Here is a 144179-nt window from a genome sequence, read left to right as displayed (position 1 = left end):
GAAAGTTTACTCATTATACAATATACCTAGTGGAACAATATTACCACACTGTTTGATAGTGAGTGAAAAAAAACACCATCATCTCACAAATGAAAAAGTGACGGATTCTATAACAAATCATGAGAACCCGTTAGGAAAATTCACGAGGCCCCACCAATGGCCTTCAAGGGGTTAAGGCAGAAACTTCACCGATATTTGACACATAATAAAATTAATTGTCACTAGACTAAAGAAAACAAGAGAATGAACAAGCACTTGTACCTGAAAGTTTGATGTTCCTTCCTCTGTCTGCATTATTGACCTAATAGTAACACACATACAAGGTTTAAAAGAACGGAAACAAGTTTCGAGGCGTTTTCCCTTCGCCTCACGAGGCGTAAGCCTCGAGGCGAAACGAGGCATAAGGCCGAGGCGATATTAATAAATAAATATAAAAATTATATATATTATAAAAATAATAATACTAACTAATTTCATCATCAGATTCATCAAAATCATCAAAAAACATACATAAAAAAGACATGAAATGCTTGAAATTGACACAAAAAGTGAAAAATATCAAAAACAGCTATGAAAATCCCATGAGGCGCAGCCTTTCTTAGCGCCTCAGCCTCTCTGAGGCGCGTATGCAGTAAAAACCCCATGAGGCGCGCCTCAGACTCGTTTTTTGGCCGTTTCGCCTCGAGGCGCGCCCAGAGGCGTACGCCTCAAGCGTTTTTTTAAAACCATGCACACATAACACTCATTAGGTGTGTTAAGCGTGTATCATATACGTATACGTATACGTATAACCAAACCCTAGTTCTTGCAATATTTGTATGCAACCCCTATCAATAAATGTTTTTTAATAAACCGATATACATACTATATAATTTCACATAAAGTTCAAGTGTACTCATCATGGACTAACTGCCCCAAAGGTGCATAAAACACGTTTTTTTTCCTTCCCCCGTGATGATTAAAAAGTGGGATTATTTGTGAGGCACCACAGAGGTTATCATTATCAAAGAAAGCATTTGTTAACTGTTATCAACAAACCTTTGAGACCAGTGTCTGTATGTAGCATAGAGGAAAAAGACCATAACGACCGTAACAACACTGTACAACGCAATTGCGGCAACACTGATACTTCTCGGTGCTTTCTTCTTTTTGCTTTGCTGTAACAAAGCTTGAGGTTTAATCCTCGCCATGAACAACGAAACCTATAGTGATTACCGTATCACAATGCACACGCTGCAATGAAAGAACAAAAAAAAATGAGTGCAAACTCAGGTCCAAAATCCCCAAAACATGTAGGAACTGTTCGTATATACATTAAAACAAAACAACTTTATTTGAATTAGAAGACAATAATCAGAAGGAAAGCAGTAAATCACAATACATATTTACAACTAAAATAAACCAAAATACAAGAATGTGTTCAACACGGGTCCCCTAAAACAAATTTCGAGTCTCCCAATAACAAATTTCGGGCAGCAAATGTGTCCAAAGATGGCGAAAAATACACTTTAACACTTAGTGATAAAACTCTATTAATTTTTTTCAACATAACATGTATAGCATATGATGCAACAGAGATTATGAAATCTATAATTAATGAGACTAACTAAATAACACAAGATCTAATAGTTTCCCCAAATTCTAGAAGATTTTTGGCAATTAACACACTGGAGATATCAGATATGGTAGGTTGATTTGAATAAGTTAACAAAAGAAAAAGGAATTTGCAATTTAGTGAATAAAGATAAGGATCATGAAGTTAGCAGAATCTGCAACGGTATTATTCTTATAAAGAGTTGGGGAGAGTTGTAGGCGAATTGAAGAATTTAGATACGTATGTGTGTGTGGAATAGAAGATGAACCCTAGAAAATGAGAAACATCGAAAGGGGGTGAATTGATTGATTACCTGAAGAGAAGAGAAGAAGCAAATCGTGTTGGTGAAGTTGGAGAATTGCGGTTTCGATGTAGATTCTAACAGACAGACATGCTTTCGAATTCGAAATCTTCATCGCCATTTGTCGTTTTGGGCCCAATTTTCCATCATCCAGTTGGGCTGGGCTGGGCTGCTTCTTACTCATATTACAACCTTACAATTTTTTTCATTTTTTTTACGGCTAGAAACTTTAACTTGTTGTGAGAGACATACCCTCTTAAATAGAGGGCTCTAACCCTACTCTAGCTAGACTATGTTGTCTTAACCGGGTCTACGCTGGCGGTAGAGTTTGGCTAACGGCATTCCCCGGGAAACCATACCACCCACTGCCAATGGCAGGGGCTTGCGCCGCCACAAGAGAGAATCTCTTTGACGTAACGCATGGTGGACTAAAACCCAGGGTGGCTCGGGCTCAAGCTCTTGACCTAGGGTCTGGGAGAACTAGCCTTCATTGCCTTTATCCACCATATATATGGTACTAGTAGTTTTTGGTTTTTGCTTGTTTAGTACTTTTGGTTATTAATTCCTTTAGGGTAACTATTGTCTTTTGAAGTTTTTCCCTCAACACAAATGCGGTTTACGTAATGATCAAACAGAATGCAGAAGTGTGAGTAGATCTATTTCTTTTTCCCCCTTTTGTCACTAAACATTTTTGGGGTATATCATGTGTTTATGTTTCATATGTTTCTTATTCAAATAATCAACATGCAACATCAATGTGTCGCAACCTGTTTCATATATTTGTATATATTGTTTCATATACATGTATCTACATGTTACTCGCTTTGTGTCTATTGTTTCTTATATGGATCCAATGGCTGACTGGTTCCCACGACCATGGGTTGAACTAGGTATCGCTAACATCATTTAGATTTGCTCTTTGGGGCTTGAATCTCATCGATGTCTATTGTTCTATTATCTTTATGTCGCGTATCATTTTTGGTTGTGGTGATTGTGGCGACTCTTTGTCCTAGGACCGCACCTACGGCATAATCACTCGCATCACACATGAGCTCAAAAGGTAAGCTCCAATCGGGCGACACAAGTATCGGGGCACTCACGAGTTTTTCCTTCAAGAATTCAAACGCCTTGATGCACTCCTCGTCGAAAACGAAAGGTACATCCTTCTCTAAAAGCCTAGTCATCGGGCGTGTGATTTTGGAAAAATCCTTTATAAAACGCCTATAGAAGCCCGCATGACCTAGAAAGCTCCTAACGGACTTAACACTAGTAGGTGGAGGCAATCTACTTATGGTGTCTATCTTGGCCCTATCCACCTCTATACCCTTTCTCGACACCTTGTATCCTAAAACTATCCCCTCCGTCACCATAAAGTGACACTTCTCCCAATTCAACATAAGATTTGTCTCTATGCACCTCTTAAGCATCCTATCAAGATTAGAAAGACATTGGTCGAAAGTGGTGCCATAAACCGAGAAGTCATCCATGAAAACCTCCATGGAAGTCTCAAGCATGTCTTGGAATATGGCAACCATGCATCTTTGGAAAGTTGCCGGAGCGTTGCATAACCCGAAAGGCGTGCGGCGATACGCATAAGTGCCGTAAGGGCATGTGAATGTCGTTTTATCTTGATCCTCCGGGGCGATGGGGATCTGAAAATAACCCGAAAATCCATCAAGAAAACAATAGAATTGTTGACCCGCTAGACGCTCCAACATTTGGTCAATGAATGGTAAGGGGAAGTGATCTTTCCGGGTGGCGTCGTTTAACTTTCGATAGTCTATGCATACACGCCAACCGGTAACGGTACGGGAAGGGATTAACTCGTTCTTTTCATTCATGATCACCGTCATCCCACCCTTTTTTGGGACGACTTGGGTCGGGCTAACCCATGGTGAATCGGAAATGGGGTAGATCACCCCGGCATCTAACAACTTAAGAACCTCTTTCTTAACAACCTCTTGCATGTTCGGATTTAGGCGCCTTTGAGGTTGCACCACCGGCTTATAGTCATCTTCCATGAGTATCCGGTGGGTACAATAGGCGGGGCTTATGCCCTTGATATCCAAAAGACGCCATGCAATGGCTTCCCTATTCACTCTCAACACCTCTAATAACCTACCCTTCTCTCCCTCCTCTAACTTAGACGAAATAATGACGGGAAACTCGGAACCCTCACCTAAGAAAGCGTACTTTAAGTGGGACGGGAGAACTTTGAGTTCTAAAGGGGCGGGCTTCTCTATAGGTGTACTCTCACTCTCACTCTTAATTTCACTCAATTCTAGCACTTCGGGGACCCATTCGTCCTCGTCTACCTCCTCACTCTCACTAACAACCTCCTCTACCTTCTCAACTACCTCCTCTATCCTACTCTCAACTAGGTCGGCTCCACTAATATAGTCAAAGCAATGGTCAACACAAGATAAGAAAGACTCTATAAAATAGACCGAATGACAAGGACTACTAAGATCATCGGAACCACTAGGGTGTTCCATGGAGCGTGCTATCTCGAAAGTGACCCTCTCCTCACCGACTTGAAGTGTGATTTTCCCGTCAAAGACATCGATGATGGCCTTGGCGGTACACAAGAATGGGCGTCTTAGAATGATGGGAACCTTTTCGTCGGCTTCCATATCAAGAACGACAAAGTCTACGGGGAAGACGAACTTATCCACTTTGACCAGAAGGTTTTCAATAATGCCACGTGGATACTTAACGGACCTATCGGCTAGCGACAAGGACATGCGTGTAGGTGACAACTCTCCTAGACCTAACCTCTCATACAAGGAATATGGCATTAGGTTTATACTCGCTCCTAGGTCGGCTAGGGCCCTACACTCGGTATCACTCCCAAACAAGCACGGGATGGTAAAAAGGCCCGGATCCGTCAATTTTTCCGGGACCTTGTTCAACACGACGGCGGAACATCCTCCACTAAGGGGGATGTTAGAAACCTCTCCTAACCTATCCTTGCGTTTTAGAAGGTCTTTCAGGAACTTTGCATATTTGGGCATGGATTGGAGAGCTTCTATGAACGGAAGGTTGATCCTAAGTTGCTTAAAGATCTCTAAAAATTTCCCGTACTCTTTGGAATAGGTTTGATTTTTAAGGCGGGAAGGAAACGGAGCACAGGAAATATCAACATTCGGTGAAGGAACGACTTGAACGGGTTTCTTTCCTACACTCTTCTCACTCGAAGGCGCCCCGGTGTGTGCGGTACTTGTTGGGATTAACCTAGGTTGCACTTTACCGGGCGCCTCCATTTCAATCTCTTCATCTACGGGTTCTTCCTCTTCTATCTCAACACTCTCGGGTCTCACTATCTCTCCTAAGGTCCTACCACTATGGGTCGAAATTGCCTTCAAAGAGCCAGATGGGTTGGGCCTTGTGCTGCCTGAAAATTGACCGGGAGGTCGTTCTTGCAACTGGCGTGCAATATCCCCAACTTGCCTTTGAAGGTCTAAGAAACTGGAGTGATTATTCTTTAGGAGGGTAGCATGGTCCTCTAAGGTACGTTGGGTGGCCTGATCCTTAACCAATAATTGGGAAAGAAGGTCCTCTATCCTAGACAAACTACCACCTAACCCCTCACTCTTAGGTTGAACCTCTTGGTTTGACCCCTCACCTCTGAACTGCCCCCTTGAACCTGAACTAGCAAATTGACCTGTTTGACCCGACCCCCCACTAGAATAAAAACCTGGCCCCCTACTTTGGTATTGACCTGACGGAAAACCAGGGGGGTTACCTGAGGAGCGATAATTGTTAGCACGCCAATTAGAGTTACTATTGTTGAACGGGTTAGTTGGACCCCTATTTTGACCTGCTAAATACTCGACCTGCTCTAGGGTGATGGTTGGGCAATCTATGGTGTCATGTCCCCCTCTACAAACCTCGCATCTATCTACCTTCTTCTTAATTTCTAGCAACTCTTTGGTGATATAGTCAAGCTGAGATATTAACTTTGAGTCTGAAACGACTTGATTCACTCCTCGAGAAGATGAGGAAGTAATCACAGGATTGGAATTCCTGCCGGTAGCACTATGATCTATATCAGCATGAGCGAAGCTCTCAAAGAGGTCGTTGCAGTCAGCCACAGTTTTCATTCCCATTAGGTGGCCTCCTGCGGATGTGTCGAATCGGGCCTTGCACTCAGGGGTAAGACCATTATAAAATTTTTCTACTAAGGCCCAATCCGACAGTCCATGTTGGGAACAACGCGAGAGTAATGTTTGAAACCTCTCCCATGCTAAGTGATAAGGTTCGTCAGGCTCCATTCTGAAGGAATGGATCTGATCTCGAAGGCGGGAGGCCTTCGCAGGTGGGAAATACTTAGCAAGGAAGGCATCTCCAAGTCCAGCCCAAGTGGTGTAAGTACCTGCCGGCTGCAAATCAAGCCAGGTGGCTGCGCGGCCAGCAAGCGAAAAGGGGAAGACTTGGAGATAGCGGGCATCAAGATTCACACCTTCGATGCCGAAGGTGCTACACAGATAGGTGAGACGGTTAATATGTGCTGGCGCGTCCTCATCATCACGACCGTGAAACTGACAAGAGTTGTTAATGGCAGTCATGACGTATGAAGGAATTTGCCAAGACTTATCATTGGTAATTTCAGGGAGGGTGATGGGTGAGTTTGCGGTAAAACCCGCGGTGGAACGCTGGTGGACAGTTTGGTTTTCGGCCATTTGGTGAACTGGTGGTGGACTAGGGTGACGGGAGGGTGGTGGGGAATTATGGGGTGATGACTTCGGGGTGAAGTCGTAGTTAGGTGGTTTAGATGGAAGTGTAGAGTCAGAAAGGGCTGAAGATGAAGTTGGGGGTTTTCGAACCTGAGGGATTGGTGTGGAGAAGGAAGAATTGTCAATTGGTGGCTTCACTGGTCCCTGCGAACGCGTGTGGGGCATGAACTGCAAAACCAAGAATAAAACAAGTAAGTCAACTCCAATAAAAGACTCAAAGAAATACGAAAAAGACACTAAAACTACTTGGACTCCTACGACTCACAAACATACAAAAAGCACGTAACGATATCAGTTGAAATCCAAACAAAGCAGTTAACGCAATTGCCAAGAGTCCCCGGCAACGGCGCCAAAAACTTGATGTGGAAAAAGTAGTTTAACTAAATAAACTAAATTACCCTAAATTAAGACTCAAGTAATAAAAATCTAGACTCTTTAACCTGACTAAACTACTCACCGGCAAGTGTACCGGTCGACTCTAGCACAGAAAAGTAAGTCCGGATGTCGAACCCACAAGGACTCTAATGAATTACGTTAACGACTAAACTTAGACTAGACACTGACACGACTAAACAAATGTTGTGTTTGGGGGGGGGGCGTTTACTAAAATCCTAAAATTGTGATTAAATTGAAATTAAACTAAGACACGAATGAAACTAGGGTTTTAATTCAGTTGCGATTAAGGACTACCTAGACTTGAATCCAGTTTAACTACGAATGGACTTCTAACGGTTTTATTGATGTATGGAGCTGGGATCGTTAAATACTAAACCTTAAGGTATTTCAATGCTAAGACTTCCCGACCCTTCTCAGGAAGAAACCTAGGAAACCCTACAAGGCTGTTATGATTACCGACTGTTAGATTTCCTCTCAGTCCTCTAACGACTCTAAAAGTGCCCTAATACGACTATCTACCTCTCAGCGCGACAATCTAAGGCAATTCTAGGTTCTAACTTGGTTTACTAGACACAAATGCAATTAGGGAACTAACGTCGACTTCTCTCAAAATCTAATTTAGCTATATACTGCACCGCGACCTAATAACTAACTCGAGCCTCTCAGCGACAAGTTAAGCAGAATATTTACTTCTAATTATATTTAATTACTGTTTCTAAGGCTATCGGCCGATTTACCCAAAGATCACCCGAACCCGTAAGGATGCAAATAATCAACACAGATCTATTATGTGAAAGACATCCACCAAAATCTATGTGAAACAGTAAACAATCCACAATCAAAAGTAAATACGCACACGCACCAAATCAGAAAATCTAGAACACGTTACTTTCAAAATCAATCCATAATCAATTCAATAAAAACCGTTAAAAGATCCAAACATAAATTAAACCATCATGAAATCTAGGTAGTATCTAAAGTTTAGCCAAGAATCATGATGTTCAAAACAAACAAAACAAGTTCAAAACAATAATTCATCGTAAAGTATCGAAAACGCGAAAATAAGGAACACCGGGAGATAAAACCCGAAAGATCTTCACTCTCACGATCCAAGCTTCAACCGGATGATTCCCGTTCGGCAAAATACTCCAGAATGCTCAAAATCACCTCCGAAATTCGTCCTAGGGTTTCTTGATTTGTATTCAGAGTTGTGTTCCATTTCTTGGAAATCAAAACATCAAAACCCTAATTTTCCCGGAGATTACAACCCGTCGCGTGACGTCTAGGGGGGTCGCGTGACGCGGCGCCTCCCTAGCTGATTTTTATTATTTTTTTATTCTAATCTGATTTCCAGCCTTCCCGACGCGCGTACGAATCCCGATTTTCTTCCAAACTGCTCGGTTTTACTCGTTTTTCAACACTTTAAGCTACGGGACCTGAAATCAAAGCTTAACGTCAGCAGTATCGCAGTTCTAACCTAAACTAGACTCTAAACGACTGAAAACTGACCGAAATATACACTATAAACATATGTACTTTGCAGTACATCAAACATCCCCACACTTACTCTTTTTTCGTCCCCGGAAAAGAATTATGCAACGGAATCAGAGATAAATATTCACTTGGGTCGAAAATTATAGGTATAATTAATTAAAACCAAGGCTTGCGTTAGCTGCGATTGCAAATATACTTTATCCACTTTAAACCCGAATCCAATCCTAAACCCTTATCATGTGATTTTAATTTAAGTGCGGTCAATCCACCTAGGGTCTCACACTAGAATCAACAGTCCACCTACTCCCACCTCAAGCTTATAGGACTAAAAGAACGATCATTTGACCAATTCCCAACCGTCTTATATCAAAACCAAGAGAGTTTACAATCAAACTTTTTTTTTCATTTTTTTTTCGCTTTTCTTTTTTTTCATTCGTGAGACTAGACGGTGCTTTCCCTAGCCAAGAGGCAATCCGGCTGTAGAGTCGCTATCCCCAACCACAGATTACTTAGGTTTCGGTACTTATTTATTTATTCTTTTTTTTAGCACGGTCGATTTCACACACCCTAGAGGTAATTCGGCTGTAGAGTCGCTATCCCCAACCACAAACTACATAGAAATGCATTACTTTCATTTAGTTTCTAGCCCACTTTTTATTCTATTTTTTTATGATCAAAAACTCTAACGGTTTTAGCTTATAACGGTGCCCCTTATACTATTATTGGCGGTTTTAGTTTCCCATATTTCCCAGGCGAAAACCCACTAGCGGACCGACAATTAAGGTATATTAGCTCAAAGGGACTTAAAACCAAACCCGGGCCTATCCACATATCCCTAACTAGACGCAAGCTCGATTTATTTAAATCTCATATTATTATTATTCGAACCCAAGCAAAATTTTTTCTTTTCTATCATTTTCCGCTTTATTTTGCAAACTTCTTTAAATCGAAAGACATTTTCTGATTTTTCAATTTTTTTGGATTTTTCAATTTTTTAATTTTTTTGTATTTTTTTTAATAAAGACTCAAAACCCTAATTTTCCCGGAGATTACAACCCGTCGCGTGACGTCTAGGGGGGGTCGCGTGACGCGGCGGCTCCCTAGCTGATTTTTATTATTTTTTTATTCTAATCTGATTTCCAACCTTCCCGACGCGCGTACGAATCCCGATTTTCTTCCAAACTGCTCGGTTTTACTCGTTTTTCAACACTTTAAGCTACGGGACCTGAAATCAAAGCTTAACGTCAGCAGTATCGCAGTTCTAACCTAAACTAGACTCTAAACGACTGAAAAATGACCGAAATATTGACGTGACCGTGTCGTCCCGATCAGTCAAAAACCCAATTAAACCTAGGTAGCTAGGGTAAGTCGGGTATCGAATCCACGAAGAGCTTGTGGTCAGTATTGCACGACCTGTTCGACTAGTTAGACTATTTACAAAAATGTACAATGTGATTATGAAGATTGCTAATTTTTTTATAAGTTTATTGGGTTGGAAAATAAATCGGAGTGACCCGACAATTGGTATTATCTAAAACACTTGTGATTAACTAAAATTGCAACTAAATTACTAAATGACTAAAACAAGAAATTAGAGACAAGTTCCACACCCGGTTCGATTATTTCAAGACCTAGGGTTCCTACATGTTTTAACTTGATTCAATTGCATATAGTGATTAACGGATTACTATCACGAAGCTTAGGTGCCAATTGCTATCGACGTCATAGACAACGGACCGTAATGCACTTCGTTACCTCGGACATGTAAATCCTAACCTACGATAAGGCATAAGTGCACATAACCATTTCGCAAAGTCATAACTTTTAACATCGTTTGACAATTTACGAATTCGAAACAAATGCAAGACAATTATCGAAGGTTTCAAATACTAAACAATTTGTCACAAAATCAAATCAAATACGAATGCATAAACCCTAGAATTCTTACAATAATCTACACCGGGGTGAAACCGAAGAGGCTAGCCGTTCATGGTCGAAGAGGCACGATCACCGGAGGATGAATACGAGCACCGAACCACAATCTTGAGTCTTGAAGGAGAGTTGAGGGTTAGGGGTTAGGGTTTGGATGGTGGAGAATGGATGAAGACGAAGTGGTTTTTTTTTTTCAATGAATGGGAGTTGAGGGAATAACAAAGTGTAACTCCCCCTTTTCCAATTTTTACTATTTCTCTAAAAAATCCCGTTTTTACCAATCAGCCAGTGTGCAGCCGATAATGCGATAATTTCTGGCCTTTAAAAACCTTATATTTTGATTCGTCTCGTCGAGCTACCCCAAATGCATATATTATAAGCCTCGAAACTCATTTTCTAGCTCAGGATAAGCCAAAATGAAGTTTGGACTGTTTCTGGCGCAGAGTTCAGCTCAGTTTTGCCTCTTTTTGCATTTTCTTCAATTATGTTCTCTCTAGCATCCGCCCAAAGCTTCGGTAATTCTCCAAAATGCACCTTAAACCCGTCAATGCCTGCAAAACACAAACCATATCAAAGTAGTGTATTCTAGAAAGTAACTTCGTGTAATTAACCGAAATTAAAACCATTAAGCTAAGGAATTTTATCAACCCATCACATCCCCACACTTGTCTTTTGCTTGCCCTCAAGCAAATCTGTTTTTCACTTTCACGTGGGTCGAACGAAAAACACACTCCCCATTCCTGAGACTAAGGTTAAGGTCTATTGTCATGCCCGGTTCAAAACTTTTTACAATTTACAAAATATCTAACGGTAAAGTGAATAATCACGTATAATATGGTTATCTAAGATTAACCCGCCCGTAAAACTAACAAGTCATGCACATCCCTCACAATGTTCTCTCCACTCGGTTTATAAAATTTGGCTAATTAGTTAATGAATTAGCACTTTCTAGGTAATCACTCAAAACCGATTAGAACACGTACCCGCATAGGCTTGCAACTCAATCATTCTCCACCACCGAACATGAATACTAAGCACAAGTCAAAAGGTCTTTGGAGGGTTGTAACAAGGCTAGGTTAAGGGTATGGAATAGGATATTTTTTTTTTTAAGTGGCTAAGGTGATGAAAACTCAACTTTTTATTACAAAATAACTATGCTAAACACAATTATCTACAAACATCGACTAGAAGGCAACAATTTTTCGCCTTTTATTAAATCAAACTATAAACACATATTTTTGTGTTTTTCTTAACAATTTTTTTTTCTTCTTTTTCACAATTTTTCTGTTTTTTTTTTTTTTTTTTTTTGCAAATATAAACCACAACTATACAAACAAATAATCCTAAAATCGAATTTCCATCACACGGGTTTAAAAGAAAAAGGTTTACGGTTATGGGCTATAGGGTGGTCAAACGAAAGGTTTAGGCTCAAAGTGGGCGACTAGGGGATTTATTTGGGTAAAGGTAAGCAAATGGTGTAAAAGAAAAAGGTTTACCTAATGCCTTAATCATTCTCGTGCTTGTATTCGGTCTATGGTCTCAAACGTATCAAAAGATGCAAGTTCTACAATACATGACTAATGGTCCACTCAAACAAAGAAACATATATATGTAATTCTATTATGTAAAAGTGGCTCAAAACCTCACATATATAAAGGGTATGGTATGTGACGTGCATGATGTGCTAGTTTCTTAGGCGAATTATTCCCAAATAACCACCCGCTAAATACCCGTCATGCTATTAACTTGAACTTGACCATGACAAAAGACCAAATGAGTTGTGACATCCCTCGTTAACTTAGTTACTTGTGCTTTTTAGATTGCCTCAAACAAAGACATTTTGAAAAATTTTTGAAATTTTTCCCCCATCCCCACACTTGAGGTAAACATTGTCCTCAATGTGTAGTGTTTAGATGAACGGGTCAAAAATCGAAAAACTTTTACTACTCCCCCATCCCCACACTTGAGGTAAACATTGTCCTCAATGTGTAAGAACTAGAGTTTTTTAAAAACGCACAAGGGATGTGACACGACTAACTTCCCCAAAATTTCACCCCGGAAAAATAATATACAATTTACAATCCACTTATTTGCTAACTAAAAAATCAAAAGTAAAAAGGGAACGTATGCACCTGATTTTTAGAGCTCATTCCTCGTGTGCTCTTCATCTCTTCAACAAAGCGGTCGTCTCACAAACATAATGTACCTACAAATCTTAACCCTTGTGTAGAAGCATGCTTCTCACAACCATTAAAATTTATTAGCTACCTAGTTCTACCACTTTTATGAAAATATTACCAAGTCATACATTAATTTACTTTGATTTATGTGGAAAAATAATTTACAACAATAACAAGCCTAACTCACTTTCGTAGGAATCACGGTTGCATTTAGCTTATGCAACAAGCCCTTTTAAACCTCTCAATAGCTTGGGAGGACGAGAGGTCTCGTGAGGGTTATATAGGGAACACACCCACAACGTTCATTTAACTACTAAAAAAAAATAAAACAAATAATAATACAAACTCTACAACAATTATACCTGATTTACCTCTCATGGTGGTCGAAGTGCACATTTGCCTACCGAGTTTCCAACATACGCTCGGTATTTGGCATGCCGGATCCATTCTCTTTTTATTTTGCTCGGCATGCATATTGTACAACTTTGGGGCCGCTTCTTACTAAACTGGCCTATGTCTTGCAACGCCACCCTTCGAATCCTTATACCCGAACCCGCATCCCCAACTTTGTTGGTTGGAGTGATAAGTATGGGATAAGGATGGATATGAACGTGGGCATCTTTCGGATCCGACTCGTCTCGCGGTGGGATGTCTTCCGCTCGGTTCAAACATTCATTTTCTTGCTCGGGAAGATCGATAACCTCTTCCACCACATCACCATCTACTATTGTACCATTGGCCCAAACCTCTTGGTCTCGTTTAAGTTGGGCTAATTCCTCCGCTAATTGACCCACTTGCACCACCAATGCTTCATGGGCTTTATCTCTCACTTCATTCGCTTTCTTCATATCCTGGTGATATTCTTTCATCATGTCCATGAGAGCATCAAGCTTAGAATGCATCAAATCTTGTGGGTTCTCGTATACCGGTTGAGGGTATTCATTATAATAATCATCATACTCCTCCTCCCGGTAACTTGAGAAATGTGGCAATTCGGGTTTATTGTAGTATTCTTGATAATGTGGTGGTGGGTTGTAACCAGACTTTATTTTTCCTTTCCAAAACACCGGATCTTTCCAAAACACTGGACAATCTTCATGTATATGAATTTTTCCACAACAAGGACATCCGCTTTCTTGCTTTGGTGGTAGAGGTGGTCTAGTGTATGGATAATGTGAGGATGGACCATTGAAATCTTTATGATCCGCCCTCCTATAATCAAACAATCCGCTGAGGTAGTCTTCCCGTTCCTTGTTAGCTTGAACTTTTTCGTAGAAAACAGAGCAATCCTCTAAATAGTGCTCTCCGCTTCCACAACACTCACATGGATCATCATCTACCCAATTCATATTGAAAGATGGTACCTGCAAAACATGTACCTGCACAAACAAGCTCGACCACCCAAAGTAAAATCACAAAAAAAAATACAAGAGAAAAAAAAACTAAACTAAAATCGAACAAGCAATGAAATACTAAGCGCACTAGCTCCCCGGCAACGGCGCCATTTTGACGTGACCGTGTCGTCCCGATCAGTCAAAAACCCAATTAAACCTAGGTAGCTAGGGTAAGTCGGGTATCGAATCCACGAAGAGCTTGTGGTCAGTATTGCACGACCTGTTCGACTAGTTAGACTATTTACAAAAATGTACAATGTGATTATGAAGATTGCTAATTTTTTTATAAGTTTATTGGGTTGGAAAATAAATCGGAGTGACCCGACAATTGGTATTATCTAAAACACTTGTGATTAACTAAAATTGCAACTAAATTACTAAATGACTAAAACAAGAAATTAGAGACAAGTTCCACACCCGGTTCGATTATTTCAAGACCTAGGGTTCCTACATGTTTTAACTTGATTCAATTGCATATAGTGATTAACGGATTACTATCACGAAGCTTAGGTGCCAATTGCTATCGACGTCATAGACAACGGACCGTAATGCACTTCGTTACCTCGGACATGTAAATCCTAACCTACGATAAGGCATAAGTGCACATAACCATTTCGCAAAGTCATAACTTTTAACATCGTTTGACAATTTACGAATTCGAAACAAATGCAAGACAATTATCGAAGGTTTCAAATACTAAACAATTTGTCACAAAATCAAATCAAATACGAATGCATAAACCCTAGAATTCTTACAATAATCTACACCGGGGTGAAACCGAAGAGGCTAGCCGTTCATGGTCGAAGAGGCACGATCACCGGAGGATGAATACGAGCACCGAACCACAATCTTGAGTCTTGAAGGAGAGTTGAGGGTTAGGGGTTAGGGTTTGGATGGTGGAGAATGGATGAAGACGAAGTGGTTTTTTTTTTTCAATGAATGGGAGTTGAGGGAATAACAAAGTGTAACTCCCCCTTTTCCAATTTTTACTATTTCTCTAAAAAATCCCGTTTTTACCAATCAGCCAGTGTGCAGCCGATAATGCGATAATTTCTGGCCTTTAAAAACCTTATATTTTGATTCGTCTCGTCGAGCTACCCCAAATGCATATATTATAAGCCTCGAAACTCATTTTCTAGCTCAGGATAAGCCAAAATGAAGTTTGGACTGTTTCTGGCGCAGAGTTCAGCTCAGTTTTGCCTCTTTTTGCATTTTCTTCAATTATGTTCTCTCTAGCATCCGCCCAAAGCTTCGGTAATTCTCCAAAATGCACCTTAAACCCGTCAATGCCTGCAAAACACAAACCATATCAAAGTAGTGTATTCTAGAAAGTAACTTCGTGTAATTAACCGAAATTAAAACCATTAAGCTAAGGAATTTTATCAACCCATCAAATATACACTATAAACATATGTACTTTGCAGTACATCATCCTTGTACGTTCTTGATCATTACTTGATTCTACACCTTTCTATCTTTCAAAACTTGAATTCTAACCGTGAAATCACCAAGATCTAAGTGTTCTTGGGTGATGTCATCATGGTGTTCCTGAAGAACTTCAAACTTTGGCATCATTCAACCATGAATAGCTTAGATCTAACCGATTTCCACATAAACAAGTTAAGATCCATCAAAGATCTAAACATTTTCATGATGTGAAGGATTGAAAGAAGGATTTCCAACTTTCTTTCAACTCTTTTACACTCATTGCCTTCAAACCAATAGAAACGGAGCTTGCACCAGCTAACTAATCAATCAAATAGTTAAAGGTTCAAGATTCAGGTTCTATAAACAAGGTTCACCGATTTCGGGTTAAACTCTAAACCGACATTCCGAACCATCCACCGGCCGGACTTGGGTGATTCCTGTTCGAGCCAAGGAAACAAGTAGGAACGGAGGTTATCATAGTTCAACACGTTGTCAAGATACCTTGAAAGAATGACAAATAAACAAACAGCCAAGTGTTAGACGAAAGGCCGACCAGGTCAGAAATGTTGGCCGAACGGCTAGGCTGTTCGAACACCCCAGCCGATCGAACACACCAGCCGATCGACCGGGCCAGCCGATCGGCTAACAAATGGCGTCCCACCCATCCAAACATTTGAAGTATAGTATTGACGAAGTATGTTCAATCGAATGGGTCACTCGATTGGTAAACATTACTGTTCGGATCATGAGATACTATGCTACAACACTTAATCGTTTTCACAACTCGTTCGTAGTAAGGAATGTCAGCCGATCGAACAGACTGTTCGATCGAGTGACATTTAGTGGAGGACCACTCCTGGAGTTCCTAGTCGATCGAGTAAGCTAGCCGATCAAGTGAGCTTGCCGATCGAGCGAACCGCTCGATCGACCGACTTGAAAGGTAGGAACACTTCAGTGTTCTCAAATGCTGCAACGAAAACTTCAAAAGTTCAAATCCTCAAACACAAACACACCAGAGGAAGAAACAATCCACTCGAATGGTCCAGCCAATCGAGCCAACCAGCCGATCGAACAGGACTGTCCAATCGGATATACCAGCCGGTCGAACAGGCCGTCCGATCGAACCTGCCGTTCGATCGACCAGCCCATTCGATCCATCCTTACTTGTTTACTTTTCCGCGTTACTTATCGTTATGCTATCGAACTATTCAGGCTAATCTTACTCTCAGCGCCCCCTTCAATCCACAATCAATCACTGTGAGTATACTCGATCCCTTTTTTTTGCTTTTAGCACTTTTGGGTGTTACATACGTTACCTATCAAATCCCAATCAAACACAAACTATTTGAACGCTAACCGAATGCATGTGCTATTTGACTAAATGAATGCTGTTTATTATGTTTACACGTGGAATGCTATCTACCTGCCTTAGCAACATAGTACTATAGTTTGGACTCAGCACCCGTTCACACGGGGGTTGTTAAGGACAAATACTTGCATGGATTACGGTGGTAATCATGTATTGCGAACCGTCTCGGACGGTCAACCCACAGTCGTTGGTACCGATGGTCCCATGTCGATAATTAACATGCATCGTTTCCTCTGTGTACGTGCCTGGTTATGCGTAAACTATTCGAACTCTATATGCTATTACTAAACTTGTGTGCTCACCTTTACATTTTATGTATTGACTTTATTTTAACGTATGTGACAGGTGTTTAAGGTGTTAGCTTGCTAGGAAAGCGAGGCAATAATAAAGCTTTAGAGCCCATCTAGCAGTTGTAGGTCGTAGCCTACCTAGGGGTCTCTAGAAGCGAATAAACTATAGCCATGGAGCCGTTGGAGTTGTTCGATCAAGCATCTATGGCATTAGTTGTCTGTAGATCTTGTCCGGATGAGTCTTAATGACTCTAGGCAGTACTTTTAAACATTTGGTTTGTAATAAATTGAATCTGAGTTGTCGAAACAGTATTATTTGTTTAGTTGTATTCTGTGATAACTTGTTTATTTATTTGGGATACGGTATGGGACGTATCACTTAACTGAATTTGTAATAATAGTTGTTGTGGAAACTTCTGGACAATCTGTTTCGCTCAGTGCCGCGCCCCTATGATTCCGCCATCGGTTGGGGTGTGACAACTATTGCATTGCAATACGAATTACAGGTTCTGGATATTGTTTTATGTGTGTGTGCTAACATGTGTTACTTGTGCATGTTTATATTTGTTTTGGGATGTTATTCGCAACGCAGTCACAACTCTATTGCAACGCAATCTCATCGCGAACTGGAAACGCAAGGTTACTTATGTTGTAGATGTTAGTTAGGTTATTTGTGTAACTATTGTTTAATACTATTGTATCGCTTACTCGCAACACATCGCAACGTTCAACGCACGAAACGAAAAGTCGGAAACCAACTCGCACAAGCCATCCGATCGAAGGACCATTCGATCGAATGGTCATCCGTCCGGATGACCATCCGATCGGAAGGCCTCCGACCCCGTCACACTTTGCACCGCCTTTCTTCCTCTCCACCTATAAATATCCCACCTGTCACATCACTGTTCATGATGTGACAGCTCTCCTCCGACCCAGCACGTTCTCAAGCTATTTTCTCTCGATTCCTCGCGATTCTTGTAAGTTTTCATCTCAAATCTTGTACTTTATTGATCAATACACACTTTCTCATCAATTTCACCAACAAATCACAACTTTTCACTATGAAATCCACCTGAATTGAGTTGTTCTATGATGACGTCATCATGGGTTTTCATGAACACCAAAGTGTGGCCTCATCTCACCAAGAACAACTCAGATTTAACGGATTTCTACAATGTTTAAACACTGATTTTACCAAAATCTAAACATAATCAAAGTGTTTCAAACTTTTCTTCAAACATTCTTCACTTTTCACTCAAAATCGTTAGAATCTGGACTCATTCGGGTGATCTACTCATTCTCTGGTAGAGAACCTAGCTGAGAACAGATTACTAACGGAGAGACAACCGATTCACGGTTGAACATGAAACACCGTCATGAATAGCTGGTTCGGATCGAACGAGGTGATTCCCGTCCGACCGGATGAGTTGGTCTTGATGTGTTTTCCGTTGTTTAACACGCTGCCGTAACGTCTCTGTCAAAATCGCCAACTTTACAACTTGACAAATTTTACAAGTTTATAGACGAAACAAGTTGCTCGAATGGATAGCCATCCGATCGGACCACCATCCGATTGAATGACTATCCGATCAGGTGATTGGTATGTTCAACACTTTAACATTTTCACAAAACTTCAAAGAATATCAGTTTCAAACGAAAGGCCATCCGACCGAACGGTCATCCGTCCGGATGACTTGATATGTAGAAACACTTTTTCATTTTCAAAATGCTACAACGAAAACTTCAAAGTTCATACACAAACACATCCTTCCTAAACGAATGACTATCCGACCGAATGGTCATCCGTCCGGACGGTCATTCGATCGGATCACCATCCGTACTGTTTCACTCCGTCGCACCGTTTTACGCACTGTTCAACGCTTATACTATCGTACTATATTCAGGCAAATCTCTCAGCGCTCCTGAAGGGGTATGGTCCCAGATCTCGCGTCAGCATCGACCGCGAGTGACCATTACCCTTATTAAAACCCCCACTCTAACAACCTACTTATGTCCGTGCGGGAACGCGTCGACACAGTGGTTGAATCCAATCTGTCCAGTGATGGAGGAGGACTTACCTGGAATATGAGAACGGTATAGCGATGCGGCTGGCACCGCATCTGGTGTATGAAAACGGAAGTATTCACAGCGATGCGGCCTGGCACCACATCCAGTGAACACTTCTATCAATACAGAGAAGCTGGATAACAGCAACAGTCACCACAGCCGACGATGCGGCCTGGCACCGCATCTCGCCTATTTCTTGATCAAAAGAGTAAGACGCGGGAACATCTACAGTTACCGCAGACAGCGATGCGGCTTGCACCGTACCCTGTCTACTCATCAAGTGGGACTGACACCACAGAGCAAGTAGCACCAATGGCAGCCGCCTGTCAGGACTACGTAAGCAGCAGACTGACGTGGCGTCGCCTCCCCGGCCGACATGTCTGACACACCTGCAAAGGTGCAGCATGCCGTCAGTCTATCCATCCACCTCCTCCTTCACTCCTCGGCTATAAATACCAACCCCAAACCAGGTTTGAGGTATCTCTTTACAACTCACTCACTACTACTACTATCATACTTTGCTTCCCAAGCAGACTACTGATTCTCACGCCGGAGAGTGGTAACAAGGAGCACCCCCCACCCCCATCCTCCTTGTTACGAGTCACGGTTTGTTTCCTTGTGCAGGAGATCAACCCACCGGTGATCCAGCCAGCGATCCTCGAGAGGAAGGGATTAACCCTTCTTGACGAGACCAGTGAGTTAACCCTGCCCGGTTAACCATTGTTTCATCAGCTCCCTTCAATCCAAGATTGTGTTTAATTATTAAACACGATCTGTGAGTATACTCGATCCCTTTTTGCTTAACGCACTTTTAGGTGTTACGTACGTTACCTATATCAAATCACATCAATCACACAATGCAGACACTTTTTATACGCTAACCGCTCTCGCATGTTATACGTGTTATTCGATGAATGCTTGTATGTTATGTTTACACAGTGATTGTTGCCTGACACCTTAGCAACGATAGTACTATAGTTTAGACTCAGCACCTGTCGTGGACAGGGTTGTTAAGGGCTTTTCTTCACGTGTCACGTCTGTGCATATTTCATTGTCGATAACTTACTCGCTTCACACTACTACGTGCTACATGCTGGTTATGCGTAAATCGCTTTCGCTACTATATGCTATTAAACTTGTATGCTCACCTTTACACTATGTGTATTGACTTATTTTAACGTATGTGACAGGTGTTTAGGATGCTATGCTATGCCTTGCTCTTGTGGAATCAAGCTAGGAGAGTCTAGAAACAAACTAAATAATTTATGAGTTGTCGGAAGAATGTTTTGTCTTTGAGACTATGCTGTAATAACTGTTTTACTTTATATGTTCATGGTATGGGACGTGAATGCTAAATATATGGTAATTTAATAGTTGTTATGGATTCTCCTGGACAATCTGTTTCGCTCAGTGTCGCGCCCCGATGTTTCCGCCATCGGTTGAGGTGTGATAGTAGAGGTGGTGGCGGTGGCTGGTGGCGGTTGATAGCGATGGCGGCGGTGAGTGGCGGTGGTGATCGGAGGTTGCAGTGGCAATGGTGGCGGCGATGATCGAATGTGGGTGGTGGTGATGATCGGAGGTGGCAGTGGCGACGGTGGGTAGCGGGGACGGAGGTGGGTGGTGGCGGTAGGTGGGGGCGGCGGCGGTGGTGGGTGGTGGGTGACGGCGGCGGATAAGGATGGTGGTGGTGGTGGTGGTGGGCGGTGGTAGCAACGGTGGTGGGTTGTGGTGTTGTTAATGAAGGGTGAAGAGGGAATGGAATGGAAAAAAAATAGGGGAGACGGATGGAATGATTTTAAGGGAATGAAATGCATTTTGGAATGGACGATTCCATTCCATCTACCAACCAAACACTCATTTTTTCATTCCCTTACAATAGTCCATTCCATTCCACCTCTCATTCTTGCATACCAAATGCTACCTTATAGTTGCAACTTACATGGTTGGATATGAAACTGGTTTTAAACAAATGGTGACATCCAAATTTAGATATAATAGATAAAACTATTATTATTGTCCCTGGCCCTTGGCCCAGTGGACACCAAAGGCAATGATAAGGCTTGGGAATCGGCTTTGGTCTGGGGTTCAAGTCTTGGAGTCATCAAGGTTTTACACATAGGTGGGGGTCACCCCCTATTAATCACTCACGCGAGTACCTATGTGGTTTTTTCTTGAACGCCTAGCTAAACTTTGATGCCAGTGTGGACCCGGTTAAGACAACATAACTGGCCAGAGTAGGGTGGTGGGTCTCCCATTGCGGAAGGTGCGACCTTGGTTGCATAAATTGAAAGTCGCCGTTCTAAAAAGATAAAACTATTATTTAACTTCCTTAATCCTTATCATTGTACATTGTATTCATAATACTAATACTTGAAAGTGTTATGTACTAGACGTGCCTTTATGTACAACTTTAAATTTTCATACGTCATTTTTTACACATAAATACCACACAATCTAACATTTGAAAGGAACCACATCACTCTGATGAGAGACAAAACACAATACCACTAGTTCATGGGCAAGGACGGAGCTACGTATTGAAGAAAGATGTCACATGACAGCATTGATTTTTGCATTCTATATACAACTTATAGTATGAATATGGGTGACACTAGTCTTTTCTAAGACTGACCTATAAAGATAGCCTACACAAAAGAGTTGAGAATATACACAATGTCCCAATGGTTTTATCAATTCAACTCTGCGTCCATCAAAATGCGGAGGTCTCCTACTCGAGACTCCCCTATTGTTTTTTTATATTTGCATTTTCAGGATAACCAGTTGAGTCCTTTTTGATGAAAGTGAAATCCAATGACGATCCTTTTTTGAAATTTATAGAAAGTAAAGGCCATGAAGATTTAAAATTCTTAATTTATAGAAAGTAAAGGCCCATGAAGATTTCCAATTCCTAGGCGTAAATTAAAGGCATGAAACTTTTTAGAATCCTTGAATCCCCATCAATGAAGGATTTTACTTTCAAATTTGTATTATTAAGACTGGAGGGTATGGAGAGCCTCATCCCTAAGGGATGGGCCGCCACGTAGGAGGGGCTTGAAGAGGATGGACCTAGGGGGTGGGGGATGAACCCCTTTATATATATACTAGGTTAGAACCCCGTGTATTACACGGGTTGAATAAATACAATTTTATATACTAAATAATAAAAAATATCTTTAAAAATCTCGTTTATTACACGTGTTGAATAAATGCAATTTTATATACCAAATAATAAAACAATATATATTTAAAAATCTCATTTATTACATTGGTTGAATAAATGTAATTTTATATATTAAATAATAAAAAAAGTTATATCTTTAAGAACCCCGTGTATTGTACGGGTTGAGTAAATTTAATTTTATATGTTAAATAATAAAAAAAGTTACATTTTTAATAACCTCGTCGAGCTGAGGAGCGAGACTAAGTTCGACCGTTATGGAGACTAAAGCGGGAGGTTGTGTTATATGGGTTGAACACATGTAATTTTATATACCAAACAATAAAAAGTTATATCTTTATAAATCCTATGTATTATATGTATTGAATAAATCTAATTTTATATACTACATAATAAAAAAGTTATATTTTTAAAACTCCGAGTATTACACGAGTTGCATAAATGTAATTTGTATAGTAAAAAATAAAAATGTTATATCTTTAAAAAACATCGTTTATTACACGGGTTGAATGAATATAATAAAAAATTATATCTTAAAAAAACTAACGGATATACTCGATATACGATGGATGGGTTTAATTATTTTAGTTTAATAAAATAAATAAATCATTTAAATTAACTGAGTTAGTGCTAAAAGACATAACTTGCAAGGGTTTGCAAACATCGAGTACGTTTTCTGTAATTAACGGATATACTCGATATACGATGGATGAGTTTAATTATTTTAGTTTAATAAAATAAATAAATCATTTAAATTAACTGAGTTAGTACTAAAGGACATAACTTGCAAGGGTTTGCAAACATCGAGTATGTTTTCTGTAATTATTGAAGACAAAGGACACAGTTTGCAATAAGTGACATACATAAAGGTTGAGTTTTGTAATTTACTCTATTTTAAAATATTATATATATATATTATCTTCTATATGAATTGTTTAAATTTATATTAAATTTAATTGTATAATTATCTTTTCATTGATATTAATTATCTATAAAAATAGATGGCTTCAATAAATGACAAGTGTCCAAAACTTGGTTTATTTTATTATAGTAGATAGATATATATAGGGTAGGGCTAGATAGAAAACCCTATCTATATAAAAAACCCTAGAAAACCCAACCTCCTGACATTTTTTTTTGAAAAAAATAACACATGTAATATACATGTTTTTTAAGAGTTTTGGGCCAAAAAAATCAAAAAAGCGCCGAAGGGATAATTTAAAAAAAAAAAAAAAAAAAATTCAGCAACTTTCAGCATTTTTGTCTAACACATGTTAGGCACAGAATTTTGTTTATTTTTTTTAAAAAAAATCCCTTCGGCGCTTTTTTGTTTTTTTTGGCCCAAAACACTCTAAAACATGTATATTACATGTGTAATTTTTTTCAAAAAAAAAAATGTCGGGAGGTTGGGTAAAATTGGGGGGAGATTTGGGTTTCCAGAGTTTTCTAAGAATTTGAGGGTTTTCTGTCTAGCATTACCCTATATATATATATATATATATATATATATATATATATATATAGGTAACTTGTAACACCCTAAAAACGTTTAACCTTAAAATGACGCAGCGGAAAACGAGTCATAAAATTTTTTTATTTTATAACTGATCTAACATACTTGAAAACCGATTTATACGACTTCTATACTATGTGCATCGTTCATCCTTAATTAAAATAACATTTATAACATATGAATACAACCCACGTGACAACTTTTCCGTACAATCCATGATCTTCAACTCGATCCTCATGCTCTTGTTCCTCATGAAGAATATAATGATCCGAATAGCCTGCGATCACCATACATCACTAACACATTAGTAAATGATGACATCATACAAAATTAATGAAAATATAATAACAATCGTAGCATTCTATCTGTGAGTTCTACTCCATCAAGATGTTCTTCCAAATTCGTTCTTTACACCGGACCTCCAATCGCTGAGAGCCCCACGCTTACCTTCCTGCACTTTCATTTCAGTCTCATAGATAACTCAGTTAATATCATCAATACTCGTATATATATTAGAACATACATACCTTTATCCAAGTCTCACTCTTTCGGAAAACCTTCGGTTAATTTAACACGCATACGTCTTATCTAACACAAATCCTTAAAAGATAAAAAATCCTACTTAATACATGCATACCTACATGCCCACGTACTTAATTCATTATCCCGCCAACTCGCTTACGTACCCCGATCTCATTTGCACATCACAATCACTTTATAATATCTATCGGATATGTTTCGATTCTTAAAAAATGAATTTCATACTCATCCGTAACTTACCAAGCCATTTGGTAGGGTTAAAGGACATTATAAAAACTTAACAAGGCTTGGAATGATTCCACGGGGTCCGAATTCGAAGGAAAAACAAGGAAATCCACAAACTTAATATTTGCATCTGACCTCCACCGTAAGCTACGGTGGTCACCGTAGCTTACGGTGGTCATTAAATGGCTTACGGCAGTCATGTACTGCCTTACGGCAGAAAACAGGTTCAGCACCCACCGTAACTTACGGTGGGCACCGTAAGCTACGGTGGTGCCCAGTTTGGCTCCCCAAATTGATGCTAGAACTCGCATAACTTATTCGTTTTGCATCCGTTTCACACGAAACCTGTTCCTAAACATCCGTAAAACGATTCCTTATGTGTTAGACTAAAGTTCCTTTCCCGGGACCCTGTTCATTACCCGTATTATTACCGTTAGCTTACTTATCTTTATTTATTCGACCCGTTTGGTCCCACAAGCTACCTTCAATTATTTATATCAATACTTATCTTAATGCTTTCAATTATTTCATATCGTACATAGCTTCCCTTCAATTACAAACAAGAAATCCTTATGTATACTAAGAAGCGAGTTGAAGGTCGCTTACCTCATAGACTCCATGCTTCTTGCTTGATATACCGCTTCCCTAGTCTTGCTAACTCCGAAGGTATAAGTCCACACTTCCGAGGGCCTATCCTTCATTAACATTTACATACACATGAATGTTAATCCACAAGCCAATGGTAATTAATCACATCAACAATCGGCTTTCATGTCATGTTGACTTCCGAGCATTCAATACCAACACACGTACTTGTGATCCTATCCACCTAACCTCTTCACATTTAGACTAATCGTTACAACATGGTCCTAGCATTAATGCTTTCGATTAAAATTCTACATGTCATCACTCACAACACATTCCTTTCATGTTTACCAACTAATGAATCACATAATATGTATCATTTATAACAACAAGGTTCATGGACCTCTAAAACGCCATCTTTTACCGATTACATGACTACTATAATTGAAACATGAAATTCACTCAAGACACCTTCCTTTTTGCATATTTACTAACATTAACACAACCAACTTATTATGCTAGGAATTTACGCTCTTCACGGACACAATATCATCTATTACTACTAGTTAAGCATTTCATCGAACACTTGGTGTGCATACAACCTACTATGCATAGTTTACAACTAGTTTAGGCATAGTCATCTCCTTCTAAATTCCAATCATTAAAAGAGTGCTCAAAATCACATTTCATTCATAGAATTAACCCTAGACTAACATCACATAACCTATTTCAAGTTAGGAACAAGTACATCAAACAAGACTTGGACATGGGTAGAACTCCCATGTCGCCGCTTCCATTCATTATTGTGGGTTTCCCTTTAAATCATCAAATTAATTGAACCTATTCATAACACATGATCTAAATGATGATTCTAACACCTCTACATGCACAATTTCATACAATTTCATAATTTGATCATACCCCAATTCATACAAACATCATCAAATCCAAGATTACAACTTACCATGTGTTTGTTAGGGCTAGATGATCATGTATTTGGGTCCATGCACAAGATTAAATCTTGAATTCCGCTCTGATACCAACTTGTAACACCCCAAAAACTCGAACTATTTAGTTGCTAGAATGTTACTACACCTACAAGAAAGAAATGTAATAACTAGGTTAATAAACCTAGTTAAATGCTTTGTTTAAAACAATTAAGGATATGAAGTTGGGATAAGTTTGAACAAAGGACAAACATGAGGGGTTGAAAATGGGCAAAGAGGAAGGTAAAATTATAAAACAAAAATCAAAAACACAAAAGCCCATTCTGGGCGTAGGTGTGTGTGCGAGCAGAGGAGAAGAAAAAGAGGGGGAACCCTCTCAAACCCTAAATCACAGAATCAATGTGAGAGAAGGGAGACACGGTGAGTCCGGCTGGTGGGAGCCGTTTGGGACCAGCCGATCCAAGGGGGCGGTTTGGGGGACCGGCGCCGGGCCTCAGCCGGCCCCCATACCGCCTGCCCCCATACCGCCTGGTCTAAGTGGGGGATTTTCTTTTTTATTGAATCTTTAGTTTTAGAATTTGAATTAGAATCTTTGCATAATGTTAGAACCTTAGACAACATCAGAAGCAAAACATCATATGACGATGTTAATATTCTCATTATTTTGTTTGGTTGAGGTTCTTTTTATTTACAATCTAGTTTTGTTTTTCTACATGTTTCAGGAAACGGATACACCAACCTCATTTGTTTTTCTAGTTGTTTCAGAAAGTATTATTTACAATCACTATTTGTTGAGTAATAGTTGTTTAATTTAGTTGATATGAAAATATTTATATTGAAATCACCTTTAAACTCATGCTAACATAACTGATTACACCATCAAAATTACCTTAACAACATTGAAATCACATTCAAAACCAAAGACAGATCAAATCATTTGAAGCGAGTTAATTTGATGACAAGACCTGATTTGACAAAAAGCATTTCGGAGACCAGACTGACCCAGTAAAAGTATCTGCATATAAACAAAAAAGTTGACACCAATGAATTAAATTCCTGGCTCCACCACACGTCGTTCACAAAAAAATAGTGTCCAGCTTCTAGGTACGATGATAAGACCACCCGTAGTGGGACATTACATAGGGCGTTTTTGGGCATTATTTTTGAAAAAAAAATTGGATTGGCATGTTTAAAAAAACGCCTAAAAGGGATAGTAGAAGGGTTGACTGACCAATGGGGAAACTTTTGCATTATTTAATTTAAAAAAAAATATTGTGTAATTAATGGAAGGGGCGTTTTTGGACATTATTCTCACTACGCCACTTTTGCAATAACCCCCAATAATACCCCATACTGACTGGACTTCCACGTGTCGCAAAACGCCCAATGGTGGGGGCATTATTGAGCTAAACCACTACACATGGTCTAATAATATTAATATAGTTGCTCAACATATAAGAATTCTCTTTATTTTATAAATATATACTTGTTACATGCTATCAGATCTTGTGCACCATCTCTTATAACCTTAGCATTTTTATTTTACTAGACTCGTTGATATGACGACGTTAAGAATTTACAACAGAAATAACAAAGTAAACCAAAACGGTGTATCAACTAAAACACCTAGCACTTGCAAAGGATGCTTGTTCGTGATAGTTCAATCAAAACTTATGTAATTCATAATCCTCATCATAAAGGCAAAAAAAAAAACCGATGTCAATTTTCAACAATAATAATGTGATTCTCCTATCTACCAACACTTGTACCTTCAAGCACTAGCAGATGGTTTCGGCCTGCATCTTTTCATGAACCGCTTTATAGCATTGCAGGCTACAAAGAGGTAACTTTAATTTCGAATCTCGATACTTGTACGCATTCGTACAAGATGGTCCAACACATCTTTCTCTTCTTGGGGGATAACTGCAGAAAAAAAAAAAAAACATATGATTTATAGTCACAAAACAGGTAAACTGTTGATTTTGATTTTTCTAAACTTAGATAAAATGTTTTATTACTTTATAGACTTACCAGCTAGACTTTGGGTTAAAAATATGAGGCAGACCGATATCTTCCGCAAATGCAACAGTAGTTCCCGTTGGTCCAATAACTGTTCGAATAGTGTTGGGTGCTAGTATTTTTGCATTGGCAGCCTTTTCCTAAAGATACGAAAAAAAATACATAACATTGGTCCAAATTCACATGGTTGACTATCAACCAACAAAGTCAACATGACCCGTACCTGCGCCAACTCTTCCTGGCGCTTCTTTAATTTGTCTTCTCGTTTCTTCCTACTTGAATCTTGACCAAGTATCTTCCTGATTGCTTCAGCCTAAACAGTTTTTGCACACGGTGTAAAAAAGGTTAAAAAAAAAAAAAAAAAGAGGGGAGACCGTAAAAATTTGGTCAAGCCGTCAAGGTAAGTCAAACCTCTGATTCACGAGCTGCTTTCTCATTCTGAATCCTGCGTCTTTCGGCAGCCTCGGCTTTCTTAAGTTGCTGCTCCACATCAGTAAGTTTCTCCTTTTGCTCTGTATATATTAAAAGCAAAAAACCACAAGCAAATTATGAATCCATACGGCTAGTGTAATTGTGTTTTGGACCTTTGGTTCACATGGTTTGTAGAAACTTACTTCGAGGTGCGGCAGGTGGCAATCCGTTTGGAAACTCGATTTGAGTAGCGGCAGAAGCAGAATCCCTACCAGAACGTATCGCACGTTGACGTGACGTGAGAGTTGTTTCCCTTTTAGCTACATTTTGAGAATCGGGAGAATCGCTTCGAGGTTTCTTTCCCTTGTTCCCTTCGTTCTCATTATCAGATACCAGATCTTCCTCCTCGTAATCTGTGTCAACAGAACCACTATCTCTCCCTGACGTTAATGGGCTCGGGTCGTCTTTAATAACTCTAGAAAGACTCCTGTGTTTCTTACTCGAATCATCATCGTAATCTCTACTTCTAACGCTTCTCAGTTTTTCAAGATACCGTATCTCATCGTCATCTTCGTCAACAAAATCACCATCTAAAACACGTTTTTTCGGTACCCTTTTGCTCTTTCTCGTGCTGTCGGTTTTTTCGGTACCCGTTGAAGCGTTTTCTCTCCCGAGGGTAAAACCGACCCTAGAGAAATCCTTCCAAGGAATCCCTTGTAACCCGATCTTTTTATCTAAAGACGGAGAATCGTCTTCATCAGAATTGTCCTGAAATTGTTAAGACGAATTAACTCCAAAAAGTAATTAAAAGTAAAGAACTTTGAAAATTCGTATTTAATGGTACAGCTGGCGATTTGCCTTGGAACGGACCTTGTAAACCGAAACAGCCAAGTTGACTCTTCTTTGTATAGTTTTTATTTCAAATGTTGAATACGCTGTTATGTGTGTCTAATATTCAAGAACCATCTAATTAACTTGAAAACCTAACTCAAATAATGATCTTTATATAGGGCTGCAAACAAACCGAACAAACACAAACAAATCCTTGTATGAGTTCATTCGTTAAGGATATAAACGTGTTCATGAACACTTACCGGACGAGATTTTCTGTTCGTGTTCGTTCGCTAATTTTAAGTAACGAACACAAAAGAACGAACATAAATGAACACGTTCACGAACAAACGCGGCCTCTGTTCATGTTCGTTCATTTAACTAAACGAACAAATTCGTGTTTGTTCATTTATTAAACGAACGAACACAAACGAACTTCCCGCCGCATGGTTCATTAACTGTTCGCTGAACATTCGTTTCGTTGTTTGCAGCCCCTGTCTTTATATAATTAACTAAAAACAGCCCAAACTGGATCGTTTTTTACTGGTTTGACCAATCCCACCGCCCAACCAACTAAAACAACTGGCCTCGGCTTGCCATTTTTCTAAACCATAATTAAGGTTTGGCCCAAAAATTCCGTCGAAACCGGCTGAACCAGACCGTGTCGTTGTGTACACCCCTAAAATTGGGTACACCACAAAATAAGATCAATAACCAAATGTAAGAAAAAACTTACAAACCATGAGTTGTAAGCATATCCAAGCTCACGAAAACCATATATATGCCAAGATTATAAAGCAACAAGAGTGACAAAAGAGCAATTAAAACATACTATACCTGAAGAATCAACTTTGGCCGAGCACGAGTCACATCCAAAGATCCTGAATTCTTCGAAGTTGCGGAATTAAACTTGGGTTGAATAGTCCTAGTCACACCACCTAACTTCAGTTTGACTTTTTTTAATTTATTTTCATTTGCATCTATCGAGCCACCATTGCTATGCGATTCATTATTATATCTCTTACTTGAGTAATCACTTTCTGATCTTGTAACACATTGATTAAGATTGTATACTTTTCTCTTAGGATTAGCATCAACGGCATTCTCATCACTTGATATCTTTCCGGCTTCATCTGACGGTGGTGTTGATGATAAGGATGATTGATCATGGTTTTCGGGTAATGCCGGAACTTCGGGTTTCGGTCTTCTGCTGGTTTGGGTCCTCTTTCGTTTAAAGGTGTTACCAGTGCCTTCGAGTCGAGGACCTCCAAACTCATCCATGTTGGCTCGCTTTTTAGCCAATAATTAGATAGTGGCAGAAAATCGCAACGTAAACAAACAGTCCTGCAGAAATATACTGAACGGTAAGCATCATAATCTAAACGATCCTTGATGACTCATGAACTACTAATTTCTTAATCAGAATGAAATTTCGATACAGATAGTAGTCCAGTGTACATATGTTCTTTAGTAACAAAAATATCAGGCACAGTCACGACATACAGATCATTAAGGATTGAGTAACCGAATCGAATTTTAAAAACATAACTGTTAAGGTCACGAAATGCCGATACACCATAAAAAAGGCAAACATTCTTCAGTAACAAAAATTTAGCAGCTTAGCAGTCCATATAATAAAGTTATTACTGCAGCAATCAAAATCATAAGACTGGACGGTATGGGGGCCGGCTTAGGCCCGGCGAGCCCCGGCGCCGGTCCCCCACACCGCCCCCCTCCCTTCCGTCCCGGCCTCACCAGCAGCCCACAGCCGAAGTTGCCGGGCCTCCTTCTCCTTTCTTCTCTCACATATACCTATACATACATACATATATATACACAAAGGGGTTCATCCTCCATCCCCCTAGGTCCATCCCCTCCAAGCCACTCCTACGTGGCGGTGACGTGGCGGCCCATCCTTGGAGGACTTGCCTCCTCCATACCTTCCAGTCTAAAACAAGCTAGTCACGTTTATTAAATATGACCCACCATACAAGAACCTACAAGACGATGAAAAACAAAACGATGCAGCTACATGTCTACTGTGTAGACTTTCTTTCCATGTCAATTCGAGTCCTTTTGGAACGAAAACTTGATTACAAATGTAATAGTATCTAAATCTAATTGTGTAAACCGTCCCGTCCCTTTAAAGATGGAAACACGATCGATTTTAAAACGCAACCAAACCCGATCAGTCATCATAAGCCAATGAATACTGGTTCATCCACAAAATTTGAAACACATACATAACAAAAAAAAAAACATATCAAAATCAAACAAACAACCCCCTCAAAAACCAAACCAAACCAAACCAAACCAAACCCAATCAAAAACAATAGAATAATAGATCAGAACAATTCACAATTCACAATTCACAAATCCCAGAGCCATAAACATCATACACATTACAAACACAACAAAATCCCCAAAACTAACACAAACCCAACTTAGGGCATACACATGAATCCAATCAAACCAACAAACAACAACCAACAACCCAAATCAAAGCTGAAACTAAAGAATTACCCAGTAAAAAGATTCAAAATTTAGACACCAAGAATCACCGACAGAGCGAATAGGTCGATACCCTTGTGGGATACTAAAGGGGAAGCGTACGTTAGAAAGAAGACGCACAGAGAAAGTGGTGATCGAATGAAACAAAGGGATGGAATAATGGATGGTGGATTGAATAATATAAAAGGGGAAAAAGAGAGTAAGGTGAAATTAGGGTTTGAGTAATTGGGGGTGGGGGTGAAGGTGGGTATAATGGGAAAGAGAAGGGGTGAAGACCGCTCGTAGTAGTAGTAGTAGTAGTAATCTTCTCCATTTTTTTGATTTCTTATCACACGTACAAACGAGAGACCCTCCTCCTGTGTGATTGATTTTGTTTACTCGGTTTGACCCGGATCCAGGATCCGTTTGTCTACCGAAACCCACCCGATTCATCTCCTCCGTTCCTTCTTTGATTCTTTCCCACTTCAGTTGTCCCCTATATATCTCTCTAGATTAACGGTCCTTTTTTTTCTGAAAGCATATGCCTATACATTAGTTTAGTTTGGGTTAGCTTATTTTCAACTTTTGCAAAAGGATTTTTTGTCAGGGGCGGATATATAGTTAAATAAGGGGTAGCCTCCGCTACCGTTTGGTCGGAAAATTTTTGACGTTTTTTCGATTTCGTTACCGCCTATTTATAAAACGTTCCCGCTTGGTCGGAATCCTAGATCCGCCACTGACTTTTGCCCAACTTTTGCCCAAAATAAGTCAGTAAATCCTGACTTTTGGCAAATCCAAAGGACTTTTGCCCTTCAAAAGGAAAGCCAAACACTTTTCAAAAGTCCTTTTGCCCTTCAAAAGTCCTTTTACCCTCAAAATAAGGAACCCTGAAGGGGTATGGTCCCAGATCTCGCGTCAGCATCGACCGCGAGTGACCATTACCCTTATCAAAACCCCCACTAGCTAACAACCTACTTATGTCCGTGCGGGAACGCATCTACACAGTGGTTGAATCCAATCTGTCCAGTGATGGAGGAGGACTTACCTGGAATATGAGAACGGTATAGCGATGCGGCTGGCACCGCATCTGGTGTATGAAAACGGAAGTATTCACAGCAATGCGGCCTGGCACCACATCCAGTGAACACTTCTATCAATACAGAGAAGCTGGATAACAGCAACAGTCACCACAGCTGACGATGCGGCCTGGCACCGCATCTCGCGTATTTCTTGATCAGAAGAGTAGGACGCGGGAACATCTACAGTTACCGCAGACAGCGATGCGGCTCGCACCGCACCCTGTCTACTCATCAAGTGGGACTGACACCACATAGCAAGTAGCACCAATGGCAGCCGCCTGTCAGGGCTACGTAAGCAGCAGACTGACGTGGCGTCACCTCCCCGGCCGACATGTCTGACACACCTGCAAAGGTGCAGCATGCCGTCAGTCTATCCATCTACCTCCTCCTTCACTCCTCGGCTATAAATACCAACCCCAAACCAGGTTTGAGGTATCTCTTCACAACTCTCTCACTACTACTATCATACTTCGCTTCCCAAGCAGACTACTGATTCTCACGCCGGAGAGTGGTAACAAGGAGCACCCCCCACCTCATCCTCCTTGTTACGAGTCACGGTTTGTTTCCTTGTGCAGGAGATCAACCCACCGGTGACCAGCCAGCGATCCTAGGAAGGGATTAACCCTTCTTGACGAGACCAGTGAGTTAACCCTGCCCGGTTAACCATTGTTTCATCAAACCCCAAACACCCTCTTGGACCTTTCGCTCATGCTAGCACCGCCCATAGGTTTAATCTCAAGGGAAAATAACAAAATTAGCTTGTCCACTCTTCCAAAATAGTAAGCTGAAACCCCAATATAAGCCACGTGTATTCTAAACGCTTTAAGCCTTTTTAGCCTTCTCTATAAAGTATAAAGGCTTCAGCCATCTCTCGAGAGGCGTTAGCATTTTTGTTTTTTTAGATATTTTTCAGGTATAACTTTTTTTCATACAGTTATATTTTTTAAAAAAATTACACCAAATTAAAGATGATAAAGTTATCTTTAATTTGATGTTATTTAAAAAAAAATAATTGTATGAAAAATTATACCCGTTTAAAAATCATGATGTAAATATATATACATATAAAAAGAAAGGGTTGAAGCCTCTGTAGAGAGGCTATACCTGGTGTAGCGTCTTTAAAGAGCCTTCAGCTTTTTTTTTTTTCCACCATGATTTTCAAATGGGTATAATTTTTCATATGGTGCATAGTTATCAAAAGCGCTCGCCTGTTGCGCCTAGGCGCAATTTTCAGGCGAGGCGCAACCATGCCGCTTTGCGCCGTCAAAGGCGCACTTCTGGTAAGTTTCCGGCCGAAAACAACTTTCCGGTGACTTTTCCGGCCAGATTCTTGTCAGTTTCCGGCGAACTTTTTGCAAAATGATGCTAAATTTCGTCTAGAACAGATCTCTGGTTGTGGGTTCATCACCGGAGGGGAGAAAGAAGAAGACGAAGAGTGAAAAAGAAGACACCTAAAAAACTTCCTTTTAAAGCTGTTTTGCAGAAAATTTTGGGACTGTTTACTGTTTGACCTTACCTTTGCAGTCACTTTTGCAGAAAAGACTATTTCAATAGTAAAACAAAATTCATTTTTCTTTTAACATATTTTAAATTACCATAGCAAGTACACAGATTATCTTAAATCGTTTTTAACTAATTAGATGATTTTAAAATCTTGTTATATTAGTTCTATAATATATTTATAGAGTAATGTTAGTTTTATATACCTACAAGATATATTTATTATTTTTTCAATACATAATATATTGTAATTATTTTTCTTTTAAGTTCGCTTTTTTTTCTCAGGCCCTCGCTTTTTTTGCGCTTTGCGCCTAGGCCCTAGGCGATGCCTATGCGCCTTGAGTGCGCCTAGCGCATTTGATAACTATGATATGGTGTATGAAAAAAGTTATACCCATTTAAAAATCATGGTGGAAAATACATAAAGAAAGGAAAATGTTAAAGCCTCTCTAGAGAAGGCTGAAAAGGCTTAGAGCCTTTAGAATACACGTGGTGCAATGTGGTTAGTTAATGCTGAAAGAATTTTCAAAGCTGCTACAGGAGCCTCCATTTCAGTGAGAATGCTCATGGTGGGGTTTCAGCTGGTTATTTTGGAAAAGTGGACCGGCCATAGGCTAATTTCGTTATTTTCCTTAATTTTAATGTGATTTTATTTGTTTTACCGAGAAAAGGATCTTCTACAAGACAGAAATCCGGTGCGAAGCATATGTGAGAATGAGGAAGTGACAAGTGTTAATGTAGGAAGGGTAATTTTGTCTTTTCTCAAGTGAACTAGTTTCCACCTTAATTTTCAAACGACAATAACTTTTTCATACGTTAATATTTAAAAAAAAATACACTGTATTAACGAGCTTTTCCTTCTCTTTAATTCGAGCAGCCCGTTGCTATAGTTTTCTTTTAAAAAAAATTACAAGATTTTGAATACCCATTACGTGATTACGTGACACTGAATACCCGGTACCCATTATGTGATTTTGAATACTCTGTTATTGACTACATGATTTTTATCTTGTTTTGTTTTATCTGCCACTTTCTATAGTTTAGACCCAGTACCCATTACGTGATTTTGAATACCAAGTACATGACTACGTGATTTTTGTTTTGTTTCATTTTGTCTACCGCTTTCTATAGTTTACCCGTCTATAACTCACAAAGCTGGTGAATTAAGATTTTTATATTTGTATCACTTTCCGAAAGTATTTAGTGAACAGTTATCACTTTCTGAAAATATTTAGTAAATAGGTATCACGTAAACAACACACCTAAAAAACAAACATTGATATTTTATAACACATGAATTTCTTTTTACCGGTGTCACATGATATGACATGCCTCTCTATTACTTAGGTCCACCTCAGAACACAAACTTGGATTATTATGCAACTTAAATCAATACACAACCAAACTTGTAACAAAAAAAAAAAAAAAAAATCTAAGAAAATGCAGCTTCAACAAATATATGTTTCTTCTTGGGGTAACCCATACCAAGTGCATGATTAATATACACCTTCCCATCCTTCACCATGGCTGCAGTTGCAAACCTATGTGTTAGCACAGGTGACCTTCCAACAACCGAACCGGTTAACCAATCATCCCCGGTCTCAACTAGTTTCACACCAGTGACTCCAGCCACAACAAGTTTAGTGGGTGACAAAAGTTCCAAACCATCTGCAAATGTCAGCTTACTGTCAACTTTAATCACACTGACTTTGTTGTCATTATTGATTTCAACCTTGAAAAGGGTTCCAGTCATTGTGTGCGCGACAATCAAGTACCCGTTTGGATGGTAGACAATCCCGTTAAGGGTCAATATGTCATTGTACCATTCTTTAGCATGGAAAATTGGGCTCTTTATGATCGATAAGAGTTGACCGTCTACCCCGACTTTCCAAATTTGAGTACCTTTGACGTCTGTTACGTATGCATTCCCTTCTGCATCGACGGTAACATCATCTGCACAACTTTTTCCATCACCTGCATTCCCTTCTGAAATTTAGTATACACCTAAAGTACGACGAAAAGTGTAATTTACTCTTAAATAAAGGAGTGATCAAACCTGAGGAACTGAGGTGAGTATAAAACAAGCGTTCCCACGAATCCAGATCATAGGCTGCAACCGCACTGTAAGTGTTGCCAGACACATCAGCGATGGCCGCCAACACTCGGTTCCTTGGGCGGTCAATGAAAACACCACACGTCCCATTCCCAACAAAATCGGTATTATTCACGACAGGAACCTCTTCCAGGACAACTTTTGGGTTGTGGTTGTCGGGAACATGGACAACGCCGAGGCCACCAGTGTCAGTGAAGGAGACGATGAAGCGGTGGTTGACTTCGTCCCATTTGCTGGATTCTCTGAGCCAACTTGTGCTGTGAAACTGGTAGTAGTTAGTGGCCGGGGTGGCTGATTCGAGCGATATGATGATGGCTGATGGTATTGCCGTTAGGAGCATAAGTAGCAACAAAAAATTGGTGGAGCAAAAAAAGGAAGCCATTAGGATGAAGATATAAGAACAACTATATTATAGCATCTTATTAATATTACAACATCTTGAATCATTTGGTCTTATATCACGTCTAGCCGCAGTTTTAAATGTTAAGCGTTCTAGAAAAACAAACCGCATTTGTTGATACTTTTATTCTTTAGTAATAAATGGAGCATGAACATGTAAACCATATCCCTTGATCCAATACAAAGCAAACGTTACATGAATTGTTACATAAATAATAAGCAATATTTTTAAAATCAGATGTCATGTCATATTTTTTTAGGTTAGAGGTAAGTAAAAAATTGTTACAATAAATAACAAGCAAAAAAAAAATAATAATAAAAAGATAACAAGCAAAAATGGTAATTTATTTTATATAAAAAGGTTACATCAAATGATAGAAGAATTGTTGTATCAAATGACAAATTTAAATGAATTTGCTTCCTCCAATTTCATGTTGCAGGATTGTTAGTTTGTTACAAAAATTAATTGTATCCAAGTCGCATACAAGTTTGTTTTGTTTTCGTTTCAAGACTATAGGGACGGTACAATAGCCATCCCTTCATATATACATTGCACAGCATCAGCCGATTGTGTATTCTCAGGAGCTGATATGGCACGCCTGCTAAATAGCTTTTCAAATAACCAGTGACCAATTGTTGCTCCAAAACGAGAATCTGAAATATGATAATATTGTGAAAAAGAATAAATTAACATAATATCCAGAGTAAACTTCCGTTTTGCTCCCTGTGGTTTGGTCACTTTAACGGTTTTGCTCCAAACCTTTAAAAATAGCCATTTTTACTCCCTGATGTTTCGGTTTTTTTGCCAATTTGCTCCCCGCCTCTAAATCCATCCAAATTGTTTGTTTTTTCCATTTTGCTCCCCGCAGGGAGCAAACTGGCAACAAAACCAAAACATCAGGGAGTAAAATGGCTATTTTTAAAGGTTTGGGGCAAAACCGTTAAAGTGACCAAACCACAGGGAGCAAAACGGAAGTTTACTCTAATATCCACCTAAACCAAGAGAATATTTATCTTGAGCATAAATGATAAAATCAGAAATTACCAAAGTGATGATCTTGTATGAAAATGAAGATCATCAACTCCATTGTCTTCCAGCTCAGCAACAGCACCACCACCACCAGAGGCGACAGCTTTATCCTCAGAGCCTTTAGTTTCTTTGCTTTCATTGTTTTTTGATGCAATATCTTCTGAAGAATTTGAAACACAGAATTTCTGTAGCCACCTGTCAGTTTCCCAAAGGACATGCATTATGCTCTCCCGTGATGAATAACCATGGCTCTCAAATGGTAGGATGACTAGGCGAGAGAGGGCCCCGTGACCCTTTAAAGCATTGAAGAAACGATCCGACTGCATCGTTAAGGTTCCTGAATTATTGTCTTCTTCTCCATGAATAAGTAAAATGGGCTTCTTAATCTTATTGGCGGACATGAAAGGACTCATCTTGATGTAAGTATCAGTAGCTTCCCACAGCGTTCTATCCTCACTCTAACGAAAATATATATAATATATACCCATAAATACAGTATACATATTAGTTTACATTGATTTTTTTTTTGTGTCTGAAAAAAATATGTTACCTGAAACCCGAAAGGCGTTAGTGTTCTATTGTAAGCTCCTGAGCGAGCAATTCCACAAGAAAAAAGATGAGGGGCATGTGCTAAGAGATTTGCGGTCATGAATGCTCCATAAGAATGTCCCCCAATAGCAATTTTGTCTGGATGAGCCACCTTCAGTTTTTTAAGAAAAATAGCATAAGTTAAATTAATCCAAAGTACAGGTGGCAAGGTTGGGGGGTTGTTGAGTAATCGTCTAAAAAATATTCGAGTCAAAACGGGTAACTTTTAGCTCCGGCTGAAACGGGTTGGGTCGGGTCGTAACCATTTTTTTGCCCATTTTAAGGAGTTCTTTAACATATAATGTATTAAAAAAAATATTATGACAGTAACAATGTAAATTAACCTATTGGTAATCAAATGGATCAGAAGAAAAGAATTTACCCCACGGCGGATAACTTCCTGAACTGCAGCCTCTGCACTCCAAACAAGTTGTTCAACGTAACTGCTCACAAAAAAAAAAAAAAAAAAAAAAAAAAAAAAAATCACATAAATTAGTCATTAAACGGTGAGAAACAGTCATAAATAGCGAAACAGGATAATATCTTCATCCACAAAAGATTACCTATCATTTGCCTCTTCTTTTCCCTCACCAATGATAGGTATTGTGGGTCCAGACAATATCGCAAATCTGCATAACTTATGATATCATTAAACTGATCAAATACTAATGGAAAATCATGTAACGAATTTTTAATATAAATCATTTTAATATCAAATAAAATATTAAATAAACTAGTAATACCTCCTTGCCAACCAAAGCAACGGTGAAGTTGAACCTATGCCAGGAAACTCATTAGGTGAACCACGAACTTGACCCGCTGCTTCTTTATTCTTAAACTCACCAGGATAAGCCCAAACCAAACAAGGTAACGGGCCATCCCGTGACGGGTCATAGCCAGGTGGCAGGTACAAATTTGCCGTCAATTGCACCCCATCTCGTCTCTCATACCGCACCATTTCCTTGTGTAATGATGCCAACTGCGGGTATGGATGTGGAAAGCTAGTGATTTGAAATGCTTTCCTATCGGGCCAGTGTTGTATATAATATTGGGTGTTTTCAGTCTTTGACTCTTTGGAAGTCAACACTTTTAGCTCGTTCACGTTCAAGTCTCCTGCTGTTTGGTCCGACATTAAAGCCACAACACTCTCGTAATACTTCTCCTTGTCGCTCTGCCATATTCTTTCCTTATCTCCCGTATCTCTGAAATAAGTTGAGCCATATGATAGAACTATAACATATAATTTAGGGTTTTTACATCAAAATGTATACTTTTGCCACACTGAGACTGAGACACGGCCCAGACTCCTACGGGAGGCAGCAGTGGGGAGTTTTCCGCAATGGGCGAAAGCCTGACGGAGCAATGCCGCGAAGGCGCGAACCATTTTCAAAAATTAATTTATTTGTATGTAACATACTTACATGTCAAAGAGGTCTAAGAAAGGTATGTTTCCTTCTGGGGTAGCACCACTTCCGTTTAGTAATAAATACGTCCCTTCTTTATCTTCCTTTTTAAATTTAGCAATGATATATGTTCCATCTGGAGTTCTCCTTAACATGGGAGAACCGGGGTCCGAGTAAACATCTTCAGACGATCTATCAAATAATAAACGTGGGGTCTCGTGGGACCCAGGGGCAACCAACCACGTTCTTACACGTCGTGTTTTGTACCATGATTCATATACTAGGGCAAGTGAATCATCACACCAGCTAATTCCTCTGAAAACATTCAAAATGTCGCATCAGCTACTTAACTTATGTGTAGCAAAATTACTGTATGTGATTTATTTTAGATACTTACCCATAGCGAAGATCAAGCTTAAAAAAGATTTTTGGCTCTTCACCTTCAGGGGCATCGGCAGCTTGTGTGTAGACTATATCACGAGGAGAAACTTCTACTTTAGCATCACCACCGTCTTGTGTCTCCACCCTTTAAAAAATAGCATTTATTTAAACCGTTAAACAGGAAATAACACAATCTGGGGGTGTTTGACTTGGTGTTTTGAAGTCGCATATATCCGTTTCTAGTGTTTGGGTATAGTGAAAATCATTCATATCATTTAGAGGTTAATTAATCAGCTTTGGAGCAACTGCAAGCCTGCAACAAAACAGTTTCTGCTATGGAAATTATAATATAGGTTGATTCATAATTACAAGTTTACCCCTAGGGTGAAATAAACTATTTTCAATAAGCTGATAATCACATGATATGATTTTAAGCAAGAAGTATACATACCAGTAAAGATCTGAAGGCTTATCTTCTCTCCAATTCAAAGACCGCATGCCTTTTCTAACACTATTAAATGTAATCGGAATATCCTCAGCAAGAGGCAAATCACAAAGTGTTCTTATAAATTTCCCATCAGCGGACCACAAATCATCTTTTGTAGGGAATCTGCCACATGGCACGTTAAAAGAAAACGGCCTATGAATTGAGCTTAGTAAAACATATTTCTGATCAGGAGATGGATCTAGTGACGTATATATAGCTGGTTCCCCAAATAATTTCACACTTCCATCTAAAGACACCAAAACAAGCTGTGATGTGGCGTAATATTCGAATAAATCTTCATCGTATTCATCTTTCAGCAAATCTTGGTACGTTCGGGATTGAACTACACTCTTTCGCTCGTTTGATTGGATTTTAGGACCCGAAGGGACTAATGGTTTTTTCGGAGGGCTTCCACGAGATAATGGGATGGTACAGACTAAGAGTGTAGAATCATTGACCCACACGTAACTGCAAGTTCACAGAAACAAATTATTGTAACCAAACAAGTTACTTTATTTCTAAATTGTTCGAATGCAAACCAGAAAATTATAGGTGTCAGTTTTATAACCCATTTGGGTTGTGTTCTATCTCTGACGGGTCAAATCAGTTAAACATAAGAGATTCCGTTAAAAAGATACGAATCGTTACAGTCTTATTGAAGCCATTGAACTGTACTCAGCTGCAAAAGAACCTCCTAAATCGGTTAGTTGTAAAGAGTGGAATAATACTGTAATTATATAGTGTGTATAGTTATGTTTAGCAAGTACTATTTATATAAATGATAAATAGAGTGTTTACAGCCGTACAGGTCAGACAGACCAGTCCTGTTCTGTTTGACTTGTACTAAAAGTTACCCGTTTTGACCCGTTACCCAACCCACCCGACCAACCAATTTTGCCAGCTGAGAAAGTGATCAATACTTGTCAAAAACTGCATTGAGAAACACATCTGGCGCGTGAAACAAGGGCTTAGCTTTTCCTGTTTCCACATCTGCAACCCATACTCTAAGCTTACTGCCAATATCGTCCTCCTGTTTCAGTTGATTTGTTAGATGATTAGGCCTTAGGATTAGCAAGACTCTTTTATGTACAAAATTGTAGATAACTGGATGGTAAATCAAAATACTATTAACACGTTTTCTTTAGTGGGTTTCGGTAGTAATCATAAAGGCCACTACCTGGTCTTGCCGAATGCTGAAGGCTAAATGCTTGCCATCTGTTGACCTTGTTAAGAATAAAGAAATGAAAAACCAATTTAAAAACAGAGAAAAATGGCACAGTATTGTAGCATATTTATAATAAAAAAAAAGGCAAAATTCATGAAACAGAAACGAACTTTACATTTTTTCCAGATTTCGTAACCAACTCTAAATTAGGATCAACTTAGAAACCACCAATATGTCACGATGTCACGCCAGCCGCAACATTAGATACCATACAAGAAATGCAATGTATATTTAAGATTATTATTAATTGACAAGTCAGATGCCCGGTGACGCATACGTATACACTAAAATGATAAATATGATGCCACATCAACGATTTATGAAAAACAAGCAAAATTTTTACTTGCTACTGGTTGAAGTGTTGACAGGGTTATTTGTTACTTTAGTTAGTAACAACATGTAACTTGGTTGCAAAAATGAGTAATAAAGAGTAAGTTGGTTAATTTAAGTATTTGAGACTGATTTACGGTGTCGGTTGCTAAAACGAGAACATGTTTAAAATTCATTTCTATTTCGTGCGTTTCCCTAAATAATAAGATCAAAGACGATAGAGGTTACCATGAAACAAAATTGATCTTAGATCCATCTGGAAAGCCATGTATCACTTTTTCTGGACCTAATGTGCCGTCATCCTTTAGATCATGGATTCCGATACCAGTATAGAATGACCTATCAATAAACAAAAAATTTTATTCATTCAACCATATCAAGTTATCAACCACATTTAAAAGTATATAAATAAAAACACTAGCATTCCCGTGACTCACATCCTACTACGTGTATTCGATTTCCCATCAATACGAATGCCTGCAAGTTTGTCCTCTGGTTTTGCCAGCTCAGACAATGGAGGTAAAGATCTTCGCTTTAGGAATAAAATTTTATCCCTGTTTGGAGAAAATGATAAAGATGGAAGTGGTGGTGCATCAACAATATCTTTAATTTCTGGTGGAGGCAGGCGATATCCACCGTTCGATTCTAATTGCATCACATTTAAGATGACATAAAAACTATTAGTTCATCACCAACCCAAAAAATGCATATAAAAAACAAGTCAATTGCCAATGTAGAACTCAAATTGTGTACAACACATGCTGTGTAATTAGGTCTAGAGGTTAGGATCAAGTTGCAAACACACATACAAATAAACTGCAGAAAAGTAAAGAACACTAGGATTTACGTGGTTCGGGGGCTGCAACCACGGTATAGTAATATTGCTCTTTGCTCTCGTGATGAGAAATTATAAGTACAAGATCATCTATACATGATTACAGGTTACGGTTTATAGCTTATTCCCCGAAAAAAAAAACAAGTAAATGGGCTATAATTGAAACAGGGCAAGCCTTGTATCTTCTAAATTGGCCCATTTAACTAATTAAGCCTCCATAAACCCAACACTAGAAACTACAATTAGGGCTGCAAACGAACTAAACATTCGTTCATTAAGGAAATAAATGTGTTCACCAACTATTAACGAACACTTACCGAACAAGACTTTTTGTTCGTGCGTTCATTAAGGAAATGAACGTGTCATGTTCATTTGTGTTCGTTCGTTAATTTTAGGAAACAAACACAAACGAACGTTCATGAACAGTTGAACACAAACAAGCATTCATCAACATAAACAAACACAATATTTATTACAAATATACATCTACAGTAATATTTATTAAAGGGTACATAAATATGATTAAATGTTATAGACTATGTAACATACAATACACTAGTATTTATTAAACATTTTTAGTGAGACATTTGAAGTATTTAAATAAAATATATAAACACAAACGAACACAGACGAAAACGTTACCATACGTTCACGAACATAAATGAACAAACACTGCCTTTGTTATGTCCGTTCTTTTAACTAAACGAACAAAATTTCATCATGTCAATGTTCGTTCATTTACTAACCGAATGAACACAAGAGAACTTCCAACCGAACGTTTCACAACATGTTCGTTATAAATTCAATTCATTTGCAGCCCTAACTACAATCAACTACCTACACAAGGTCTGAAACAAGAGTAACTTAGGTTTTCAACCGAATTACTCTTCCAATTAAACTACTAACTAAACTCCAATAACAATCAACACACGGAGGATTATCGAAATTCAAAACCACAGATATATTAACTACCGTCATCTTCATGTGCAGCTGAAGAGCCATTAGGACCAGCGGCATCTTCGGTGGCGATTGCAGCAACAGGTACAAGCTTCTGTAACCGTGAAGTAGACATAGGTTGAAGAAAGCGGTTATGTGAATGATTTCGTGTTGTAGAGGATGAAATACGACAGCGTTTGAAATGTAGAGAAGGAGGGGAATGAGGAAGAAGAAGAAGAGTGGGTGAAGTGAGAGAGAGTTGGTGTAACCGCATGATGATTGATTGATTGCCTGATAAGCAATGGCTTCTTCAATCGAACGCGAATATTATTGTTAGATGAAGTGCTGGTTGTGTTTGTGGACATTTGTTATTGGACCAGAGCCTCTGACACTGATATTTACCCGATATCCGACCCGGATTCGTTGGTACTTTATTGGTAGGAGTGTAAACGGGCCGGGATGAGCCCAAGCTCGACTAGGCTCGAGCTCGGCACGTTATGTTTTTACAAAGCTTGAGCTCGGCTCGGTTCGAGCCTACTTCTTTGAGCTTGAGCTCGAGCTCGGCTCGCGAGTAAAACCCAAAGCTCAAGCTCAGCTTGACTCAGCTCGAACTATTTTGAGAACAATCTTAAACGAGCTGAAAGCTCGGTTCGAGCTCGCTTCAACATCGCTTAAACAAACCAAAACTCGGCTCATCAATGTTATCACCATTATTATTATATTAGTTATAAAAAACTAAAATTTTGTTTCCTAAACGAGCTTTATTTCAGGCTCGGGCTCGATAACAAAACGAGCTCTATTTCAGGTTCGGGCTCGGGCTTGTTAAGGCTCAGCTCGTTCGAGCTTTTAATCGAGCCGATCACAGATAGCTCTCGAGCCTCTGGGCTTGTTTACACCCCAACTTGTTGGTGGTAGAAAAGTATCTGTAAAAATATCTGATTTTTAATAAAAAAATTAAAAGGTGGTTCTATATTCTATTCTATGTCTCAATTTTATAATTGGTTTTTTAACAGGCGTATAAGTTATTTTTTTATTATTTTCTTGTGGGGTTCTCTGTACTCTTTTCATCTCAGCAAGTTAGCATCAAATATATTTGTATTGTTAAGATATAGGTGACAATAAAAATATGGCCCATGATAAAGTAAGTACCAACTTGCTTATTCAATGGGATTCAATTCTAAATTCAGGGGTGTCTTTGATAATTTATGTACTCATGTATAAGCTTGAAAAAATGTGTTCTTATATCTTAACAATAAACAATGCAATTACTATTTAAACCATCAAAAATTGGTTTCCTAAACCTAATGCCAAAGGACTAACTTCTAAACCATGAAAATTGATTTGTAAATAGGCCTATATTAGAATTGATATGGGTATGTTATTTAAAAAAAGATTAACATATATCTATCGAATTTAAAAAAAAAAAATACACGTGCCCCTCAAAATTACAGGTCCTGTGCGGCGGTCCCCCCACGCCATAAAGCCCGCCCATGGATATCTTGTAACGTTTTCATAACCATCTTCGCAACCACAAAGGAAAGTTTAGTGTCAAACTACTATTCTCTCTAGTTAATAATGACTTTCATAATTGTATCAAGGTTTGGCTAGATACGTTTATAGTATATGCATGTTATTTTCAACTAGTGTTGTTTTATGTTATAGTCATTTCCTCATTTTGGAATTCATTTCTTATTATACCCCTCGTGTTCGCTCCCCCCCCCCCCAATTTGCGGGTTGCGATGAATGTATCAATGACGAATAAATAAAGAGCCATGGTCATTTTTTAGTCTCCTATCAACCAAGATGAAGAAAGAAGATGAGGGGTGGGTAATCCGATGTGAATTCTGGACCAAGAAAGAAAAGAGGAGGTGTGTTTGGTAACACCTAACACTAATTTAATTTGATAAGTTTACATGTAGATATATTTAGTTGCAAGTGAGATATCTTTAAAGACAAATTTGATGTCACGTCATCACACAACCAAATTTTAAATCGGTTTGATACATCTAAAGTGAATTATTTCAATACATCAGGTTTAGCACACTTTGATGTAGTTAAAAGATGTCAGTAATTTAAAGAGTTCGTTTATTTGGAATTATAATTTTAATCCAAAAGTCTCTGTAGGCGATGGCCTTTTTGCTTAGCATCGGGTGTTTATACCCCAACAAATGGTGTATGTTCAAGTCTTACAAGGTGAGCATTAAATGGATTTTATGAGTAAACAGTAGAAGAGGGTGGGGTGTTTAACGTCCAAAAAATACAAAATATGTATCAATTGGGAACACATGAAACATAGATTTTTTTTTTGTTAATAATAATAGCAGCTATGTATCAATCAGGAACACTAGAACATAGTTTTTTTTTTTTTTTGTTAATAATAATAGAAGCTAAATGAACACCACAATAAAAAGTCATTTAAGTTAGCTGTCTTCAATAGAAGAATACCAAGTCATATAACAAAAGTGCTTGTTATACATAAAGAAAATAAATTAAATAAAAATAATGAAAATATCTTCAGTAGAAGAATACCAAGCCATATAACAAAATTGCTTGTTATACATAAAGAAAATAAATTAAATTAAATATAAAATAATGAAAATGATTAAATAAAAATAATGAAAATGTCCATAGCTGATTTAATATAATAATTGGGTCAATTTTAGGTAAGAATTTGAAAATTTGAAACTGAATCAAAATAGAATTTAAAAAACGAATAAACCGACTTATGAGAAAACAAAATAAATAATATATATAAATAAAAACTATATGTATTTTTTATGAAAAAAAAATATATTATATATATCATCTGAATTCGAATATATAAGGTTTAAAAATCATTAATTCAAAATTGATTCCAAAACTGAATTTGGAACTCTGTTCGGGTGCAAACTCAATTCGAAAACAACTTTTAATTCAAATTTGGTTCGACTTTATTTTTAATTTCAAATATGTAAATTATATTTTAATGCAAGAGGCATCGCTAGACAATTTAAAAAAAAAATAATAAAGTATTTAAGAGAAGTAAATTAAATATTTGCTTCCCATCTTTGAATATTAGCTTCATATTCATACCAAAAAAAAATTACAGTATTTAAGAGAAGTAAATTAAATATTTGCTTCCCATCTTTGAAAATTAGCTTCATATTCATACCTAATATCTACATTTTATGTTATTTTCCCACTAATATCTCCATTTTATTTTTTTTCCCAGATTCTAGAACACAAAAAATAAAAAATAAAAAAATCTTTGCAAGCTTTGTGATCACATGTAAAGATATTAATGTTGCAAGTGGACGTGGAACCCCATGATTGGTCAGGAGTTGATAAGAAACATATGTTCAAAAATCGTTACGTTTTTGCATTCATATATCTATCTTCACGTATCATATCTTGATACATACTATTACCATTCACAATAACCATTTCTTCAAAACAAACTCTCATTAACAACAATGGCATCAATTGCTGGTGTTAGCCTCTCAATTCCAAGAGTCTTGGCCAACCCATCATCGGACTCACCCAGGATCATTTCGGGCCTAAAGCCCACATGTGTCAAGATGCCCACCATCATGACATCCGGTAGGATGTACTTGATGCCAGTGAGGGCCGCCCCTGAGGGTCTGTCAGAGAAAATAGACGCTAGCATCAAGAGCGCTCAGGAGTCGTGTGCGGATGACCCCGCCAGCGGTGAATGTGTGGCGGCTTGGGATGAGGTGGAGGAGTTGAGTGCGGCGTCTAGCCATGCTCGTGACAAGGCTAAAGACTCGGACCCTTTGGAGACTTACTGCAAGGACAACCCTGAGACCGATGAGTGTCGTACTTACGAGTAATTGATGGTGTTACGTCGGGTAATATTGTTATGTGGATGATTTTATGTATGGTGTGGACAATTGAATTACAACGGTCGATCTAGATATGTTATGTATGATGAAAACATGTTATATTAATAACTCAATCATATATACCATAATTATATTTGTTACATGATGATTTGATATGTAGTTGGTTTGTATATATATCATAATTACATGATTTGATATGTACTTGGTTTGTGTTATCTTATCCAAGTCATCTGCCTCATGGATTAAAAAAAATAGATTAATTATATAGTAAGACCCAAATAAAATGGTTTAATAATATAAAAAATACAACCGATAACAAATCTAAACAAAGGGTGCATTATCGATTTCTATTAAAGTGTGAAGTCATATGGCCCTATAAAGAATTGACTTCAGCTACTAAAATCAAATCACACGTAGCAGACAATCAATTTATTTACATATATACAATTTCTAAGATTGGGGAATAGTGCCAGGCAGATATACAATTTCAAGATGGGGGAATAGTGCCAGGCAGCTGCCTGGCACTCCCCCATTGGACCAACATCTTTTTTGTTTTATATTCGTTTTAAAATTACGATTTCGCCCTTCATTAAAAATAAAATTATGTTTTCGCCCCCACTTCAAAATAAAATTACGTTTTTGTCCTTCGCTCAAAATTACGATTTTGCCATCGGTTCAAAATTATGATTTTCTCCCCAGATTACAACTACAATTTTGGCCCCAGTTCAAAATAAATTTTTGCTTTCGCCCAAACTAAAAATGACGATTTCGCATTTTTGCTCCTTTCAAAAATTATTATTTCGCCTTAAGTTTAAAATTATGTTTTTGCCCGGTTCAAAATAAAACTATGCTTTTGCCCCCTATTCAAAATTACGATTTTGCCATCAGTTCAAAATTTTGAATTTGCCCGAGTTCAAATTAAAAATATAGTTTTGTCCCCAGCTTAAAATAACGATTTTGTCCTTAGTGCAAAATTATAGTACGATTTTGTCTCCGGTTCAAATTTATAGTATTGCCACCACTTTAACTTTTGGCAAATTATGATTTTACCCAAGTCAACAAATACAACTTTGCCCTCAGTTCAAATTATAGTATTGCTATCGTTTTAGTTTTTTTAGCAAAATTATAAAAGTTTTTTTTATATTAGTTTACTGGATTTAATTTTTTTCCATGTCAAGGAGCTTACTAAAACTCACTCATTAACCCTTACAAGCTACAGTTTTGCCCTGAGCTCTGAACTACGGTCTTGTCATCGTTTTAGTTTTTTTTTCCTAACAAAACAATAATAATGTTTTTTTAATTGATTGATAATTATTCGGCCATCGCCCTGCAACGCGGGCGGTGGCATTAACTAGTTCGAATACATATTATTATGTCGGTTTAGTTAATTAATTGACTCATTGATGTTCTAATTCTTTTATACTGAATCTTCCAAAAAGTTCCGATGCCAATAGAAAGGATCTAAAAGCCGGAAGAAAGTGCTGCAAGACGTGCTTTTTTCTACCGTGTGGAGAATATAGAAGGCGAGAAATGATGCAATTTTTAACATCCCCTTCTTGGTCACAAAGGTGGGGGGAAGGCGTTAAGGACGATTCCTTCTTATGGTTAAAATGTGTAGGAACTAGGTTCACTTTTTATTAAAATCTATATATATTAATAAAGGAGATGATTTGGGCTATTTGTCTTTGAATGGTGGAGCCATTTTGCTGATGTGGCATATTATGGTGTAAGTATATGGTGATTTTGGAGGGAATCCATCTAAATTCACTATTAGGTAACTTTGGACGCGGGATCCGGAATAATTCGGGTCGGACTTTGGGTACTTTATATTCTTTTTTTTTCTTATTCTTCCTTCTCACGCCATTCAATCCTTATACCAGAGTTCTTTCTGAAACCCTAATTGCTCTCACGGCATTGCATCGTGCTCCTTCTAAAACCCTAACTGCGAATAAAATCATCAGATCCAGTCCATTGATCCTTCGTGTGGTTAAAGGTTTGCTTTTTTATACGTTCTTATTTAGGATCTTTATTGTTCATATATGTTCATCGTGAATGAAATTTCTGAAGGTATTGTGATGTGGTTGCTGGCATCGAACCAGATCCAGTCATCCGCATTGCCACCTGGCAGCGGCGGTTTACAACAAGTCTGGTGTTCATCGGACCAGATCCAGTCATCCATGGTTAATGTTGCAGGTCGGGATTCGAACTTGCGGAACATTCAAAACATGTCTGGTGTTCATCAAATATTATAGGGAATACAATAGGTCCTGATTATTTTGTAAATCAAAGGCGGTTGATAGAAGGAAGACAACAACTTATTTTAAATAGATGATATTTCTAATAGATATGGTGTGGTGTTATTTTTTTCGTTACTTTGATGCTATTTTCAGGGAGTTAAGAGTAGAAGATGGAGTTTTAGGAATCATGTCAAATACAATATAAGACGGGTATATGTTTTTATTTAATTTGGTTAGATCGACTTAAGGAATATGTTTTATGTTCAAATTCACGAAGATGAATGATTAGTTTTGAGTTTTGGATGATGAAATGTTGGGTTTTTTTTTTTTTGAAATTATTATGTGGTTTTGATTATGTTAATGGTGCAATTGGTTGTTCGTATCTTTTTAGGTTCTTTTACTCCTTTTTATTTATTTTATTCTCATGGATTGTTTTAGTGTGAATCTTGAAAGGATATTTATAACTTTATTGAAGACTTATCTTGAAGATGTGATTTTTTTTTTGCAATGTGTATATGCACTTTATTGAGATTCATTTGCGTTGGGTGTGCCTAAAGTGGATGCGAGCCAGAAGCTTCCTGAGATTGAATTGGTCGGACAAGCCTCCGAAACTCTACAACATATGTTTCATGAGATACCATTGTGGGTTAAGAATCCAGATATTGATCGGGTATGTAATTCGCCGGTGAATACTATCCTACTTTTTAATCGGTGAATACACGTTGTAATGAACATATGATATGTAGAATTACCTAATTGTAAATTCCATCTTATAAATTACAAGTATTTTGACAATTCCTTTTTTTTCTTTTTCAGAATAATGGTCGAACATCCTGTGACAGAAATGATATCGTCAGTTGAATTACCTAATTGTAAATTCCATCTTATTAATTACAAGTATTTTGACAATTCCTTTTTTTCTTTTTTTCAGAATAATGGTCGAGCATCCTGTGACGGAAATGATGTCATCAGTTGACTTGATATAGGAACAAATTTGGGTAGCTATGGGTGAGAAACTCTGTTACCTTACACACTGAGCAATATAAACTATCAACTCATCGCCATCTTTAATGATCAATTATCTTCATTACTTTATGTATGTGATGATATGATGTGATATGTTCTTCCATTCTTTTCTTGCATTTCTGATGATAAACCTGTAGAATCAGTTAATCGTTTGTATCTAGATCTGTGTGAATATGAGTTCGATTAATAACATCATCGAGACAGTGAACGTTGCAAGAATCGCTATAGTTTTTCACTAAAAGTTGCGTACAACTGACCTCTATCAGGTGTGTTGTTTTATTTACGGTTTTTGTATTCGTTTTTTTGTACAAATATGGTGGTGAAGCTTGATAATATGTGCTTCCCGTTGATTGTGTGAGTTTTATGGTATTTGTGAACTATTTTACTTGCTATGTGATGATTCAGATAGTTTGTTCACTATTTTGTTATGATGTTTGTGTGTGATTAATTGCCTGAAATTAAAGATGTTGTTGATGCTAAAGAAATTTGTTTGTTTTTTGATATACTTTTTAAGGTTTCTGAAATTATTGATTGATGGACCACTTATTTTTAGTAATTTTGCTTTCTATTTTTTATGAGAATTGAGAAAATGTAAAAAAAAAGGTATTTTGATTAAGACTTTGACAGTCAGGTGATTTGAAACTTTTAAGATTGTTTGGCAATTAGCATGTATCGGCAACCTAGTGATGTTGTATATGGAAGAGATGCCATATCAAAGAAAAACTTGAGAAGTTTGACGCAGCTGATCTTGATTGACAGATCGGATGCTAGAGTGCTCGGTCTATCCAAGTAAAAAGAGGTTTGAGGACCCTTTGGCATACCTTCAAAAAACGCCCAAGTTGCTTTAAAATATGGTAATGGTCAATTCAATTGCAATAGAACGATTAGTCGCTGCACAAATGGATTTCCCTGTACAGGTAGTATGGCCCAAATCAAGGGTCTTTGGCTACAAGTAAGATGTTATGCACCAATTACTTTTTTTTCATTTTAAGATCCTGCATTATTATTACTATTATTCAAGTGTCCCCCTTTCTAACAGTTATAAGCCTCTGCAGAATCAGGAGAAATGACCCGAATATCAAAGGAACGATTGTGTTTGATTCCAATAGCACAATTATGATTCAGATTAGATTAGATAAATTGACCCGAATCTCAAATGGTTTTCGTTGTCGTTACTGCTGCAAATTCAACTGCTCTAAAATCTTCCAAAGAAATTCAAGCAGCAATGCAGATTTCAAGGAGGAATGCTTTAGGTTCATTGATGAACAAACCACCCGATGCCCCATTGGATGATTTCACAATCATGAAGGTATGTAACACCTTGCCCATACCAAAAAATAAATGAATAGTTAGGTAAAATGGCAATATGATCGATAATTTAATATTTTATAGGAAGCATTAAGAGTAAAAGACGAAGATCTGCAAAATTTAGCAAGAGATATTCGTGCTGAAAAGTTAACTGAGACAGCTGAAGCAGCAGAGAGTGCTGCATCTGCAGCTCATATGCTGGATGAGCAACAGAGGATCCCAACTTCTGAAGTTGATCACTTTAAGAAAGAGTTGGAAAAACAAGCCGGGTCCTACAGTATAATGGTCATTTTTATGGATTCTGCAAGTTGCTACCGCGGTTAGTCTTCTTTTTATGGTTCCGGGGTTGCTGTTTTGTTGCTTGGTCAGGCCGTATACTTACAGTCAGGGTTAATATGGTAAAAATGGCTGCCGGTACTATGAAGATCTGCAGCATTAACTGGTACAATATCAAGCATGTTTGGGTGTTGTACATGTTCACTGCCCGTTGTGTTTTAATGTGGCTGGATCTTATATGCTAGATCGGTAATAAGCGTTGGTTGCATCAAGACGTGTTTGGCTGCTGCTGCACTGTTTTTTTCTGTGCATCTCTTATGCTGCCTGGTTATGATGAAAGCTGGCACTTGTGGATCCACAACCTGCTATCCGATTTTAAGAAAATGGAGGTGGTGCTGCTAAGGTTATTAATTATGATGGTCATGTTTGTGTCGGCTGCTAAAATGGGGTGTACACTACTGGATGCAAAGAATATGCTGCTGTGTCTGGGGCCTGATTTTGTGACTCAGTTGAAGGATTGGGTTTTAAAAGTCCTTACATGTTTGCTGTTGCTGATCAAGATGAAGGTCAATCACATCTACTGGTTCATAGTTTCGGGGTACGGGATTAGGTCCAAAATCTGCATGTTAATAGGAGTTACAACCTTCATTCATAGGGGTATGTTATTCTAGATAGTTGGCTTCGATGAGTTTGGGTTCCGGGTTTGTTGTGCCAGGTTTTGGACTCCGAACTTAGCTGCTGAGATTTGGTACCAGGTCTGTGATATCCGTCGTTGCTGCTGTTACCATAAAGAAGGACATGATGGCGATTGCGAATATGGTGGCAACTTTCATATGTTGGTGTTTGGAGTAGTGCAGATTTTTATGTCACAGATACCGGATTTGCATAGCATGGTTTTAGTGTCTGCTGTTCAGCCACAATGTCGTTTAGTTACTCTTCTATTGGTTTGGGGCTCGGTTTCGCTCAAGTAATAGGTACAAACCCCTTTCATATCCTTATCCCCACTTGGGGTTTTATGGGTGTTTGATGTTATGAAAATTGAAAGTGATTATCTTATTACAGTTTTTTCGTATGACAATTCCTTTCAAAACGCAATGACAGACAACCTGTAATCAAATCGCATGTTCTGATTATTTGAAAACCGTAGAAAATGGCAATATTGTTGGGAGCGTTATAGGAGTCCTGGCTGTCAGTGTAGCTAATAAGTTATGGCTAACTTTTCAAGCACTTCGAGACATAGCATTCGCGTATCCGTATGCTCTTATTCTCTTAGAAATTCAGGTTATTAATTTGTTATTTATTATCAAGTTAAAGTTGATCTTCAATTTTGGTATACACATGTTAAAGATAAAGCTTTTGGTGTATTAAAGGATAATGTGAAGTCCCCACCAGCAGAAAACAGTATTACTAAACGGGTTTCCGCAATTGCTATGGTTGTGACGGCTATTTTCTACCTTGGGTGTGGATGTTTCGGGTATGCTGCATTTGGAAATGATACACCAGGAAACCTCTTGACAGGATTCGGGTTTTATGAACCGTATTGGCTTATCAGCTTTGCTAATCCATGCATTCTAATATATATGCTAGGAGGATATCAGGTAAACCTTCATTACTTCACATCAACATTGTCACTCTTTTGACTTTTTAGGTCAAATTAATAACTTTCAAGTTTCAAAGGATATGGGTTTTGATAAAGCTTCTATAGAAAAAAATTCTTATGAAAGATTGAGGTTTCTTTAAATAATAAAAACTGTAGCTGATAGTTTGACCTTTGAAGTCAAACTGTTATTTGCTATCAGACTTTTAAGGTCAAAACTATCACTTTTCATACTGAAACTCATATGGGCATTTATCAAATTTTCCAGACCAAAATTATCTCACATATTTGTATTTATAAGATTATCAAATAGTGAACTTTCTACCTTCTGGTTTGACGTTAAAATTCATAGTGTTTCTTTTAACAACTTTATGTTCTACTTGACCTTAAGTAAATTTCTTTTATTTGTAAATAAATAAACAATGACCAACACAATTCTTTCGGTTTTTTAACAGTTATACAGCCAGCCAATATTTGCATCGGTTTTAAACAGTTATACACCCAGCCAGTATAGGCATGTGATGATTTTAATCTGTTTGTAGAGCGTGATTTTGGGAGGGAATCATTCTAAATATACGGAGGTCCATGATTTATGTTGTAAGAGATGTGGTCCAGCTATTCGATTAAATGCTCACTCGAGATTCACCATTAATTTTGAGGTCAATTTGGTTTTCTTCAATGGTATTTTGGGAAATCGATCTGTAGGTTCGTGTTGATTGTGGTTCTTTATACTTCAAGATTTGGAGGGTGCCCATTTGTATTTTCTTTTGTACGATGATTTAAAAGATTCTTTTACACATTACAAATACATGTTAGGTGGCTTTCAATTCTTTTCATTTGTTTTTATTAAAAACTTTTGAATCAAAGATTCAAAGATAGAGGTGTTGTTGAATAACTGAGATGTTATATCTTATCAAATGAATGAAAATCATGCGAAATGGGCTGAAGTAAACTGCCATTTATTTGAGCAATCCAACAGTTGCGGCGGTGACAAGGAATACGTTTCCGGCCACCCTTTTTTCCGTTGAAGTTGAAGTTCTGGTCAACTTCTGCTTCTGGTAAGTTCATCTTAACTTGCATGATTTTTTTTTTCAAGTATAATGGTTTATTTGGATATGATTGAGGCTATATTTGTTGTTTGATAAACTGATGAGTATCGTCATGTTTGTGCTCAGCAGATTACACATATGTGATGAAGACCGGCCTCTACAGCAACTTTGTTCTACAGTGTGGCTGTTCGAAACCCTGGTGCGTTTCGGTTTTATGGATTGATTCGGTTTTATATCTTGAGGTGATTCAAGTATTTTCATGAACATTCCAAACTTCTACTTTTGATTAAGCATTTAATCAAACGTGAGAGGTTTTTTCCAACTATTAAGGAATATGGATTTTGTTACAACTACATAGGATTCTGTAACAAAAGTTAAAATTAGAAAAAACGATAACTACCACATGTTAGTCAACTTTGTTAGTTGATTATTATTATTATTATTATTATAGTTTTTAACGATAATTAAGAAAGGGTAAGAACGTTTTAGATTTAATCCAAATGTGAATGCGGAACTAATGCCATGATCTGGTCAAAATGAAATATATCATATTAAAAACGCTTTTTTAACTCATATAAATCAATTTATTTTGTAAGGAATATCATACAACCCTATTACATATTTAGTCTTCTTTTATTTTATATTTGTTAACAATTCCAGTTGCACTATTTGGTAAAAACCTCTGAATTCAATGTGCTTAAGATCTATAGTTTAGTTCTGAAATGATTTTGTAAGTTCTTGGCCAAGCAAAAGTTTAGCATCATATACCAAGTACTTGGCTAAGCAAAGGATGGGTAAAAAGAAACTGCAATTGGTTGGTTCTGTTGTCATTCTTTTGGCTTGACGAAGTTTCAGGACCTTTATCTCTCATTTCCACCTTTGGCGCATATATTGATCAGCTGATGCGTAGCAATGCTTTATTAATCATATTGCATCTAAAGAATTTTGGTGTGGGGTAAGCTTATTATAGAATCTATTATAAATGCGCATGTTTCTTGAAAATGATTTTATTATTGTTTCAGAGGCACACCATAATAAATGACAATAGATGGGGTTGGGGTGCAGGTGAATGGTCTGAGTTTGAGGTAAAATTGGTTTGTGAAGATCTGCGAGCTGCAATGATTTATGCATGGGTCTGCAACACATATCGCTCAAGGCCACATGTTTTATGTTTGAAATTCACAAGCATGTGGATGCTATGTCGCTTTACGAAGAGTAAAAACCATAGATGGTGTCAAACCTAAAGTTGTTGTAGGTGATATACAGTTGCATCATGTACCAATAAAAAAAAGGTGTCATCTACAGTTTCATCATGTACCAATAAAAAAAAAGGTATTCCTAACTTTCGTGAGTTGTAGGTTCTAGATAGGTTTGACTAACTTTCATGCCTCATATTTCACAAAGTAATGTACCTGGTGCTTTTTATGTGACTACCTTGCCTATAATTCCATGTTCAAGTGTGGGGCAATTATGTGGGCATCCAAGAAGCAACGTATCTTATTTTAAGGATTCTTGTGAATGGTGTACTTCAACTACACAACACCTTCTAAAGAGGTTGAAGTTCAAGAAGATTATGATGAATTGCTTGATATCTTTTATGAAGCTGATGTCACTAATGAGATGTCAAAAATGAGATGTCATAAAAAGTCGTGGGTGATAGTTTTGTTATTACCGTTCTTCGTTGCAAATTATTTCATCTACACATATCAATTAGTGTAAAAAATAACATAAATCAATAAAACATTTGTAAAAACATATTTTATGTCATTTTATGACATACACATGTCAAGAATAAGTATAATGTACTTCACGGCTTAACGTACGTTAACGTACGCGACAAATTTACGCACGTTAATATGAAAATCACGCACGTACAAAACTGATAAAACCTAATCACGCTTTCAGCAACTTGGATATAATCACGCATACATGTGTGTAATCACGCATGGGATTTTGATCAAATATATAATCACGCACGTTATAAACTTAATCACGCATGTTGTTTTTCGTCGCGTACGTTAACGTACGTTAAGCAGTTTTGTACGTTAACCTTTCTCCACATGTCAATTAGTGTAAAAAATAACATAAATCAATAAAACATTTGTAAAAACATATTTTATGTCATTTTATGATATAAATCTATCAATTCAAATTAAATTTTTCTACCCGCGAAGTTCGCGGGTGATAACCTAGTATATTACAAAATATATAATAACGAGACTATCGTTATTTGTGGGAAACTATTCTAGTACAATACCGGTTACATAAACTAAGTAAATACAAGTAATATACAATTTAATTGTACCAATCTTGATCCAAGTCGATGTCTTTAGAAGAACTGCAACCGCACCTTCTTGTACGAAACTCCGCTGCAAGACAAGCAAAATATGGTTGACGCTTTTGGTTGAGGCACGTGTTCGACACGCTTCCCTTAAAACAGATTCCGCGCCTCCTCTCAGACGGTCTGTCTCCCAGGGTACAACAACCGGAACAGTATGTGTACTGCCGGAGATGGCACTCACGCCCGAGATCACACCGGGTATCAGGGTGTTTAGAATTGTTGATGGAAATATGAAGTTGTGAATAATTTAGAGAATGCTCTTCTCTAAAATCTCATAAGATGTAGAGATTACTCTTGAGTATCTTTCCTTATCCTCAAATGAATAAACAATATTCATTTTATAAAGAGATACATCAAGACTCATTCAACCCCTTAATGTTTGTCATAAACAAGGTCATTAATCTTGTAATTAACAAGATAATTAATCTTGTAATAACAAGAGTTTAAACTCTAAATTAATGGATATTAAGTGGTAGTAAAAACAAAACTGCCATTCAACTTATGGCACCAGTGGAAACCGTCTAACATTAACTCTCTAGTAAGTAGACTGGTTTGAACGGTCTAGTGCGCATGCAGGCGCGCCTTAGTTGAGCCTACACTACGCTTCCGCGGAGACACACCTTTTTGCACCACGAGCTAATTGGATGCCACTACGCATACCAGGACGCCACCTGGTTATGTGCCATCCATATTCGTGCGCCACTTGCAGTCTTCGCCATAGCCAATGACGTGCGCCATGCGCCATGCCAAGGCATCCACCTACGCCACCCAAGGGTGCGCTATAAGCGGACCCGCCATGTATCTGACCACGCGCTCATGGGCAAAAATACAAAGGCGGCGTGCGAAGTTCAAAACGCACCACATTGGGCTTATAGCCCACATCACGCGCGCATATGTGCAGGTGCGGTGCACCCTTTGGTCCCCACTAGTGTTTGCCTTCAAGGAGTGCTCCTCCTTATATACCACTTTAAGTTTTGTCATTCCACCTATGTGGGACAAGGTGACAAATCTCAATCCATTTTTCTCATCTTTGTTTGTTCCAAACATACAACTTCAAGCTTCGATATCTCATTCATCTTAGCTCTATTTGGACATAGTTTGAACACAAACCCATAAATAATTATTTATACAACACATATATAAATATTATTGATGTCCAAAATATTTAGTGAAAACTCATTTTCACTAAATTTCCAACAATCCCCCACATGAATGGAGATCGATGAAAACACCCAAAATTCCCCGATAAAACCTCGACAGTCGAGTATTGCAGGATAGGTAGGTTTTGCCTTTGAACCTTCCTTTGTGAAGCATACTTAGTCTACTATGGTTTTGTAGACGTGATGTCCTTGAACAACCCCCCATTTGTGTAAACGACAATATACATTCACACAATACTTTCCCTAGCCGGGCCATCCCCTCACTATCGTGTCCTATAATGGTCATGGAACACTTTCCTGGTTCTGCGGGAGCTCTAGGAATTATGCCCTAATTCCATTCGAAGCGACCACACTTCTCTCCAACATAGGTGATTTCCCTTTAAATCATTAAAAGCATTATGGTTTACTATATGATTTACACAAATCATAAAACCACATATTATGCTTAACCTCACAACAATGTCACTGAATATTATAGGAATGGACTAGGACGTATTTAAACACTCTTTTATAGTTTTAAGGGGATATATGAAACATATAAACTAGCTCATATATAAACATATATATTAGCTACGCCCCCACAGTGACTACCCTTCGGTTCATGATTAAGTTGGCCTATTGAACCTAGATCTTGGGATCTCCAGTCAACTAGGTTAGGTTTCCCTCATGTCCCTTTTTCCATGGCTTTAGTCCTATTCCACAACCTGATCTCTTATCAACCCACTGGTTGTTGGATCCAAAATTATCTTTGACTTCGCTAAGTCACCAACGATAATTTAAATTGCGATCAGTTGTTCTAACGTGTTCTTGACTCACTAGTCACTTTTGCCTTTTAGTCAATTCATAAGACTTATAACTCGTGATCTCAACCTGGATCCAATTATGTACCTTGTCTTAGAATGACATGAAACTCAATTCATGGCTGGACACGTTTTCACCATGTCTTTGGTGTGTCATGACTGACATCTTACTAGATTTTGAATCTAACCAATTGGCATTTGAGTCCAATCTACTCGATTGACTCCATATAACCATTGTGTACTCCACTTGGTCATGCATTTGCAATATATGCAAGTCACCCCCACATTTAAGTGTAACTGGATAGCATCCAAATGGGGTGATGAAAGGTTCTCCCTTTCATTTCGAGTTTGAGAAAACTTCTCAACTACTATTTCCACATTCAAATGCAAGTCACCCCCACATTTAAGTGTAATTGGATAACATCCAAATGGGGTGATGAAAGGTTCTCCCTTTCATTTCGAGTTTGAGAAAACTTCTCAACTACCATTTCTTCATACCCTAAAGGGTTTGTTTCTTAAATGGTTCCTCCTCCCACATTGCTTGCATTTTAATGAAGTTATATTTATAGTTTTGTTTATCACAAAATTCGTTCTTGTGTCATCACATATTTTGAATGTTTAAAGTTAATTTAATCTCCGTCGAGCATATAAATTAACAAGTATTAGTCTAGCATGCTTTAGACCACAATACTCTAGCATGTGAACAGAAGATGCATCATTCTGAATCTTCACAACCTTAAGAGATAACGCACTATCTCTTTCGAACATTCGTTTCTTAGTTTAGACACAATAATGAAATTTATTTCACCATTCCAAAACCATCGGTTTTTAGGAAGGCCTCAAAACCATAGTTAACTCCATCCATTAGGATCATAACCCGTTTGCCTTTTTTTCTCCAAGGCTTCACCTTTGACTTCCTAAAGACTTAAACATAAGTCTTAATCCAAGTCACTTTGATGAAAAATCTTTGTATAAAATCACTTGAGTCTTGAGATATTGCCAATTAGATTGACTCTCAACAACAAAGCATTCACGTATGCCTATAGTGATATATACATTTACATTGTTGTTTCATTAATACCATGTATTGGGATACTCTCCCAAATTGAGGACGAAGCCTCCACATAGTTTAAGCAACATTGATGGTGGTAGAAGCATCTACAAGTCCATCACTATTGTAAATTTCCGTTAATAAATTTGCTAAATTTATTAAAATCATTTACAATGATAACATATATTTCTTTCATATGTTATATTCTTTGAAAACTTACATGTGCATTTCCATATTGATGCTCTCAACTTAGATGACATATCTTGTTTTCGTGCATTTCATCTCAAACCATGCACCACGTTTCTCACGAACTTGTTATACGTTTGATGTTTGATGTTTGATTTGTGACTTATTACATAAGTCATGATCACAACCCGCTTGTTGTGTCCGTGTAAATTAATTTTTACACTTTGTACCAAAATGTGTATCCTTTTGACAACTTATTAGTAGTCAAAATAACGGATACACCAATGATATCTAAACATCAAATTCCAAAGTGTTATTATTTTCAACACACTTTAGAACGAAATAAACGCAATTACATCGTTCTGTCATGTTTTAAGGTACTCCCTCAATGGAACACGTATAACTTGTTTCGTCTTGAAACTCTAAACTTGAATAATCACAAGTTGTCCAAAAAATATAAAGTTGTTTACAATTAACTACTCGCAAGTAATTGAGCAACTTATTATATTTATAACAACATCGAGTTGTTTTTCCCCAAATAGTCTATCCGAAACTATTATATGGTTGAAGACGTTATACTTCTCGTGGAAGTATCGAATCACTTATACTTTGCAAAGACATGTTTTATTCGTTCAAAACATTTCTCATTTTTGCAAGTGTTTTAATATTAAACTATATATTTACGTTTTGATTACAAATCAAGACAATAAACCTTATAATAGTTTAATAAATAAAACAATTTCAAACTCGCTCGTTTGAAAATAAAACGAATACACATCGTTTTAATAAATGGTTTATCATATTCAAACCATTTCTAACCGATGTTAGATAATAACGATTACCAATCGTTAAAATGAGTGGTTTGTATGATAACCAATTCTAATATGCTAATTAGAATTTAAATGTTTAACAAACATTCAAAATATTCGGTTTTTATAAAGTAAACCGGTTCTAACGCGCTCGTTAGAAATAAAACGAATACAATTATTCACTTTTGGTTTAAATGGACGTTTTCTAACACGCTCGTTAGAAATGAACACAAATCTTTTCTAACACGCTCGTTAGAAAATATATAAAACGATTACAAATCATCTTAAATAGTTTATCATAGTTAACCCGGTTCTAACCCGCTCGTTAGAAATTAACGATTGCAAATCGCTAAAATAGTTGGTTATAAGATAAACTAATTCTAATACGCTCATTAGAAAATTAAACGATTATTTATTGTCATAAGCCGTTTTGGTTTATATAAAATAAACGTTTTCTAACCCGCTTGTTAGAAATAAATAATTGACAAAGTCGTTAAATCGTTTCTAACACGCTCGTTAGAAAATAAACAACTATCAAACTCTTTAAATCGTTTCTAACACGATCGTTAAAAGTAATCGATTACAAAATTTGTTTCGAAGTTTATAAAAAATATAAACTATTTCTAACACGCTCATTAGAAATAAACAAATAAAAATCGTTTAAACGTATGTGGAAAAAATCCGTTTCTAACTCACTCATTAGAAATTAAATAGTTTAGACAAAACCGTTACAAGGTTTATTATCCAAAATAACTGTCTCCAACACGCCCGTTGGTAATTATTTGAAATAATAATATTTTCTAACACGCTCGTTAGAAAATCTAAACGTATATTTTCTAGCACGCTCGTTAGAAAATCTAATCGTCTTTTAACAAGTCAGTTTTACACAATCATCGTATCTAACACGCTCATTAGATATAAAAGATAAAAGATGATATTAAAACTTATTATTCTATAAAATTCTAACACGCTCGTTAGAGATAAAAAGTTTTAATCTTGTTATTCTTTCAACATCAACATTTATTTCTAACACGCTCGTTAGAAAATATTAAAACTTTTTATTTTATAAAATAATTACTTTCTAATATGCTAATTAGAAAATCAATATATTTCAAGACATTTGAAACCAAAATTAATATACCAATTAAAGTTTCTAACCGTTTTAAAACAAAGTGTAAGAATACATAAATGTTTTAAAATTTGTAATTTTTTTTAAATAATTATTTTTCTAATACACTCATTAGAAAATATATGTGTTTCAAGACATTTGAAACCACTATTATTTTACCAAATTACATCTAACATTCTCCTTAGAGAATTTCCATGGTTCATACACATTTTATGGGCTTACAAAAATTACCAATTTCTAATTCGCTCATTAGAAAAATTAGTATTCCAACCATTCGAAATACATATTAATTTTTGTATAAAGTTCGTGTTATCTAAACATGAACAAAACCCATTATCTTCTTGAATCGAATTGTACGGTTTTATAACACGGTATTCGGATTAAAAATTGTACTCCAATCATCAAAATTAATCCGACTCATTGTACTAAATAAATATTTCCCAAAATATTTATAAGATTTTAGCAAAATCTCAATTAAAATTTTAACTTTCGTGAACCTAAATTCTCGTAGAGAAGGGATTTAAGATTGTAGCAACAATCTTCACGAAAGTCTGTTTTAAGATTGTAGGAACTAGGTTCACTTTTTATTAAAATATATTACAAAATATATAATAACGAGACTATCGTTATTTGTGGGAAACTATTCTAGTACAATACCGGTTACATAAACTAAGTAAATAAAAGTAATATACAATTTAATTGTACCAATCTTGATCCAAGTCGATGTCTTTAGAAGAACTGCAACCGCACCTTCTTGTACGAAACTCCGCTGCAAGACAAGCAAAATATGGTTGACGCTTTTGGTTGAGGCACGTGTTCGACACGCTTCCCTTAAAACAGATTCCGCGCCTCCTCTCAGACGGTCTGTCTCCCAGGGTACAACAACCGGAACAGTATGTGTACTGCCGGAGATGGCACTCACGCCCGAGATCACACCGGGTATCAGGGTGTTTAGAATTGTTGATGGAAATATGAAGTTGTGAATAATTTAGAGAATGCTCTTCTCTAAAATCTCATAAGATGTAGAGATTACTCTTGAGTATCTTTCCTTATCCTCAAATGAATAAACAATATTCATTTTATAAAGAGATACATCAAGACTCATTCAACCCCTTAATGTTTGTCATAAACAAGGTCATTAATCTTGTAATTAACAAGATAATTAATCTTGTAATAACAAGAGTTTAAACTCTAAATTAATGGATATTAAGTGGTAGTAAAAACAAAACTGCCATTCAACTTATGGCACCAGTGGAAACCGTCTAACATTAACTCTCTAGTAAGTAGACTGGTTTGAACGGTCTAGTGCGCATGCAGGCGCGCCTTAGTTGAGCCTACACTACGCTTCCGCGGAGACACACCTTTTTGCACCACGAGCTAATTGGATGCCACTACGCATACCAGGACGCCACCTGGTTATGTGCCATCCATATTCGTGCGCCACTTGCAGTCTTCGCCATAGCCAATGACGTGCGCCATGCGCCATGCCAAGGCATCCACCTACGCCACCCAAGGGTGCGCTATAAGCGGACCCGCCATGTATCTGACCACGCGCTCATGGGCAAAAATACAAAGGCGGCGTGCGAAGTTCAAAACGCACCACATTGGGCTTATAGCCCACATCACGCGCGCATATGTGCAGGTGCGGTGCACCCTTTGGTCCCCACTAGTGTTTGCCTTCAAGGAGTGCTCCTCCTTATATACCACTTTAAGTTTTGTCATTCCACCTATGTGGGACAAGGTGACAAATCTCAATCCATTTTTCTCATCTTTGTTTGTTCCAAACATACAACTTCAAGCTTCGATATCTCATTCATCTTAGCTCTATTTGGACATAGTTTGAACACAAACCCATAAATAATTATTTATACAACACATATATAAATATTATTGATGTCCAAAATATTTAGTGAAAACTCATTTTCACTAAATTTCCAACAAAATGTACATCCCCGTTGGTTAGACTTGAATGGGAGAGATGGTGTAAGTTTAATGTGCGTGATGTGATTTTGTAATTTTTCAGATTGTTATTTGGGAATTCCAGCGTCCAGCTGGCCCGCCTTTCTATTTCTTTAAAAATAGTCGCGTTCTTTTTGGGGTTTTATTTAAGACAACTTGGATTTAATGATGAAAACTATTATATAGTGGCCGATAATAATTCATGCTAACAATGTGATCACTAACATTTGTAACTTTCACTTTCATTGCTGATGGCAATTTAACTAAAAAAAAGTAATTTCATGTGTCCCTAATGAATAGTTAAATGATTTTTTATCCCAATCAAAATATTGCATACATAGTTATCCCCTGTTAGAAACAAAAGTGAAAGATAAGAGAGTTACATATTATAGATATGGATTATTATCAACCAATGAGTAAAAGGTTTAGATTATTAGAATCTAAATTTCTTTATGTAATTAGTCTATTGAACACTTAGTTCTTTTTTCATTTTACATGTCTTTATCATGTAATAGTCTATTGGACACTTGGTTCTTTTTTCATTTCACATATATTTATGCATATCAAGTTTTCTATAACTTTTTGTTCATGCTTTGTTTCCAATCACAATATTTAAAATGTTTGAAACAACATAAACAAAACCCACAAGCATACGTACTAACATCTTTGTTAAAGTCGGATTTTTGTGGCAACGGAAGTGAAGCATAGGAGAGTTAGTGGCCATATTACGTGTACGTATAATCGACCAGGTTAGGTTCATTTGTAAACATTCCCCTTGTAAATTGTGTGAACTAATCCTAGCCCTTGATTATCAGTACACAAGTGTAAATCAATGGACAAGATTTGATATACATTAGTGTATTTTACGATTTGATGATATATATCAATGACCAAGATTTGTTCACTCATTTCACAAATACACTAGTGTTCACTCTAGAACCCCACCCTATAAACTCTAACTTTCTTATGTGATTATTTTGAACGACAAACTAGCTTACTTCTAAATACTTCTATACATGCATATTGTATGAGTTGAACCATCCATCTCATGGTTAAAGGGAAGATACATCCACACCACACCATCTCCTCTACGACTTCATGTAGCTAGTCTATTGTTCTTTTAGTTCTATTTTTTTCATTTTACATATCTTCATGCACATTGAGTTATCTTTAATTTTGTGTTCATGCTTTGTTTCCATTCATTGTGAATTTTTTTCACATGTTAAAACTGAGATAAAGCCAATGTGAGGTAGCCCACTTGGTAGAGGCAAACCTGAGCAAGAGGAAACATTTAAATAATTGGTATAAAGTTGGATAGAAGTAACCTTTGCCGTTAAAAAAAAAAAACTGATTTCCTTAATTTCTTTAGTATCCTAGGAGAAAAGTCATTGCCAAATAAATTTTAGTTCCGTGCTCCTGCGGGTGTTTAGAAGTTCCTGTATCATGGGATATTGATGTCAAACTAATTTATTTGAAAGATCTTTTGCGACTTAAACCATATTTAAATAACATCTAGCTAATCCAACGCTTGAGCTCTATGAAGGTTAAGTATATATGACAATCGATTAAAGAAATAAGACCAACGTTATTAGTTGCGAAACAAATATTGGTTTAGATAAGTTGCCAAGTTAATTGGGAAACAAATATTCAATGCCATAACAAGCCGATCCAAATAAAGGTTGAATAGCACTCATTAAATCCGGTCGCAGTGGCGGACCCAGAAAATAAGGGATGCGAACAAGGGGCTTAACCAAATTTTCATGAGTGTGATCGGGATTTTGCCCTATTAATACACTAAACTCCTTTTTCCAAGAGGAGCGCACCCACCCACCCAGGGCTCTACCTAGGTCCGCGCTTATCCGGTTGACTAGGCGGTTCATGTCCGATTATAAGGAACACGTCAAGCAGGCGTTTCATGTCCGATTATAAGGTAATGCGTAGTGGGGCTTTATATGGCGCCCTTTTCTCTTATAACGCCCTCATAACGCCTGGCACACCATTACGGGCGGCGTTATGAGGCAAAAAAAGTGGGGGAGCGCGATCTATATAGCGCTGGTATGGGGGAAGTTTGCAAAATTTGGACCAATCAAATTTAAGCAGGGTTTTTTATAATTAATTAATAAAATTGAAAATTATTAAATAGGTAATGATGGGTAGGGGCTTTATGACTACGGGCTCTAATGATATAACGCCCCATAAAGCCCCCGTATGACGTGGCACGACACGTGTCGCATAACGCCCCACAAGGGGCTTTATGACTACACATGGCCTAAGAATAATGCAAACAAAAGAAAAACACAGTTAGAAATTTAATTCATATATGCCACTCAAAATATATTAATTATATGGGCCATTATTGAAAATAGAAGAGCAAATCTCTTGCTATTATCAAACACTTTATTAATATCAAACATTGTAGGATTCAGGTTTGTTTCATGTTTCGAGCGTCAAGAGATTTCTGAGAAGCTTCAATAGATCGAGACCTGCTCGTACATTCGTCTGGAACAACAGGGTTCCCAAAAAAGTTGGAATCGTGTCTTGGAGGGCAGAAAAGGACCGCCTTCCTACGCGAAGAACATTAGCGAGGAGGGGCATAACTGTCCCGAATCTTCTATGCCTTTTGTGTGGCGAATGTGAGGAATCGGCGGAGCATCTCTTCGTCTCATGTCATTTTGCCCAGGCTGTTTGGCAGAACATCGCAATGTGGTTTGGAATCCCACCAATTTTTGCTTTCAATTTCATGGATCTTATGGAGCTTCATGGGTTCAATCCTGGGTCGAAAAAGAAAAAAAGGCAATGCATGTTGTGTGCCTTGAGAAACTAAGTTCTTTTTGCTCAAGGACAGTTGCAGCTGAATAAAGTTCTGGATGAAGTCAAGACAATGGCGTATCTTTGGATAAAAAACAAATCGAAGGAGGCATCGCCTTCATTGGAGCAGTGGAGCAGTTCTAATGTTTTTCGTTGACTGTATATTGTTATAATTTTTGGTGAATTCTATGGTGCTTTCCTGTAACTATGGTGCCAAGCATCTTGCTGGATTCTTAATAAAAATTTTATGTCGACCGTTCAAAAAAAAATATATATCAAACATTGTAATTCAAAGACAATAATATGTAACACTAACACCAGGCATTACCATTTAAGTACTTAGCAGCAACAAAATGAGGCTAAAACCACATAAACAATCATGTTTTCCAAACCACATACTCCAAAACCAATAAACAGTTGACTAACAGACCCATATAAATAAAAAAAAAACTCAATACTAGATAAATAATACTAGAACCCTAGAACATATCCATATTGAATGATGCAGTAATAGGCTGAACAGAGCAAGGAAGCTGCCAAGGTTCAAGCAAAGTATCAGGAATTTCAGGAATCTCCAAAGCCAAACCACTAACTTCTTGAGCAATATGCAGAACAGAGTTCAAAGAATGCAACCTCTCAGTCAACTCAGTGAGTTGTGCTCTCAGAACATTATTCTGAGAAGCAGCCCCAACATACATTTGTGTTGCCCCATCAATCTTCTTCACTATTGTATTATTATCATTCTGTAACTGACTAATCTCGGCCAACAACTCATCCACCCGCTGCTGCTTCTTCGCACGCGATCTGCGTGCAGACTCTCGGTTCGATATCATCCTCTTTCTCTTCCTTTCATCAAGATTTGCGTACCTCGGGTCGTTATCAGACCCCGTAGGAGGCAGCTGGTTTTGGTTGTTAGGTGATGCCATCGGCTTATCGAAAGATGAAAAATTCCAATTTCCAATAAGACAGTTAATTAGGGTTTATGAATTGGTTTTAATCGAAAGATGAAGAATTCCAATTTCCAAGTCGGACAGTTAATTAGGGTTTATGAATTGGTTTGGTAATCGAAAGATGAATAATTCCAATTTCCAACCGTTAGGTTTGTGAGGGTATTAGGGCTCAATAATGATGAAATAACAAAATAATTAACGATTTTTTAACTAAAAAATAAGAAAAAACTTAGGGCTGATTCAGTGATTTATGAAATCTCGTGAAACCAGTAGAGAAAAACGACGGAAAACGAGTGAAGAATTCGAATACGACGCATTAGTATAGCATACGTCATGAATAAGAAAAACTCATCTAAACGATTGAAGTATGAGCAATCGAAATCGTGATTTAGACCTTACAGAAACCCTAAATCGAACTTTACGGAAACAGCCGATTCAAACGATCTGCAGAGATTTAGAAACACAAATAATAATTCAAGAGAAAGGATGAAGAAAACAAGAGAGAGAAAGACCTGGAGAGAATAAAGGTAGGTGCGTGAACCAAAAGATTGGGGAAAGAAGGTTAATAAGGTATTCGGGTCATCATTTTATAGGGTGGGAAGAGTGGGTTTGCAGAAATTTTAATGGTATTTTATGATAAGGAGGATGCTGGAAAGACAAATTTACACCTACTTTTTTTGACCAGTCCTTGTGTATTTGTTTACAACAAATATAGCCCCTAACCTTATGTTAACTTTCATTTAGAAAAATTTGAACCCATCTCATTATTGTGAGAACCAAATATCATACCACTAGACGACTAAAATCTGTTTGGATTAGTGTTTTGAATTAGTTTTTTTGGTCCTTTTCTAAAATTGATAGATTGTATTAGATTTAAAAGCCGATTACGATCATTCTTGAATATCATACATATGCATGATAGCATATTCAGAAAAAGATAAATAAATACTACGTAATAAAGCTAGGAAGCTAATTTGGTTGACATGACCGATTTCAAGCTTCATACTAAGACTATGTAGTGGTTTAACTCAATAATGCCCCCATCATGGGGCGTTTTGCGACACGTGACAGTCCAGTCAGCATGGGGCATTATTGAGGGTTATTGCAAAAATGTCGTAGTGGGAATAATGCCCAATAACGCCCCTTTCAATCATTAAACAATTATTTTTTATAGAGAAAAGGATAAAAAAAAAGAAAATAAATAATACACTTGGACCACTCCCATTGGCCACATGCACTTTTCATTTGACCACTTCAGCGTTTTTTTAATAACGCCGGAAACAATTTTTTCAAATAAAAAACGCCGGAAACAATTTTTTCAAATAAAACGCCGGAAAACGCCCGGGTGTAATGGGTGGGGGGCGTGTTTTCGCCTTTTTTTGAATTTAAAAAAAAAAACGCCCCACTACACATGGTCTAAGAATCAAATCAATAAACTTGGTTTTCTCAAACCATAAACCAAAACAAACCTTGAACATACCAAGCAAAGTCGAATTGTTTTGGTTTGAACACTATGGTCGGTTTCGATAGCTTATGAACACCTTAATGTTGCATACACAGGACTCCACTCAAAAACTGGTCAAGAACGGTGTATAATATCTTTTGTTACAAACAAATTCTTGTATATATTGCTACTTGTTTCACATTGTATACACTATGCTATTTTTATAGACTCTTCATGCGAATTTTCTATGATTTTATTTGAAACATTTTGAATGCATGACAATATTGCATTTCTACTCAATGTATATTTACAAGTTGGTAAGCGATTTTGGTGTAATTGTTCAAACTTATAATGTCTTTTTTTTCTAATATGGAGGGGTGATATTGATATTGTTTTAAGTGTAAGGACTAAGGAGCCTAGAATAGGAAGTAGCGGCAATTTTGAAGGAGTGGCATCGGTGTAAATATGATGTACGGGTGGCTGCCAGCAAAGCCACGTAATGTTGATTGATTAACAACCGTCGGTTTCTAGATGGAGAATATTCACGGAATCAAATTTTATTAACACGTTATTTTGTTTCTAATTCACGTTTACTTTTTCTATTTTTAACATCCTTTGTGATGTAATTTGGGGTTAAGTTTTTTAAAGTTAAGATTTGCCAATGCCACAGGGGTGTTCATCAGTTAATTTAATCAGTTTTCGGGTAGTTTGGTTCAGGATAATCAGTTTTTTCATGGGTATAAGCTTATCCGATAACCGAACCAAATAACATTCGGGTAGATCGGGTTCGGGTTAACTGGTTTTTTTAAGTGTGTAAACATATCCAATAACCGAACCACATGTTGTGTTCGTTCATTTATGTTCGTGAACGTTCGTTTATTTATGTTTGTTTGTGTTCGTTTGTTTATGTTCATTTGTTTAAACATAAAAACAAAATTGCGTATACATGTTATATGAAAGTTCATATACATAATAGTATGTGCCAAGCCCTCCATGGCACCTACTAACCCTTAGGATGTGCTAGCCCTCCATGGCGCATACTAACCCTTAGTATGTGATAGACCTCCATGGCTAATACTAACCTTTATGACTGTTATTAAAGTTGATAAATTAAAGAGATGATAACCCTCCATGGCGCTTTCATATAACGTGTATTAAAGTTGATAAATTAAAGAGTTGATAACCCTCCAAGCGAGGATAACCATAACTTTCGGAATATACAAAAAAAAAAAAAAAAACTGACCTTAGGAAAAGAGGTCTCGGAGTCCCATCCGAAAGTAGATTCCAAGGTTAAATGGTCAATCTCGTTAATGACTCTAACAAGATGCTGGTGCAGCGCTTGTGAACCATGAAGATTTGCATATGGGTCAAAGTTAACATATGCTGAAGATTTCCGGGTTTGGGTAGGGTTCGGGTATTGGTCAGTTAAGAAAAAACGCGGGCAAGTATTAAAAAACCCCGGATGGGTATAAACATGAACTTTGTATTTTTTTTTTTTTTGTTTCCACCTTTGGTATTGGGTTTAGAAACATAAACTTTAATTATATAAAACTTTAATTTAACAAGATCATTTGTAAAACGTAGTTTAAGATATTAAAAACACATTTGTAAAAAAAAGTTGAAAAAAAATGTCGGGGAGGTGGTTTAGGCCTATTTCATATTCGTTAGGCGGGGCCCACTCATACTCATACTTTACGTATATTTGCATACACTATTAATATGAGCTAGGCCCATTTAATATTTAGTTGGGCTAGGCCCACTCATTTGTTTGATACTTTACGTGAATTTGGGGATTGGTAATTATAGGCAAAGGGATGTCGTGTTGGAACATTGGACGCCTATGGTGAGGGTAGGAGGCCAATGTAAAACATTGGACGCCTATGGTGAGGGTAGGACGCCAATGTAAAACATTGGACGCCAATGTAATTTTGACTCGAAATCCATAATCGATGAATTAGAAAATCTTAAAGGTCGTCAGGCAGAGTTATATGGTACTTATCAATTTTCTTTCATCCTCATGGATATTTTGGAACGTTATGTGTTATAAAAAATTTGTTAATATATGCAAGAATTATATTTTGAATGAATGATGAAAATTATATATTTAGAGTTAATTTATTTATAAAACATTAAAAAGAAAGGTCGGTGCACTAACGGACAAAAATTTCTTTGTGCTTCTCTTTAAAGACTTCTGGGACCTCTTTTAAATCTCTTGCTACCAACCCTTTTCTTCCCCTCTCAATCAATTGCAGCCACATCTCACATGAGTAAACCCACAATCAGACGCTTCACTCGCCAACATTCACAATCCACAAAATTCACAATCACCAATTCACAATGGAGCGAAACAACAACTACAATCGCGGCGGAAATGACGGTGGTGGCCGGGGTAATGGCGGCAGAGGAGGCGGTGGCCGCGGTGGTGGTGGTTATCATCACGGTGGACGAAACGGAAATTATTCGCAACAATACAGTAATCAACAGCAAGAACAGTATCAGGAAAATTATGGAGGCGATAGAGGTAGAGGCAGGGGTCGAGAATCCAGTGGGATCGGAAGTGTTCTCGACCGTGGTCAGCAAAGTCAACGGACTCCGGCTAACCCTAGGCAGAATGTCGATCGAGTGCCGGAAGTCAACGCGTGAAGTCGTGTAGCGTCTGGTCAACCGGCTGTGGCCCAAACACAAACCCTAACTCAGAACCGGAATGGTATAACTCATCACTTTACAGTTTATTTCTATATTGTTGTTTGATTGTGTGATTTGTTAGTTTTTAGTTAGGTTAATACATTATATGAAGGTAGGTTAATTTCATTATTTTATACTGTCTTCCAATCAGTTTAGTCTATTAGATCATTTTTGAAATTGTGTTAATTACTTAATTTTGTTTTTTTTATCAATCAATTTTCAAATTGTGTTAATTTGGTTTTTTTATTCATATTGAAGTTCTGTTAATATAGGTTTTATTATGTGTGTTTGTTCTCTGTTTTCAGATCGTTAGGTTCAAGAAGTCAGTTCAAAATTATCAACTCTTAGTGTTACAGGCCACTCAAAAGATGATGTAGCAAATGCTCTTCTACCAATTAAGTGTCCGGACCGCGGTACACACGAAATGAGATCGGTGACAAGCGACTCAAGATCGCATTCGAGGTTTGATTTCTGTTGTCTCCATCTGTTGCGATTTTTCACTAATATATATTGATCTGAACTTTATCCCCTTTCGACCTCCGGTTGATTTTTCATGATCTAAACCCATTAAATTCAACTAGGAAGTCAACATGTGTCTCTTCGTTGCTTGATGCTTCTTCTTCTTCTGGTCGTTCCTTTTGTAACAACTTTAACGCCGACTAATGAATTTAGTATAACCCCAGTATGTAGCTTTTTAATTATCTCGCTTAAAATCATATAACTGTATATAGTGTATGCATTAAGACCGTAAATGCATTAAGACCCTAAACAACCATAATTCCGCCGACTATAAACAACCTAGAGATCGCCGCCGCAACGCGCGACATCTGGCACCATCCTAGTTTATATTTAACCTGAATCGAAATGAATCACCGACCCGAAAATATTATTCGATCATAGTGATAGGTACATTTTTATGTTTCTCGTGACTTTCGGCCACCCCTTGAACATTTTCAAGCTCCGCCACTGGGATCTAGGTACCTCCTATTTAAGCATTTAAATTGAATATTTAAACATTTTAAGTATTTTTATCAAAATTTGTTATTTTTTGATATATTTTTGATAAATTTTTGATAAATTTTTCTATATTTAATCGTTAAACCTAAATGTTATTTGTTAAATTTTTAACATGTTTAAAAGACTTAGTTTTTCTATTCAAAAAGGGGTAGCGACGCAGCTTGTTGCCCGTTTACCTTCTATCTCAATGTAAAAAAAAAAAAAAAAAAAAAAACAATCATTCGTCTTTACTTAAAAAAAAAAATTACTGAAAAAAAAAACATTTAAAATTACATGCATTAGAACCTTCGATAAAAAAAAAACAGGAATACAGCTTGCACTACACCACCCTTCACTTCAAAAGTCTTGTCCACCGCCAGCAACCCTCCGCAACCCTTCACTTCCATATTTCTTCTTCACTTCACTCCGCAACCCTTCACTTCCTCTGCAACCACCGCCAGCATGGAGGGATTTGCCATTGGTTTATGGTAAGATTCCGGTAAGATTCTAACCATATTCCGGTAAGATTCTAACTTTGGCTGCAATTTTTGTAGGGTCTTGTTTGTAGTGGTTGTGGCTGTAGTATTCTTGTTTGTAGTGGTTGTGGCTGTAGTATTGCGGCAACTTTTGCCTATGTCTTTGCCTCGATTTCGTTGGTTTAACAAACAGAAGAAAGCTGTGAAGTCTCCTCCTCAGTCGTCTCCATCACTGTTGCCTATGTCGATGCCTCTGTCGATGCCATGACAGTCGATACCATCACCGTCGTGGCCGTCATTACCGTCATCGTCACCGTCACCGTCACCATCACCATCGTGGTCTCCAGTGTCACCGTTGCCGTCACCGTATTGGCCACAACCAGTTTGTAACCGGTGCCAACAAGCATCTTGTCTGGAGTGTGAAGCAAAACGATATGTCGATAAGATCCTGTTGTTTTTGCAAGCTTGATCGTGGACAAGATCTTTTTTGTTAGTTTTGCTTTTTATTGATGCTGTTTGAATGCATTCAATCATCAGCTTTCAATGTTGTATGTTGTTTGAATGTATTCAATCATTAGCTAGCTTTCAATGTTGAATGTTGTTTGAACCCTCGCGGGAAAAACACATAAGTCAGGCACTTGTTGACGTATGTTGCGCTTTCAGCCTTTCATCACCCAATTAAATCACCATCGCATCGCCAGTCATCGAAGGGTTAGTATGTGCTAGCCCTCCATGGCGCTGTAATTGTTGAGTTGAGTCACCCAGTCCTGTAAAGAACACTGAGAACAAATTACAAACCCAAAGTCTTGTTACTTACTACATACAAGCTTTAATTACTATAAGCTTAGAGAGTGACACCAATCTTAATGAAAATTATGTGGAAGGAGTTCATTAATCAATATCAAAACTTACTTGAATTAGAGAGCAGTCAAATATCTTCTGTGCATCTTTCAGCCGTAAAACATCATTGACTTTAATTTTGTAATTTATTTAGTAGTGGTCAAACTCCATGACTAATTGACTTTAATTTTGTTTTACTAATGATTGTTTCCAAGAGCAGGATACCGGGTTTCCCATGACAGAAAGAGATCGGCTTGGACTTCGTGGCCTCCTCCCACCTCGTGTCATATCATTTGAGCAACAATATGACCGTTTTAGTGAGTTCTACTGTTTCTGCATTTCTTTCATTCTGCTAACAATCTATTAGCATATAGCTTTAGTAAAATGAATTATTTTGTCATGAAATAAGTTGCATACCCAACTCAGTTAGATAAGACAATCATGAACTTGGTTTCATACTTTGTTGCCTTACCATATTGTACATACAAATGAGAAATGTTTGTGGACAAGCATATTGATGCAATGATTTAGCATTTTGTATGCATACAGTTTCTTGCTCCCTCGTTGTCAATAGTCCTAATTTGAGTGGTTACATGAATGTTACAAAGCCTATAAACTCAACCCTTTTGTTTTCTATTGTTAGTGGAATCATTTCGGTCATTGGAACATAATACAGAAGGCCACCGACTATTCATGTCGTGGATGCTTGGAAACAATTCCGAGTCTGCTGAGGTCAAGAAGTATGATGGAATCCACCATTGAAGATCTACGGAATGAATAGCTTGAAAAAACAGGAGGCATTTGATGATAACATGGGCAATAGTTATGGTTTTGATGTTTTTTTATGTTTTTGGTTAAATGTTGGTTGGTTAATGTTTAGTATTTCATGTTAGGATTTTATTAATGATATGAATCAGTTCTGGTTATGTCTTTGATTGTTTAGTATTTGATCTTAGGCTATTGTTGTTGTCAAAAGTATGACTTGTTTTGTATTTCACGAAACCGAAATGGTAACTCTCTGTTTAACCAACATCTATAGCAATTTTTTGTATTTCACGAAACCGAAATGGTAACTCTCTGTTTAAAACGTCAACAGTGTCAACCTTACCACCCTCATAAACCCAATTTGGAAGCCTAGAGAACACACCACCATGGTAAAGCTTAATCGAAAATAGCTCATCGTATAAAGCTAGAAACACAAAAGTAAGGGTTTTAGTATAAACTTAATGTCATAAAAGAAAAAGCCTACTCAGAAACAGAATTTCTGGTATTTTTTAACAAATTTGATAAATCAAAATATACTAAAAAGATAAAAGGATATCTCTTATTTCAATCATAAATGAATATATATATATCATTTATGGAAAAAAAATATTATTTTTATTATTATATTTTTTTAGAGTCTTTAAAAAAACCAGTCTACTTACAGGATATATCGACTAAAAAAGACTAATACACGGGTTATTATCTATCTATCGACTAAAAGAGACTAATACACCGGGTATTAGTAATCACCCGAAGTATTGTGATATAAGAGAGAGTGGAGTTGGGTGGGTTTAAAAAACTCGATTCGAACTCGTTTATCCTCCGACTCGGAGCTGATATATTATGAAGATCTGAATATATATATACATTTTTGGCTATCTAAATTAATTTATAATTTTTATAAATTAATTATATCATTTATGGAAAAAAAATTATTATTATATTTTTTAGATAGAATCAGCCTTAGTGGGATTCGAACTCGTTATTTATGGAAAAAAAAAATTATTATTATTATTATATTTTTTTAGAGTCTTTAAAAAAACTAGTCTACTAACAGGATATATCGACTAAAAGAGACTAATACACCGGGTATTAGTAATCACCCAAAGTATTGTGATATAAGAGAGAGTGGAGTAAGGGTAGGCCTGTAAACAAACCGAACGTCCGGTGAACTGTTTGTGAATTGTTCGGCGGGAAGTTCGTTTATGTTCGTTTATTTAATAAACGAACGAACATGAACAAAAAGTGTGTGTTCATTTAATTAAACGAACGAACATGAACACATGTTCCGTTCGTTCATTTATGTTCATGAATGTTCGTTTATGTTTGTTTATTTGTTTATGTATTAATAAAAAATAATTAAATATTATTTAAATGAGTCATCTAACATGAATCAAATTGTTCCTTATATGTAAAGTGGTCTATTTCTGAAATCAAAGCATACCAAACAACAGTATGTCAACAAACTAAATCAAATACTGATTCTAGGGTTTTCTTTAAGTGGGAAATTTGATCTCCTGAAGCTACTTCCATTTGATTGCAAGCCACACTCCCCCATACCATTGAGCCAAGAGGCCAATGGTAAATACGTTAAGAATTAAATGCTTAGATCACAACGGGTTTTAAGAGTCCACCTTTTTATTTTTTTAAGTAAACTTTACAAATCCTAAACACATTCACACAACGGTTTGGATAATACCACATGGGGGTGTGTGGATAATACCAACCGCAAAGACTAATCCAACCTTCACTATTATTTTGGTTTATTATTTTTTTAAATCATTAAATAATTACATTAATAATAATAATAATAATAACTAATTAAAAATATTTTAGTGAAAACCGACTCTATAATACTTGTGTATCTCACGTTTTCATTCGTGTATATACGTAAAAGAGTTTTTATATTCTTTGTAAATAATTATTTAAAACAGAAAAATAAGATAATTATATTCTTTGTAAATAATTATTTAAAACAGAAAAATAAGATAATATTCTTTTTCTGGTTATTAAATAATTTTTATAAATTTAGAAACAATTTATTTTACGGGACATATGCCCACTCTCACCACACTTGTAACAGCTTCTTCCACCGCCACTTCCTTCAGCATCATCCTTCTTACCAGACCCCCATCCTCCGGTTCCATCATCACCTTGCTTCTTACCCGCACATAAATTGTTATTTGTTAGTGCTTCATACTTGTGTGAATAACAAAAGAAAACGGAATCACCTGTCTCATCACCACCACCACCACCGCCCCAACCACCTCCTCCTCCGCCACCGCTGCTGCCGCCCCAACCGCTTCCTCCGCCACCGCTGCTGTTGCCCCAACCACCTCCGCCATCATCCTTTTTTTCCAGCATCAGCAGTGCTCCAACCTCCAGATGAACTCCAACCACCACCCCCACCTCCACCTCCACCACCATAGCCTCCACCTCCGCCTCCACCACCAGCCTGAGGGCATTCTCGAGACATGTGACCACTCTCACCGCACTTGAAACAATTTTTGCCACCTCCACCTCCACTGCCACCGCCCCCACCCTGTGGACATTCACGGGACATATGCCCACTCTCGCCACACTTGTAACAGCTTCTTCCACCGCCACCACCACCACCTCCCCCACCCTGAGGGCATTCCCGAGACATATGTCCACTCTCACCGCACTGCACATAAATTGTTATTTGTTAGTGCTTCATACTTGTGTGAATAAAAAAGAAAACGGAATTACCTGTCTCATCACCACCACCATCGCCCCAACCACCTCCTCCGCCACCGCTGCTGCCGCCCCAACCGCTTCCTCCTCCACCGCTGCTGCCGCCCCAACCGCTTCCTCCGCCACCGCTGCTGCCACCCCAACCGCTTCCTCCGCCACCGCTGCTGTTGCCCCAACCACCTCCGCCATCATCCTTTTTTCCAACATCAGCATCAGAAGCTTTGGTACTACCCCATCCCCCAGCCTGATTACCAGTGCTCCAACCTCCGGATGAACTCCAACCCCCACCCCCACCTCCGCCTCCGCCTCCGCCTCCACCACCAGCCTGAGGGCATTCTCGAGACATGTGACCACTCTCACCGCACTTGAAACAATTTCTGCCACCTCCACCACCACTGCCACCGCCCCCACCCTGTGGACATTCACGGGACATATGCCCACTCTCGCCACACTTGTAACAACTTCTTCCACCGCCACCACCACCACCTCCCCCGCCCTGAGGGCATTCCCGAGACATATGTCCACTCTCACCGCACTGCACATAAATTGTTATAAAAAAGAAAACGAAATTACCTGTCTCATCACCACCACCACCGCCCCAACCACCTCCTCCGCCACCGCTGCTGCCGCCCCAACCGCTTCCTCCACCACCGCTGCTGCCGCCCCAACCGCTTCCTCCGCCACCGCTGCTGTTGCCCCAACCACCTCCGCCATCATCCTTTTTTCCAACATCAGCATCAGAAGCTTTGGTACTACCCCATCCCCCAGCCTGATTACCAGTGCTCCAACCTCCGGATGAACTCCAACCACCACCCCCACCACCACCACCATAGCCTCCACCTCCGCCTCCACCACCAGCCTGAGGGCATTCTCGAGACATGTGACCATTCTCACCGCACTTGAAACAACAATTGGCCCAACTAATGGCTTTATTTTTTGATCTATTTCTATACCAAAGGAATCTAAGGCTTTTAATGTCTAAAAAAATGTCATGAGCCGTCTTAAGAGCATTATTAAATCTCTTGTTATTACGGGCCCTCCATATACACCACGCCCCAACTATTAGAATCCCATGGAACGCCTCTTTAGCTACCTCCCCAAGGCCCGAAAAATCACTAAGGCCAAGGAGGACTCTAACCGGAAAAGCAAAAATGGGGCTGACCCGGCACCAAGGAGACACCATACTCCAAAAAAGCCATACTAGTTTTACCTAACCGAAAAGGCAAAAAAGAGCCATACTAGTTTTACCAAAAGAAGCCAACCCGCATTTAACCGAAAAAATAGGAACCGGTTTTAACTAAACCAAGGTATATATTATATGACATCCCAACCCCACCCAATTCTCCACGACCCCAACCGCTCCTACTGTCCGTCTCCCTCTCCCATGGAAATAATTCTAAAGGCTTTGCTTCTGTATATTGCTTTGGTGTTTCTTTTAGTTGGTGCGTTTGGTATCGCAGCATGGTGTGTGAAAGTTCGTTCTTCGGAGCCTCCTCCGCCTCCGCCTCCGCCTCCGTCTCCGTCTTCGTCTCTGTCTTCGTCTCTGTCTCCTATGTCTCTACCTCCGTCGCCTATGAGGTTGGTTCCGAAGAAAGAGGTTGGTTCCAAATCTAAGTGGCAGAAGGTTTTGCTGAACATCAAGAATCTTGGTGTTGATGAAGAATTCCAGTGGCAGAAGGTTTTGCTTAACATCAAGAATCTTGGTGTTGATGAAGAATTCCAGAAGAAAGGGGCTGTTTGACGAAGGTGGACTGGTGATGGTTTTGTGAATGCAATGGTTTTTTTTTGTTTTGTGAATGAAGGTGATGATGTTAGCATTCAATATTTTGCTTTTGAATGTATGCATTCAATGTTTTGTAGTTTGAATGATTAGCATTTAATGTTTTGTAGTTTGAATGATTAGCATTCAACGTTTTGTGAGGGAACACTCGCCGGAACACTCGCCGGAACACCGTCGGACACTCGCTGGACACTAGCATTTAATGTTTCATCGATGGCAACACTATTTACTGAAATCGCGCCTACTTTTTTGATGTCTACAGTGACATCGAAGCTGGCAAACAACAAATCATAAAAAATAATATTTTATTATTTTGATTAAAGATGTATAATAAAAGAAAACTTTTATATTTATCTACAAGGAAATAAGAATACATTGATAAATATATACATATTATATATATAATATTAATAGGAGCTCTGGGTCTACTATTCTCACACTTAGAACTCCTCCCCCACCACACTTACCATCCTAACTCGATTCGAACTCGTTTATCCTCCGACTCGGAGCTGATATATTATGAAGACCTGAATATATATATATATACATTTATGGCTATCTAAATTAATTTATAATTTTTATAAATTAATTATATCATTTATGGTAAAAAAAATTATTATTATTATATTTTTTAGATAGAATCAGCCTTAGTGGGATTCGAACTCGTTATTTGTTGAAAAAAAAATTATAATTATTATTATTATTATTATTATTATTATTATTATTATTATTATTATTATTATTATTATTATTATTATTATTATTATTATATATTTTTAGAGTCTTTAAAAAAACTAGTCTACTAACAGGATATATCGACTAAAAGCGACTAATACACGGGTTATTAGATATCTATCGGCTAAAACAGACTATTACTCCGGGTATTAGTAATCACCCAAAGTACAATAACATTTTTACCATTTATGTAGCAGTTAAAAAAAAAGGAGTACAATATGCAATTTTTACCATTTAGATTAATGAAATTATAGTTAAGACACGTTATTATTATTATTAAATAAATAAATAAATAAAAAAACAAAAAAACCCAAAAAGTTGATTGATGAGTTGGGTTAATGGATGGCCTTAGGCCTGCTAAAAAGTTGTTGCAGTCAAGGATGGGTTAGATCAAAGGCTATTCCGGCCATGACTCATTTTCCGGCGACAGTCATTTTCCGGCGACAAACAAAAATTAATGCCTCCGCCTCCGCCTCCGTCTCCGTCTTCGTCTCTGTCTTCGTCTCTGTCTCCTATGTCTCTACCTCCGTCGCCTATGAGGTTGGTTCCGAAGAAAGAGGTTGGTTCCAAATCTAAGTGGCAGAAGGTTTTGTTGAACATCAAGAATCTTGGTGTTGATGAAGAATTCCAGTGGCAGAAGGTTTTGCTGAACATCAAGAATCTTGGTGTTGATGAAGAATTCCAGAAGAAAGGGGCTGTTTGACGAAGGTGGACTGGTGATGGTTTTGTGAATGCAATGGTTTTTTTTTGTTTTGTGAATGAAGGTGATGATGTTAGCATTCAATATTTTGCTTTTGAATGTATGCATTCAATGTTTTGTAGTTTGAATGATTAGCATTTAATGTTTTGTAGTTTGAATGATTAGCATTCAATGTTTTGTGAGGGAACACTCGCCGGAACACTCGCCGGAACACCGTCGGACACTCGCCGGACACTAGCATTTAATGTTTCATCGATGGCAACACTATTTACTGAAATCGCCGCCTACTTTTTTGATGTCTACAGTGACATCGAAGCTGGCAAACAACAAATCATAAAAAATAATATTTTATTATTTTGATTAAAGATGTATAATAAAAGAAAACTTTTATATTTATCTACAAGGAAATAAGAATACATTGATAAATATATACATATTATATATATAATATTAATAGGAGCTCTGGGTCTACTATTCTCACACTTAGAAATCCTCCCCCACCACACTTACCATCCTAACTCGATTCGAACTCGTTTATCCTCCGACTCGGAGCTGATATATTATGAAGACCTGAATATATATATATACATTTATGGCTATCTAAATTAATTTATAATTTTTATAAATTAATTATATCATTTATGGTAAAAAAATTATTATTATTATATTTTTTAGATAGAATCAGCCTTAGTGGGATTCGAACTCGTTATTTATGGAAAAAAAAATTATTATTATTATTATTATTATATATTTTTAGAGTCTTTAAAAAAACTAGTCTACTAACAGGATATATCGACTAAAAGCGACTAATACACGGGTTATTAGATATCTATCGGCTAAAACAGACTATTACTCCGGGTATTAGTAATCACCCAAAGTACAATAACATTTTTACCATTTATGTAGCCGTTAAAAAAAAAAGGAGTACAATATGCAATTTTTACCATTTAGATTAATGAAATTATAGTTAAGACACATTATTATTATTATTAAATAAATAAATAAATTAAAAAACAAAAAAACCCAAAAAGTTGATTGATGGGTTGGGTTAATGGATGACCTTAGGCCTGCTAAAAAGTTGTTGCAGTCAAGGATGGGTTAGGTCAAAGGCTATTCCGGCCATGACTCATTTTTCGGCGACAGTCATTTTCCGGCGACAAACAAAAATTAATGCCTCCGCCTCCGCCTCCGCCTCCGTCTCCGTCTTCGTCTCTGTCTTCGTCTCTGTCTCCTATGTCTCTACCTCCGTCGCCTATGAGGTTGGTTCCGAAGAAAGAGGTTGGTTCCAAATCTAAGTGGCAGAAGGTTTTGCTGAACATCAAGAATCTTGGTGTTGATGAAGAATTGCAGAAGAAAGGGGCTGTTTGACGAAGGTGGACTGGTGATGGTTTTGTGAATGCAATGGTTTTTTTTTGTTTTGTGAATGAAGGTGATGATGTTAGCATTCAATATTTTGCTTTTGAATGTATGCATTCAATGTTTTGTAGTTTGAATGATTAGCATTTAATGTTTTGTAGTTTGAATGATTAGCATTCAATGTTTTGTGAGGGAACACTCGCCGGAACACTCGCCGGAACACCGTCGGACACTCGCCGGACACTAGCATTTAATGTTTCATCGATGGCAACACTATTTACTGAAATCGCCGCCTACTTTTTTGATGTCTACAGTGACATCGAAGCTGGCAAACAACAAATCATAAAAAATAATATTTTATTATTTTGATTAAAGATGTATAATAAAAGAAAACTTTTATATTTATCTACAAGGAAATAAGAATACATTGATAAATATATACATATTATATATATAATATTAATAGGAGCTCTGGGTCTACTATTCTCACACTTAGAAATCCTCCCCCACCACACTTACCATCCTAACTCGATTCGAACTCGTTTATCCTCCGACTCGGAGCTGATATATTATGAAGACTTGAATATATATATACATTTATGGCTATCTAAATTAATTTATAATTTTTATAATTTAATTATATCATTTATGGTAAAAAAATTATTATTACTATATTTTTTAGATAGAATCAGCCTTAGTGGGATTCGAACTCGTTATTTATGGAAAAAAATTATTATTATTATATATTTTTAGAGTCTTTAAAAAAACTAGTCTACTAACAGGATATATCGACTAAAAGCGACTAATACACGGGTTATTAGATATCTATCGGCTAAAACAGACTATTACTCCGGGTATTAGTAATCACCCAAAGTACAATAACATTTTTACCATTTATGTAGCCGTTAAAAAAAAAGGAGTACAATATGCAATTTTTACCATTTAGATTAATGAAATTATAGCTAAGACACATTATTATTATTATTAAATAAATAAATAAATAAAAAAACAAAAAAACCCAAAAAGTTGATTGATGGGTTGGGTTAATGGATGGCCTTAGGCCTGCTAAAAAGTTGTTGCAGTCAAGGATGGGTTAGGTCAAAAGCTATTCCGGCCATGACTCATTTTTCGGCGACAGTCATTTTCCGGCGACAAACAAAAATTAATGCCTCCGCCTCCGCCTCCGTCTCCGTCTTCGTCTCTGTCTTCGTCTCTGTCTCCTATGTCTCTACCTCCGTCGCCTATGAGGTTGGTTCCGAAGAAAGAGGTTGGTTCCAAATCTAAGTGGCAGAAGGTTTTGCTGAACATCAAGAATCTTGGTGTTGATGAAGAATTCCAGTGGCAGAAGGTTTTGCTGAACATCAAGAATCTTGGTGTTGAGAAAGAATTGCAGAAGAAAGGGGTTGTTTGACGAAGGTGGACTGGTGATGGTTTTGTGAATGCAATGGTTTTTTTTTTGTTTTGTGAATGAAGGTGATGATGTTAGCATTCAATATTTTGCTTTTGAATGTATGAATTCAATGTTTTGTAGTTTGAATGATTAGCATTTAATGTTTTGTAGTTTGAATGATTAGCATTCAATGTTTTGTGAGGGAACACTCGCCGGAACACTCGCCGGAACACCGTCGGACACTCGCCGGACACTAGCATTTAATGTTTCATCGATGGCAACACTATTTACTGAAATCGCCGCCTACTTTTTTGATGTCTACAGTGACATCGAAGCTGGCAAACAATAAATCATAAAAAATAATATTTTATTATTTTGATTAAAGATGTATAATAAAAGAAAACTTTTATATTTATCTACAAGGAAATAAGAATACATTGATAAATATATACATATTATATATATAATATTAATAGGAGCTCTGGGTCTACTATTCTCACACTTAGAAATCCTCCCCCACCACACTTACCATCCTAACTCGATTCGAACTCGTTTATCCTCCGACTCGGAGCTGATATATTATGAAGACCTGAATATATATATACATTTATGGCTATCTAAATTAATTTATAATTTTTATAAATTAATTATATCATTTATGGTAAAAAATTATTATTATTATATTTTTTAGATAGAATCAGCCTTAGTGGGATTCGAACTCGTTATTTATGGAAAAAAAATTATTATTATTATTATATATTTTTAGAGTCTTTAAAAAAACTAGTCTACTAACAGGATATATCGACTAAAAGCGACTAATACACGGGTTATTAGATATCTATCGGCTAAAACAGACTATTACTCCGGGTATTAGTAATCACCCAAAGTACAATAACATTTTTACCATTTATGTAGCCGTTAAAAAAAAAGGAGTACAATATGCAATTTTTACCATTTAGATTAATGAAATTATAGTTAAGACACATTATTATTATTATTAAATAAATAAATAAATAAAAAAACAAAAAACCCAAAAAGTTGATTGATGGGTTGGGTTAATGGATGGCCTTAGGCCTGCTAAAAAGTTGTTGCAGTCAAGGATGGGTTAGGTCAAAGGCTATTCCGGCCATGACTCATTTTCCGGCGACAGTCATTTTCCGGCGACAAACAAAAATTAATGCCTCCGCCTCCGCCTCCGCCTCCGTCTCCGTCTTCGTCTCTGTCTTCGTCTCTGTCTCCTATGTCTCTACCTCCGTCGCCTATGAGGTTGGTTCCGAAGAAAGAGGTTGGTTCCAAATCTAAGTGGCAGAAGGTTTTGTTGAACATCAAGAATCTTGGTGTTGATGAAGAATTCTAGTGGCAGAAGGTTTTGCTGAACATCAAGAATCTTGGTGTTGATGAAGAATTCCATAAGAAAGGGGCTGTTTGACGAAGGTGGACTGGTGATGGTTTTGTGAATGCAATGGTTTTTTTTTGTTTTGTGAATGAAGGTGATGATGTTAGCATTCAATATTTTGCTTTTGAATGTATGCATTCAATGTTTTGTAGTTTGAATGATTAGCATTTAATGTTTTGTAGTTTGAATGATTAGCATTCAATGTTTTGTGAGGGAACACTCGCCGGAACACTCGCCGGAACACCGTCGGACACTCGCCGGACACTAGCATTTAATGTTTCATCGATGGCAACACTATTTACTGAAATCGCCGCCTACTTTTTTGATGTCTACAGTGACATCGAAGCTGGCAAACAACAAATCATAAAAAATAATATTTTATTATTTTGATTAAAGATGTATATAATAAAAGAAAACTTTTATATTTATCTACAAGGAAATAAGAATACATTGATAAATATATACATATTATATATATAATATTAATAGGAGCTCTGGGTCTACTATTCTCACACTTAGAAATCCTCCCCCACCACACTTACCATCCTAACTCGATTCGAACTCGTTTATCCTCCGACTCGTAGCTGATATATTATGAAGACCTGAATATATATATACATTTATGGCTATCTAAATTAATTTATAATTTTTATAAATTAATTATATCATTTATGGTAAAAAAAATTATTATTATTATATTTTTTAGATAGAATCAGCCTTAGTGGGATTCGAACTCGTTATTTATGGGAAAAAAATTATTATTATTATTATTATATATTTTTAGAGTCTTTAAAAAAACTAGTCTACTAACAGGATATATCGACTAAAAGCGACTAATACACGGGTTATTAGATATCTATCGGCTAAAACAGACTATTACTCCGGGTATTAGTAATCACCCAAAGTACAATAACATTTTTACCGTTTATGTAGCCGTTAAAAAAAAAAGGAGTACAATATGCAATTTTTACCATTTAGATTAATGAAATTATAGTTAAGACACATTATTATTATTATTAAATAAATAAATAAATAAAAAAACAAAAAAACTCAAAAAGTTGATTGATGGGTTGGGTTAATGGATGGCCTTAGGCCTGCTAAAAAGTTGTTGCAGTCAAGGATGGGTTAGGTCAAAGGCTATTCCGGCCATGACTTATTTTCCGGCGACAGTCATTTTCCGGCGACAAACAAAAATTAATGCCTTCGCCTCCGCCTCCGCCTCCGCCTCCGTCTTCGTCTCTGTCTTCGTCTCTGTCTCCTATGTCTCTACCTCCGTCGCCTATGAGGTTGGTTCCGAAGAAAGAGGTTGGTTCCAAATCTAAGTGGCAGAAGGTTTTGCTGAACATCAAGAATCTTGGTGTTGATGAAGAATTCCAGTGGCAGAAGGTTTTGCTGAACATCAAGAATCTTGGTGTTGATGAAGAATTCCATAAGAAAGGGGCTGTTTGACGAAGGTGGACTGGTGATGGTTTTGTGAATGCAATGTGTAAGACCCTAACTCGTAATTGACAAAAAGTCGTAGCGGAAATTTAAGCCATAAAATTTCTTTCATTATAAATACCTTAACTTATTTAAAATTTAACTTTAACATAATTCCTTCACATAGATCCATCAATCGACTTATTTATTAAGTAAAAACATAGCTTATGTTTACTACATTATATACATCAACGTTCCCGTACAATCTCACTAGTGACTCGGTCCTTGATCTCTATCCCTTGAAGATCCTTCGTATCTCGTACTACCTGCGCTCACCACATGAAATTCATAAACATCAGTACGCATCATAAACATGTAAAATTCATTCACGTTTATTTTTCGTTCCGTTAACTCTTTACATTCCGGCTTTCCATCTGATCATACGACCCGCGGTGAGACTTCTTTGCTATTCCTGCGTTACACTTCATTCACCATGGCACGCCATTAGTAACATGACCATTCAAACATGTTAGAGCCATATATATAAGCATATATACAAGATCCTTTCTTTCATGCACAACAAATCCTACTTCATGGATAAGTACCTACACACGTATGTTCATACACATTTCATACCTACATACATACATGCATACATACTTACTTACATACATACATACATACAAGCTTTATTCCTTTGTGTACATTCAATCCCATTTAATACATATGTACATACTTTCATATATGTATAGTCATACATCTATTTACATACACCCGAAAACATACATGCAAACATAATCACATCTACACGTACATGCTTACATACTTACATATAGTTATATAATGCATATAACGTATTTAGATAGCCTTCACACAAGTTTAGAGTTGAAGAATGCGAAAAATATGAAAGAACCAGCAATTGGCGCAAGAAGAAACCAATCTGGCGCAACCTTGTGCCAGTTCTGGCGCAATACAGAAGACATCAGTCAGGGGCGCAACCTTGTGCCAGGGGGGCGCAACCTTGCGCTTGGTTCAGACCTGCAACTTTCAGCATGACGAATTTTTACAGTTTTGGTCATAACTTTCTCATTTCTTGTCCGTTTTACCCGATTCTTTTTCCTACGTGATCGTAATTTAATCCTCTATCATATGGACTTGAAATCCCACGTTCGGTTTAAGGAAATTCTTAACTTACGCGCTTTCGGCTTAATAATCATTTTCAAATTATTCGACCCGTTTATGTTTTCATCAAAACACTCATTTGTTTTAACCCAAAACATACATGAACATTATAACCATAATACTTTTATTTTATCCAGAGTTTCGTACTTGGGGTTTACGCACCCGATACCCGGTATTCATTAAACTCATTCATTCCATTTAAATCTACGAATCAAACTTTGTTACTAAAACCTCCACTTGCGCAAATGTATATCTATTAAACCAAACTCACATCTGAGTCTTTTGACTATTAAACCAAATCTCCGATTCCCGGATTGCATACTTATGTGCAATTCTACTCATTAACCGGTTATACTACCATAGCCATTTCTTATACAACATTTCGATATAATCATAAGACCTCATTTTGACCCGTTTGGTCTACTTAGGAAAATTCACCGATTTCATTCAACTAAATCCATATTTCACATTATACATCATGTTTAATTAATTAAAACGCTACATTACTTGAACAAACTAAGAAGTGATTACGGAATCACTTACCTCGTGCATCCGGGTTCGTATCCGATTCTTTGTCTCCTCTTGACCCGTTAGCCTTTCGTGCTTGAGTCCGTCTTGACATGATTCCTATACTTTCATGTCACCAAATCACTTTTTCGTTAGCATACATCATTGTACATGTTAACGATCATATCAACCGCATATTTCACATTTGACTTCCTTTAGTCACAACTAACAAGCATAAGACATATAATCAATTTCATATCCTTTCAAACTAATGTAATTCATCATGTCATCACAAATAACGCGTATTAACATAACATGTACCATGCGACTTCCTATGATCCTAGCTTTAAGACAACAAATCAAATCATGCTTCTTATGCGTAGACGCGTAGTTGACTTTCAGAAGTCAGCGGTTTAACATATAACTTATGACATAACCTCATATATCCGTATTATTATTTTTAGGCTATACAAGCATCACTATATATATATATATATATATATATATATATATATAACAATCATGATGAAATATGCTTACATCCACACGATCACCTAACTACATACACATACGCATTCACATACACATACTTTCACATGTTAATGCTTTCATTATCTCACATTTGACCACCACATACAAGGTGAGCCTATTTAAACGAAGTCATAACATCATTACTAGCAAGTTCACATGTTTTGTATTTAGTGTACATCAAATCCTACATTACCAATAAGAAATTGGTCCAATACATGATGTGCATCCTCATCGTTCAAGCATATGGTACAAGCTCCTAATGCACATTTCCACCCAAATGATATCATCAACAACACCTTCTCATGAATTCCTTCTACTACGCGTCTCTTATATTCAACTATCATTAATTATATCATTACCATACTCAACACATATTCATTCATTAGTTAGCATGAAATTTCCCACACTATCCTACACTAGGCATTTCATCAAACACTTGGTGTGCGTACACCGTTTGATGCACAATGTACAACTAAATCATGCTTTCATTCCTATTTCTTATCTTCCTTCATCATCACCACTAAGAATTACATTAATTTCATACCATCCTTCAATCTAACCTATATTTATGCATCACACACTAACTAGTTCATAATATTTAAACAAATTTCACAACTACAAGATCATCACATAACATCATACTACTTGAACAAGTGGGTTTTGCTTCAAACCATGAAATTACTCAAAATCACACACAACACAAGTTCTATTTGGTGATTCTAATTCACAATCTTGCTTAATTTCATATCAATTTAAGAATTGATCATAACCCATTTTATTCAAGACCTCCAAATCATAAAATTTAACTTACTTGATGTTAGAACTGCTTAAGGGATCATCATCCTTGGTTCATGCATTCGATTTCGTGTCTGAATTCATAATCAATTCTTGAATTTCTTGTGAAGAGTTGAAGGAGTAGGGTTTCCCCTTCCTGCCCTCTGGTTCGCGACCCACACACCCACAAAACACTGGGTTTTAAATTTTTATCATACTTAATAACATATTTTACATGTTCTACCCCTCAAAGTTTCTTAGGTTGTCATTCTTGCATATTTTCTAACCCTTTTTTAAACTTCCTTTATTTATTTACAACTTAACTACTCATTTGAAGCATTTAAGCATTAAGATAAACATTTATGAAATTTTGGGGTGTTACACAATGGTTTTTTTTTTGTTTTGTGAATGAAGGTGATGATGTTAGCATTCAATATTTTGCTTTTGAATGTATGCATTCAATGTTTTGTAGTTTGAATGATTCGCATTTAATGTTTTGTAGTTTGAATGATTAGCATTTAATGTTTTGTAGTTTGAATGATTAGCATTCAACGTTTTGTGAGGGAACACTCGCCGGAACACTCGCCGGAACACCGTCGGACACTCGCCGGACACTAGCATTTAATGTTTCATCGATGGCAACACTATTTACTGAAATCACCGCCTACTTTTTTGATGTCTACAGTGACATCGAAGCTGGCAAACAACAAATCATAAAAAATAATATTTTATTATTTTGATTAAAGATGTATAATAAAAGAAAACTTTTATATTTATCTACAAGGAAATAAGAATACATTGATAAATATATACATATTATATATATAATATTAATAGGAGCTCTGGGTCTACTATTCTCACACTTAGAAATCCTCCCCCACCACACTTACCATCCTAACTCGATTCGAACTCGTTTATCCTCCGACTCGGAGCTGATATATTATGAAGACCTGAATATATATATACATTTATGGCTATCTAAATTAATTTATAATTTTTATAAATTAATAATATCATTTATGGTAAACAAATTATTATTATTTTATTTTTTAGATAGAATCAGCCTTAGTGGGATTCGAACTCGTTATTTATGGGAAAAAAAATTATTATTATTATATATTTTTAGAGTCTTTAAAAAAACTAGTCTACTAACAGGATATATCGACTAAAAGCGACTAATACACAGGTTATTAGATATCTATCGGCTAAAACAGACTATTACTCCGGGTATTAGTAATCACCCAAAGTACAATAACATTTTTACCATTTATGTAGCCGTTAAAAAAAAAAGAGTACAATATGCAATTTTTACCATTTAGATTAATGAAATTATAGTTAAAACACATTATTATTATTATTATTATTAAATAAATAAATAAATAAAAAAACAAAAAAACCCAATAAGTTGATTGATGGGTTGGGTTAATGGATGGCCTTAGGCCTGCTAAAAAGTTGTTGCAGTCAAGGATGGGTTAGGTCAAAGGCTATTCCGGCCATGACTCATTTTCCGGCGACAGTCATTTTCCGGCGACAAACAAAAATTAATGCCTCCGCCTCCGCCTCCGCCTCCGTCTCCGTCTCCGTCTTCGTCTCTGTCTCCTATGTCTCTACCTCCGTCGCCTATGAGGTTGGTTCCGAAGAAAGAGGTTGGTTCCAAATCTAAGTGGCAGAAGGTTTTGCTGAACATCAAGAATCTTGGTGTTGATGAAGAATTGCAGAAGAAAGGGGCTGTTTGACGAAGGTGGACTGGTGATGGTTTTGTGAATGCAATGGTTTTTTTTTGTTTTGTGAATGAAGGTGATGATGTTAGCATTCAATATTTTGCTTTTGAATGTATGAATTCAATGTTTTGTAGTTTGAATGATTAGCATTTAATGTTTTGTAGTTTGAATGATTAGCATTCAATGTTTTGTGAGGGAACACTCGCCGGAACACTCGCCGGAACACCGTCGGACACTCGCCGGACACTAGCATTTAATGTTTCATCGATGGCAACACTATTTACTGAAATCGCCGCCTACTTTTTTGATGTCTACAGTGACATCGAAGCTGGCAAACAACAAATCATAAAAAATAATATTTTATTATTTTGATTAAAGATGTATAATAAAAGAAAACTTTTATATTTATCTACAAGGAAATAAGAATACATTGATAAATATATACATATTATATATATAATATTAATAGGAGCTCTGGGTCTACTATTCTCACACTTAGAAATCCTCCCCCACCACACTTACCATCCTAACTCGATTCGAACTCGTTTATCCTCCGACTCGGAGCTGATATATTATGAAGACCTGAATATATATATATATATACATTTATGGCTATCTAAATTAATTTATAATTTTTATAAATTAATTATATCATTTATGGTAAAAAAAATTATTATTATTATATTTTTTAGATAGAATCAGCCTTAGTGGGATTCGAACTCGTTATTTATGGAAAAAAAATTATTATTATTATTATATATTTTTAGAGTCTTTAAAAAAACTAGTCTACTAACAGGATATATCGACTAAAAGCGACTAATACACGGGTTATTAGATATCTATCGGCTAAAACAGACTATTACTCCGGGTATTAGTAATCACCCAAAGTACAATAACATTTTTACGATTTATGTAGCCGTTAAAAAAAAAAAGGAGTACAATATGCAATTTTTACCATTTAGATTAATGAAATTATAGTTAAGACACATTATTATTATTATTAAATAAATAAATAAATAAAAAAACAAAAAAACCCAAAAAGTTGATTGATGGGTTGGGTTAATGGATGGCCTTAGGCCTGCTAAAAAGTTGTTGCAGTCAAGGATGGGTTAGGTCAAAGGCTATTCCGGCCATGACTCATTTTCCGGCGACAGTCATTTTCCGGCGACAAACAAAAATTAATGCCTCCGCCTCCGCCTCCGTCTCCGTCTTCGTCTCTGTCTTCGTCTCTGTCTCCTATGTCTCTACCTCCGTCGCCTATGAGGTTGGTTCCGAAGAAAGAGGTTGGTTCCAAATCTAAGTGGCAGAAGGTTTTGTTGAACATCAAGAATCTTGGTGTTGATGAAAAATTCCAGTGGCAGAAGGTTTTGCTGAACATCAAGAATCTTGGTGTTGATGAAGAATTCCAGAAGAAATGGGTTGTTTGACGAAGGTGGACTGGTGATGGTTTTGTGAATGCAATGGTTTTTTTTTGTTTTGTGAATGAAGGTGATGATGTTAGCATTCAATATTTTGCTTTTGAATGTATGCATTCAATGTTTTGTAGTTTGAATGATTAGCATTTAATGTTTTGTAGTTTGAATGATTAGCATTCAATGTTTTGTGAGGGAACACTCGCCGGAACACTCGCCGGAACACCGTCGGACACTCGCCGGACACTAGCATTTAATGTTTCATCGATGGCAACACTATTTACTGAAATCGCCGCCTACTTTTTTGATGTCTACAGTGACATCGAAGCTGGCAAACAACAAATCATAAAAAATAATATTTTATTATTTTGATTAAAGATGTATAATAAAAGAAAACTTTTATATTTATCTACAAGGAAATAAGAATACATTGATAAATATATACATATTATATATATAATATTAATAGGAGCTCTGGGTCTACTATTCTCACACTTAGAAATCCTCCCCCACCACACTTACCATCCTAACTCGATTCGAACTCGTTTATCCTCCGACTCGGAGCTGATATATTATGAAGACCTGAATATATATATATACATTTATGGCTATCTAAATTAATTTATAATTTTTATAAATTAATTATATCATTTATGGTAAAAAAAATTATTATTATTATATTTTTTAGATAGAATCAGCCTTAGTGGGATTCGAACTCGTTATTTATGGAAAAAAAAATTATTATTATTATTATTATTATTATTATTATTATTATTATTATTATTATTATTATTATTATTATATATTTTTAGAGTCTTTAAAAAAACTAGTCTACTAACAGGATATATCGACTAAAAGCGACTAATACACGGGTTATTAGATATCTATCGGCTAAAACAGACTATTACTCCGGGTATTAGTAATCACCCAAAGTACAATAACATTTTTACCATTTATGTAGCCGTTAAAAAAAAAAAGGAGTACAATATGCAATTTTTACCATTTAGATTAATGAAATTATAGTTAAGACACATTATTATTATTATTAAATAAATAAATAAATAAAAAAACAAAAAAACCCAAAAAGTTGATTGATGGGTTGGGTTAATGGATGGCCTTAGGCCTGCTAAAATGTTGTTGCAGTCAAGGATGGGTTAGGTCAAAGGCTATTCCGGCCATGACTCATTTTCCGGCGACAGTCATTTTCCGGCGACAAACAAAAATTAATGCCTCCGCCTCCGCCTCCGCCTCCGTCTCCGTCTTCGTCTCTGTCTTCGTCTCTGTCTCCTATGTCTCTACCTCCGTCGCCTATGAGGTTGGTTCCGAAGAAAGAGGTTGGTTCCAAATCTAAGTGGCAGAAGGTTTTGTTGAACATCAAGAATCTTGGTGTTGATGAAGAATTCCAGTGGTAGAAGGTTTTGCTGAACATCAAGAATCTTGGTGTTGATGAAGAATTCCAGAAGAAATGGGCTGTTTGACGAAGGTGGACTGGTGATGGTTTTGTGAATGCAATGGTTTTTTTTTGTTTTGTGAATGAAGGTGATGATGTTAGCATTCAATATTTTGCTTTTGAATGTATGCATTCAATGTTTTGTAGTTTGAATGATTAGCATTTAATGTTTTGTAGTTTGAATGATTAGCATTCAATGTTTTGTGAGGGAACACTCGCCGGAACACTCGCCGGAACACCGCCGGACACTCGCCGGACACTAGCATTTAATGTTTCATCGATGGCAACACTATTTACTGAAATCGCCGCCTACTTTTTTGATGTCTACAGTGACATCGAAGCTGGCAAACAACAAATCATAAAAAATAATATTTTATTATTTTGATTAAAGATGTATAATAAAAGAAAACTTTTATATTTATCTACAAGGAAATAAGAATACATTGATAAATATATACATATTATATATATAATATTAATAGGAGCTCTGGGTCTACTATTCTCACACTTAGAAATCCTCCCCCACCACACTTACCATCCTAACTCGATTCGAACTCGTTTATCCTCCGACTCGGAGCTGATATATTATGAAGACCTGAATATATATATACATTTATGGCTATCTAAATTAATTTATAATTTTTATAAATTAATTATATCATTTATGGTAAAAAAAATTATTATTATTATATTTTTTAGATAGAATCAGCCTTAGTGGGATTCGAACTCGTTATTTATGGAAAAAAAAAATTATTATTATTATTATTATTATTATTATATATTTTTAGAGTCTTTAAAAAAACTAGTCTACTAACAGGATATATCGACTAAAAGCGACTAATACACGGGTTATTAGATATCTATCGGCTAAAACAGACTATTACTCCGGGTATTAGTAATCACCCAAAGTACAATAACATTTTTACCATTTATGTAGCCGTTAAAAAAAAGGAGTACAATATGCAATTTTTACCATTTAGATTAATGAAATTATAGTTAAGACACATTATTATTATTAAATAAATAAATAAATAAAAAAACAAAAAAACCCAAAAAGTTGATTGATGGGTTGGGTTAATGGATGGTTTTAGGCCTGCTAAAAAGTTGTTGCAGTCAAGGATGGGTTAGGTCAAAGGCTATTCCGGCCATGACTCATTTTTCGGCGACAGTCATTTTCCGGCGACAAACAAAAATTAATGCCTCCGCCTCCGCCTCCGCCTCCGTCTCCGTCTTCGTCTCTGTCTTCGTCTCTGTCTCCTATGTCTCTACCTCCGTCGCCTATGAGGTTGGTTCCGAAGAAAGAGGTTGGTTCCAAATCTAAGTGGCAGAAGGTTTTGCTGAACATCAAGAATCTTGGTGTTGATGAAGAATTCCAGTGGCAGAAGGTTTTGCTGAACATCAAGAATCTTGGTGTTGATGAAGAATTCCAGAAGAAAGGGGCTGTTTGACGAAGGTGGACTGGTGATGGTTTTGTGAATGCAGTGGTTTTTTTTTTGTTTTGTGAATGAAGGTGATGATTTGAGCATTCAATATTTTGCTTTTGAATGTATGCATTCAATGTTTTGTAGTTTGAATGATTAGCATTTAATGTTTTGTAGTTTGAATGATTAGGATTCAATGTTTTGTGAGGGAACACTCGCCGGAACACCGTCGGACACTCGCCGGACACTAGCATTTAATGTTTCATCGATGGCAACACTATTTACTGAAATCGCCGCCTACTTTTTTGATGTATACAGTGACATCGAAGCTGGCAAACAACAAATCACAAAAAATAATATTTTATTATTTTGATTAAAGATGTATAATAAAAGAAAACTTTTATATTTATCTACAAGGAAATAAGAATACATGGATAAATATATACATATTATATATATAATATTAATAGGAGCTTTGGGTCTACTATTCTCACACTTAGAAATCCTCCCCCACCACACTTACCATCCTAACTCGATTCGAACTCGTTTATCCTCCGACTCGGAGCTGATATATTATGAAGACCTGAATATATATATACATTTATGGCTATCTAAATTAATTTATAATTTTTATAAATTAATTATATCATTTATGGTAAAAAAAAATATTATTATTATATTTTTTAGATAGAATCAGCCTTAGTGGGATTCGAACTCGTTATTTATGGAAAAAAAATTATTATTATTATTATATATTTTTAGAGTCTTTAAAAAAACTAGTCTACTAACAGGATATATCGACTAAAAGCGACTAATACACGGGTTATTAGATATCTATCGGCTAAAACAGACTATTACTCCGGGTATTAGTAGTCACCCAAAGTACAATAACATTTTTACCATTTATGTAGCCGTTAAAAAAAAGGAGTACAATATGCAATTTTTACCATTTAGATTAATGAAATTATAGTTAAGACACATTATTATTATTATTAAATAAATAAATAAATAAATAAACAAAAAAACCCAAAAAGTTGATTGATGGGTTGGGTTAATGGATGGCCTTAGGCCTGCTAAAAAGTTGTTGCAGTCAAGGATGGGTTAGGTCAAAGGCTATTCCGGCCATGACTCATTTTCCGGCGACAGTCATTTTCCGGCGACAAACAAAAATTAATGCCTCCGCCTCCGCCTCCGCCTCTGTCTTCGTCTCTGTCTCCTATGTCTCTACCTCCGTCGCCTATGAGGTTGGTTCCGAAGAAAGAGGTTGGTACCAAATCTAAGTGGCAGAAGGTTTTGCTGAACATTAAGAATCTTGGTGTTGATGAAGAATTCCAGTGGCAGAAGGTTTTGCTGAACATCAAGAATCTTGGTGTTGATGAAGAATTCCAGTGGCAGAAGGTTTTGCTGAACATCAAGAATCTTGGTGTTGATGAAGAATTCCAGAAGAAAGGGGCTGTTTGACGAAGGTGGACTGGTGATGGTTTTGTGAATGCAATGGTTTTTTTTTTTGTTTTGTGAATGAAGGTGATGATGTTATCATTCAATATTTTGCTTTTGAATGTATGAATTCAATGTTTTGTAGTTTGAATGATTAGCATTTAATGTTTTGTAGTTTGAATGATTAGCATTCAACGTTTTATGAGGGAACACTCGCCGGAACACCGTCAAACACTCGCCGGACACTAGCATTTAATGTTTCATCGATGGCAACACTATTTACTGAAATCGCCGCCTACTTTTTTGATGTCTACAGTGACATCGAAGCTGGCAAACAACAAATCATAAAAAATAATATTTTATTATTTTGATTAAACATGTATAATAAAAGAAAACTTTTATATTTATCTACAAGGAAATAAGAATACATTGATAAATATATACATATTATATATATAATATTAATAGGAGCTCTGGGTCTACTATTCTCACACTTAGAAATCCTCCCCCACCACACTTACCATCCTAACTCGATTCGAACTCGTTTATCCTCCGACTCGGAGCTGATATATTATGAAGACCTGAATATATATATACATTTATGGCTATCTAAATTAATTTATAATTTTTATAAATTAATTATATCATTTATGGTAAAAAATTATTATTATTATATTTTTTAGATAGAATCAGCCTTAGTGGGATTCGAACTCGTTATTTATGGGAAAAAAAATTATTATTATTATTATATATTTTTAGAGTCTTTAAAAAAACTAGTCTACTAACAGGATATATCGACTAAAAGCGACTAATACACGGGTTATTAGATATCTATCGGCTAAAACAGACTATTACTCCGGGTATTAGTAATCACCCAAAGTACAATAACATTTTTACCATTTATGTAGCCGTTAAAAAAAAAGGAGTACAATATGCAATTTTTACCATTTAGATTAATGAAATTATAGTTAAGACACATTATTATTATTATTAAATAAATAAATAAATAAAAAAACAAAAAAACCCAAAAAGTTGATTGATGGGTTGGGTTAATGGATGGCCTTAGGCCTGCTAAAAAGTTGTTGCAGTCAAGGATGGGTTAGGTCAAAGGCTATTCCGGCCATGACTCATTTTCCGGCGACAGTCATTTTCCGGCGACAAACAAAAATTAATGCCTCCGCCTCCGCCTCCGCCTCCGCCTCCGTCTCCGTCTCTGTCTTCGTCTCTGTCTCCTATGTGTCTACCTCCGTCACCTATGAGGTTGGTTCCGAAGAAAGAGGTTGGTTCCAAATCTAAGTGGCAGAAGGTTTTGCTGAACATCAAGAATCTTGGTGTTGATGAATAATTCCAGTGGCAGAAGGTTTTGCTGAACATCAAGAATCTTGGTGTTGATGAAGAATTCCAGAAGAAAGGGGCTGTTTGACGAAGGTGGACTGGTGATGGTTTTGTGAATGCAATGGTTTTTTTTTTTTGTTTTGTGAATGAAGGTGATGATGTTAGCATTCAATATTTTGCTTTTGAATGTATGCATTCAATGTTTTGTAGTTTGAATGATTAGCATTTAATGTTTTGTAGTTTGAATGATTAGCATTCAATGTTTTGTGAGGGAACACTCGCCGGAACACTCGCCGGAACACCGTCGGACACTCGCCGGACACTAGCATTTAATGTTTCATCGATGGCAACACTATTTACTGAAATCGACGCCTACTTTTTTGATGTCTACAGTGACATCGAAGCTGGCAAACAACAAATCATAAAAAATAATATTTTATTATTTTGATTAAACATGTATAATAAAAGAAAACTTTTATATTTATCTACAAGGAAATAAGAATACATTGATAAATATATACATATTATATATATAATATTAATAGGAGCTCTGGGTCTACTATTCTCACACTTAGAAATCCTCCCCCACCACACTTACCATCCTAACTCGATTCGAACTCGTTTATCCTCCGACTCGGAGCTGATATATTATGAAGACCTGAATATATATATATATATACATTTATGGCTATCTAAATTAATTTATAATTTTTATAAATTAATTATATCATTTATGGTAAAAAAAATTATTATTATTATATTTTTTAGATAGAATCAGCCTTAGTGGGATTCGAACTCGTTATTTATGAAAAAAAAAAATTATTATTATTATTATATATTTTTAGAGTCTTTAAAAAAACTAGTCTACTAACAGGATATATCGACTAAAAGCGACTAATACACGGGTTATTAGATATCTATCGGCTAAAACAGACTATTACTCCGGGTATTAGTAATCACCCAAAGTACAATAACATTTTTACCATTTATGTAGCCGTTAAAAAAAAGGGAGTACAATATGCAATTTTTACCATTTAGATTAATGAAATTATAGTTAAGACACATTCTTATTATTATTATTAAATAAATAAATAAATAAAAAAACAAAAAAACCCAAAAAGTTGATTGATGGGTTGGGTTAATGGATGGCCTTAGGCCTGCTAAAAAGTTGTTGCAGTCAAGGATGGGTTAGGTCAAAGGCTATTCCGGCCATGACTCATTTTCCGGCGACAGTCATTTTCCGGCGACAAACAAAAATTAATGCCTCCGCCTCCGCCTCCGCCTCCGTCTTCGTCTCTGTCTTCGTCTCTGTCTCCTATGTCTCTACCTCCGTCGCCTATGAGGTTGTGTAATGCCCTGCTTTTTCGTACTTTCCGTTTTTTAGAATGATTGTATCGTAATCAATTTTAAGAAACTCGTTTCATTTGTAATTGTATTTTGTTTCGTATCATTGTAATCCGAGACTTCTATCGTAATATAAAAATAATTATTTCATACGAATTATACTTCGTTTATTTTTGCATGCTTAAATATTTAATCATTATGTACATTTGATACATACTCGTACTCTTGTGAACACATGCGTAACTTACAATAAATTACCGTGTATACGTGATTCTAGATACCCTATACGTGCAAATACTTGAATATACGTTTACAAATTTATAAACTATCCTTTCACACCTATTTAATACCGGTGTTATTATACAGGATATCACTTATAATGTGCCATACATAATCCACGTATTTACACTTGTTTAAAACATTGAAAGATGCTAGTATACATAGCATTAATATATAGATGTGTTTAATAATTTACTTGATCATATATTAGTGTTACATATTATACCATATAATAATTAAACATAGTGTTGAAATTGACTAAACAAAAAAAAGGAAATAGAGATGGTGTTGCAGCCAATCTAGCTACACAGCCAATATATTTATACTAATATCACATAATATATTATAACATGCCAATAGATATCAAAAAGAAGTTGTTGATAAAAATAATAGAAAAGTTGATCTAAACTTACGGCCGGACTCAATTGGACCATTTTTTGTACACTAAATGTATTGTTGCACTAATAACTTATAATATGTTTTTTTTAGGAAACATGGGGATGTTAATGATAAAATAAAAGAAATTATATACAGCTAAAAATGGCCTAAACTTGCGCCAACTTTCAACAGCCTTAGGCGTTGTCTTTCTTTTATTTATTTATTGCTCTATCTACCAACAACTTATAATTAATGCCCAACTGACTAAACCCTAACTTCTTTTATCACTTCAGCTGCATCCCAAACCAGACCCCCAAACCTTTCTTCTCTCCCGATTTTCTGGTCACCGGCGCCGCAACTCCGGCCGGCTGCCGACGACGGGTTCTCCTCCTTCTCCTACACCTACAGCCCCTCCCCAATCTTGTTTAACACATCTCGACATCACCACAACCTTTTCGAATCACGGGCGCGTTGCTTGAACTCGGAGCTCTCGCGGGAAAACCTGCAAATGGCCGGAAGCTCGCATCGGAACGGAGCTCGAAGACGTCGGAACTCGTGTTCGCCGCAACCGTCTGAACAATCCCGTCGTCGCCGGAGATCGGAAACCCGCGGGTGTTATCTCGTTTTTGGTATATTTTTCATTCTTTCTCTACTCTGTGGACATGCTAAATCTCCATTTAACCTCATGTATTTGAACCCTGTTAATACATTCTGGTTATATATGATGTTCAAACACATAAACTTATGTGTATATGCAAACAGCCGATACGTATTCTTGTTAAAGAAGATGATGGGTGTTGATGCCCAAATCTTTGGTATTTGTCCTTTTAAGAATCTTTCTTTCTTTTTTTCTTAAACTTATACGGTTTATTTCTTTTTCTTTATTTTATTTAATTATTTTTTTTATATAATAATCCTTTCCTATTATAATTAAGCTTTGACATTTTTTACATTTTGATCCGTTTTTAAAACCATTAAATTTAATGTTAATCTAAATAATTAACAAATTATTTTAATTCTTTTATAACATTGAATGTTAAATAACGAGATAAGTTATAACGTTAAACAATCAATTCGTAAATCTTAAACATTAGAAATCATATTTAACTTACAAATATTAACGAGATCGTTATTTCAATATCTAGGATAACCATTTCGTCCGTTCTTTTGGATTTTATCCAATCTTACTCGTGCGTTACTTACAAGAAATCGCAACGCAACCAATGTGAGTATACTCGTACTTTTCCCCTTTTACTTTTACCACTTTTGGGGTGTAACATGTTTACCTATTGAAACTTACACATGAACTTTTGTCTAAACACACGAACATTCCTATAACAATGCTTGTATATGTGATGGCTTGATACTTTAAATTTGGGTGATTCTTATGTGTTGAACTTATCATTAACTTCGTACGAGCCAAACCTTGACATATGTAGCGCTATAGGATTAACGACCCGCCTCTACTGAAACTTTGGTTATGTCATGAGCAAGTTGCGTTTTCTTGGTTTGATATGTTAGACACATGCCATATTTAATGTTTATCTTGAATCGCATGCTTGCTACGAGGAATTGTTCACACTTTTATCTTATGCTATGTATGTACCAAACTTGTATACTCGCCTTTGCTTTTGCATTGAATTATTTTAAACATGTTACAGGTTGATGAGGACGATGCTAAGAAAAGAAGTAGCGTTGATGCCTAGATACACATATAGACGTTAGGGTTTAATATGTTGTATCAAATTTTGTTATGTTATCATGTTGTTATGTTAAATTTGTTGTATTTGAATTTCTTGTAATGTTGACTATTTGAAGTTATGAAATGAAATGAAATTTGGAATTTCTAAATATTGTCACAAATAGCGTTATGATGTCTCTAGCAATCTTCACACTTCGTCTCATCCCGATGTTTCCGCCATTGCTTGGGGTGTGACAGATTGGTATCAGAGCCATAACTATAGGGAATTAGGAAAAGTAGGAATGCTTTCACCTAGTCTATAGTTTTAGAGCCTTATTCGTATGCTTTGCTTGGACTACTACATGATACCTTATTTGTTACTTATTTATGCTCTTTTAAACATGTATGTTACTCATGTGTAATATTTGACATGTTATTCGTACGCATTAAAGCTTGTTCTATTATGTGTTAACACTTGTTTTATCATTTCATTATTTAAGTACCATTCTTGATATGCTTTCTTATGTGTTTATACTTGCTTGTGTATTTCCTTCAACACACACTTCCCTCATGCATTTTACTTGATTATTCTAAATCCGACAACACTCATATTGTACAAATGAGACGAATTCACCAAAATAGGCGTGAAACCCGCAATTTAGTGAACGACTCTCAATCTATCTATTCTTCTTTTTACACGAGATATCACCATTGAGCTAGGAGTGAAATCCACATCTAAATGGCAAATCTCAAATTTCAAATTCTAGTGGACCCTCGTCAACATGTCGAAATTTAAATTTTGACCCGACGAGTACCAACCACACTTAGGATACGAAATCGTCAAGATAGGGGTGAAACCCGCACCTTGTCGACTAGTTCCACTCCTTGATTTTTTCATAAATCCCGCCAAGTCTCGAAATTTCGATTGATTTGGGACATGTAGTAACCGGAAGGGTAAATACCGTTAACCGACTTGTCGGCGAGAGTATTTTACCTATTAGGCCAAAGCATGCTCCTCAAATTCAAAAGACTTTTCGACCACTTTGGTTAGTCAAAGTTCCGTTTGGAACACTCCAAACTTTGGTCAAACATGTGTTTCTATTGTTCATTTTATACGATGCAATCTTTCAACCTCGAGTTTACCTTTGATTTCTTTTTTCACACGCACAACATATCGAACCTTTTCGATACATTTATATATGCATGATTTTCATATAATTTAAATTTATATTCCTTGTAACAACTAGTGGAGAGGTATCATCGAGATTGGAGTGAGTTCCTTACCTTGACGATTGACTCCACCCCTCTTCCCTTAAAACGACCTCACCAACGAGTTAGGGGTGATTCCCTTACTTAGGTGACCGTTACCCAAAACTTCTCTTTCAAAATATTTTATTATGCAAACCCGATCATGTTTTATACCTAAATCATTTATCATTATTCAAAATACCTACTTATACCGATTTCAAAATACATTGTTTATCAAACGTACTTCTTATTCTACCATCCATTTTCACTCAAATCATATACACGAGATTCTTAATCATGTCTTTACCGTTTTACTACACGAATTTCCAAACCTTACGAAATGCTACCTATCAATTTAATCGGTCTAATGAATCTCTTGCCCATGAACTTCACATCTGATTTATTAACTGAAACACGTTCACATTATATCATCATACTAGAGACTTCCACTCTTAATCGAAATCAAACTAACCTTTCTCAATTACTTATAAGACCTCATAGATGTTATATGACCGTTTACCAAATACTCCTTCCAACATCAATAAATCCTTGTTAAAATTATTTTTAAACAATCACTAAGTTCTTTTACTAAATTTCTTTTCTAAGGATCGACGTTTTCACAAGAACTTTCAAAGTCCAAAATTTTCATGTTTTGATGCAAATGAAACAAACCCGTTATAAAAAAAAAAAAAAAAACCTTCTCTACAACGCTTAACTCGTCATCCAAATTTCAAAACACGTGGGCTCGAAGACTTCATGGGGACCGACAATTTTTAACATACGTGAACTCCTTTTTTTTTTAAAACAAAAGTAGCATTTCAATCATTACAAAATACGTTAAGCATGACCAATGAGTACTTTATGTTCCTTTACATATACAAACTATATTCTACCTTTCAAACCAAGCTCAATCTAATTTTGATTCGACAAACTCAACGTTTTGTTTAAACAACTATACATGCACATCATCATACACATTTTAGTCGATACCTCGTGATAACATCATTTATATCGTTCGTATCTACATACTTAACCTTTTTTTTCTCCGCAATGTCTCAACGTACACCATATACGCAATATTTATTTTTCATACTTACACCTATGTTCATACGTTTTATGCTTGTACTCATACACATACTACTTATACGTTTTATGCTTCTGCTTGTACACATACTACTTACACGTTTTATGTTTATGCTCATACATACATGCGTATTCATACTTAAACTTATGCTCATACTTTCATCCTTACTCATGATTCGTACATTCGTACCTATACGCGAGCGTAATCCGAGGGATTCGCTTACGTGGGTCCCATACATGCTTAAACATAAACATGCTTACATACGACACTCTTCTACGTACACATTCTTATTTTCAAATTCATGTATACCTTGATTCATACATAACTAGTACAAGCTATGTGGATCATGCGACAGTCAGTATTATCGCGGGTGCACACGGGATTATAGTGATAGGCGTATGAGAACCATAGAGTGTACTACTGTGTATGGTAAGACACGGAACGTAACATGGCCCCGAGTAACGAAACGGACGTAATGTGGTTAAAACATGGTGGATACGCCGCTGGTACTTCCTATATATAAGTGTTTTCACCATGTTACCAAACTTTCGTAAAACGTGCCATGAGAAATTCAGTGTGTTGCAGACCTTTTGGACCTAATGCAAACTTTAACAACTCGTAAACGCCTTGCTAAACACACGATATTCGATTATCCATGACGAGACCTCATTCTTAAATGCCTCATAATCGTTTAATATCTAATACTCACCACATCTATATCCTTGCATCCATCTACTAAATTGATCATTCGTTCTCATACCTCTTTTATCCCCATTTATACTTCGACTTTTATTCACACCTTATTTACAACCAATCGGTTTAAACATTCAGACCCTAAAATACCTCGTTTATAATCAAACCTGTTTACACGTTCTAATCCTAAAATGCTTCCTTACTTAAAAAACTATTTTCCCATTCTTGTTTAGGTACAAGCTCACTTAGTTGGCCGTTACCTCCAAAACTGTTTATTTAAAATACTCAACTTTCTCGTTTCCCACCAATAAACAATTTTCTACAAAATTGAAACTTATCAATGCTCTTTAAAACCAACGAAACCATTCATGCAGTCTACCGTGTGACCACACTTTCCATCATAATATGAACCCCTTTTGGTACAAAATTTTCCTTCTTAGGAAGAATAATTTAAATACCTCTTCATTTGGTTATTCAAACTTGCTTAAAACTCGCTTGTCTATGCACACATATCCACGTTTTGATAATTTATAAAATATCTCAAATATTTTTTTGTTTTTGTCAAACGAAATTTATTTACAAATCTACCACCTCGTTCCTCAAATTTTCATACTTTTTAACACATTTCAAAACTTTCAAGCCTCGATTCCAGACTATCATTCTTTTAGCCAAGACGCCTTTTTCAAAGTCTTTATCTTGATTAAATTTCGGGACGAAATTTCCTAAAGTGGGGGAGACTGTAATGCCCTGCTTTTTCGTACTTTCCGTTTTTTAGAATGAGTGTATCGTAATCAATTTTAAGAAACTCGTTTCATTTGTAATTGTATTTTGTTTCGTATCATTGTAATCCGAGACTTCTATCGTAATATAAAAATAATTATTTCATACGAATTATACTTCGTTTATTTTTGCATGCTTAAATATTTATTCATTATGTACATTTGATACATACTCGTACTCTTGTGAACACATGCGTAACTTACAATAAATTACCGTGTATACGTGATTCTAGATACCCTATACGTGCAAATACTTGAATATATACAAATTTATAAACTATCCTTTCACACCTATTTAATACCGGTGTTATTATACAGGATATCACTTATAATGTGCCATACATAATCCACGTATTTACACTTGTTTAAAACATTGAAAGATGCTAGTTATACATAGCATTAATATATAGATGTGTTTAATAATTTACTTGATCATATATTAGTGTTACATATTATACCATATAATAATTAAACATAGTGTTGAAATTGACTAAACAAAAAAAAGGAAATAGAGATGGTGTTGCAGCCAATCTAGCTACACAGCCAATATATTTATACTAATATCACATAATATATTATAACATGCCAATAGATATCAAAAAGAAGTTGTTGATAAAAATAATAGAAAAGTTGATCCAAACTTACGGCCGGACTCAATTGGACCATTTTTGTACACTAAATGTATTGTTGCACTAATAACTTATAATATGTTTTTTTTAGGAAACATGGGATGTTAATGATAAAATAAAAGAAATTATATACAGCTAAAAATGGCCTAAACTTGCGCCAACTTTCAACAGCCTTAGGCGTTGTCTTTCTTTTATTTATTTATTGCTCTATCTACCAACAACTTATAATTAATGCCCAACTGACTAAACCCTAACTTCTTTTATCACTTCAGCTGCATCCCAAACCAGACCCCCAAACCTTTCTTCTCTCCCGATTTTCTGGTCACCGGTGCCGCAACTCCGGCCGGCTGCCGACGACGGGTTCTCCTCCTTCTCCTACACCTACAGCCCCTCCCCAATCTTGTTTAACACATCTCGACATCACCACAACCTTTTCGAATCACGGGCGCGTTGCTTGAACTCGGAGCTCTCGCGGGAAAACCTGCAAATGGCCGGAAGCTCGCATCGGAACGGAGCTCGAAGACGTCGGAACTCGTGTTCGCCGCAACCGTCTGAACAATCCCGTCGTCGCCGGAGATCGGAAACCCGCGGGTGTTATCTCGTTTTTGGTATATTTTTCATTCTTTCTCTACTCTGTGGACATGCTAAATCTCCATTTAACCTCATGTATTTGAACCCTGTTAATACATTCTGGTTATATATGATGTTCAAACACATAAACTTATGTGTATATGCAAACAGCCGATACGTATTCTTGTTAAAGAAGATGATGGGTGTTGATGCCCAAATCTTTGGTATTTGTCCTTTTAAGAATCTTTCTTTCTTTTTTTCTTAAACTTATACGGTTTATTTCTTTTTCTTTATTTTATTTAATTATTTTTTTTATATAATAATCCTTTCCTATTATAATTAAGCTTTGACATTTTTTACATTTTGATCCGTTTTTAAAACCATTAAATTTAATGTTAATCTAAATAATTAACAAATTATTTTAATTCTTTTATAACATTGAATGTTAAATAACGAGATAAGTTATAACGTTAAACAATCAATTCGTAAATCTTAAACATTAGAAATCATATTTAACTTACAAATATTAACGAGATCGTTATTTCAATATCTAGGATAACCATTTCGTCCGTTCTTTTGGATTTTATCCAATCTTACTCGTGCGTTACTTACAAGAAATCGCAACGCAACCAATGTGAGTATACTCGTACTTTTCCCCTTTTACTTTTACCACTTTTGGGGTGTAACATGTTTACCTATTGAAACTTACACATGAACTTTTGTCTAAACACACGAACATTCCTATAACAATGCTTGTATATGTGATGGCTTGATACTTTAAATTTGGGTGATTCTTATGTGTTGAACTTATCATTAACTTCGTACGAGCCAAACCTTGACATATGTAGCGCTATAGGATTAACGACCCGCCTCTACTGAAACTTTGGTTATGTCATGAGCAAGTTGCGTTTTCTTGGTTTGATATGTTAGACACATGCCATATTTAATGTTTATCTTGAATCGCATGCTTGCTACGAGGAATTGTTCACACTTTTATCTTATGCTATGTATGTACCAAACTTGTATACTCGCCTTTGCTTTTGCATTGAATTATTTTAAACATGTTACAGGTTGATGAGGACGATGCTAAGAAAAGAAGTAGCGTTGATGCCTAGATACACATATAGACGTTAGGGTTTAATATGTTGTATCAAATTTTGTTATGTTATCATGTTGTTATGTTAAACTTGTTGTATTTGAATTTCTTGTAATGTTGACTATTTGAAGTTATGAAATGAAATGAAATTTGGATTTCTAAATATTGTCACAAATAGCGTTATGATGTCTCTAGCAATCTTCACACTTCGTCTCATCCCGATGTTTCCGCCATTGGTTGGGGTGTGACAGGTTGGTTCCGAAGAAAGAGGTTGGTTCCAAATCTAAGTGGCAGAAGGTTTTGCTGAACATTAAGAATCTTGGTGTTGATGAAGAATTCCAGTGGCAGAAGGTTTTGCTGAACATCAAGAATCTTGGTGTTGATGAAGAATTCCAGAAGAAAGGGGCTGTTTGACGAAGGTGGACTGGTGATGGTTTTGTGAATGCAATGGTTTTTTTTTTGTTTTGTGAATGAAGGTGATAATGTTAGGATTCAATATTTTGCTTTTGAATGTATGCATTCAATGTTTTGTAGTTTGAATGATTAGCATTTAATGTTTTGTAGTTTGAATGATTAGCATTCAATGTTTGGTGAGGGAACACTCGCCGGAACACTCGCCGGAACACCGTCGGACACTCGCCGGACACTAGCATTTAATGTTTCATCGATGACAACACTATTTACTGAAATCGCCGCCTACTTTTTTGATGTCTATAGTGACATCGAAGCTGGCAAACAACAAATCATAAAAAATAATATTTTATTATTTTGATTAAAGATGTATAATAAAAGAAAACTTTTATATTTATCTACAAGGAAATAAGAATACATTGATAAATATATACATATTATATATATAATATTAATAGGAGCTCTGGGTCTACTATTCTCACACTTAGAAATCCTCCCCCACCACACTTACCATCCTAACTCGATTCGAACTCGTTTATCGTACGACTCGGAGCTGATATATTATGAAGATCTGAATATATATATACATTTATGGCTATCTAAATTAATTTATAATTTTTATAAATTAATTATATCATTTATGGTAAAAAAAATTATTATTATTATATTTTTTAGATAGAATCAGCCTTAGTGGGATTCGAACTCGTTATTTATGGAAAAAAAATTATTATTATTATTATTATATATTTTTAGAGTCTTTAAAAAAACTAGTCTACTAACAGGATATATCGACTAAAAGCGACTAATACACGGGTTATTAGATATCTATCGGCTAAAACAGACTATTACTCCGGGTATTAGTAATCACCCAAAGTACAATAACATTTTTACCATTTATGTAGCCGTTAAAAAAAAGGAGTACAATATGCAATTTTTACCATTTAGATTAATGAAATTATAGTTAAGACACATTATTATTATTATTAAATAAATAAATAAATAAAAAAACAAAAAAACCCAAAAAGTTGATTGATGGGTTGGGTTAATGGATGGCCTTAGGCCTGCTAAAAAGTTGTTGCAGTCAAGGATGGGTTAGGTCAAAGGCTATTCCGGCCATGACTCATTTTCCGGCGACAGTCATTTTCCGGCGACAAACAAAAATTAATGCATCAAACAAACAAACATTAAACAAACAAACAAACATTAAATTCTAAATCACTAAATGCAAATGATTGATCATGAATGCATTCAAACCTCAAAGATCATGAATGCATCAAGTTTAAAACACAAAAATTACAAAAATCATGATCAACCTTTCTTTCCAACCTCAAATATTAAACATATTTTCTTCATTGAAAAGCTTCAGAAGTGATTTGCCTTGATCAAACTCTGCAACCACTAGTGAACACATCTTTATATAGGAGACATGGGCCTCCCCTAACCTCAATGGGCCAGCCCAATTAGGGGTTATCTCTACAAGCCCACAACCTAGTGTAGTGTAAACTACAACGCACTAGGCTTCGCGGGTTAGTACGCATTAATAATAAATATTATAATAAAAGGCGATAAGTAACAGATATGTCCGGTCATTCGGGTTAGGTCTAATACCATACCATACCCCATCAAGTACATAAGTATTTAATTAATTACAAACATAATGAACATTAAGTAGGCATTAAGTTTATTGCTTCCAACAAATACAAAATATGGCTTTTTTTTGCCTGAAGCTTTACATGATTAAGGTTTTATAAAGCAAGTTTATATGATGCCCAATCCACATTATATATTTTTTTAAGATACCAGTTATGTTTGATTTATATATCTAACTTCAACTCATGCTTATAAATAATGCAAATAAGGTGTTATAGTTGCAAGCATTGTTTGAAATAGGAATATAAATATTGCAGAAAGGCTCATGACCTATGTGAGCTCTTATGTGTCACTAGTGAGCTTAACTTTTATCTCAAAAGTTACAATTTGTTTTTTGTAATAATGTTCTGAAGAACATCTTGTCTTTTGATGAGTATATCTGGAGGAAGAAGATCGTGTTAAACACATAATCATCTTTCTACGACATGTAATTTTCATCTCCTGTTAAAGTTTTATTATTTCTTCCCCTAAATCAGGTACGAAAGTCAAATCTGAAGGGCCTCCTTCAGAGGCATGTTGAGATCAAGAATCTTGACACTGACTCATAGATGCTGGTGTATGAAAATTACAACAAGTTTATAAGTGCTACTTATACAATTAAAAGGTAAGTGACTGTGTTGGGAATCCCTTATCCTCTATGACCGTGAGACATAAACATCACACGATGCGTATGCTCTATAGGTAAAGTCGAATTCTGTCACTTGTACACACAAATTTAATGGACTTATTAAGGAGACATCATGATATTACTTGATTCTTGAACATGTTTTTGTGCTACTTTGTTTGGGATGAGTGGAGGATGGTTCATAGTTGTGAAATATGGAAATCATTTAGTTTTCTTTTTTTTTTTTTTTTAACGGACAGCGGACAACACACCATGGCCATCCTCTATCACTACTTATAAATCTACTTTGATATCACTAGGCTACAAATTTTTTGGTCGGTTATTGTTTAATGACCTTTTTCTTTAATTCTCTTCAGGTTAAACTTTGAAAAAATAAATCACTCAAGTTTTATAATTGTTCGCATTTAACTTTAATCCATTATTAAAAAATTTACAAAAATTGAACAATATTAAAACTCATATACTTTTACTGTTAACAATTAAGTGGCTTTAATCGTAGAATAATTAAGCTTAGTGAAGCTAGAAAAACATCAGTCCTCACCTTCACTTGAGGCTTTTAATTTAATAGAATCTAACTATTTTAGAATAAAACTTTTGAATTCCTAAAAGCCTAGCTTTAAAATATATAAACATGGTAAAACTTAAAAAATGTTGGTTAAAGCAGTTTCCTTTATTTTTTAAATATTTTGACAAGAATACATTCTAATTCTATTCAAAAGTGTTGGTTAGAACAGTTTACTGATTTTTTAAACATGTTGATGAGGATACATGTAGGAATTAGGTTCACTTTTTATTAAAATATATAAAAAAAATATATATAATAACGAGACTCTCGTTATTTATGGGAAATTCGACTAGTACATTACCAGTTACAAAAACGAAATAAACGAATATAAAATACAACTAAATTGTACCAATCTTGATTCAAAGCCAATGTCTTTGAAAACTCCAACCGCACCTACGAGATCGAAACTCCGCTGCAAGACAAGCAAAATTGTTGACGGTTTTGGTTGAGGCACGTGTTCAACACGCTTCCCTTAAAACAGATTCCGCGCCTCCTCTCAGACGGTTCTGTCTCCCAGGGTACAACAACCGGAACAGTATGTGTACTGCCGGAGATGGCACTCGCGCCCGAGATAGCATCGGGTATCATAGTGTTCTAATTTACGTAGGAAAATAACGATAAGTTGGTGATGGTGAAAAAATTAGAGAGTACTCCTATCTAAATTCTGTAAACTTTGTGCATAATTTTCTCTAGTATATTTCTTTCATCTCATTATTCTCTATTTTCTTTCTTCTCATCCATCAAAGAGTCATAAGTTCCATTTATACTCAAAACTAAAACTCCATATTTAATTTCTATTGTTTAAAGATATTTATAAATGTAAAAACCTTCATTATGAGTAAAAAAGGATTAAATTCATGTTAATGTCATATTAAATAAAATAATAAGACATAATAAAACTTACATCATGACTCTTGAATAGAGATTAAATGTCATAAAACCACCAATTTATGACAAAGATGAATTTATACTAGAGTCACCAAAGTTTAGAAATATTCACTTCAATCACTCAACTTCGAGCATCGATATTGTATTCATCTTAGCTCCATTTTGGACATAGTTTGATTCATTATTATGATCATCTCACCATATAGAACACAAACCCACTAATTATAAATATAATTATTGATGTCCAAAATATTTAGTGAAAAAACTCATTTTCACTAAATTTCCAACAATCCCCCACATGAATGGAGATCGATTAAAACACACAAAAATTCCCCGATAAAACCTCGACAGTCGAGTATTGCAGGATAGGTAGGTTTTGCCTTTGAACCTTCCTTTGTGAAGCATACTTAGTCTACTAGGGTTTTGTAGACGTGATGTCCTTGAACAACCCCCCATTTGTGTAAACGACAATATACATTCACACAATACTTTCCCTAGCCGGGCCATCCCCTCACTATCGTGTCCTATTATGGTCCTGGAACACTAGCCTGGTTCTGCGGGAGCTCTAGGAATTATGCCCTAATTCCATTCGAAGCGACCACACTTCTCTCCAACATAGGTGATTTCCCTTTAAATCATTAAAAGCATTATGGTTCATTATGATTTACACGAATCATTTAACCATATAGTATGCTTAGCCTCACAACAATGTCACTGGATATCATAGGAATGGACTAGGACGTATTTAAACACCCTTTTATAGTTTTGGGGGGGATATATGAACATATACACTAGCTTATATATAACCATATATATTAGCTATGCCCCCACAGTGACTACCACTCGGTTCATGATTAAGTTGGCCTATTGAACCTAGATCTTGGGATCTCCAGTCAACTAGGTTGGGTTTCCCTCATGTCCCTTTTTCCATGGGCTTTAGTCTCATTCCACAACTTGATCTCTTATCAACCCACTGGTTGTTGGATCCAAAATTATCTTTGACTTCGCTAAGTCACCAACGATAATTTAAATTGAGATCAGTTGTTCTAATGTGTTCTTGACTCGCTAGTCACTTTTGCCTTTTAGTCAATTCATAAGACTTATAACTCGTGATCTCAACCTGGATCCAGTTATGTACCTTGTCTTTAGAATGACATGAAACTAGATTCATGGCTAGACACGTTTTCACCATGCCTTTGGTGTGTCATGACTAACATCTTATTAGATTGAATCTAACCAATTGGCATTCGAGTCCAATCTACTCGATTGACTCCATATAACCATTGTGTACTCCACCTGGTCACGCGTTTGCAATATATGCAAGTCACCCCACATTTAAGTGTAATTGGATAACATCCAAATGGGGCGATGAAAGGTTCTCCCTTTCATTTCGAGTTTGAGAAAACTTCTCAACTACCATTTCCACATTCAAATGCAAGTCACCCCCACATTTAAGTGTAATTGGATAACATCCAAATGGGGTGATGAAAGGTTCTCCCTTTCATTTCAAGTTTGAGAAAACTTCTCAATTACCATTTCTTCATACCCTAAAGGGTTTGTTTCTTAAATGGTTCCTCCCCCCACATTGCTTGCATTTTAATGAAGTTATATTTATAGTTTTGTTTAGCACAAAATTCATTCTTGTGTCATCACATATTTTGAATGTTTAAAGTTAATTTAATCTCCTTCGAGCATATAAATTAACAAGTATTAGTCTAGCATGCTTTAGACCACAATACTCTAGCATGTGAACAGAAGATGCATCATTCTGATTCTTCACAGCTTTAAGAGATAACGCACTATCTCTTCCGAACATTCGTTTCTTAGTTTAGACACAATAATGAAATTTTATTTCACCATTCCAAACCATCGGTTTTTAGGAAGGCCTTAAAACCATAGTTAACTTCATCCATTAGGATCATAACTCGTTTGCCTTTTTTTATCTCCAAGGCTTCACCATTAACTTCCTGAAGACTTAAACATAAGTCTTAACACTTTGATGAAAAATCTTTGTATAAAATCACTTGTGTCTTGAGATATAGCCAATTAGATTGACTCTCAACAACAAAGCATTCACGTATGCCTATAGTGATATATACATTTACGTTGTTGTTTCATTAATACCATGTATTGGGATACTCTCCCAAATTGAGGACCAAACCTCCACATAGTTTAAACAACATTGATGGTGGTAGAAGCATCTACAAGTCCATCGCTATTGTAAATTTCCATTAATAAATTTTCTAAATTTATTAAAATCATTTACAATAATAACATATATTTCTTTCATATGTTATATTCTTTGAAAACTTACATGTGCATTTCCATGTTGATGCTCTCAACATTAGATAACATATCTCGTTTTTGTGCATTTCATCTCAAACCATACACCACGTTTCTCACGACGCCGTTATCCATTTGATGTTTGATTTGTGACTTATTACATAAGTCATGATCACAACCCGCTCGCTGTGTTTGTGTAAATTACTTTTACACTTTGTATTAAAATGTGTATCCTTTTGACACATTACTAGTAGTCCAAAAATAAACATTTATCTTTTATTATATTTTAATCCATTTGTTTATGTAAAATAAACCCATATGGAAGTCCACCATTTTAAATAAAATAAAAGTGAACATATATAATAACGGATACACCAGTGATATCTAAACATCAAATCCCAAAGTGTTATTATCTTCAACACTTTCGACCGAAATAAACACAATTATTTCGTTTAGGTGTCATGTTTTGAGGTACTCCCTCATCTTGGAACTCTAAACTTGAATAATCACAAATTGTCCAAAAATATAAAGTTGTTTACATTAACTACTCGCAAGTAGTTAAGCAACTTATTATGTCTATAACAACATCGAGTTGTTTTTCACTAAATAGTCTTTTCGAGGCTATTATATGGTTCAAGACGTTATACTTCTCGTGGAAGTATATCGAATCACTTACAATTCGCAAAGACATGTTTTATTTGTTCAAAACATTTCTCGTTTTGCAAGTGTTTTAAAAATAAACTATATATATTTATTTTTGATTAAAAATCAAAACAATAAACCTCATAATAGTTTATTAAATAAAACAATTTCAAACTCGCTCGTTTGAAAAATAAAACGAATACACGTCATTTTAATAGTTGGTTTATCATATTTAAACCATTTCTAACTGCTGTTAGATAATAATGATTACCGATCGTTAAAATGAGTGATTTGTATGATAACCAATTCTAATATGCTAATTAGAATTTTAATGTTTATCAAACATTCAAAATATTCGGTTTTTTATAAAGTAAACCGCTTCTAACGCGCTCATTAGAAATAAAATGAATATATATTCACTTTTGGTTTATTTAAATGAACGTTTTCTAACACGCTCGTTAGAAATAAACACAACCCTTTTCTAACACGCTCGTTAAAAATATATAAACCGGATACAAATCATGTTAAATAATTTATCATGGTTAACCCGGTTCTAACCCGCTCGTTAGAAATTAACGATTGCAAATCGTTAAAAGGTTTCTAACACGCTCGTTAGAAGTAAACGATTACAGAATTTGTTTCGAAGTTTATAAAAAACTATAAACTATTTCTAATACGCTCATTAGAAATAAACAAATACGAAACCGTTTTAACATTTATGTAAAAAACCATTTCTAACTTATTTGTTAGAAAATTAAAGGTTCAGACGAAACCGTTACAAGGTTAATTATTATCCATAAATTATTTCCATCTCACTCATTAATAATTGTTTGCAACAAAAATATTTTCTAGCACATTCGTTAGAAAATCTGATCGTCTTTTAAGTAGTTAGATTTACAAAATCATCGTATCTAACACGCTCATTAGATATAATAGATGATATTAAACCTTATTATTCTATAAAATTCTAACACACTCGTTAGAATTAAACGATCATTTATTGCCAAAGCCTTTTTTGGCCTATATAAAATAAACGTTTTCTAACCCGCTCGTTAGAAAATTAAAAATTGCCAAAGTCGTTAAATCATTTCTAATACGCTCATTAGAAATAACTTATTATAATTTTTGTTTTGAACTTTATAAAAAACTATTTCTAATACGCTCATTAGAAATAAAAAAATATACGAAACCATTTCAAGATTTCTTATTATCCAAAATAATTGTTTCAAACACGCTCGTTTAACAACTATTTGTAATAATAATCTTTTCTAACATGCCCGTTAGAAAATCTAAACGTCTTTAAACTATTGTTTCTAACACGCTCGTTAGAACATCCAACCGTCTTTAAAACATTGTTCCTAACACGCTCGTTAGAACATATAGATGTTTTAAAACTTATTATTATACAAAATAATTATTTCTAACACGGTTGTTAGAATACATAAATGTTTTAAAACTTGTAATTTTATAAAAAAAATTACTTTCTAATACACCCATTAGAAAATATATGAGTTTCAAGACATTTAAACCAATATTAATATACCAATTAAAGTTTATAACATGCTTGTAATAAATAAATAAAACGTTACAAACATTTAATTTGTATAGGGTTACAAAATATATATTTCTAACACGCTCATTAGAAACTTTTAGTATTTCAAAACATATTGAAATACATATTATTTTGTATATGGTTCAGTTTATCTAAACACGAACAAAAAACCCATGAACTCTAAACTTGAATCAAAACAATCGTTTTGCAACTCGGTATTCGGATTAAAGATTGTACTCCAATCATAAAAATTAATCCGACTCGTTGTACTAAATAAATATTTCCCAAAAATATTTTCAAGATTTTAACAAAAATCCCAATTAATATTTTAAACTTTCGTGAACCTAAATCCTTGTAGAGAAGGGATTTAAGATTGTAGCAACAATCTTCACGAAAGTCTGTTTTAAGAATGTAGGAACTAGGTTCACTTTTTATTAAAATATAAAAAATATATATATATATATAATAACGAGACTCTCGTTATTTATGGGAAATTCGACTAGTACAATACCGGTTACAAAAACGAAATAAACGAATATAAAATACAACTAAATTGTACCAATCTTGATTCAAAGCCAATGTCTTTGAAAACTTCAACCGCACCTACGAGATCGAAACTCCGCTGCAAGACAAGCAAAATTGTTGACGGTTTTGGTTGAGGCACGTGTTCAACACGCTTCCCTTAAAACAGATTCCGCGCCTCCTCTCAGACGGTTCTGTCTCCCAAGGTACAACAACCGGAACAGTATGTGTACTGCCGGAGATGGCACTCGCGCCCGAGATAGCATCGGGTATCATAGTGTTCTAATTTACGTAGGAAAATAACGATAAGTTGGTGATGGTGGAAAAATTAGAGAGTACTCCTCTCTAAATTCCATAAACTTTGTGCATAATTTTCTCTAGTATATTTCTTTCATCTCATTATTCTCTATTTTCTTTCTTCTCATCCATCAAAGAGTCATAAGTTCCATTTATACTCAAAACTAAAACTCCATATTTAATTTCTATTGTTTAAAGATATTTATAACAATAAAAACCTTCATTATGAGTAAAAAAGGATTAAATTCATGTTAATGTCATATTAAATAAAATAATAAGACATAATAAAACTTACATCATGACTCTTGAATAGAGATTAAATGTCATAAAACCACCAATTTATGACAAAGATGAATTTATACTAGAGTCACCAAAGTTTAGAAATATTCACTTCAATCACTCAACTTCGAGCATCGATATTTTATTCATCTTAGCTCCATTTTGCACATAGTTTGATTCATTATTATGATCATCTCACCATATAGAACACAAACCCACTAATTATAAATATAATTATTGATGTCCAAAATATTTAATGAAAAAACTTATTTTCACTAAATTTCCAACAATACATTCTATTTCTAAAACGAGTATAATGACAACAAATCTATATGACCATCCACAACAAGAAACCCCAAAAACACATAAAAACACGCATAGTCAGAAAATCACGCTCTCTCGTCATAAAAACACCCATCCTTCAAAACACAAAAAATCAACCCAATAAGAAAATCTTAAAACACAAAAAAATATTACCACATCATCACTAAAATCCACCCTTATATATATATTTTTTTAAAATATTAAATCAACCCTCCCAGCCCCCACATATTTCGTTTTTACTCATTTGTGGTGAAGAATATTGCTCTAAAAATGAACATAAAAAACAAATGCCACAATAGTCAAAAACATATTTCCTGTGTCACGTGTACCCAAAAACGCACAAATATGCAAGTATAAGCATGGTACTTGTTCGACACCGATATAAAAAAGGGAAATTTAATGCCGGTACCGACAACGAAAATAGATACCCGTACTGTTTTAGTACCAAATGCCCATCCCTGCAAATAGTTGGTATTGGGAATGCTCTAAGTTGAAAAAGAAGGAATATAAATTTCTCTTAATAAAAGAAATAAATTTGGGCTTGTAACTGTAAGAGTCCAGTGAATCTTTTAATGGGCTTCAAGATCACCAGTCCACAAACACTTCACACTCCTAAAACACACCTCGGCCGGCCCACCATACCCACTTGTATAGGTTAACCCTTTTCCCGCCAAAACATATCCTCACACACACCATTTAGGCGCCAAAATCCCTCTCCATTTTCCCGCAATTTACACTGCACATTTCTTCATAGTGCCTCTGTGTTCAGTTCACCTCCCAAATTTCCGATTTCAGAACTGCTGAAACCCTAAGGCACAATGGATGTCAATTTCAGTCAAGACAAAGGTATGTTTTATTAATTTATCATAATCCGTCTTCAGATGATACTCTAGATCATCCTGCACATCAAATCAATGCTAAGAGTTCGTTCGTTTATCTAATTCAACAGATCTGGCGACCGATTTTCTTCAAAACTTTGTTGATGGGAACGGCGAAGCTAAATATATGAACATCCTTGTAGGTTTTCGTAAAACCTAATTCATTTTATATGTTTATATGTGTGTATATGTGTATATGTTTATATGCTTACAATAATCTGTTTCGTGCACAGCAAGATGTCGCTAACCGTAAAATCAAAGCGATTCAAATCGATATTGAAGACCTATTCGATGTAATTTCTACATCTCTGCTCATGAATTAGGTTTATGTCTTGATAATTTGTTATTATTATTTTTTTAATTTTTTCTTTGTTGTTGTTGTTGTTGTGTGAATTAGTATAAGGATTTGGATGAGGAGTTTGTGGGACGAGTGACCGAGAATACTCGGAGATATGTTGACATTTTTGCTGATGCGATTGATGAGTTGATTCCTGAGCCAACAGAGGCTCTACAGGATGATGATCATGACATATTGATGACACAAAGAGCTGAGGAAGGCAATGAGAATGCTGATGGCACTGATCCGAGGCAGAGGATGCCGCCGGAGATTAAGCGATTTTAGTAAGTATAAGTTAGGGCTTTTATTTGATTAATTTGGTTTTGGCTTTTATGAATTGAGTTGAAGGTTTTAATTATATTAGTTTAATTAAAGATATGATAGTTTAAGATTGAAATGGGTCATTAGCTGATTGTTTAATTCATTTTGTTAGTGTAATACTCATTTACTCAAAATCATGAAATAGTGAATAATTAAGTAGAAATTAAATGAATGGAATTATATATGTATTACAGTTTTTGTTTCAGAAAGTTATGTTGACATGCTAGTTGCTATAGGCTAGCAACATTGATGTTCTATTTGATTGGAATAGTGATCTATACAGCTTATTCATGTTTCTAATGCTCATTTTTTGTGGAAACCAGTGAAGTGTACATTCGAGCTTCTGCAAAGGGCCAGCCCTTTACTATAAGGGAGGTTAGGGCTTCAAATATTGGCCAGCTTGTTAAGATATCTGGTATTGTGACTCGCTGTTCGGATGTAAAACCGTTGATGAAGGTTGCTGTTTACACATGTGAAGAGTGTGGTTTTGAAATATATCAGGTGTGTAATCATGTTTACACTAAGCTCACTTCTGAAAACACATTTGATTTGTATTGCATATGAAAAACCATTGTTAGTGGTTCTTTCATATATTTTATATTCAGGCTTTGCAGGTCAATGAAGTAGCCATACTTTTGTGTTTTGTGGGATTTCTTTAAGTAGTTTTTCTGTTTTTACATTTGTTACATTGGATATACTTGTCTGTATAACATGCTACTTTACACAACAGGAAGTAACTGCTCGAGTGTTCATGCCACTGTTTGAATGTCCATCAAAGCGTTGTAATGTTAACCGAGCAAAAGGAAATCTTATTCTCCAACTCAGAGCTTCAAAGTTTTTGAAGTTTCAGGAGGTAGCTTAAAATCTTTGTTAGCAAAACTTTCACATTTAGTTTAATGCAAATTTTCTTACTTGAGTTGTTTTACCAAACATTTTAGGCAAAACTTCAAGAACTGTCTGAACATGTTCCGAAAGGTCACATTCCTCGTACAATGACTGTTCATTTCCGAGGCGAGCTTACAAGAAAGGTTGGTTATTATGAGTTTAGCCAACATGTAATATCTTTTGTGGACTGATATTTAGCTTTTAGAAATAGAACATAATTTTTCCAATAATTTTTCCAAGTGTAAGTCTGAAGTCTACTTGTAAAATCCACAGGTATCCCCAGGTGATGTTGTTGAGCTATCTGGAATATTTCTTCCTATACCTTATACTGGATTTAGAGCAATGCGAGCGGGTTTAGTAGCAGATACATATTTGGAGGCCATGTCAATATCTCATTTCAAGAAAAAATATGAAGAGTAAGAACTTTTAATCCTTATGGCGATAAGTATCTTTTTTAAGCATTCATAGCCGACCCTGAACATAATATTCTTTTGCTTTTTCTGTGCAGGTACGAACTCAAAGGAGATGAAGAAGAACAAATTGCGCGCCTATCTGAAGATGGTGATATATACAACAAGCTGGCCCGCTCATTGGCCCCTGAGATTTTTGGACATGAAGATATCAAAAAAGCTCTTTTACTCCTCTTAGTGGGTGCTCCTCACCGGAAACTAAAGGATGGGATGAAGGTGTTGTGTTAATTCTTTTCTTGTTTATCTCAACCTAATTGTATATCAGCTTTATCTATCTGCTTTGTTAATTTAACATGGTGTTCTGCATGCGGTAATGCAGATAAGAGGTGATTTACACATATGTTTGATGGGTGATCCCGGAGTTGCAAAAAGTCAACTTTTAAAGCACATAATTAATGTTGCACCAAGGGGTGTGTATACAACTGGCAAAGGAAGCAGTGGAGTTGGTCTTACAGCAGCTGTTCAGAAGGATCCAGTGACAAATGAGATGGTTTTAGAAGGGGGCGCACTGGTGAGAATTGTGATATTATTAAAGTTGGAAAAATGGGTGGGTTGGGTAATGGGTAATATACGGTGTAGGTTGTAACGGGTTGGAATTTTGTTATTATATACCTAAGTAGTGTGTCAAATATGTATAAAATAACCATACTATTTCAATAAAAATATAAGACCATATTCAATGTATGTATCAAAGCACCAAATTGGTGTGTAAACCATCTCTGACCAAGATAACAAAATGATTAAAAAGTTTTAGTTTAACATTATTAGTCACCCCATTTACCCTAAATTTGGTGCAACACTATTGATCACAACAATTTTCATAATTCAGTTATTTAATAAATATTCAACATATAAATGGTTGAAAGGGGTGCATACTAGGAGTGCAAACGAGCCAAGTCGAGCCTGGGCTCGGCTCATTTATTATCTACTGATTAATATATTAAATAAAAATAATATAAATAAGACTCATTTAGACTCGCGAAGGCTCGCGAGGTCGATAAGTGAAGCTTGGGCTCAGACTCGTTTACTAAAAAGATTATATTTAGGTGCGAGCTTGGCTCGTAAACAAGTTTAAATAAAGCTTCGCTCGGTTTGTTTACTAGACAACTTTAAATAAGGGGAAATGTTACTGAATATTAATAAAGACTAAGATTACACATTTACACTAAGTCTTGATAAACGAGGTTCACATGCCAAGCTCGAGCTCGGGCTTGATAAACAAACAAGCTTTATTTTAGACTCAATCTCGGCTCGGGCTCGATAAGGCTCGGCTTGTTTCAAGCTTTTTCTCGAGCCGAAATGATTTATGAGGGTTTTGTGCATTAAAAGTACACATTGAGCGGTGCTCAACTTTCTGACCTGTTATCTTCTAAGTTAATTTTCTTTAACCTGTTTTGAGCAGTTAGAAATAAAGCATACTGGTTTATATGCCTACCTCAATGCAATAAATCTAACAATTTTTGCGCACATGATCCATTAGGTATTGGCAGACATGGGTATTTGTGCAATTGATGAGTTTGATAAGATGGATGAGTCTGATCGAACAGCTATACATGAAGTCATGGAACAGCAGACAGTCAGCATTGCCAAGGCTGGAATCACAACTTCTTTGAATGCAAGAACCGCAGTTCTTGCTGCCGCAAATCCAGCCTGGTAACACATAAAACACTATTTTCCATTTCTCATATATTATCAGTCACTGGCATATTTATATTAAATATAAATATCTTATTTTGTTAAAAAGGGGAAGATATGATCTACGTAGAACTCCAGCTGAAAACATCAACCTCCCTCCAGCACTTCTATCAAGATTCGATCTTTTGTGGTTGATCCTTGACAAAGCTGACATGGATAATGATCTTGAAATGGCTAGACATGTTGTTTACGTTCACCAAAAACGAGAATCTCCAGCCCTCGGGTTTGCTCCTCTCGAAGCTTCTGTTCTTAGGTATTTTCACTTCATCCCTTCTAGTAAATATACCATGTAGTCATGTATCCATAATGATTATCGATAATAAACTTATTTTTATTTGTCGACAGGGCATATATTTCAGCCGCCAGAAAGTTATCTCCATCTGTTCCGAGAGAACTGGAGGAGTATATAGCTACTGCATACTCGAGCATCAGGCAAGAAGAAGCGAAATCAAGCAGCCCACACTCATACACCACTGTCAGAACTCTTCTCAGTATTCTAAGGATATCGGCTGTGAGTTTTTTTTTTTCTTTTTAAATACGTTGTATCCTACTTTTAGCTAACAATGGGCGGTCAATGGTGATCATTGTTAATAATAAAATAAAACTGCAGGCGCTTGCGAGGCTGAGATTCTCAGAAACCGTTGCTCAGAGTGATGTGGACGAAGCACTTCGGCTGATGCAAATGTCAAAGTTTTCATTGTACTCTGATGAAAGGCAGCGGTCTGGTCTTGATGCGATCTCGGATATTTATTCGATTTTACGTGATGAGGCAGCAAGGGCCAACAAGATGGATGTAAGCTATGCACAAGCTCTAAACAGGATTTCAAGAATGGTGAGTTTTCTCTTCATTTTTTTTTTTTTGGTATTCGTATGGTGGTTTTTTTTTTAATTTTTTTTTTTTATTTTGTGGGTTGTAATTTGATTGTGGATATATACAGGGGTACACTGAAGCTCAGCTGAAAGAATGTTTAGAGGAATATGCAGCGTTGAACGTGTGGCAGATTCATCCAAACACCTTTGATATTCGATTTATCGATGCTTGAATTGTACTAGTCAAGTTTTAAGACTGCCAATGAATGAAGTATGAGGAACCTGTTGAGACTTTTTGTGTTTATTTATTAAGTAGGATAAGGTCTTAATGGTATTGTTTAAACCTACTTTAGTTATTTTCTACTCTGAATTTTTACTAAAACATTTTAAAATGATATGAGATTTATAAGTAGTTAAATTTCTTAAAATAACAATCCAACTCTACTCCCAAATCTACACTTGGATAGTCCTACCTTATTTTTTCTGTGTTTTTGTTTGTTTTTTAAACCAAAAGTAAAATTGTCATTTGATGTAAAGTTTTGCCAAGTAAGCCATCATGTGGATGATTTTTGCTGATATGGCGGTTTATATGGCGATTATCATGTTGCGGGTTATATCAAATGGTAACAAAATTAAATGACAAGTTATTAAAAGTTGGTCGAATGATGGTGCAATAAACCCTTTTTCTTATCTATATTGATTCAAGTGATGAACATAACAGGGTTTTAATAACTAATTGTGGGTTCAACAGGCTGCAACCTAGTTAGAAGAATTTAAGACTATATACTGAAGCCAATCCTATCCAATGCCACCAATCAGAGTTTGACAGTTATCTTGTTCGTTGTACTTGTGTATGTCAAGTTGTCAACTATATGTGGCCACGTTCCAAATCCTGTGTAGAAACCACATAAGATCTTAGAAGGCGTTTGGGATGAATTAACTAAACATCTTATATTACAAGTAAGCAACAGATACCAAGCAATATATATCAATTAACTGCGTATTAAAAACAACTTATCTCACCGTAAAATAAAAAGATGACATAATTGTTTTCTTCGTCTTATGAAACACAAAAAACACAATATTAATGCATATTGTATATTTCTCACATGTTGACCAACCCGTCTGAACCATCAATATTGAGAAACTTTTTTTAACTACACGATAAAGAATTTGGGACAAACCGGATATTGATGTGTGATGATGTTATGGACCATATCGATCATTCGCAATATTATGTACATTGGAAGCAATATCCCACAAGTCTTTATAACTATTAACTGTGAACAAATGAGCAAATCATAATCACATCAAATCATATCATAGGCACAAAAGTAGAAAGAATTAGCAGCGGAAATACGTAATGATACTTACTGTTAAAAGGGTAAATGGGTAATCTCCTGTTTCGCCAACTAGCACCCCAATAAAATGTCTCGCTAGTAGAAGCATTGTAAACTGCATGTTTCGTTATGCACATTTATAATTAGAAAGAAAGTAAAACAAAAAATCATTGTAATCTTATGTATTTATACATTTAATTTATGTCACATATTGACTTTGCTTTCGTTATAAACAATATTCTTCTCAAGTCATGTACTTAACAAAAGAATTTATAAACCATTAAAACCTATCAAACCGTCTAAACCAAAGCGAAGCAAATCAATATGCCTGGTTTTGAGATTTATACGGTTTCCGGTTTGAACAACCGGGTTTCTATAAACACTTCTAATGCACAATTTAGCATCATTTAGTTTGGTCAGGTTGTTATTTATTTGTATTAGACACAATGTATTTGTGATTAGTTAGAGGTGTCATTATATAAATATTAGAGGACAGTTTATGTACATATGTGTTATTTATTTGTATTAGACACAATATATTCAATACAAGTATACAACAATTATAATCACACACATAACGGTGTTTTAGCTAATTTTTTTTATAGTCTGTAACAAATAAAATAAATGTTAATTTTTAACCCTCAAGTTTCAAACACCTCACACTTCCACCATCAATTAAAATTCAAAGGGTGGTCCCATCAAGGCGTGGGAGCCTAATTGTAAACAGTTGTTAATTAATGGTTTATGGCATTAATTTGTTTTTCTTGACCACTTGATACCGTGTGAACATTAGGGGCCCCTATTAGGCTTTTCAAACATTAAGGACTAAAGGACTAAAACTTTAAGATGAAAACACATGCTTTGACCTTTAAACTTTTGTATATTTTTTTTTATAATCTTTTAAATGAAAACCAAAATAGCTATAAGCTAACATAGTAATACTATATAATATTTTGTTCAACAAACGTATAATATTTAGTATTATAAGACATGTATTATTACTTAGTATTGAATTCAACGTTTGGATAACAACTCAACCTACTAACCTAGTCCAATAATTGTTCAAAAATAAATAAATTGTTTAACAAATAACATTTATTTTATAGTAGCTTAGATGGACCTTATATATAACTAAAATTGAGAATAATTAGTAAGATTTTATTCATCGATGAATACATCTATGCATTGATACATGCATTTATTAATACTAAAACTATAAAATAATTAAAATAAAAATATTATAGTGTATGCAGTAGTAGTGGCGGATCTAGAAAATCCGCCAAGCCGTAACGTTTTATAAAAAAGCCGTAGCGAAATCGTAAAAACGTCAAATTTTTCTAAAATTTACACTAATTTTACACTACCGCCGGAGCGCCAAGCCGTAGCGGAGGTTGCCCCTTCTTATATTCTAGGTCCGCCCCTGTGCAGTAGTGAATAGAAGCATTTCTAGTATTTTTTTAAAAACTTTTTTTATCTACTTATTATGTGTTTTGATATAATAAGTATTTTTAATGTTGCTTGGGATTGTTTGCCTAAAGTGTGTGTCTAGTTATTTGTGAGTATATAATTTGGAGATGTTTATTCTTATTTTATAGAAAAACTAACATATATATAACTCTTATAACAAAGTATCCCAATATCCTGTTACAATTATTTCTCAAAAAAATTAAGGTAAAAACTTACTATAAGAGCCAAATTTCTCCACACTGAAATAGTGGTATCAGCAACTGATGAACAGTTTGTAAGTTCTCTTTCAACCAAGGTTTCTTCTTCATCAACAATGACAACTGCTTCAAGATTTTCATCTGTTCTAGGAACTTCCAATCTTTCTCTATTATTGTAATATTATTAAATCAATCAGCAAAATTAAATTGTACAGAAAAAACATTAAAAAGTTTTAAAAGAAATTGTCCCTAGGCTATTTTAGAAGGGGCCTGCATCTTAAACAATAATAGTCTTCTACTTTTTTAAAATTAACAAATTTAAGATTGAAAAGAAATTATGAGTTGTCAATTAATATGCAAACATGGTTACTTCCAATATAAACTTCGCTAAATACATTTTTGGACCTTAATATTGTTGATCAATAATATGTTGTGTATCATGACATATGTAACTATTTTAAACTAAATGATACACTATCATTTTAAATATTTGTTTCATTATAACGTATAGGATGACCTAGTACGTAGAAAAATATTACGTGACATTTTAAAAAAAAGGACATAACCACTATTTGGTAATTGGTACCCTTCTTTGACTATCACTATCCTCTCTCTCCCGGCATCTCCACCTCCATTGCCATCACTCATTACCGTCATCTTCAGTTCAATTTCAACTTGTATTTTGAGTGTGAGAGATTTTTTTGTTGGCCAACTTCGATTTGAGGTGGTTGAAGAGAGGCTAAGTTGGTGGTTGGTTGGGTGGCAAGTGACGTGAGATGTGAAAAACAATTTCATTTCGATCTTTTTTTTTTACTTTTGATGTCATGATTACAATAAAAGTTATATACACGTCACTTGTACACATCATATTACGCGGTATCATACATAATAACAAACTTTATGTATTATACTAGTGTTAAAGCAATCACACGCATATATTACATTATATTATAACTGAACTAGAAATCAACAAGGAGACGGGTAATTACCGAATAGGGACATCAGTCTCATGGTTTTGTTTGGAGGGTGTCGACGCTGAATATCCCGGTTCAAATTTCTGCAACGTTATACAAGTTCATGTCATTTTCAGTTGGTGCATCTATGTCATTTCAAAACAAATTTGTTTTCAAAGCAACTAGGATTTATTACAAATTATTCATTGTACTTCTGATTTTAAGCACATAAGATATTTTATAACTTTAAGCTTATTACAACTGTTTTAGTGTCCTACATATAATGCCCAATATCATTGGTCATGAGGGTAGAATATTTTTCAAATGATAGAAAATCAGAAATACTTAAGTACAGAGCCGTTCCAACGTTTTTGGAGGCCCTAACCAAACTACAGAGGTAAGGCCCTTTGAATGGGTATAAAGAAAATATCGGTTCTACTTTTTTCCTTCTAATTCTCACTCGCAAGCACAATATCAAAATTCAAAGTATCATTTAGGAACTTAGGGAGAACAATGATTAAGTGAATCGCAATATATAGAGATCACTATAAAAAATAGCCTTTAACCAACCTACATTATCCTTGCGACACCATTAATTTCATGTCTAATTTTTCCTCAATCGACAACACAATTGAGCAAAATGGGCAAGTGCGATGTTACAGTTAGTGAAAATAAAGATGGCGGCCTAAATTAAATACAAATTGCAAATCCGTTGGAGTTGGAATTAAGCTCTTTTATTTAAAAATTGGTTATTTATTTGGGTCTAATGCATAATACACATGCTATATAAAGATTTTTAATATATTTGGAGGCCCTAGGCCGTTGCCTAGATTTAGAAGCCTATAGGGACGGCTCTGCTTAAGTATATATTAATATTTCATATATATTTATATGATTGTGTCCATGCAATTCACATTTACTTCTATAATCATTGTAATAAATTTCACGTTATTAACTTTATTATTATTTTTATGATTTGTCTCTGTGGTCCACTTATTATTATTTTCTTTTGAATACGGGTACCCGGAATATTTTCGAAAACATGAAAATTTTTAAGTGTAGTAACTATTAAGCGAGTCAAACTTTTATGCTTCAAGATATTTCTGTTGACTCATGAGTATAAGTTTACTTGCTTATTTATTAATTACTGTAGGTAAAATCTTAGCTCAAAATCGGTTATATGTATATACACACACACACAAATGAGGCAGAATTTTCTTTTCTAAATAAAGTTAAGTTTTTATTAATATGATATATTTTCCTAACAAGTAATCTGTCATTTGTTTGTAATTTGGTAGGATCAGTTTTACAATTCAAAAGAGGGTTGTGACGCAGCTCGTTGTCCGTTTACCTGGCATTTGTTTGTAATTTGTTGATTTGGCAAAAAAAAAAAAAAAGATCTACCGAACACACTTCAAGGTTCGTCATGATAATAGAATCGGTTAAGCTCAAACAAAAAACGGTTAGTATTAATTCAAACCTTCGCGAAAATGTGAAATGAGAGTCGGACAGAAATTTACCAAAACGACAGCAAACATTATTCAAATTCAAACAAAAACACCATAAAAACTGGAACAAGATTAATCATCAAAGAAAACGAACACAAATCGATAAATAAACCTAACCTGGAGGCAAATTTCGCAATTAGTGTTTCCTTTCTCATCACACCATCTCTGTACGCAATCTCTATGCGCAAACTAATGATCAATCAATCAAAACATCTTATTAAAATTAAATATTTAAATTTAAACACCAGCGTCTAAAATCAACGCGTAGTTAAAAAGACACATATAGGAAGTCAGAAACAGAAAATGTACCTTGACGGTTCCAGAACATGAACATGGAGATTCTAATGATTTACAGCTTTCGAACTCGGCTTCATGACAAATTCTACAACATATAATCTCAGATGCAGGATATATAAAATGTTCATCAACATTTAATATGACTTCTGTCATCCTGTTTATAATAAACCAATCTCTGCTCTGTTGGTTCTGTTTTTGTGGAGAGTTTATGGGTTTTTAATGGAGGAAACAAGGACCAATATTTCAATAATGCCCTTCTTTATACACTACTATTCTTCTTCTTCTTCTTTTTTTTTTTTTTTTTTTTTTTTTTTGAAGGGTGACTTTCTATGTACAGGATCTATTGGTCACCGGGTTCATGTCGATGACATTCCCCCGTCAGCCCCGCTCTTCCGGACGCGATGTTCGATCGGGCCCCGGCCGTTGCGCAAGCTGACCTTCGCCCGGAAACCATACTGCCCCCACACGAGAGACTCGCTGGGGTAACATCTGGGTAAAACCGGGTTGCCCTCAGGACCGCACCATGCCTCGATAGGAACGATCCATCATTGGGAGTACACTTTGTTTAGATAGGATTATAAAGTGAATTATGGACTTTATTATTTTGAGAATTTCATATGTCACACTCTATTCTTATAACATATTCGACACACAACCAATTTTAAATAGAGGATCATGATAACTTTATAAGCGTTTGGACGTTTTGTTTTAACTAAATTACATAGTTTGTTATGTAACAGATTACGTGTCTATTTTTGTGAGTCTGAATATATTTTTCAAACACCGTGTAAAGCGCGTTATACGGTTCGTGATGTATTTTATTTAAAATTGGTTTTATGTTGGATGCGCCGCTACAGATATACATTTATTTATGAAGTGTAAGAATTTAATTTACAATATATTATACTCTTAAAATATATGGTGGATAGAATAGTTAGTTTTATATAGTTTTTGAAGCAACATATGCAATTGATCACTTGATTATATTTTATGGGTGTAACTCGTTATATGATTATTTATAATACGAGTAATTTGCCTATTAATGTAATTATACTAAAATAAATGATTTACAGTTTAGAAGGAAAAAATATATTGACAACTCTGGGTTGGTGAAGTGACACAACAATGGATTGGTACACGATTTAGATAAGATCAATGTAACATATTGAATAGGCTCTTTTGTATATGACTTTTGAAAAACGGATGCATTGGCTTGAAAAGAGCCCTACAATTAATCAATAGAAAATAAAATACAAAGCTTGAATATTTTAAAAGCATATAAATAATGGTGTTGCTAAATGCACTCCCATTTTTTTTATTTTACTGGTTGTAGGGGTGTTCAAAAAACTCGTGGCTCGCAGCTCGCTCGAAAAAAACTCGAAAAAAACTCGGCTCGAAATTGGCTCGGTTGTAAACGAGCCAGCTCGGCTCGGCTCGGTTTGTAAACGAGCCGAGCTCGAGCTTGGCCTGGCTCGGCTCGTGAGCTGGCTCGATAAGGTTTACATCCTTTATTTTTTTGTCCCACATCGCTTACAAAACAAAAACTAAGGGAGTATATCTTCTATAAAAGACGGTAAAGACAATATACAAAGTGAATTAACTATTATATGGTTAAATTAAACGGCAATTATGACCCTTAGTCTCTGAAGAAATTCATTTTTAAAGGCTTTTTAAGTAGTAAATTTTGTGGTTCTTTGTTAGTTCGAGCTAGATCGAGCCGAGTCAAGCTAGCTCGAATTCTAATCGAGCCGAGCTCGAGCCTCAAATCTCAGCTCGATTTGAAATTCGAGCTCGAGCCAAGCCAGCTCGAATCGAGTTCGAGCCGAGCTCGAGCTAGGTCTAGCTCGGCTCGACTCGGCTCGTTTACAGCCCTAACTGGTTGCACTCCCCCTCTGAAGTTTGTAAATAAATACAATCAACCCTTGTATTTTCTAATTTTTGAAAATTTGTATTAGGAAATATCCCTATTTTTTCTAGCGGTTTATCTAGTTGCCATAGTTTGAATATTTATGTATATACATACGATTCTATAGAAGAAAAAAAAAACTTAAGAGATTAAGAGAGAGCTTGAAGAAACAATTTCTTTCAACTTTGATTTTCATCATAGTTGTTCTTGATATGTATTCTAACTAAAAGTCTTCATCATCTTTTCAAAAATTTCATCAAAAGTTTTCGTACTCTACCAATTAAAATTGATGTACGGTTTTAACGTGTAATGTGTGAATTTCTTCAAAACTTATTACTGTGTAATTCAACTTTGATGTACGACGTTAATTCAACATCCACATATTACTTTTCTTTTAATCGAAAATTGTAAAGTTCAACAAAACTTTTTGTAAAACATCTATATTACTTTTTTTAATCGAAAATTGATGTACGGTTTTAATTCAACAAAACTTTTTGTACATTGTAAAGTTCCTATTAAATTTTATTTTTTTAATACATCATAAAGTGATTATTTATTTATATGTTAGAAATTGCTTTCGGGTTTGTCTCTGATACAGTTTATCACAGTTCGACATCAAGAGGTATACAAAAAGATGTCTGCATTGTGTTGGCAAAATCTTTGAATGCATCGATCAGCATAAAGACCACCATGTGCACCAATAGATGAATTTTGTAAAGTTATTCGAATATCTAAAATACTATTTAAAGGGATTGAGCAAAGAACATAAAGATTTATTTTCAAAAAAATAAAAAATACAAAAGTGGAATTTAAAAAATTATAAAACTGATATATTTGAAAATGGAGATATAATCAGTAAAATTAAAAGTGCATTTAGCCACACCCATAAATGATGACATCAACACTAATTGAGACCATCATAAATTCTTAACATGTTGTATAATTTAATAAAAAAAAATTATGTCATTCCCCTTGTTCTCGTGTCCTTTTTAGTTGTATAATTTAATAAAAAATTATATGTCGTTCCCCTTGTTTTCATGTCTTTTCTAGAAATTGTCTTATTCACAATTGCAAATAGGTTTATTTGTTTTTATATTATACTCAAACTGTATACCATATCTTTCGCTATGAAATCGATAAAAACCAACTTTTATATTCATATTTTGCTACAGGGTATAACTTTTACAACTAACTACGTTAATTTTCTTGGTTAACTACTCTCACATGTGTTGCATAGGGCATTAATGACATTTCACCATGTCTTTTAATGTTCAAATGAAATAGCATGTTGTCTTCTCCATTCTCTTATTTCATTAAAGCCCTAATTGTATAAAAGAAAGTTGAATTTAAAAATACGTGATCTGAATTTGCATCATCCACATCTATCCAGCTCTATCACTCACCGGATCTATTCCCTAGTTCCATGTGCTCCTAACCGGCCCAAAGGTGTTGGTTGGTTTGTCGGTTTCTGGTTCAAACTTGAGTCCTGGGTCGGTTGGGTCAGTCGAGCCCAACCCGGAAGGTGGCTGTTCCGTCGGGCACTGTCGTTTTTCTACACAGTCGGATTTCAAAGGAACTTCAACTTTATCACAATCGAAAAATAAACAGGTAGATTCAATTAACCCTAGTACCAACATTTTTAAAATGTCATCAATGTTATTATATTGATCCAGTACAAAAACAAAACCCAAACTCATTTTAATCAATAATTTTTAGCGGCAATTAAACAAGATCTAGTATGACAAAACAATATGACTTTAAGATCCGAGACATTTGGAAATGAGTGCATGGTGCTTTTAAAAGACAATCTTATCCTTCATCTATGACGTCATCTTTAGCTTGTTTAGAACAAACTATTTCGAACTGAAAGTAAGTTTCTTCATTAGGTATTGTCGCTCTCGCGCGGACGTTCTCGTCACGGAAGCCGCAGCTGCCGGCGACTCACCGATGGATTACTGACCATCCTTGCAATCAAACCTGCAATGGACATTAAGATGAACCTGCAACAGTGGATACTGTTTACGATAATGGTTCGAAATCTCAAAATGATGTTTGTCAAGAAGATATACAGGTTATAGGATGTGAGGGGAATTGACTGAAATGCCCTCATGTACAATGCATGTGAGGGCATTTAACTGAGTTTTTAGACCAAGTTAGTTGTAAAGGTTATACCTTGTAGCAAAACATGAACATAAAGGTTGGGTTTTGCCGATTTTATAGTGAAAGGTACGAAGTGCAGTTTGAATATAACATAAAAGTTGATTTCTGCAATTTTTTCTTGTTTAATAGATACTTACCCATGCTAAAGAAAAAAACTCTTTGAAATTCAGTTATACCCTCTAAATTTACTCATTTTTAAATTTATTTTAATTGATAGTTACCCATCCTAAAGAAAAAAACTCTTTGAAATTCAGTTATACTCTCTAAATTTACTTATTTTTAAAATTATTTTAAATACATAATTTACTCATTTTAAAAATTATTTTAATTACATAATTTCTGTAAACGAGGGTACTAAACTTTAAAGTAACCGGTTAAATAGTTCATTTGATACATATTTAGTGAGTAGTGATGGATAAATTCGTTTTAACTGGTCACTGAAGTTTCAACGAATGAGTTCTTGAGTTTTAATAATAAAGGTAAATAAAATTTAGAGAAAACAAGAAAATAAAGCATGAAAGAATGTATTCATGTTCTTGAGTTAAACATAAGTGAAAAGGAAAAGGCAACACTTTCACAATCATGTTATTAATGTATACAGAGTCGTGTTCAAAAACTCTTGAAAAAAATTAGGTCTCGGGTGACAAAAAGAATTGAGCCCAAAATTATGGTTAAGGGGTAAATAAATTACAAAAATAAAAATTTAGTGATAGAGCAAAGACTCGAATTTGAGACCTTTACAATATTAAGATAGTTTTTGCCACTACACCACCAATATTTTTTGCATAATAAACGGATGAATGTACTAAATATATAATTAATAAATATATACAAGCTTATAAAGACTTTTCAGACCCTTTGAAATTTTGGGCCTCGGGCGTCGGCACGGGTTTGCCAGGCCCAGAGCCGGCCCTGAATGTATAAATAATTAGTAATTAAAATATTTTAGAACAATCATGTTATTAATGTATAAATAATTAGTAATTAGAATATTTTAAAACATGTATAAACTAGTTTTTTACCCGTGTCGCGCGTTGCGGCGACAACCTAGCGTTTCCAGCTTCGTTACATGTACGCGGTAGAGTGATGACATTAATGTATACATGACATATACACCAAAGCGGTCCACCGCGTGGTGTCGGCTCGTTAATCGTAATTTTGCCATTAATAATTTATACAGCCTAAATCAATCCCCGCAAATATATAAAACAGAGTACCATTGTAAGTTTCCTGAATTAAGTAGTAACAAACTACAAAGAAATTATGTGAATAATAGTACTTTGGTCTTCTTCTTCAATCGTATCAAGGGACATGTATGTATGTGTTGAAGAAATATACCTACCAACCAGCTTCAATGAGATTGAGATGGTCACCGAAAGAACCAGAATTGACCCACATTTGTGACAGACTAAACTTAAATCGATCTGTCACCTCTGGATTCCACACATTTATGCTTGGCTTTTACTCCTAGTATTGCTCTCCACTTATATAACCAACTGCATATTGTTCATTAGTGACAATATTTATATTTTTAGCAACGAATCTTTAGTTTATGTAAACAAAACTAAAGAATATCATTACTTGAATATTAGTTATAAAAATTATTATGTTTCCAAAAATAATATTATGGTCTACGAAGTTAAATACTCTTAAACGAAATTAAAATCATAAGCTATAACTTGTATAATTGTATATAATTATTTATTTTATCATTGATTTTTTAAATAGAACAAATTTACCTCATGACCACCATTAGAACAATCTTGTTCGGTTGTTCTTCTGATCGGAATTGTTCCCTACGGGCAGTATTCGCTGGATAAGCTTCATAGTTGATACATTTTCGACTGCATCCCTGGATGATGATGTCTGTATGGTCACTTTGGTGGGTCCTAATATTTATTCAAAAGTAATAACAAAATAAATATAAAGAAGAAAAATAATGAACTTTGTAAATCGTAAAGAAGTAAAATTAAACCCACCAACGACGTTGTTCCTTTCTGCACCGGGTGGTCAAAAGTTGGCTGGTGACGAACCATGAAACAATCCAGTATGTCCCCATATAGGCTCTGTGTCAAATTATTTCAAAATTTATAATTAAAGATCACCGATCATACGTATGTAGGCCCATCGGAGCCCGACCGCCATGTTGTAATTCGCCGCATCACCAGCATTAACCCCCTATTGACACTAATTCCCCATAGGCCGCTGGCTGTTTGGTAGCACCAAAAGAAATTGGTAAATACATTCAAGAAGTTGCAAACATTTAAATAATAAACTGGGGACTTCCATTTTGACCCGTTTCACATCTAGGTATGCTCTTAATTTTATATTTAACTAATTGGAGAACTCAAATAAACTAATTTTCAAGTAAATGGGTCGAAATCAACATCTCTAGTTAACACTTAAGTATGCGTAGAAGTACTATATGGATCACATCTAGGTATGCTCTTAAGTTGTATATTTGACTCATCTGAGAACTCGAATCAACCTATTTTCAAGTAAATGGGTCAAAATCAACATTTCTAGTTAACACTCAAGTATTTGTAGAAGTACTATATGGAAAACATCTAAATGCTTTTATTGATTCCAAAACAGTGAATTGTGATTTACATGAGATCTAGGATTTGGTGTAAAACACGAAGGCAGTGTGCATTTTCTTGACTTTGATAAGCTTAAATATACAAAAATTAAAATAAAAAAATAAATAAATTGACACCTATTATAAAATACTAATATGCTAAAGATTAACTTACCATGGTGTCATAGAACTTGAGATAGAAATGTTACTTAGGGATGGACAATTTGATCTCAAGAATTTCTGCAACTGCAGCACTCAACTTTTTGTTTACATCATGAAATTATAGCCTCCATTTGCTACATCAGAATACAGATAAGGTCGTCATAACCCTAAACATCGTTGCTAATGAGGATGCGTCTTTGAACCCTAACCGTCGTTGTTACCAAGCAACGGCGGACGGGGATTTGACGGCATATGCGGCGGAGGACGGTGGTGGTCACGTTGACGGTGACACAAATATATCGACTGTAATTTCCTCAAATTGATAATATGTATTCCTTCAATCATTCTCAGTTTATTAACCTACAAAATTAATAAATAATTCACAAACACTCATACGATTCCAGAGAACCTGTAACCTAATAAATCATATCGATTTGAGCAAATTGCAAGCATCAGTGTGTGTGTGTGTGTGTGAATAGAGAGAGAGAGAATAGAAACGAACTTCCGAAGGTGTCGTTGGCCATACAGAGAAATGTGAGAGAATCAGATCTGAGAATATGGAAGATGTATCGATCTTGAGAGAAACATAATCTAGATTCAACCTCCGCAGGCAACTTCTCGAGAATCCGGCGAGCAACTGCTCCGGTGTTACCGGATGTGTGGTGTGTGGTTTAGTGAAGGCGCAGACGTGAGCGATTGATTGAAGGTTTAGCACGTGTGTGTGGAAGACAATGGCACAACAGTAATGGCACAACAATAATTACAACATTTCTTAGGGGCAGGTATGTCATTTGATGGGGTCACCGACCTTTGTTTTTAAGACTATATAAATAATTAGTAATTAGAGAATTTTAAAACAAAGGTAATGATTACATAAATAATTAGTAATTAGAATATTTTAAAACAAAGGTAATGGTTACGAATTAGGGTATAAAGAACGGTTAGACGCTTGAGAGTGACAAACTAAAAAATCAACCAATCAGAGTGCGTCATTTCAATCGGTGAAAAATGTTTAAACTATGCTGAAAAGTGTTGGCAATGGTAAGACACTTGGTGAAATGATAAACTTTTTTTTAAAAAAAAGGAAAAATGTATGATTGGTTGAGATTGGAATGGACACCACCCCATACAACCCTCTCTCTCTCATACCCTCCCTTCACCGCAGCAGCGTTTGAACCCCGAGCGACATTGAAACCGATCGGCAAAGGGGGTCGGCGGTGGTGTTGCCGCGCGGCAAACCCCCTTGCCGAACTCCTTTACTGCACCAGACCGTATACCCTTATGTTTCCCTTTGAAAAGGAAAATACACAACATTTCTCCTTATTTTCTTTCCTTTTTCCATTAAATTAAAAAAAAAAAACCCTCCTTTAGAGACAACTTTCTTCTTTCTTTTTGTATTCTTTACTCTTCCTCCTTGGCTCTCCTTATTTTCACTACAAAAATGATCGGACCATTTTGTAATACAATGATATATGCACCATCGCTATACGGCTCACATTAATTTCCCACTAAAAAAGATGCATGATTAATACATAATCATTTTAAGGGTAGGGTTCTAGAGTGAACACTAGATTAAAAATGAACTGTGTGAACTAATCTGTGCCATTAGATTACATCATCTAAAGATTTTTAAACAATGGCAAGATCGTAATTATAATGTTGTAACCTCCATTAAATTAATTGACAGAAGGGCATTTGCGTTTTTTGTAAATTGCATTTATTAAACAATATAATCAAAATCCCTAAAATCTCGCTAGTTTCTATATATACAAGATACACAGCTGTTAGTGTATACACATGTGTACAGTCTCGATAGTATTAGTTTATAGAAGATATGCAGATTTTAGTTTATACACATGTGTACAGTCTCGCTAACTATCAGTTTATACAAGATACACAATTGTTAGTTTATACACATGTGTACAGTCTCGCTAACTATTAGTTTATACAAGATACACAACTGTTAGTTTACACACATGTGTACAGTCTCGCTAACTATCAGGTTATATAAGATACACAGCTGTTAGTTTATACACATGTGTACAGTCTTTTATACATCTGTGTATTATATTCAAAAATGGTTATATATGTGTATATTAACAACATATAGTATATTATGCATGCGCACGAGTAGATTCATATAAAAATTATGAAATTAGTGAAAACAAACATATCATATGCATGCAAAAATAAATAACTTCATCACATATTCAAAAAAAGAGTTAATGCCCAAAAATAATTACAATTTCAATCTCAGAGAAATTTTCAATATTTATTGAAAATTATAAAAAAGTAAAAAACTATATATATATATATATATATATATATATATATATATATATATATATATAGGGTAAGGATAGTGTAAAAAGGGCCTAAAGTGTGAGAAGTGTATTATAACACTATATATAATACTATATAACACCCTATAAACACCGTATAACAATATGTAACACCATATAATACCATATAACACTATGTAACACTATATATTATTATATAACAAATATAACACTATACATCTATCATAGGCATGCTATCAGACAACCTATAGTGTTATATTTGTTATATAATGATATATAGTGTTGCAAAGTGTTATATGGTATTATATGGTGTTACATATTGTTATACTGTGTTTATAGGGTGTTATATAGTATTATATATAGTGTTATAATACACTTCTCACACTTCTCACACTTTGAGCACTTTTTACAGGATCCTCTACCTATATATATATATATATATATATAGAGAGAGAGAGAGAGAGAGAGGAAGTGTAATGTACAAAAGGGGTAATCGTACATCACGTACGCTAATATGCTGACCGTCAGATCTGTTTGATCATCTCGCAATTAAGGTTTAATCATTAAGGGCAGATTAGTATTTTTCATTCTTGTCACAGGGGTAATTCAGACATTTACTAAAAACAAGGAAATTACGCGAGTTCGTTATCTCCAGCATCCCGGTAATTACGATCAGTATCAGTTTCAATTGATTTCCATTTTCAAATTATAAAATTAGCGGTTATTGGTGGGCGAGTAGGGTTTCATCAGTTTTTTCTTTGTAATGGATCCACAGAGTAGTAATGCTCGAAACATAGATGATGTCGAATTTGAAGATGCTGAGGTCGATACCGGACATGATGATGCAGAGCAATATCGGAATCCGACATCAGACAACAACGTTACCTTAGACGATCAGACTAGTAAGTTGTAAAGTAAATGGCTTTATTAAATGTGTTGTGTTTTATCTCCATCATTTTCACAGTTATTAGGTTTCTTAAATGTGTTTTTAATCACGAGTGTTTGTTTGAATGCAAGAGAAGTTTAATTTACTGGGTGTTTTTTGTTTATGCGGTATTAGATTCTGAAGCGGTATTATTATTACATGCGTTATTTATAGTGATGCGTTATTTTTTTTTTTTCAATTTTCGTGATTTTATTTTATTTCTCTGTATGTTTATAATATTTTCTTGTTGTCATTTTTTAAATGTAGATGAAAGATTGTATATCCCAGAGGTAGCTTCATCATGTGTTCCTGTTATTGGAATGGAGTTCTCTTCCATAGAACAAGCATATGTTTTTTATCAGACATATGCCAAGAAGGCAGGGTTCTCCGCTCGAAAAGGAGGTGAACATCATGTTGGTGGTATCATAAAGTCTAAATATTTTGTGTGTTCAAAAGAGGAGCATAAACCACAGGCATTTGATGATAATTATTCGAAGTTGTCTAAGCCATATAAACGTAGGAACAGACCGACTATTCGAACCGGCTGTAAAGCACGAATTAAGCTTTGTTCGACGGATGGGGTGTTGTTTAAGGTTGATAAGTTTGTTCAATCGCATAATCATTCATTCGTGTGCCCCAAAGATATGCACTTATTACCAGCTTATAGACATCTGTCTGAGACACAAGAAGAGATGATATGGGAGCTTGGTACATTGAATCTTGGGCCAGTGAAAGCCTTTAATATAATGAGAAAAAGATACGGAGGGTTTGAAAATGTAGGCGCAACTAAAGACGATTGCAAGAATTTTAGAGCTAGGATACATAGCTACATCGGACAGTATGATGCAGATATGGTTATCAATAGGTTGACCGATAAAAAGCAGTTTATGGTTGATTATTCATTCTTTCATTCGGTCGATGAAAACAAACGATTAACCGGCCTGTTTTGGGCCGATGGCTTGTGCAAACGTAACTATGCTGAGTTTGGAGATGTCATATCGTTTGATGCTACATTTAAAACCAACAAGTTAGTCATCAGTTCAAGCTTATTACTGTTATTTTTTTTATAATCATCTTGTTTTTTTTATATTCATTTTTTGAATTCACATTTTGAAGGTATAAAATGGTTTTTGTACCTTTTACTGGTATTGATAATCATTGTCGAAATGTGACACTTGGAGCCGGGTTGTTAGCATCCGAAAGCATTGAATCATACAAGTGGCTTTTACAGTCATTTTTGAACTCATTTGGTAAGCAGCCGAATGTGGTTGTCACTGATCAGGATCCCGCGATGAAACAAGCCATCGAAGCAGTGTTCGATAAGAGTAGGCACAGATTATGTATGTGGCACATAATGAAGAAACTTGCTGATAAGGTTAGGTTCAAATAGAGTATGCGTGATTATGTTAGAACTGGCGTAATAGTTGTATTGGTTTCATATCTTTATTTGCCCACACTAAAAATATTCATCATGCGTTATTATATACATCATGCGTTATTATGTTCATTATTTAATTTTTTTCATTACCCTTATTCAATAAGTTCCAATTCTTTGGTTTAATAGGTCGGACATCAGCTGTGCAATAACGAAGACTTTAAGAGACGTATGTGTGACATTGTATGGACAGATTCGATTACGCCAGAAACGTTTGAGAGAGACTGGAAGCTGATAATGATTGATTTCGGTCTAACTGAGAATAAGTGGATTGATGATATGTTTGGCATGAGATCTTCGTGGATCCCAGCGTTCTATCGTCATGAGCCTATGTCTGGGCTTATGCGGACCACTTCTAGATCAGAGAGCGAAAACCATTTTTTCTGTCAAGTTGCGAATTCTCAACTTACCCTTGTTGAGTTCTTTAACCATTTTGATGGTGCAATGGACATTCAAAGATTCAACCATCGGAAGAATGACCATATATCTAGAAATACAGTCCCAGATAACTTTTCTGAATCTACTCTAGAGGATGATGCCATGAAAATTTACACCAGGTCAATTTTTGCTGATCAACAGGCAGAGTTACAAGGAACACTGTCCGAGTGCCTTCCTATAGAGACTAAAATTGAGGAACCTTTTTTGAGGATAAGTATGAAGGATTGGAAAGCTCACGGCGACGGTTTATTAGAGGTAATAATATATACATCAGCTAATATGCGTTTATTGCCAAACCATGTTTCCTTTTTATTTTATTTTTTATTATTTTTCTTGTGTAGGTATGTTTCAAGAAGGGGGAGGATGTAATTGCATTATGCACGTGTCGCAGGTTTGAACAATATGGATTGTTGTGCAAGCATATATATTTCGTGTTCAAGATGTTCAAAGTGAAGGAAATTCCCAACAAGTATGTAATTAAAAGATGGACTAAAGATGTCGCACCGAATGATCTTAATAATACATTTGATATTACTGTTGACGGTGATGATGCGCATAAAAAGGCCAAAGAGGTTGCGTATGAGATTATGCAGACTGGAGAGTATCTTGTTGGTAACCTGATCAAAGATTTCGATCATCTACTTATAGTCAGGGATCGGATGAGAGAGATGAAAGAAATGGTTGATGAACTTCGCATAACCAAGCCCATCGACCCTAAGTTTGATAGATATTCAAGGTTAATTGGTTACGAGAAACCAAACACTGACGATCCACCTACAGTCCGTGTGCCAACTGGTATTAGAAACAAAGGACGCGGTTCACATAAGCGCATTAAATCAAAAAAAGAGAAAATTATTAGTCTAAAAGGCAAGAGAGGTCGGACATGCAGTCACTGCAATATCAAAGGTCATGACATTCGAACTTGCAAGGTGTTAAAGGGTGAAGCTACTGCTGCTGATAAGGTTGCCAATAAGGAGGGGAGGAAAAGAAGAGCAATTCAGTTAGAGAAGGATCCTAATTTAGTTGATGAAGAGGACGAGGAGGTTGGAACTGGTGACGAAGAGGAGTTTGAGGAGTCCGACGAAGCAGAAGATAGTGATTTTGAATGCGAAGACGAGTAGTGTTTGAACAACATAAACATTCCATTTTTAATGATTTTGTTATGACTGAACTTTATGTAATCTATGACATTCACATGTTTTTTTTTCACATGATATGGGTGATTATATATCTCAATTGATTTTTTTACCCCTTTTTTTGTGATTAATCATAACCATACACAGGACTATTTGAAATGGAGACTTCAAGTGACCAAACACTGATTCTCATCTCCATAACTAGCGTAATTAAATAAAAACTCATGCGTGATAATTTTTAACATGCAGATCTTTCATATCAATATTGCTAAAGCAACATTCAAAAAAGTATGAGACATCAAGTGACATAACACTGAGTCTCATCATCATAACTAGATATGGGTGGATGATTTACCAAAATATACCACCACATATAACTTCAATACACATAAAACTAGACTTAAAACTACCATTGTTCAAAATACCAACAACACATTAGGTCATCCCGAAAATCAACAAAATAGTGTATTAATCAGCCATACCACCTACTTCGGTGACATTATCTTCCCAACCTCCTTCTCGGACGTCTCCATCTTCTCTTCAACGGTCTCCACTGTATCTTTCAGATATGAGTATACCAAGTTATCTGCAGATGCTTGATCCTTCATCAGTTGTATTGCTTTATCCCTCAACAAAGACTTTGGTTCTTCCAGCAGCATTCCCCACACTTCCTGGGTTTTTTTTTGTTGTTCTGATAGCCTTCCCTGCACATCCAGAATATTGTTACAAGAGTTAACATTAGAAGCAAGTTCCGTTAACCTGCGGGTATTCAAGAGCTCCTTGATTGCTTCGTTTGCGGGATCTGTCGACATTGTTGTTCTTGAAGAGAGTCTGATATATGTTTTTTTTGAGTATATGCCTAATGGGGGGGGGTGAGTTCATCATATATGTGTGTTACTGCGTAATTAATTTTGGTAGTTGAGAGATATTTTGGTAAG

The 144179-nt window shown here is 35.8% G+C and overlaps 10 protein-coding genes and 3 long non-coding RNA genes across 17 annotated transcripts in view; 5 read left to right on the top strand and 8 right to left on the bottom strand.

The window, feature by feature from the left end:
- The window catches only part of LOC110864607 (peptidyl-prolyl cis-trans isomerase CYP21-4), a 5404-nt gene extending 3345 nt beyond the window's left edge, over window positions 1-2059 (bottom strand). Inside the window, exons 1-3 of one of the 2 annotated variants that reach the window (XM_022113720.2) lie at window positions 1908-2059; window positions 1039-1233; window positions 262-301 (exon numbers count right to left, since the gene is read on the bottom strand). In XM_022113720.2, the coding sequence (XP_021969412.1) occupies window positions 262-301; window positions 1039-1190 (192 nt within the window). In that variant the 5' untranslated portion in view covers window positions 1191-1233; window positions 1908-2059. The remainder of the gene's footprint in view (window positions 1-261; window positions 302-1038; window positions 1234-1907) is intronic. The other variant, XM_022113721.2, reaches the window with a different exon arrangement.
- Window positions 2060-24042: 21983 nt separating this feature from the next.
- Window positions 24043-32386, bottom strand: LOC110864608. Of its 4 annotated transcripts, none has more exons than XR_004860020.1 (9): window positions 31954-32386; window positions 30268-30774; window positions 28803-29367; window positions 28600-28700; window positions 28412-28501; window positions 28201-28328; window positions 27939-28092; window positions 26187-26317; window positions 24043-25332 (listed from the first exon to the last, which is right to left on the bottom strand). XR_004860020.1 is itself a non-coding variant. In XM_022113723.2 (7 exons), exons 2-7 carry the CDS (start codon window positions 30709-30711, stop codon window positions 27948-27950), a joined length of 1473 nt encoding a protein of 490 aa, XP_021969415.1. In that variant the 5' UTR covers window positions 30712-30774; window positions 31954-32386; the 3' UTR covers window positions 27686-27947. The 4 variants fall into 4 exon arrangements, 2 of the variants coding, with proteins under 2 accessions (XP_021969415.1, XP_035830271.1); XR_004860019.1 differs by having other exon boundaries at window positions 24043-25327; XM_022113723.2 differs by lacking the exons at window positions 24043-25332; window positions 26187-26317 and having other exon boundaries at window positions 27686-28092.
- Window positions 32387-35762: 3376 nt separating this feature from the next.
- LOC110864610 lies at window positions 35763-37139 on the bottom strand. The gene is made up of 2 exons (XM_022113725.2): window positions 36556-37139; window positions 35763-36473 (listed from the first exon to the last, which is right to left on the bottom strand). The coding sequence occupies exons 1-2, from the start codon at window positions 36992-36994 to the stop codon at window positions 35932-35934; spliced, it is 981 nt and encodes a 326-aa protein (XP_021969417.1). The 5' UTR covers window positions 36995-37139; the 3' UTR covers window positions 35763-35931.
- Window positions 37140-37335: 196 nt separating this feature from the next.
- On the bottom strand, window positions 37336-44614 carry LOC110864609 (probable glutamyl endopeptidase, chloroplastic). The gene is made up of 14 exons (XM_022113724.2): window positions 44263-44614; window positions 42893-43100; window positions 42684-42794; window positions 42078-42123; window positions 41821-41930; window positions 40865-41368; window positions 40430-40558; window positions 40051-40347; window positions 39373-39831; window positions 39193-39258; window positions 39012-39072; window positions 38592-38741; window positions 38057-38499; window positions 37336-37665 (listed from the first exon to the last, which is right to left on the bottom strand). Coding segments are annotated over exons 1-14 (2823 nt in total). The 5' UTR covers window positions 44501-44614; the 3' UTR covers window positions 37336-37664.
- Window positions 44615-47609: 2995 nt separating this feature from the next.
- LOC110864611 (calvin cycle protein CP12-2, chloroplastic) lies at window positions 47610-48216 on the top strand. Its single transcript, XM_022113726.2, has one exon. The coding sequence runs from the start codon at window positions 47679-47681 to the stop codon at window positions 48054-48056; it is 378 nt and encodes a 125-aa protein (XP_021969418.1). The 5' UTR covers window positions 47610-47678; the 3' UTR covers window positions 48057-48216.
- A 19894-nt stretch (window positions 48217-68110) lies between these two features.
- LOC110864612 (bZIP transcription factor 53) lies at window positions 68111-69363 on the bottom strand. The gene has a single exon (XM_022113727.2). The coding sequence runs from the start codon at window positions 68728-68730 to the stop codon at window positions 68284-68286; it is 447 nt and encodes a 148-aa protein (XP_021969419.1). The 5' UTR covers window positions 68731-69363; the 3' UTR covers window positions 68111-68283.
- A 3041-nt stretch (window positions 69364-72404) lies between these two features.
- LOC110864613 lies at window positions 72405-76127 on the top strand. Its single transcript, XR_002549935.2, has 4 exons — window positions 72405-72905; window positions 73189-73345; window positions 75416-75512; window positions 75839-76127. It is a non-coding gene; the product is annotated as an uncharacterized LOC110864613 (long non-coding RNA).
- A 2519-nt stretch (window positions 76128-78646) lies between these two features.
- LOC110944360 (loricrin) lies at window positions 78647-79858 on the bottom strand. The gene has a single exon (XM_022186020.1). It carries the CDS (start codon window positions 79856-79858, stop codon window positions 78647-78649), a length of 1212 nt encoding a protein of 403 aa, XP_022041712.1.
- Window positions 79859-119729: 39871 nt separating this feature from the next.
- On the top strand, window positions 119730-124792 carry LOC110864615 (DNA replication licensing factor MCM7). The gene is made up of 15 exons (XM_022113728.2): window positions 119730-119886; window positions 119990-120057; window positions 120152-120211; window positions 120316-120539; window positions 120900-121077; window positions 121307-121429; window positions 121515-121604; window positions 121735-121877; window positions 121970-122147; window positions 122251-122442; window positions 123412-123584; window positions 123676-123879; window positions 123972-124137; window positions 124237-124458; window positions 124565-124792. Exons 1-15 carry the CDS (start codon window positions 119859-119861, stop codon window positions 124667-124669), a joined length of 2154 nt encoding a protein of 717 aa, XP_021969420.1. The 5' UTR covers window positions 119730-119858; the 3' UTR covers window positions 124670-124792.
- Window positions 124793-125099: 307 nt separating this feature from the next.
- LOC110864617 lies at window positions 125100-130468 on the bottom strand. Its single transcript, XM_022113729.2, has 7 exons — window positions 130211-130468; window positions 130019-130090; window positions 128430-128497; window positions 127460-127607; window positions 125811-125891; window positions 125621-125716; window positions 125100-125328 (listed from the first exon to the last, which is right to left on the bottom strand). The coding sequence occupies exons 1-7, from the start codon at window positions 130349-130351 to the stop codon at window positions 125305-125307; spliced, it is 630 nt and encodes a 209-aa protein (XP_021969421.1). The 5' UTR covers window positions 130352-130468; the 3' UTR covers window positions 125100-125304.
- A 4907-nt stretch (window positions 130469-135375) lies between these two features.
- LOC110864618 lies at window positions 135376-137751 on the bottom strand. Its single transcript, XR_002549937.2, has 5 exons — window positions 137507-137751; window positions 137018-137364; window positions 136244-136473; window positions 136004-136153; window positions 135376-135760 (listed from the first exon to the last, which is right to left on the bottom strand). It is a non-coding gene; the product is annotated as an uncharacterized LOC110864618 (long non-coding RNA).
- Window positions 137752-139855: 2104 nt separating this feature from the next.
- Window positions 139856-140670, top strand: LOC110863730. Its single transcript, XR_002549325.2, has 3 exons — window positions 139856-139969; window positions 140083-140209; window positions 140500-140670. It is a non-coding gene; the product is annotated as an uncharacterized LOC110863730 (long non-coding RNA).
- A 141-nt stretch (window positions 140671-140811) lies between these two features.
- LOC110944361 (protein FAR1-RELATED SEQUENCE 5-like) lies at window positions 140812-143226 on the top strand. Its single transcript, XM_022186021.2, has 4 exons — window positions 140812-141259; window positions 141349-141607; window positions 141797-142360; window positions 142447-143226. Exons 1-4 carry the CDS (start codon window positions 140877-140879, stop codon window positions 143224-143226), a joined length of 1986 nt encoding a protein of 661 aa, XP_022041713.1. The 5' UTR covers window positions 140812-140876.
- Window positions 143227-144179: the final 953 nt, after the last annotated feature.

The sequence above is a fragment of the Helianthus annuus genome, chromosome 6 (genome assembly GCF_002127325.2).
Source record: "Helianthus annuus cultivar XRQ/B chromosome 6, HanXRQr2.0-SUNRISE, whole genome shotgun sequence".
In the NCBI taxonomy this organism is placed as follows: Eukaryota; Viridiplantae; Streptophyta; class Magnoliopsida; order Asterales; family Asteraceae; genus Helianthus; species Helianthus annuus.
This window is presented reverse-complemented; position numbering and strand designations above follow the sequence as displayed.

Bases quoted from the DNA above. Each gene is read 5' to 3' on its own strand.
- LOC110864608 (XM_022113723.2), bottom strand. From the start codon at position 30,711: ATGGATGAGTTTGGAGGTCCTCGACTCGAAGGCACTGGTAACACCTTT. The intron at 28,701-28,802 runs GTAAGTTTCTAC...TAATATATACAG, and splicing joins GCCACCTGCCGCACCTCGAA to AGCAAAAGGAGAAACTTACT. The intron at 28,502-28,599 runs GTTTGACTTACC...AAAACTGTTTAG, and splicing joins AAGCAGCTCGTGAATCAGAG to GCTGAAGCAATCAGGAAGAT.
- LOC110864610 (XM_022113725.2), bottom strand. From the start codon at position 36,994: ATGGCTTCCTTTTTTTGCTCCACCAATTTTTTGTTGCTACTTATGCTC. The intron at 36,474-36,555 runs GTTTGATCACTC...AAGGGAATGCAG, and splicing joins TACTCACCTCAGTTCCTCAG to GTGATGGAAAAAGTTGTGCA.
- LOC110864609 (XM_022113724.2), bottom strand. From the start codon at position 44,500: ATGCGGTTACACCAACTCTCTCTCACTTCACCCACTCTTCTTCTTCTT. The intron at 42,795-42,892 runs GTGAGTCACGGG...GTTTATTGATAG, and splicing joins TCGAATACACGTAGTAGGAT to GTCATTCTATACTGGTATCG. The intron at 39,259-39,372 runs GTATTACTAGTT...TAAGTTATGCAG, and splicing joins TTGCTTTGGTTGGCAAGGAG to ATTTGCGATATTGTCTGGAC.
- LOC110864611 (XM_022113726.2), top strand. From the start codon at position 47,679: ATGGCATCAATTGCTGGTGTTAGCCTCTCAATTCCAAGAGTCTTGGCC.
- LOC110864612 (XM_022113727.2), bottom strand. From the start codon at position 68,730: ATGGCATCACCTAACAACCAAAACCAGCTGCCTCCTACGGGGTCTGAT.
- LOC110944360 (XM_022186020.1), bottom strand. From the start codon at position 79,858: ATGGTGTCTCCTTGGTGCCGGGTCAGCCCCATTTTTGCTTTTCCGGTT.
- LOC110864615 (XM_022113728.2), top strand. From the start codon at position 119,859: ATGGATGTCAATTTCAGTCAAGACAAAG. The intron at 122,443-123,411 runs GTGAGAATTGTG...ATGATCCATTAG, and splicing joins TTTTAGAAGGGGGCGCACTG to GTATTGGCAGACATGGGTAT. The intron at 123,880-123,971 runs GTATTTTCACTT...ATTTGTCGACAG, and splicing joins CTCGAAGCTTCTGTTCTTAG to GGCATATATTTCAGCCGCCA.
- LOC110864617 (XM_022113729.2), bottom strand. From the start codon at position 130,351: ATGACAGAAGTCATATTAAATGTTGATGAACATTTTATATATCCTGCA. The intron at 128,498-130,018 runs GTTAGGTTTATT...ATAACGTTGCAG, and splicing joins ATTGCGAAATTTGCCTCCAG to AAATTTGAACCGGGATATTC. The intron at 127,608-128,429 runs GTAATTACCCGT...TTACAATAATAG, and splicing joins GAGACTGATGTCCCTATTCG to AGAAAGATTGGAAGTTCCTA.
- LOC110944361 (XM_022186021.2), top strand. From the start codon at position 140,877: ATGCACTTATTACCAGCTTATAGACATCTGTCTGAGACACAAGAAGAG. The intron at 141,260-141,348 runs GTTAGTCATCAG...CACATTTTGAAG, and splicing joins GCTACATTTAAAACCAACAA to GTATAAAATGGTTTTTGTAC. The intron at 142,361-142,446 runs GTAATAATATAT...TTTCTTGTGTAG, and splicing joins ACGGCGACGGTTTATTAGAG to GTATGTTTCAAGAAGGGGGA.